At 43.0% G+C, this 144,179-nt stretch overlaps 2 protein-coding genes and 1 non-coding gene across 3 annotated transcripts; 2 read left to right on the forward strand and 1 right to left on the reverse strand.

Annotated features, from left to right (window-relative positions):
• Positions 1 to 26,853: 26,853 nt before the first annotated feature.
• Positions 26,854 to 90,157, forward strand: Slc4a8 (solute carrier family 4 member 8). Its single transcript, XM_090325944.1, has 25 exons — positions 26,854 to 27,027; positions 35,297 to 35,378; positions 44,731 to 44,877; positions 45,355 to 45,490; positions 47,098 to 47,258; positions 50,956 to 51,144; positions 52,394 to 52,485; positions 53,394 to 53,551; positions 55,020 to 55,107; positions 57,864 to 58,010; positions 59,440 to 59,540; positions 63,402 to 63,576; positions 64,501 to 64,634; positions 65,666 to 65,911; positions 69,177 to 69,282; positions 70,247 to 70,408; positions 72,303 to 72,416; positions 76,048 to 76,209; positions 77,050 to 77,301; positions 80,524 to 80,592; positions 82,221 to 82,394; positions 84,851 to 84,988; positions 86,442 to 86,533; positions 87,019 to 87,114; positions 88,309 to 90,157. Exons 1-25 carry the CDS (start codon positions 26,854 to 26,856, stop codon positions 88,319 to 88,321), a joined length of 3,408 nt encoding a protein of 1,135 aa, XP_090182070.1. The 3' UTR covers positions 88,322 to 90,157.
• Positions 58,944 to 59,096, forward strand: LOC150066844 (small nucleolar RNA SNORA48). The gene has a single exon (XR_016534666.1). It is a non-coding gene; the product is annotated as a small nucleolar RNA SNORA48 (small nucleolar RNA).
• Positions 90,158 to 129,873: 39,716 nt separating the features above from the next.
• Positions 129,874 to 132,035, reverse strand: LOC150066845 (uncharacterized). The gene is made up of 2 exons (XM_090353307.1): positions 131,572 to 132,035; positions 129,874 to 130,847 (listed from the first exon to the last, which is right to left on the reverse strand). The coding sequence occupies exons 1-2, from the start codon at positions 132,033 to 132,035 to the stop codon at positions 130,832 to 130,834; spliced, it is 480 nt and encodes a 159-aa protein (XP_090209433.1). The 3' UTR covers positions 129,874 to 130,831.
• Positions 132,036 to 144,179: the final 12,144 nt, after the last annotated feature.

Here is a 144,179-nt window from a genome sequence, read left to right on the forward strand (position 1 = left end):
GAGCCACTGTACCACTTCCAGCTTTTTTCTATGTATGTGATACCGAGGAATCGAACCCAGGTTTTCATGCATGCTAGGCAAGCATTCTACCACTAAGCCAAACAACCGGCCCTAAAACATATTTTTGAATATGTTTATTATCTTTAAATAGTTGTACAAAGGAGCTGCCATTCAACAAAGCAGTTTATGAATGCAGTGTTTCTCAATTAATGTCACCCCTTTCAACATTTTTACCTTCTCTTCCCAATCCAACCCTTCCCTCACTTTTCTTAATTTTTTTGGTTATATAATTTTTTTTGCCATTTAACAAAGCAGTTTATTATGCAATGCACCTTGATCTCTGTCATCCCTTCAATATCTTTACCCCACTTTGACCTACCCCTTCATTTTTCTCAATCTGTGGTATATACAATCTATCATTTTTTTCCACCAGTCTTGGGGCTTGAACTCAGGGCCTGTACACTGTCCCTGGGCTTCTTTTGCTCAAAGCTAGTACTATAACACTTGAGCCACAGCACCACTTCCAACCTTTTCTTTTTCTTTTTTCTTTCTTTCTTTCTTTTTTTTTTTTTTTTGAACCCAGGGCCTGAGAACTGTCCTTGGGCTTTCTCAAGACCAGTGCTCTACCACTTGAGCCACAACACTACTTGCTTTTCCTATGTATGTGGTATCAAGGAATCGAACCCAGGGCTTCATGCATGCTAGGTAAGCACTCTACTATAGGCCAAACTACCGGCCATTTCTGACTTTTTCTGTCTATGTGGTACTGAGGAATCCAACCCAGGAGTTCATGCATGATAGACAATCACTCTACCACTAAGCCACATGCCCTATCATTGTGTTGTTTTTTTTTTTAACATTGCTACTTGCCATATCAGTGTACAGTTATTTTCTTCTTTTACACAAAAGGAAACTGAAGCTCAGCATGGTTAAACAACTTGACCAAAGTCACACAGCTAAGGAAGTAGCAGAAGCAGATTTGCATTGAGGCCCATGTCGGTCCAAAGCCTACTCCCTTAACCAGAACATGGCATTGTCTTCTATTTGACTGATGCTTAGAGCTCGATGCTTAGAGCTCCACCAGAACACTTTCATATACACCTTCTCATTTGCTTCCCACCAAGGGAGTGTTTATGTGATTTGACCAAGGTTATGCAGCTAAATTAGTGACAGAGCTGAGTCAGCCTCCAGCAGCCTTCATTATACCCGCTGCTTCCTTGCATGAGAAAACCAGCCTGAGGAAAAGCTGCCCCTCCCAGGTCTGACTTCTGTTCTGGGCACTGGTAGCATGGATTAAACCTATGAGCTTACTGCCTATCCAGGTTGTTCCCAGCTGAATTTGGGCTCTTTCTGATCTCAGAGGACACCTGACATATCAAGCTTCCTCTTTTAGGCCTGAGCTCTTATGTGTTGCCATGGGTGCGAGTTGGCTATGCCACTGATTGTGGGCAGTGATTAATTACTCAATAGTCCATTTTCTTCACAGTTTTACTAGTTCCACACTTCCTCCCACCACCTTTTTTTTTTTTTTAAACCTGGTCCTGAGTGCTTGAACTCTGGGCCTGGGTGCTGTCCTTGAGCTTCTGTTGCCCAAGACTAGCGCTCTACCACTTGAACAACAGCACCACTTCCAGCTTTTTCTGTGATTAACTGAATAAGCATCTCATAGACTCTCCTGCTCAGGCTGGCTTCAAACTGCTATCCTCAGATCTCAGCCTACTGAGTAGCTAGGATTAAAAGGGGAGCCACCAGTGTTCAGTCACTTCCCTCCCTTTTTAACAGTCCTGTCTTGCTCCAGTGTCTGGTGTGCCTGAGGAACGAAAGCTGGGGAGTGCCTGCAATGATACTGGCTAGACTGGATAATTTAAATAAGTATATTTCAAAACCCTTGACTTGCCTCATTCCACCTATCACATGATTTGCCTATCTCACCGTTTTATCAGGTACTGTGCTGATACTAGGGCTTCAATTTAGGTTCTGGGTGCTATCCCTTAGCATTTTCACTCAAGGCTGGTGGTGCTCTACTACTTCAACCACAGCTCCACTTCCAACTTGTTTTTGCTGGTTTACTGGAGATGAGAGTCTCACAGACTTTCCTGCCAGGCTGGCAGATTCTCAGACCTCAGTCTGAGTATCTAGGATTAGAGGTGGAGCCACCAGTCCCCAGTTTATCTTATTCTACTCTTTCCTCTGATGGGCAGGGACACAGTTCACCAGTCTGGAGGGAACAGGGCCTGTATCATGAGTAGTACACAAGGACTTGGGAAATGAGTGTGAGCGCCGGAGGCTCTTTGGTGTGTTTAAAGTGGGTAACCGGTAACCTCGCCTGTAAATTGTGGGTCTAGAGATGTGTGGAGAGCAGAGCATTGAAACCCTGCAATGAGTTACTGGCGAATGGAAGTGGTCTGTTCTAGGAATCGCTGACCCACAGCAGACCTCTGGGTCTGCAGTGGCAGGCCCTGGGGGCAGGTAGCCAAGAGATTCTCCTTTCTGTTATAGCCAGGCTCGGAACAAGTGAGAAGAAATCAGGAAGTGGCTGACAGTCACAATCACACAGGCATCATCCCTCTCCCAGACGATAGCACATAGAAACCTCCTTGCTCTCCCAAAGACCCAAACCTCCAGGGGAAGAGAGAGGGGTGTCAACCGAGGCAGGGACCCCAATGTTTCTCTTGGGGTCTCCTCTGTTCAGGGGCTGCCCAGGCAATGGAGGAGAGAAGGTGTTTGAGAGACTCCTCTTTGAGAGACCACATAGGGTGGTGCTGCGTCCAGAGAGGGCAATGGGGGGTGGGGTGGGGGGTGAGGGGAAGTGGGAGGGAAGTCACTGATCCCTCTCTCACCCTCCAAGTTCCAGAGGTTTGGGCTCTCCTATTCATCCCTTAGTTCCTTAGACCCAAAATGTTGGCGGGGCGGGGGGGCGGAGGTCCTAACGAGGTCAGAGTTGGAGAGCCCCACAAGCCAAGAGAGAAGGCAAGCGGAACCAGCCTGGCCCAGCCCCTTCATTTCACTGAGGGTGGCTGGGTGAGAAGGGAGAGGAAGGGGAGGCTGGGAAAGGGGAGGGGAGGTGGGAGTGGAGGCTGGGCCGGAGCGAACCCGACGGGGGTGGGGAAGTCTCGAGGAGCGGGAGAACTCTGGAGGCCGAGGCTGGGGAGAGGGTCGCCGGCTCCCTCAGCCGCTTACCTGTGGCGCCCAAGCAGAGCCGCATCCGCCGCGCTGGTCCCGGGTTTCTCGACGGGGCGGGTGGGGGCGTGTCACGGGGGCGTGTCCAGGGCGTGTCCTACGTGGTTAGGGGCGTGGCCTGTCTGGTAGCCTCGCCCCGCCCCCCCCCCGGGCCAGGTACTCCGGGGTGCACTGGTGTGCAGAGGGCGGAGCGGCTCGGGGCGGCGCGGCGCGGGGTGGGGTGGGGTGAGCCGCCCCGCCGCTCTCCGCTCCCTCGATCCGCGGGCCTGCGGAGGAGCGCTCGGCTTTCCCAGGGCTCCCACCTCGGGGTGCGGTCTTTGTAGTCAGGCTATCCGCTTCCCGTTAGGCTGGAGGGTCCTGGCCATCCTCGAGGGCTGCAGGCCTTAGCCCAGCCGCGGGTGCCGTGTGTGCTGCCCGCCGGCTCGCTCCGAGCCCGGTGGAGGCTCCCGAGGCCGTGCCTCGCGCGTGGGGAAGAGTCTCAGGTGTTCCTGGGCAAGTCACTCTCCGAGCCCACCAGAGCTCCCAGGGCAGGTCTCGGGTACGCCGCGGCCCGTCGCCTGCGCTCCCCGGGGCGCCCGGGGGAGCTGCCGCGTGCCCAAGCGTGGTCCCCGGCAGACAGCGGTGGCCATCCCCGAGAAGTTGTTAGAAATACACGTCTATGGCACGTAAGTATTACCTGACCTATGTAAGCGTCACCCCGCCGTATGTCACCTCTCAACCACAAACTAACAAAAAAAGAAAGAAAAACTTAAGCCCACTGTGGTCACGCTCACCGAAAACCCCGGCGGAGGCCTGGCTCATGAGCTCCAGACCAGCCCGAGCTATTAACAAACAGAAAACCATCGGGGCACTGGTGACCGCGCCAGCCGGTGGTCCGAGCTTCTCATCATCGCGGTTCAAACCAACCCCGCGCAGGAAATCCATGGGGCTCTAACCTCCTAATTAATCACCAAAAAGCTAGAAGTGGCCTGGGGCTCAAGTGATAGAGTGCTGGCCTTGAGCAAAAAAGCTCAGGAACAGTGCCCAAGCTCGGAGTTAAAGTCCCTCTGGTACACACACACACACACACCCCAAATAAAGTACATTCATCTTTGGTCGAAGAAAAGGAACCACTCACAGGCCGATAATGATCAGGAAGTCGTATAGATGCAGATTTTTAAAATAAGTGAAGCCTGTCACTAAGCATTCTGGATGCTCCACTTCTACTCTAGCTACACCTTTAGCTATTTTCTATCTTTTAATTTTTTAATTTTCCAATTGTTATTATGAAGGTGATATACAGAGGGATTATCATTTCATAAGTCAGGTATAATGAGCACATTTCTTTTTGGGCAGTGTCACCCCTTCCTTTTCTCTCTCTTAGTTTTTCCCTCCCATTCCTGCCCACAAGTTGTATTTTCATGTTCAATGTTGTTTCTACCGAAGACCACTGCTGCGTTTATTCATCTTTTGTCTCATTCCTGTGTGCCTCCCTTAGCCTCACCCACAGCCAGATAAATGAGCAGAAAAGACAAAAAGAGAAAAAAAAGCACGTTTCCATTTATTGGAATTTATCTCAATAAATACTATTTTATGTGATCAGAGGCACAGAGGCTTGAGCCTCTCCCAAGGATATCTTCCTTTGGTCCCACTGTGAGTGTGAATGCCCAGAGTCCTGTATAATTCATCATGCCACAGTGCGTTTTAATTCTGGCTTCCACATATGAGAGAAAAATATATGACGTTGGTCTCTGTAAGCTTGGCTTACTTCACTTAACATGATTTGTTTGAGGTCCATCCATTCCCTGCAAATGACATAATATTATTCTTTCTAATGGCTGTGTAAAATTCCATTGTGTATAAGTACTATAATTTTTTGGATCCACTCATCTATTTTAGGGCATCTGGGATATTTCCATAACTTGGCTATTGTGAATAGTGCAGCAATGAACATGGATGTGCAAGTGATTTTACAGTATCCTGCTTGGGATGCTCTGGGACGATGCAATTTATTCTAATACCCTTTCCCTCTGAGCTCAAAAATTTCTAAATTAAGAGATCACTTGTCATTAATTTGCTTCACTCTTATGAAGCAAATGAGACAAAAACCCTCATATAAAAAATTTAAATACCGGGCCGGGAGTTTAGCCTAGTGGTAGGAGTCTTTGCCTAGCATGCACAAAAACCCAGATTTGATTCTTCAGTACCACATACACAGAAAAAAAAAGCCAGAAATGGTGCTGTTGCTCAAGTGGTAGAGTTCTAGCCTTGAAAAAGCCCAGGGGCAGTACTCAGGCCCTTAGTTCAAGGCCCAGGACTGGCAAAAAATTTTTTTTAAATGCCTTGCCCAGTGTTGATGGCTCATGCTTATAATCCTAGCTACTCAGGAGGCTGAGACCTGGAAATCACAGTTCACTGCCAGCCTGAGCAGATAAATCCCAAGACTCTCATCTTTAATTAACCAGTAAAAGAGCAGAGATAGGGATGTGGCTCAAGTAGTAGACTACCAGCAGTCAGTGTACATGTGTGTGTGTCCGGGGGGATGGGAGAGCTCTGCTCTGAGTTCAAGCCCTAGTACTAGCACAAAAACAAACAAATAAATCTAAAGGCTGAAGATGTAGCTTAATGGTAGAATGCTTCCTAGGATTTAAAGGCCCTGGGTTCTAGGCCCAGCATCATAAAAACAAAACATCACCACCAATAACAAACAGTAATCCCCTTACCTAGAAGGCTGAAATAGGAGGATGTGGAGCTCAAGCCTGAGCTATATACCGAGATCCTCTTTTTTAAAAAAACGTCTAGTCCCCCCAAAAGACCTAAATAATATGGAATTCTGGTATTTGAGCCTAGCAAGTTTTTCTCCCCCTCTTCCCCATTGGTAGTAATATGTATTAAAGTTTGCAGTTCCTAAGGCCTCATGCTAGGCAAGTGCTGGAAGCAGAGCTGTGTGGGGCTCAAGTGGTAGAGTTAGCCTTCAGCAAAAAGAGCTCAGGGATAACACAAAGGCCGTGAGTTCAAGCCCCAGGACCACCCCTCCAAATAAAAACATTGCTCCAGGAGCCAGGTGCTAGTGGTTCATATCTGTAATTGGATAGCTAATCAGAGAAGTCTCAGAGATTCTGATCAAGGGACTTCATTTCAGTGGAAGAAGCTGGACACGAGGATATGTGTCTGTCATCCCAGCTATGTTATAAAGCCTGAAACAGGAAAATGAAACCCTCATCTCAAAAATAACCAGAGCTCAGGCCAGGAGTGTGTTCCAGTGGTAGTGTTTGCCTAGCGAGCACAAAGCCCTGGGTTCGATTCCTCAGTACCACATACACAGAAAAGTCGAAAGTGGTGCTGTGGCTCAAGTGGTAGAGGGCTAGTGTTGAGTTGAAGAGCTCAGGGACAGCTTCCAGGGCCAGTGTTCAAGGCCCACGACTGACAAAAACAAAACAAAAATAGCAGAGAAGGACTTGAGATAAGGCTCAGCAGTAGAGCCTAAGCCTAGCAAGCACCAGATCCTGCATTTAAAACTCAGTATTACCACCCCCCCACCAACACACAAAAGAACAGAAAAGGAAAAAAGAGATATAGTCTTCCAATAGAGCCATCTGCGTGGTCATACCTGTAATCTCAGCACTTGAGATCACCCTTGACTATATAAACTCTGTCTCAAAAACAACAAAAAATAGAATTCTTTCAGGTACTTCTTGTGCACATCTAACTTTGAGAACCATTGAATACATAGTGTCAAGACTGGAAAATTAGAATCCAAATCAATGAGTTGTACTTATGGCTCAGTGGTTGTCTGCTTCTTCAGCATGCCCTGGGCTTGATCTCTAGACTACAAACAAGATAAGGAAAGAAACATGCAGAAGGAAAAACTATGACAGTAAACCAACCCTGGGGGATTTCAATTCCATAAATTCATGCTGTGACTCATCCAGGAGCTGCTTTTCTCCCCAGCCCTAAAATTCTGTGCTGTAACCTTTGGGGGCTTTATCTTAGTAATAAAGGAGTATAGTGAACGATTCCAAATGACTGGTAATCTGGAAACTATGGTAGAAATGTGGATGGTTGATTCTGGTTTTTCTTTTGCTATTTAAATGACTCTGAAGCAAGAGCCTGGGTGGGTAGATCCTAGATAGAAGACAATTGTGCCAGGAACTGGAAAGAGCCAAATTGTTCTTTGGGGATTGACAACTTCATGAAGAAGACTAATCTTGTGGCCGGGAGTTTGGCCTAGTGGTAAAGTGCTTGCCCTGGGTTCTATTCCTTGCTACCACGTACACACACACACACACACACACACACACACACACACACACACACACACACACACACACACAAATGCCAGAAGCGATGATATGGCCCAACTGGTAGAGTGCTAGCCTTGAGAAAGCTCAAGAACAGTGTCGAGGCCCTGAGTTCAAGCCCCAGGAATGGCAAAAGAAAAGTTATCTTGTTTTCTAATCTGGGACCCCCACAGGAGGGTTGGATTGCTTAGAAAAGAGGCCAGCAGTGTTCTGTGCTGGGATCTGAGAGATGGCTAGTAGAGCCTAGAGAAAAAGAGCTTATCCACCTACACTAGCTGAGTGACCAGTTAAGGAAGCATGACCCTCCTCCCAGGCATCAGCAAAGGAGACAGCCTTGTATGGCCATTTAATTCCCCTAATTAAGCAGCTAGGAAACCTGCTCTCCCAGCCACCTTATTTTCCCACCAGCTACTAGGAGTGGGGCTTAAGCATCTAAAAATAGACATGTTCTATAGAACCTCCTTAATCATCTCTGATAGACCCTTTACAGAGTCTAGAGGATATATCCTTATAACTCACTGCTTCTGCTGCTGCTGTTCTTGTTACTTGTCTTCCTCAACAGCTCTGTGTGTGTGTGTGTGTTTACTTTTACTTAACTTTTATTCCTCAAAGCTGGTGCTTTAACCACTTGACCCACAATTCCTCTTCTGATATTTTTGCTGGATAGAGGTAAATGTCTCTTGAATTTGTCCACCCAGCCTGGCTTTGAACCAGGATCCTTAGATCTCCTGAATATCTAGGCATGAGCTATCAGTGCCCAGCTCCAACAGCTCTCTTTGTCAGAATAAAAGCATTTCCCCTTAAGGATTATGGAATGACGCCTTGCATTTCTGTCATCTACACAATCCATCTACAGATCTGACCCATTGCCTTTGTTTCATCCTTCCTTCCTGCGGCTCAGAGGCCCTCAGGGGTGGTGTGATCCTCAGTCAGCATCCCATTTGAGCTGAATTGAGTAACTTCAGTTCTTCTCTAGGGCAGGCTCCAGTTCACTCACTCCAGCCTGGAGCGCCTGGAAAACTAGGACCAGCTTCCCAGCAAGAAGCACCAGTTCACGGGACTTCTCACATTTCAAATGTTCATATTGCTCATCCCAACTTTTCAGCTGACTCTGAACTTAATCATGATTTGCATCCTCATAGTGATTAGTCATCACATTTAGAGACACATGCAGCAGGCCCATTCCTAGCAAGTAGAGTATCTTGGGGTCACTTTCTACTGTTTGGCCTGGAGATGAGTCTCTGCTAGTTGAAGGCTTTTTTTTTTTTTTTTTTTTTTTTTTTTAGTGACTTCTTTAAATGGAAAAGGCATATACACATAGTAAAAAAAGAAAAAGAAAAAGAAAATAGGTACTATGAAAAGATACACATGAGAGCAATGACACTGATTGCCCTGGAGCTGTATCCTGATGTGTGTGTGCGCGTGTGTTGCTTCTTTTCTTCTTCTTCTTCTTCTTCTTCTTCTTCTTCTTCTTCTTCTTCTTCTTCTTCCTCTTCCTCTTCCTCTTCCTCTTCCTCTTCTTCTTGAAATCTCTTGTGCATGCTGCATGCTGTCATTGAAACTCTTTCCACCATTAGACACTGCTGAAGAGCATGCCTAGATTCCTCAGCTGCAAAGTACATCTCATGTTCTTCTTCTCACAATCTTGGTTTTATCTCGTGGCCATTTCAGATTCTGGTTTGTGGTGTTCTGAACTTGACCCTCCACGGTCAGGGGTTTCCCCACCACTTGGCAGGAACAGGGTGAAACAACTCAGCTGAGGTGATCTAAGACATAGGCAGCTCTGGGCACTGAGTGCTGGTGCTTCATATTCCTAGCTATAATCCATAATCCCAGCTATTCAGGAGGCTGAGATCTGAGGATCACCGTTTGAAGCCAGTCTAGGCAGGAAAGTTGGTGAGACTTCCTATTAACCACTAAAAACCCATAGTGGGACTGGCTCAAATGGCAGAGTGCTAGCCTTGAGCGAGACTGCTAAGGACAGATTCTAGGCACTAAATTCAAGCCCCAACACATGAATACTCTCTCTCTCTCTCTCTCTCTCTCTCTCTCTCTCTCTCTCTCTCTCTCTCTCTCTCTCACACACACACACACACACACACACACACACACACACACACACCTCTGTGAGGTTGGTGTTATTAGTTCTTCCTTTCACTTCAGCCCAAGTGAGGAGACTCACCTGGTGAGGAAAGCGGAGGGACCTGCTCTTCAGGAGAGCTCCCCACTGAGAGGATGGCACAAGGTGGTTAAGGCTGGGATGGAGCCAGCTGGCTCACCTCCTCTACTACTCATTCCATGGGTTCCTGCAATAATACCGAGCACAGTTTTTTGTTTTTGTTTTGTTTTGTTTTTGCCAGTCCTGGGAACTGAACTCAGGGCCTGAGCACTGTCCTTGGGCTTTCCTCAAGGCTAGTGCTCTAGCACTTGAGCAACAGCACCACTTCTGGCTTTTTTTTCCCTTATGTGTGTGGTACCTAGGAATCGAACCTGGGTCTTCATGCATGCTAGGCAAACACTCTACCACTAGGCAAAACTCCTGGCCCCTGAGCACAGCTTTTTGTTTCTGTTTGTTTGTTTGTTTTGCCAATCCTGGGGTCTAGACTCTGGGCTTGGGTGCTGTCCCTGAGCTTTTGTACTCACGGCTACAGCTCCACATCTGGCTTTTTTGGTAATGGAGATAGGAGTGTCATGGATTTTCCTTCCTAGGTTTGAAGTGTGACCCTAAGATCTCAGTCTCCTGAGTAGGATTATAGGAGTGGGCCATCGGCAGCTGGCTAATGTGTCCTTTTCACATCCTAAAATTTTGCTTCATTGCCTAAATCCTATGAAATGTTCTTTACTTATTTTCAATAGACTATAATGTACATATGGTACAGTAATCCAAAGTTCCAAAGTATAGCAGAGTGAGAATATCCCTTTTTCTTGTCTCCAGCTATCTCACTTTTCCTCTCCTGCCCCAGTGGCAGCCAATGTTGCTGGTTTCTTTTCACCTAGAAAATAACCCAGAGAAGAAGAAAGAATCATCTCTTTTGTAAAGAACCTAAAGTAGTAATGATTTTCCTTGCATATGTCCAGGCTGGACTCAAACTTCTGGGTTTAACCAATCCTCCTGCCTCAGCTGCCACCTGTGTGGGATTACAGCACATATTACTTCAACCAGCAAGTTATCTCTAAAGCAGCCACCCTGAGGAACGGTCTCCATGGCATTCCCAATTGATTCTCTTGGGTATCCTATGTTAGCAGACATTTCATCAGCAAATAACAATTTATTTTTCCATCTCCAGTTGCACCCCGATGGTGCTAGGGATTGAACTCAAACTCTCATGAGGACTAAGTAAATATTCCAGCATGGAACTAGCTCAACAGCTTATGATTTCTGGCAAAGTGAAAATTGCTTTGGAGTGAGAGCTGGATTGAATTTCATTAACCAGATGACTGGTTTTCCCCGATGACACTATCCAAAGGCAGCCTGTAGATAGAAAGGTGTGAGGGGTGGAGTGGGAACAGGCTATCCAGAGCCAAGTGCTGCCCTACGGTGCTCTCCTAAACATCTCTTACCAGCATCTGGAGCTTTCCAGAGGGTTTAGGGCACAAACATTTCTCATGCTCTCTATCCAGAGATCAGAGAAGACTGAAAAGGAGGCCCTACACTGGAATAAATCTTATCTTCATTTATGAGTAGAATTTAGGCTGTTTTGTAGATCCTAATAGATCATATTGCTTGAATCAGAGATTTACAGATCCTCCTACTCCTCTTCCTTTTCTTCCTACTCTTTGTTCCCTTTCTCATTTTCCTCCTTCCTTTCCTCCTTGTTTCTTTTTTGTACTTCTCTTTCTCTTCTTCTTCTTCTTCCTCTTTTTTATTCTTCCCTTTTCTCTCTTCATACCTCCTAAAGGAGTGCCTTGATGTCTGTGTGCTCTGCCAGACTATAATAAGATATGACCAACAGATATTGTTATAATGAAGGATGAGCTCAGACGTTGAAAAGATATTGACTCTGCTTGCTAATTATCAAGACTTGAAATATTCTGGAATTTATATGCCAAAGAGTTTCATGGGAAAATTATCCCAGACTTTCCACATTACCAAGGGAAATAAGAGGTACAAAGCAAGGATGCTTGAAGAGTAGTGGGAGAAGTCCCACCAGGACAGCTGGAGTGCTCTGTCATTTGTTCTTCTGTCCTGGCATTTCCAGCAATGCCATAGATGCTTAATTTGAAGGCTACTGTCATCCCACTTATTGGTCATTGGTGATTAGTAAAAGCTCAGTGTGGTGACCACATGGCTTTTACACTGCCCCAGCTGGGAAAGGGAGGTCTCTGTAGAAGGTTCTGTTCCCTTGAAATAAAAAGATAAGAGAGCAAGGGCTACTGGGTATGTGGCTCAGTGGTACAGTTGTTTACCTAACATTAGCAAAGCTCTGGGTTCAATCTTGAGCACTGCAAAAATGAGCAGACCCTTGGAGCCCACAGTGAGTACAGTGAGCAGAGAGGTAACAGGATGTAACCCCGATGCCACTGTGGAACTGGACCTAGTGTTGTTCCAAGAGTCCACCACCTGACCCTACCCTGGCATCTCTAATGTGAGATAATTTCAGTGGAATGTTTTGGCACCAAAGACAAGGGCAAAGGGAAACATGGGGTATACCAACCTCAAAGGGCCTGGGTCTTCTCCCGGCCTTTGCTTTGAGGCTACAAAAAACTGAATTTTCTGCAGAAGCTAGGGAGAAACAATAGAAATTATCCTACCCACAGAGCCATAGATCCTTGGATCCAGGATGGGTGAACTCAAGTGAGTGTGTGTGCCAGTATTGGGGCTTAAACTTAGGGTCTGACACATTTTTCTGTGTGTACCTGTCCTGGGGCTTGAACTCAGAGCCTGGGGCTCAGTCTCTGAGCTTTTCTTGTTCAACGCAATATCTCTACCACTTCTGGCACTTTTTATTTTTTATTTTTTTGTAATTTAGTGGAGATATGAATCTCATGGACTTTTCTGCCAGGGCTGGCCTTGAATTGTGATCCTCAGATCTCAGTCTCCTGAGTAGCTAGGATTACAGGTGTGAACTACTGGCTCCCAATTTCTCACGCTTTTACATAGCATTTGTTATGTAAGACCAGAGCTCTACCACTTGAGCCACACCACCACTTCCACCATTTTGCTAATTATTTGCAGAGAAGAGTCTTTCAGATTTGTCTGCCAGGCTGGCTTCAAATCAAGATCCTCAAATCTCAGCTTCCTAAATAGCTAGGATTACAGATGCATGCATGTGTGTGTAAGTTGCCCATGTGTGTGCACACACACGCACGCATGCCCGCGCACATGTGCACGCGCACCCCCTCCCCACACACACTGAAAAAAGGCAACAATACTGTTGCCACCCAGGTCTAAAGTACAAGCCTTGGAATTCTAGTCTTGGAGCACTCACCTTATCTGTATATGGGCTGCGGCAGGGCATTGTTAGTTTGTAGGAGCCTGTGTGCATTACTGAAATGCACCCTTTCCCCTGGAAAAGGCAGACCTGGAATTGGGCTCCTGGCTTGTCAAGCTAAGCTTGTTCTCTATACAGATGCACAGCTACATGTGGCAGCCATAGGGGCAGGGCCTTGGCGTTCACATTTCTGTTCTGGAGCACACCCCAGTAATCTCTGCCTTAGGGTAAGGAAAGGAAGTGAGCTTCATTCAGACACCAGTAAGAAATCAGGAGCTGTGTGAAGGGGATGGATGGCTTTGGAGCCTCAGGCTGACTAGTGGACATAGAATGGCTGGTCCGTGGGAAGCTGACGTCTGACCAAATGGGGGAAGACTGGAGAGCTTAGCTATGTACAAGCACAGGGATAGTCAATTGAAAAAAATTGGTGTGTGTGTGTGTGTACATGTGTGTGTGTAACACTTGCACGTACTCCAATATCGGGACTTGAACTCTACCTGAGCACTGTCTTCTAGCTTTGTTTGCTCAAGACTGGTGTTCTACCACTTAAGCCACAGCTCCACTTGGAGCTTTTTGGTAGCTAATTGGAGATAGCATTTCATGGATTTTCCTGCCAGGCTGGCTTTGAACCCTGCCTGATCTTCAGATCTTAAACTCCTGAATCACTAGGATTACAAGTATGAATCACTCATGCCTGGCCAAGAACCTGCTTTTGTCTTTATCTGAAATCTTGCTTTTTTTCTTTGCAGTACTAGGAATTGAAACTGCTTGCAGGGCAAGCATGGCTGAACCATTCTCTTAAAGAACTCCCTGCCTCAGCTTTTAGCTATGGTGTGCAGGGGAGAACCACCCCCATTTCCCAGCACTGAGAATGGATCTCTGAATATCTGGTCTCAGTGAATGATTTAGGGTCAGGGCACATTACTCAGTGCAATGCTGTTTAGAGAGAGTCATCGTTATTTCCTGAAACTCCCGAAAAGGAGATAAAGCTCGTTCTCCTGCATTTCTCTCCATACCCGGACATTACCACTGATGGAATCATTAGCTGAGAAGGTGGGTGACAGCAGTTTAGAATGAGTAACAGTCATCCTTGCTATTACAAGGGGAAAGGACACTCGAACTGAACATAAAGCAAGTACTGCAAAAGCAAAGAAAGATAGAGAGTGGAATATCTTTTGGATTCTTAGACCTTTACTGTACCTGATGTCATTTATTCCTAGGTTTCTCCCTTCTGCTTCCTTTGTCTCTTGCTTTCTTTCTTCTCTTTCTGCCTTTTTTTTTTTTTTTGGTAGTCCTGGAGCTTGTGCTTAGGGTCTGAGCACTGTCCTTGGGCTTTCTCAAGGCCAGAGCTCTACCACTTGAGCCACAGCACCACTTCTGGCTTTTTTCTATGTATGTAGTACCAAGGAATTGAATCCGGTCTTAGTGCATGCTAAGCAAGCATTCTACCACTAGGCCAAATTCCCAGCCCATTTCTTTCCTCTCATTCTCTCTTTCTTTTTTACCCTTGTTTTGGTTGAAATTCGAGTATTTTTTTTGTCATTTACAACCAAAAGAATCTAATAATTTGAATAGCTGATCTAACATTGCTATGGGGAAGTAAAAAAGGCTGTCACTATGTTCACTAAATGCCAATCTGTCAAGGAGGAAGAAAAAGGGAAATTCCAAAGAAAAGCTTAGGAAATGATGTCACTAATTCTCCAAGAAGCAGAAAAGTTGCTAAGTTGGTGGGGTGGAGACTTACAGTGGATCGGGAGGGATGGATTGGAGACAGATATAACTAGGGGACTTTCCCTTATGGGGAGAGGCTGAGGTTGTCTTGATGTTTGGCCTGCTTTAAGTCAATCTGGGTACACTGTATCCCTCTGAGCACTGTCATGGCCAGCTTCTCCATATCACCATCTCTTACATTTAAGCTTGCTGATGTCCTGCGGCAAACTTTATCCCTTTACCTTGAAGAGATTACACCCAACTGCTTTCCCGTGAGCTCTCTCTCATTATATACACACTGTGGGTCTATAAATCTCCTTTGTGCTCATCGAAGGCAATTCCCTCCCTCCCTCCCTTTCTTCTTTCCTCTCTTCTTTCCTCCCTGCCTCTCTCCCTTCCTGCCTCCCTCCCTCTTTTGTTCCTTTCTCCCTTCCTCCCTCCCTTCTTTCCTTCCTCCATTCCTTTTTTGCTGGTCCTGGGGCTTAAATTCAGAGTCTGTGTGGTTTCCTTGAGTGTTTTTTTTTTTTTCTTGTTGTTTGCTTGTTTTTGCTGGTCTTAGGGCTTGAACTGAGGATCTGGGCACTGTCTTTGAGCCTTTTTGCTCAAGACTAGTTAGTACTCTACCACTTTGAAGCAGAGCTCCATTTCTGTTGTTGTTTTTTTATTTTTCTTTTTTTAAGTGGCTAATTGGAGTTAAGAGTCTCACAGAGGGATCAGGAGTTTGGCCTAGTGGTAGAGTGCTTGCCTAGCATGCACGAAGACCCAGGTTCGATTCCTCGGTACCACATACCTAGAAAAGTTGGAAATGATGTTATGGCTCTAAGTGGTAGAGCACCTTCCTTGCGGAAAGCCTAAGGACAGTGCTCAGGCCCTGAGTTCAGTACCCAGGACTGGCAAAAAAGAAAAAAAAAAAAGAGTGTCACAGACTTGGCTGCCTGTGCTGGCTGTGAACTGGACTCTTCAGATCTCAGCCAAATGAGTAGTTAGAATTATAGTTATGAGGTAGCAGCATCTGGCTCCCTGAGCTTTTTTTTTCTTTTTGCTCAAGGCTAGCGCTCTATCAGTTGAGCCACAGAGGAATTTCTGTTGTTGTTGTTATTATTTGTTTTTAAGAGTCTCACAGATTTTCCTGCCCTGGATGGCTTCAAGCTTTGATCTTCAGATCGTAGCCTCTTGAATAGCTATTATTACAGGTATAAGCCACCTGCACCAAGCTGATGGACATTTTCATAGAGTAAATTTCTAGAAGTTGAATTTGCAAAGTTCAAAGGTTACAAACATAATTAAGATTTATGATTCATATTTCAAGGGGAATCATTATCCATTTTGTAGAAAAAAAATGTAAAAATGTTCCAACCCTTGTCAACCAGGAGAAAGCTAATTGCTAAATAATGAATGTAAGAGATATAATTTGTTGTTCAGAAAACAGGACCATATCACAATATCTATACTAAATTCAATCAAGACCATAAAATGTGGCATGAATGTAGCAGATCATGTGGCATTAAACAAATTGGACTGTCTGGTTCCCTGGAGACATATCAGACAGAAAGTACCAGAGAGATGATGCAATAGGGTTATCAGGAAGTATTCTTGACAGTGGCCCAAGAGTATGAGGCACAGGGTGGTGACAGCAGCAGCTATGGTTGCATTTGTTTCTGTATGAGGAAGGCAAAGGACTTGTATTTCTCATCGAAACTCTGTCTAGTGAGATATCACCAGTTACAAAGTTCTCCCAAGGGAGAGGTTTTGACCCAGTAAGACAAAGACTATTCTAGGAAGCCAGGAGTGGTGACACATTCTTGTAATCCTGCAATTCAATGCCTTGCCCTTACCACAGTTCCTGCTCTGTTTAAACTCATAGATCATAGCTGGGCACTGGTGATTCACGCCTGTAATTCTAGGTACTCCAGAGGCTGAGATCTGAGGATCACAGTTTGAAGCCATCCCAGGTAGGAAAGTCCATGAGACTCTTATCTTCAATTAACTACCAGAAAACAAGAAGTGAAACTGTGGCTCAGAGTGGTAGAGAGTTAGCTTTGAGCAGAAAAGCTTAGAGACTTTGCCCTGAGTTCAAGCCCCATAACTGATTATAACAACAACAAATCCTTAACTCATATACTGTAATTAGCCAAATTTTAACACCTCATTGCCATTTGAGTTTAAAACCACCCACCACCTTTAAAAAAAATTCAGCTGGAACCAGAGTTAATTCCTGAATGCGTATACTTAGAACTGATTGAGCTAAGATAACCATCTTTTTATTTTTAATTGTTTTTGTCTTTTGTTTTTTTATATTAAGGATCGAGCCAAGGACATTGTATTTGCTAGGCAAGCCCTTTACCAGTTATAACCATCTTTTTAAGATGATAATAACTTTTATATATAGGGGTTCCAGTGGCTTATACCTCTTATTCTATCTATTCAGAAGGCTGAGATCTGAAGATCAAAATTTAAAGCCAGCCAGGACAAGAAAGTCTGCAAGACTCTTCTCTTCAACCACACACACAAAGCCAGAGGTAGAGCTGTGGATTAACTGGTGAAGTGCTAACCCTAAGCACAAAAGCTCAGGGATAGCACCCAGGCTTTGAGTTCGAGCCCCAGGATTAGCACAAAAACAAAACAAAAATGGAAATTAGCCATTATTAATTTAGAGTACTTTCAGAACTTTGTTCCCCTCAGCATTCTCTCCAACCAACCATCAGGGGAAGTCTAAGAGAATCTCCTTAGCTCTGCTTTTCTTGTTTTCCCTAGGACTACAATTTCTAGTCCTTATTTTCAGCAGTTGTCTATGAGTAAGTTTTTCTGTGCACTCCATCTCCCTTATTAGAGGTTTCTTGTGCATCTGTTAGGCACTCAACACTCCTATATTGGAGGCTTCTTGGACAATCTGAGATTGCTTCCATTTCCAAGGTCTCCCCTGGCACAATGAAACCTTGGGTTGGGACTCTTCTCTGCTCATTAGGTATTGGTTGGGATTGAACTCAGGCAGGAACTTGCTAGGCAGCTACTCTGATCACTTGAGTCATGCTTCTAGGACAGGGCTTAAGCACACACACTTAACCTCCCAAAATGCCCAGCCACCAAGGCAGTACTTACAGTTCAATTTTTCCTGCCTTGGTACTATATACAATGTTACCTTGTTATTGAGTGCCTTCCCTCTATTGCCTGTTAACTTTCAATTTCATGTCTGTTGTCAGCCAAAAGGGAACATGGATTTAGCCTAACCTGGAAGCTGCCATAATAGGGCAGAAAGATGCATCTTCTCTTAAGAAGGGGCTACCAGGACTTCCTTGGGTGATATGAAAGATCCCCAGTGATCTCTCAGAGTGTTGGAAATGTTTTAGGATATTGGGGTATCTCATGGATACCAACTGGAAAGCAAGATAAAATCTACTGCAGGAGGGATGCCACTAACAAGAAGCCAAATAAGGGCTAGGAGTTTGGCCTGGTGGTAGAGTGCTTGTCTAGCAAGCGCAAAGGCCTGGATGCGATTCCTGGGTACCACATACATAGAAAACAGCTGGAAGTGGTGCTGTGGCTCAAGTGGTAAAGCTCTAGCCTTGAGAAAGTCCAAGGATAGTGCTCAAGCCCTGAGTTCAAGCCCAAGACTGGCAAGAAGAAAAGCCAAATAAGAAGCACATTGGGTGGGTAGTGTTTTATCCCTAAGTCATTATTGTCCTTTGTTCTGACTGGGCAGAACTGAAGTTCACAATCTTGTATGATTGGCTAGTTGGAAAGGAGTGCAAAGTTTATTAGAGCAACCTGCCAAAACCTGGTCACCTAGTTGACTTGTCAGAAAACTTACACTTAATCAGCTGCTGCTCTAGGTTTACTACTTGAGTCATGCCTCCAATGCTTAGAAGAAAAAAAATTTGGTAACAGGATGTGGCTTAATTAAAATAGCTTTTAAATTTCTTTTTGGTAGGTCATGGGGCTTGAACCTTGGGCCTGGATGTTGTCCCTGAGCTTTTGTGCTCAAGGCTGGCACTCTACCACTTTGAGACACAGCTCCCTTTCAGTTTTTTGAGGGGTGGTTAATTGGAGCTAAGAGTCTCATGGAGTTTCCTGCTCTGGCTGGCTTTGAATCCACAATCCCCAGATCTCTGCCTCTTGAGTAGTTAGGATTACAGGTGTGAGCCACTAGCGCCCAGTTTAAAACAGCTTTCTTGTAAAACGGTGGCTATTCTTAAAATGGTGATGTGTATGTCAAACAACCACTTTGATGGAAAATATTCTAGCTCCTATAAGGATTTGGCAAGTAGTATTTGGTGAACACCTGTTTCTTTCAAATTCTTGAATGGCTTCCCATCTGGAGCTGGAGTCTCACAGCTCTTATCCTCTTAGACATCTTGACTTGCATGTGATAACATATATATTACTTTACATACACATATTAGAACATAGCTTCCTATTTTGTGCCCTCTCTCTCCCTTCTCCTTTCTCTGCTTCTGACCCAATAAATGAGTCATGATTGCAAAAAAGAGCCTAGATTTTTTTTTTTGCCATTTATCTTAAATTCTGTCTTAGAACTCCAGTCTGCAGCAAAGTATAAATGAGTGCAATATAATGAAGCTCTGTGCATGAGGGATGGTGATGAATGGGAAGGAAATTATTTTCACAGTTCAGCTCTCAGTTTTTGTGGCACTTCATATTCTTCCTAGAGTTCCAGGTTGGTAGCATGCCGGGAACAAAGCAAAATATCTTCTATAATTCGTTGCAATGTGCTGTGACTTGGCAAGGGCTGAAAGCAAATCATGCACCTGCATAACCTTTTCAGCATGACAAAGAATCTGGTCTCCCTTCTCTTCCCCTCTCTGCCTGCCACAGGAAACGCTCCCAGACAGCACAAGCAAGCTCTAATTAAGTCTTTCCTTGGCTCCCAATTTCTTTTTCCTCAACCTTTTCTGGGGCTTAGATGTATAATTAGGAGAAAAGTAGAGAAACAAAAATCAAGCATATGGTACAGTCAGGACTGGGGTTGAAGTGGCTCAGTGGTACAGTCTTTGCCTAACATGGATGAGGCTTTGCAGTTAGCTCTAGGACAAAAAAAAAGGTAAATGAATGGAAGAATTAAGATAGAAAATGGATGAAAAAGGGATTGTGGCTATAGGAGAACTTTACCTCAGATGTTCTGAGTTTCTTTTTTTATTTATTTAGTCTGTAAATGACAGAATTTCAATGCCTTTCAACCAATACAGCCATGCATGGCCTAAAATGTTTTGGTCAAGGGTGGCCATATACTATGGTAAATCTATAAAATTGTATGACCTAGTGACATTGTAGCCATCCTACTTTGTATAAGTGTACATGATATTTACAAAATTATGGTGGTTTTTTTTTTCTTTTTGGTTATGGGGCTTGGACTCTGGGCCTGGGCACTATCCCTGAGCTCTTCAGCTGAAGGATACCACCCTACCCCTTGAGCCACAGCCCCACTTCCTGTTTTCTAGTGGTTAATTGGAGATAAGAGTCTCACAGACGTTTTAGTGCCTGGGCTGGCTTTGAACTTCAATCCTCAGATTTCAGGCTCCTGAGTAGCTAGGATTACAGGTGTGAGCCACCACGCCTGGCCACAGTTATGGATTTTTCTTAACTATGCATCCCTCAGAACATATCCCAGTCCATAAGCCACAATCATATATGCAAACTTTATATATGCAAACTTCTGGATTTTGTGTTCAAAGCTGAAAATAGAGTTCAAGGGTTTTATCATGCCTTTACAGGTTGCAAGACAAACCTCTTTCCCCAAAGCTTAAAATGCATCAGAATTAGAGAAAAAAATCTGGAGGAATAGCCACATTGGTGAGTCATGAAGAGAGGGTGATGCCTATGAAAGAGAGAAAGATGGAATTCCTCAGCTATCACTATGGGAGGCAGCAGATAATTAAGCTCATATACTGTAGCACCGACGGAGACCACTGTCTCCATTTATTAACATGTTGGCTGAGTGATCTCTGGTGCAACTTGCACTTCCAAGCCTCAGTTTTCTCATCTGAAAAGTGAGATAATGGAAACTTTCTCATGGAAGTAGGAGTTACAATTTTTCTGTTAAAGTGGTTGCTTGACAGATGCATTGTCTAAGGTAGATACTCACCATCTTACAAGAAAGCTATTTTAGTTAAGACATATCCTGTTATAAAAATTGCTTTTCCACTTTACAAGAAGGAATAGGAGATACACTAGGTCTCCTTGGCACAGGTTGAAACTTTCCTAATAAAGGCCCAGAAACACAACAAATCAAAGACAGTTTGGATAAGTGGGATTGCATTTAAACTGCAGAGCTTCTGGATGGCAAAGGACATAGCTAGCAAGCTAAATAGAAAGCCTACAGAGTGGGAGAAGATCTTCACTAACCATACAACAGACAAAAGCCTCATATCTAAAATATATCAACAACTCAAAACATTGAATCAGTCCAAAACTAATCTCCAAAGAAACAACCATCCCAATAAAAGATGGGCCAGAGACTTAACGAGAAACTTCTCTGAAGAAGAAATAAGAATGGCCTATAGGGAGCCGGGAGTTTGGCCTAGTGGTTAAAGTGCTTGCCTAGCATGCATGAAGACCCAGGTTCGATTCCTCGGTACCACATGTAGAAAAAAAAAAAAAGCTGGAAGTGGTGCTGAGGCTCAAGTGGTAGAACTCTAGCCTTGAGAAAGTCCAAGGACAGTGCTCAGGCCCTGAGCTCAAGCCCAGGACTGGCAAAAAAAAAAAAAAAAAAGAAAGAAAAGAAAGAATGGCCTATAGACCCATGAAGAAATGCTGTGCCCATAAAAGAAATGCAAATCAAAACAACTCTGAGATTCTACCTCACTCCAGTTAGAATGGTCATGATCAAGAAAACTAATAACAACAGATGCTGGAGGGGATGTGGCCAGGAGGGATCACTACTGCACTGTTGGTGGGAGTGCAAACTCATTCAACCACTATGGAAAGCAGTATGGCAGTTCCTCAAAAGACTAAACATAGAGCTCCCCTATGACCCAGCAATTCCACTACCTGGCATTTGCCCAATCATCCAGAAACAAGGACATACTAAATCCATTAGCACAACGATGTTCATTGCAGCACTATTTACCCTAGCAAAGATATGAAACCAACCTAGATGCCCCTCAGTTGATGATTGGATAAACAAGATGTGGTATTTATATACAATGGTATTCTATCCATCAGAAAGAACAACATCACCCCATTTGTAAGGAAATGGAAAGACTTAGAAAAAATAATATTAAGTGAAGTAAGCCAGACTCAAAGGAACATAGGTTCAATAGTTTCCCTCACTCATCATAATTAATATAAACTTTGGACTCTCCTAGCAGAGGTTTACACTAGGGCAAAACCTAGATACATAAGGCCACATAGGATGAGGCTATATGAAAGGACCTCCAGGATATAGAAACAAGAGCCATATATTGTGTGATTGTTGCTCTTAATGTATTATGTTATTTTTCATCTCTTTTGTTGTCTCTTGGTTATCTCATATTGTTACATATCTCATATTGTTATCTGATATATTGTATATGTGTTCATTTGTTTATTTGAAATAGAATAGGGAAGAGGAGAAAACAAGGTGAGGGGAGAGGATGCAGGTAGGAAAATGGGGACCAAGACATGAGAAAGGGTATCAATGTTAGTGAAGTAATGCACCTTCTATCTGGCGAATATAATATAACCCTTCTATTAATTACAATAAAAATATATTAAAAATTGTTTTTCCAGGGGCTGGAGGCATGACTCAAGTGATAGAATGTTGGCTAAGTAAGATTATTTTTTCTTGGTCAGGTTCCTGATTTTTGTTGATTGCTCAGATAAACTTTTCATTCCTTTCCAACTAGCCAATCATATGAGATTGTGTACCTAAGTTCTGCCCATTTAAGGACAGCAATGCTTTAGGGGTGAAACCTGGTAGGTTACCCACCCAGTGTGCTTGCTTGTTTGGCTTTTTATCAGTGACATGACTTTCTGCAGAAGTAGAATTTGTCTTGCTGAGTTTCTTTCAAGATGATGCCCTTTTCCTGTGTGATGGCTTAAGATCTCCAGATGTTCCCAACACAGAATTGATTTGATGTGTGTGTGTGTGTGTGTGTGTGTGTGTGTGTGTGTGTGTGTGTGTATGTACAGGTAGTTTGCATTTCCTGGTCACTTTATGCCTCCTTCTAGGTCAAGTGAATGCCCCCAGGAAGACTTTGAGTTCTGTAGTGTTTTTAAATTTTCTTTTAAAATCTATTCTCAGCCAAATATTTTTCTTCTTGCTTCCTCATGACCTGTTTGCTAACCAGGCTGAGAGACAGCACTTTCCCGTTAGGGTAGAGTGTAGCAGAGGCTGGGAGCCTTCTGTCTAGAGCCAACTTCCTTTGGGAAGAAGAGGCCAACTCAGATCTTTAGCATAGGGCCTGTCTTCTGCAGTGCCCCAGATAGCAAGAGACAGCCTCATAGGCTGTCTGTGTAACCTACTTGCATTTGTAATTTCCACAGATGGCCAGAAGATGGGGCTCTTGACTCTAAAGTCGAGGGCCAGAGGCTCTCTGCCTTCACATTCAAACTGGAGGAAAATCAGATCTGCTAGATGTTCCCAGGAATCACATCTACCTTCCATTCCTCTCCATCAGCCATGGCTAGTGCTTGTCTTCTGGCAGCATCTAAATGAAAGCGCATCTTCCCTTTGGCTTCTCTGTCCTCCTGGTCAGGCTTATTGATCTCTTTGCTTTAGGTTTTTGTCCTTCTAATCCATCTTACTCTACTGGCAGGTTTTGGAGATGGGATCATTTTTCACAGGACAGCATAGCATGGAGCAGATCTGCCTCTCATCAGAAAGGCTGTCCTCACCTCCTCAGAGAAACTGCATCGCAGAGAGTTCATAGTGGCTTCATAGTGGCTACCATAACTTGTAACAGTTTCACTTGATCATGTGGCTGTAGTCTTTGGAACATCCAAGGTGGGAGGGGTCAGTGTGTCTTTTTTGCTGTGTCCTTATCATCCAACTTAGGGCTGGATAGATAAGGTCTTTGTAAAAGAGTTCTGAATTAATAAATGAATGATTGAATCCCAGAAGGACTGCCTGACATTGGGGAAGTTACTTTGTTTCTTCTTACCAGTAAATTAGAACAACAACATCAACAAATAGAGATGCTATGACTATTGCCTTAAATGTGACAATGTGTTTCTGCCACTAGGTCCCAGTTCAGGAAAGTATCCCCCAAACCCTTCAGCAGTCCTACATTTTTTTTTTTTAATCATATAAGAAACATAAGTCTGTTTGGGGGCTAGTGACTCACGCTTCTAATCCCAACTACTTAGGAGGTTGAGATACAAGGATCATGGTTCAAAGCCAACCTAGGCAGGATGTCTGTGAGCCTTTTTATCTCTAATTATCCATTTAAAAAGTCCGAGGTGGAGCTGTGGCTCAAGTAGTAAAGCATCATCCTTGAGTTGCAAATGCCAAGTGAGAGCAGGAGCCCGAGTACCAACACAAAACAAACAAAGCAACACCAAAACAAAAGCAAAAAGAAGGAAGAAAAAGAAACTTAAATGTACTAGCTAGTTCTCCTCAATTTTATTACAGCCATCATTATAACTTGTACTTTCTGCTGCCCTTCACGGTAACTTTCTGGTTTGGCTTAACTGTTGTTTCAGTGGCTAGATCATGTGTTACTACTGTTGTCTTTGCTCAAGACTTAGCTAATTACTTTCCTTAACTTATCTCAGTTAAACCTTCCCCATATTTTCAGAATTAGCCCAAACTTATGTCTTATCTGACACCTTCTTGTTAGTTTGTTGTGGTACTGGAGTTCGAACTTAGGGCCTTACATTTACTTAAGCTGCTCTCTAAGCTGGTGCTCTAACATTTGAGCCTCACCTCCAGTTCTATGTCATCTTCTTCTTCAAGTGCCCCAAGTCATAAACATCATACTCTCTTCTAAATTTTTAATCTTCAGTTCCTGAGTATGTCTTCCCTTTGCTCACTATCTTTGGAAGGAAGACTTCTTGGAAGAAGTGGCCTTTGGGCTTTACTTTAAAGGATTGCTTATATTACTCACGTGGCCTTTATTATGTGTTCTCATTCCTTGTAATTGTGTTAACATGTATCTGTGATTTGTGTTAGGGTCCAGTCCCCCAATATTAAAAACGAGTCTGACACAAAAGTGGAAGTTAAACAGTTTTATTCCGCGCTTAGCATGGAGAATCATACTGACCGGTCAAGGCCGTCTCTAAGATGTGAGTGAGAGAGCAACCCCGGCTAATCTCACAGGCTACTTTTATAGGCCACCAGCCATGTGGTTGGGCTTGGCCATACACAGGTGGCCAATGGAATCTTAACATACTTGAGTGATAGCTGGGGCAACCACTGACACCTTTGCTTGTTGAACTGACCTATCATCTCAGTGGGCTTCTGGCTCACTGCTCTGACTGACAAAGGAAAGGGAGGGAGTTTCCTGGCAGGCCAAGGGGGTAGGGTGGGGGAGGAATTGTGATAACTCCACCTGGTTTAACTGCTCTTATAATCTGAGCTGTTATTAGGGATTTTACAGCCCCCTCCTTAAGTCCTCCTTTGTCATGAAGATGGGAAATGCCTACAGGGGATGGATTTGGGGGGAAGTCAAGAAAGGGGTCCCTTCAATTAGACTATTCAGCTACTTGCAGATCTATTTTAGATTTCTCTATATCTTCAATGTTATTTGGGTCTGTACACAGTAGATGTTTAGTACATTTTTTTTTATTAGATTGAAGTATGTATAGTTGTTAATGACTTTATATGCTTAGGATTCTTAGAAGCTTTGTAGGATATGTAGTGAGGCATAAGAAAGGTAATCATTGTCTTCAAAAATCTTAACAATGGAGGCAGGAAGTGTGGCCTAGTGGTAGAGTGCTTGCCTAGCATGAATGAAGTCCTGGTTTTGATTCCTTGGTATCACATATCCAGAATAAACCACAAGTGGCACCGTGGCTTGAAGCATTAGCTTTGAGCTAAAGAGCTCCGGGACAGCTCCCAGGCTAGGAGTTCAGGCCCCACAACCAATAAAACCAACAACAATAACAAAAACAAACAAGAAAGAGAAATGAACAGAGGGTGGGGACATAGCAGTAAAATTCAGCCTTTGGGCAAGGGATGTAGCTAGAAAATGAGAAATGCAGTTCTTTTTCAGGAACACTGAAACCCAACTTTGTTTCTAGCCTCAGGGACAATGCAAAATGATATGCAAAAATGGAAACTTTCACATGTACCGTACTATGTGCCTCAAGTGTAGGTTCTTTGGAGGCCGAGATTTGTGATGATTCTTTGCCCCTTAGTAATGAGGACTCAATTACAATCTCTTGTAGTAGTACATATAAAATAAAAAAATCCCCTTTGTCCCAGTGGGGATTAGAGGATTGGTTAGATTTTAGGTAGGTGGTTTTCTTTCAAACCAAACTCAAGTTGAATGTATTACTCATCATTTTCTAACCTTGTCTTAGGTCAGCTTAGTTGTTATTAAATAATAATTTGCTTTAGATCATTTCTTGGAAAAGTTTAGAGTGGAATGACTTCAACAATTACCCTGAGCTCAGCTTCTGTCTTTTCTGCTGTGGAGGTCAGACTCAGGTAGAAGGCCTAAGATATAGCCTAAGGTGTGTGTGTGTGTGGTGGTGGGAGTTGGGGGGGGGAGGACATGAGAGAAGGAAGAGGTCCTGAGGGCTGTCACCCTGCTTTTCTTTAGTATGTTTTTCAACCTGGCCACTAGCTCAGTGATTAATCAATAATTTTTAGAAGGGCCTTTCCCCTCATCCTCAATCATTTCCTCCTGCATTCTGAGAGGCAGCCTAATTCCTTAGAATTTAAAAATTAAAAAAAAAAATTTCCTCCTGCAATCTGAGGCACAGAACAAGCAACTCCTTAGAATTTAAAAAGAAATAAAACAAAATCATCTCTTCAAGGAGTAAAACCAAAGTAGGCAAACACGATACTTTATTCCTTGTTTTCAAGAGTCAGGTGCGGCTGCAAATCGAAGCAGAGATTTTCAATTTCTAGCAAGCAGTTGGAAAGGACCTTGGAGCTCCGAGGCCCCAGAAGGGAGGGAGGCGGTTTCCATGACAACTGGGCTGGGACTCCTCCTCCCTCCCCTCCCCTGGTAGCCCCGGGTACCGCCGGCCAGCGTCCTCCCGTGCTCCGCGCTCTGATTGGCTGCACGAGCCGCTCGCTGATTGGCTGAGGCGGGTGCCTCGCGGACCGGTGGCTATGGTGGCGGCGGCGGCGGCGGCGGCGGCGCTCGATGGTTGACCGTTTGCTCCAGGGTAGGGGTCGCCGCGCGCGCTCGCGTGTGTCCGCTCACACCCAACCAGAGGGGTGTGGACTGCTGACGTTCGGCCTGGAACCCGCCGGGGAGACCGAGTTCCGCTCCGCCATGCCAGCCGGGAATCACTCGGACGGCGTCCTCAGCTGTCAGGTAGAGCTCCGCCTCCCGCCCCTCCCCGGGGTTCAGCCTCCTCATCCTCGGCCCACCCTCCTTCCTCCCGGCCCGGAGCCGGCGTTCCCCGGCCGCTCCCGGAGGGCGAGGGCAGGCCAGCCCGGGACGCCAGGGGGCGCTCCGGGCGGTTGGGGAATCCAGCCTGGCCGCAGAGAGGGTGACCTTGGGCCGGAACCTCGGAGCCGGAGCAGCCCTTGCCGCAGCCCTAGCGTCGCCCAGACCCTGGCGGACGGGGCCGGGCTGTGGCGGTGGTGGTGGTGCTGGGAGGGGGGCGGGGGGCGGTGACCTCGGTTCTCTGGGTCTCCATGGTGGGAGAGGCCGGCTTCTGGCCTTGCTTTGTCCTGCTGGAACAATGGGAGCGAAAAGGGTTAGCCAGAGCTCTTGCTCTGCTCTGTGTGTGTGTAAATATTCAAATTCCTGGTTCCTCTGGTTCAAAGGAAGCGCTAGAAAGAAGACCGTGGAGGTTGAAACAGATGTCATCAGTGTGGGCCAGCTTTGTGACTGCCTGGCACCGTTGGCACAGACATCTAACAAGTAGGCAAGCCACATGCAGGCCGAGGAAGTGTTGAGGGATCAGGCAGGAACAGGGAATGAAAAAAACAAAACAAAAAACCAGGGCCGAAGTCATCGATCATAGAACTGCTGGGTGGCTACTGTAAGAAAGCTTTGGGCCAGGTACAGACAGCCTACTGCACAGTCTTTGTGACCTGTGTAAGTAGTTTGCTTCTTTGAACCTCAGTTTCACTGTCTGTTACAACAGAAATGGTGATAGCTGCAGGGCTTCAGGACTTCACTGGGTGGTTTTGAAGATCAAATGAGGTACTATATATGGAAATGCCCTGAGAAAACTACATTTCTTTTCTTTTCCTTTCTTTCTTTTCTTTCTTTCTTTCTTTTTTTTTTGTCAGTCATGGAGCTTGAACTCTGGGCCTGGGCGTTGTCCCTGAGCTCTTCAGTTCAAGGCTAGCACTCTACACTCAGCACCACTTCCAGAAAACTATGTTTCTTATATGATAACCAATAAGTGAGTGGTAGTTAATCTCACTCTCCTTCTTGTGCAATAATATGATGGTGTGGGCAGTGCCCTGGAGAGAGGGCAACCAAGATGAGGGCAGGGCGGCAAAGAGGTGGATGGTCCACGAGGGATGACTGGTCTTGGAAACAAATGCAGTGTTGATGTTAGAGATGGGTTCCAGTTGAAGTTTGTAACAAAATGAGTATCAGACACTGACTCCCTCTTTTTCCTGGTAGTCATTTCTAAGTATCTATAGTTCATTTTCTGCTTGCTAGTAAAAAAGATTATGTAAATAGTTGGGCACTGATGGCTCACACATGTAATGCTAGTTTCTCAGGAAATCTGAGGATTACTGTTCAAACGCAAGCAGGAAAAGTCTGTAAGATTATTAGCGCCAGTTAACCACTAAAAAACAGCAGTAGAGTTGTGTTTCAACTGGTATAGCACTAGCCTTAAGTGAAAAAATGGAGATAATTCAAGTTTCAGTAAGGTCAAGGCCAAAAAAAAAAAGTAACATTTCGGAAAATCTTTCCATATCTAACCTTAAGGTCTGTTGTGAATATTCAACTTCTGGGGTATGATGGTAAGGAAAAACAGGCAATGTTTTGCCTTCCTGGAGCTTACCATACAGTGGGATGGGGAAAGAAGGAATTCCTTTTTTCTTTTCTTTTTCTTCTTCCCTCCCTCCTTCCTTTCTTCCTTTCTTCCTACTGGAGTGAACTCTGCCTCATGCATGCTAGACAAGTGTTCTACTACTGAGCCAATCTCCAGCCCATTTTTATTCGATCCTATAGAATAATCCTCGCACCTGGAAGGCTGAAGCAGGATGATTGGAATTGGAACCCAGTGTGGCTACATGGCAAGACCCTGTCTCAAAACCTAAAACTCACAAAATAATCTCATTAGTGAAGATTTTTCTTTTCTTTTCTTTTTTTTAGTGAAGAATTTTCTAAAGAAGAAAAGTGTATCTGAAGAATGAATATCAGTTGAGGAAAGGGGCAGATCAAAAGAATTGGAGTCAAAGAGGACAGCATATTCAGACATCCTGTGTTAGAAGAGAGGGCACATCCTAAAAGAAGGCCAGCAATCTGGAGCCATAGGGGAATCCTGGGGAATGAGGGGAATACTCAGGGGTTGTAATGTAGTCCTTATTGAAGAAGTTGGTATTTATCTGAGGAACAAGAGGATGCCAGTAGAGGGGAAGGTGAGGCAGGAGAGACAGCATGCTGAAGGAGAGAGCAAATGAGCTCACCACTGTATCTTTGTATGAAGCATTTCTCTGGCTGCAGTAGGAAGAACAGACTGGAACAAATGTGAGGAGACAGTGTTCTTAACATGCAGAATGTGTACAGGTTGTATTATTGAGAGCATAACAACTCTTAGCATTCTGTTAAATGTTCTGTTCAGTTGATGATTTCCTAAGTTCTTCCGAAGAGAGGACAGGAAATAATGATCTCTAATACATATGGTGTGGGAAACTTTCCTGGGTGATTGCTTAAGAAGTGTGTTTGAGAACGCATGTGTGGTAAAGTATAGGAGATAGACAGAGAGAGACAGAGACAGAGACAGAGAGAGACACTGAACAACCTGGGGCCATAAGCCTGGCAGGTGGTGCATGCCTGGAATTACACCAGGATATGGTGATGCTGGAATGAGGAAGAAGAATTTGTAATTGTGCCAGCTGCTGGCGGCTCACACATCTTAGCTACTCAGGAGGCTGTAAGTCGGGGCCTGGGCACTGTCCTCGAATTTTTTTGCTCCAGGCTAGCACTCTACCAGTTTCATCACTTCTAGCTTTTTCTGTGATTTAATTGGAGGTCACAGACTTTCCTGCCCAGGTTAGCTTCAACTTCAATCCTCAGATCTCAGCATGCAGAATAGTTAGGATTACAGGTGTGAGCCACTGGCACTGGGCCACATTATTCATTTTGATGAGCTCTCTGGAATTATTAAAATTGTAAGCTCTTAAAGAGGATAGTATCAGGGAAAAGATCAGACAGCTTTAGGGAAAGTTCCTCCTTTGGTCTAGAACTGGGGACATCTTAATAGCTTCATAGTTTCACATCTTATAGCTTCACAACTGAGCTAAAGAAAATGCTAGAAGAGAAGGCTAGACAGGCTGTAATCATCAGCATTTGAGCAAACAATGTGAGGCATTGAAGGGAAGTTTAGTGAGAGTGGAGCAGTAGAGGGGAAGACAAGGGGGTGGCTTTTATGCTCAGAAGTGAACAGTTTGCAGAAATTGTCAGAATATCTAAGCTGGGGAGTGGGGAGTGAGTCCCCTCCTCTTTCTTATCTGGACCTGATAAAACAAGGATTAGACAAGGGTTCCTGAGGAACTTTGAGTTCTGCTGCCCTGTAACTCTGACACATGTTGGAGTTTAAAAAATGTTTGCTGAGCAAATGAATGAATGAATGGCTCTTATAAGAGGGCAGGTCAGCTTTTCTGAAGGTCAGTTTATGGTAATCAGTTGATAAGTATTTGTCCAATGTTCCTGAATAAAATGTCAACCATCTTCTTTTCCCACTATATTACAACTGTACAGATCCTGACCCCACCCTCTCCCCTGCCCTAAGTACTATGTGAGAACCAGGGAACCTAGGGGCATTCTCTTCATGTGGCTTTGCCAGCTCTACTGAAGAGCTTCAATAGGAGAGCCTTGAATAGAGAGTTGTGTGCAAGTCAGGCTGCAAATTTACTTCCTTTAAAACCCTGAGATAATTGTCTTAGCTTATGATTTATCTTGGCAGAGTAGACAGGGCACACGGTGGCAACCAGGATAAAGAAAAGTATTTACTGTGGATTTGCTGCTAGGTTACAGCAACATATCTTAGATAAAGAAAGGCTGGTTGTTTTTGCTTAAGGTACTAACAAAGGGAGTCATTATATACATACAGTATAGCTGTCCATTGCCGACATTACTGATGACCACAAATAAAATAGCTTCAACAACCTAAGTTTATCATCTTTCAATTATTTAGTTTAGAAGTCTGACATAGGTCTCCATACACTAAAATTGAATGAACTGTTAGTGAGGTTATACTTCTTTGTGGAAGTTCCAGGATCAAATTTCTTTGCCTTTCCTATTTTTCAGAGATTGCTAGAATTTCTTGGCTCATAGTTTTCTCCTCCATCCTTTATCTCTAAGACCTTGGCTGTGGTTTCTTCTTCCTCTCTAATTCTTCTACTCCCCTCTTACCATTGTGTGTGTGTGTGTGCGCGCGCGCGTGCATGTGCGCGCGTGCGTGTGCGCGCATGTACGCTGATTCTGGGGCCCTTCTGAGTATCTGATCAAAATTATGGACTATGTTCCCCTACCCTACAAAAGGCACATTCATAGCTATTGCCATATTTCTCCTCCGGACATCACAAGGTACCGTACACATATATGGATCCCACCTTGAGAAATCTTCTTTGCCATGGTGGAGGTGGTTTTCAGAGGATGTAATAGCCAACTTGCAAGAAATCTGCAGCAAAGACAGAGCGAAGAGACATTTCTTTCTTTTAATTAGAAAGGGTTTCAGACAAACTTTGTATATTTCAAGCATATGTCAAAGTATAGCGATTTGAACAATGAATCATCAAGTATCAATGATTTGTTTTCAATAATTAATGCATCACATTGTTCCATCTGTGTATCTATCCTCCATATACCAAACGTCCCATCATTTCATCAGTAAAAACTGTGCATCACTAAAGATTAAGTACTTTTTACTAAAAATGACATTACTGCCACATCAGATTATTATCATGCTTTAAAAGTAACAGTAATAAGAGAAAAAAGTGACAACAGTTTAATATAATCAAATATATAGTTGCTTTAAAATTTCTGTGCATGTATTGTAATTATTTAATTTTCATCCTTGGTTTACTTGAACCAGAATCTACACATTCATGTTGAAGCCTGACTTTTAATTTGCTTTGACTAATGGTTACTGGCTGTTTTTTGTGGTAAGACTGAAAATAGGTGAACAAATTAATCAGTGAATTTGATTAAATTGGGTGAACAATCTAAATTAAGGAAATTAACAAATGACAAGTTTCTCAATTAGAATTTTTCAAATGATTGACCTTGTTTCTTTTATTTTGATTTTATAGTCTTAGAGTCAAGAAAGCAATCACTTCTCTTCCTCCTCCTTTCCAGATAACTACTGCATTCTATATTGTGTCAGGTATCTGTGGACAGTCCCAGTATTATAATTAAGTGATCTCTGTCTTCTAGATATTAAAAACTAGTAGAGAAGCCAAATGTGAACAGTTATTTGTGTACATAACTTTTTTTTGTTTGATGACAATATATATATATATATATATATATTTTTTTTTTTTTGCCAGTCCTGGGCTTGAGCTCAGGGCCTGAGCACTGTCCTTGGACTTTCTCAAGGCTAGAGCTCTACCACTTGAGCCTCAGCACCACTTCCGACTTTTTTCTATGTGTGTGGTACCGAGGAATCGAACCCGGGTCTTCATGCATGCTAGGCAAGCACTTTAACCACTAGGCCAAACTCCCGGCCCCGACAATATATATTATAGAATATAAAATTACCAATTGGGTGCGGTGGTTCACAACTCTAATCCTAGCTACTCAGGAGGCTGAGATCTGAGGATCAAGGTTCAAAGCCAGCCCAGGCACAAAAGGACCTGAGACTCCAATTAACCTCTAGAAAACAAGAAGTGGGGCTTGGCACAAGGGTAGGGCAGTAGCACCAAGGCCTAGAGTGCAAGCCCCATAACCCATACACACAAAAAAAGAATATAAAATAACTCATTTAGAGAAAAAGGATGGGCTAATACAGTCATATTATTCAATGTACATATGTGAAAAAAGGAACTATCCTCTCCACTCTATTTTCCCCTTTCTTAAGACTCTCTCTCTCTCTCTCTCTCTCTCTCTCTCTCTCTCTCTCTCTCTCTTTTTCTCTCTCTTTCTTCCCTCTTCCCCCTTCTCCATTCTTTTTTTGTCAGTCCTGGGGCTTGAACTCCGGGCCTGGGCACCATCCCTGAAATTCTTTTGCTCAAGGCTAGAATTCTACCACTTGAGTCACAGTATTACTTCTGCCTTTTCTGTTTTTGTGGTACTGAGGAATTGAACCCAGGGCTTCATGCATGCTAGGGAAACACTCTACCACTAAGCCACATTCCCATTTTCTATTCTTAATACCTAAGGAAGTATTCTCTACCCTTGTTTCCCTTTCTGGAGTATTAAATTTCAATTGCAGCATAAAGCTGTGTGGCTCAGCACTTAAACCTAAAAGCAAGCTAAACTTCCAGTAGTAGCACCCTGGCCTTCTTTATTTATTCGTAGCCATAGCATTTCAGGATCTTGATTCAGGTTTGAAATTTTTTATTTATCCATTTGACATGACTACCTTAGGCCCTTAAGAAGTTAGTTCCATTTTATTTTATTTGCCAGTCCTGGGACTTGAACTCAGGGCTTGAGCACTGTCCTTGGGTTTTCTCAAGGCTAGAGCTCTACCACTTGAGCCATAGCACAACTTCTGGCTTTTTCTATGTATGTGGTACCAAGAAATTGATCCTGGGTCTTTGTGCACACTAGGCAAACACTCTACCACTAGGCTAACCTTCCAGCCTCAGTTTCCTTTTATTATTGTCATGTCAAGTCCACCATTCCCCTTTGTTATTTATTCTGCCTCACACTCTCCAATCCTTTTAATCCAACTAGGCAGTTTTTTTTCAGGGCTAAAAGCACCTTCTTCACTGAGTGCTAATCACTCTGCCCAAAACTATCATTCCTTCCCTCCTACCCCTGCCCCATCACTGGCAGTTAATACTTATTCACTCCTAGATCTCAGCCTAAATGTACTTCCTTGAAAGACTTTCTCTTTCTTTCTTGCATTCTTATACCCTTTCTTGCTTGATTGCTTGCTTTCTTGAACTCTAGGATTACAGGTGTGAGCCATTGGCTCCTAGGTCTTTCTTTCTTGCATGGTTATGTATTTGCTTTCTTACTTCCCCCTTTCCTTTTTATTTTTTTGCCAGTCCTGGGACTTGACCTCAGGGTCTGGATGCTGTCCCTGAACTTTGTGCTCAAGGCTAGCACTCTACCACTTGAGCCACAGTGCCACTTCTGGCCTTTTCTGAGTAGTTTATTGGAGATAAGAGTCTCATGAACTTTTCTTCCAGGGTTGACTTTGATCTACAATCCTTAGATCTCACCCTCCTGAATAGCTAGAATTATAAGTGGGAGCCACCGGGCATCTGACTTGAAAGATTTTCTTGACTATCTTCTACTTCCAAATGAAGCCAATCTGTCCCTGTTTATATGCCCTCATGGCACACTGCAATTCTCCTCAGTAATGAAATCTCATAATTAATTCTGCTATTTGAGAGAGGGACTGTATGTGTCTTCTTCAACTGTAGACTGGCACTGTAGACTGGTACCTAGAGTGATTTTTTGGGCATAGTAGATTCTCTGTAAGTTTTTGTTAGAAGAATAAATATAATAGCTTAACAATACTGTTTACAAGACCCTGAATGATTTAAGAAGAAAAAAATTATAGCCTTTCACGGCTATCCCTGCCTATCTGCTTTCCTCCCCAAATCTGTGTGTCCAGCCAGGTTGAGTTAACCCAGGACTGCTGCACACATTCCCACTTTTATACCTCTGCTCATACTGCCAGGTTGTCTGCTTCTGGAACACAACGTTTTCACAAATCTCCAGTACTGAATCCTCACCTATCTTCCAGATCCTGATCAAATTTTCAGCTTATTTCTCCAAGTTCCTGTAGTTATCTGTGCCCCTCAGATACAATGCTGAATCAAAGCAATCTGTTTTCCAGTAGAAAAATTTCAAAACAAAAAGATTTTGAGAGCTGGGTATTAGTGGCTCACACCTGTAATCCTAACTACTCAGGAGACTGAGATCTGAGGATCATGCATGGTGTAAAGCCAACAAAATCTCAAAGTCAGAGACCAGTTTATAACAAATGAAGGTGTTATGTTTAACAGCACTTACAAAGTGCCAAATCTTTCTACAGATATATAGCTAGGAAGAGTTGAAAAAAATGAATTCTATTCTCCTCTACTTATGTATAAAATGAGAAAGAAAATGGCTGTCATATTTGTATCCCAAAGTATTGTGTGAAGTTTAAGTAAAAAATTACAAATTAAATTTATTCACCCTACCTTTTCAAAAGCATCTGGACAAATAATGCAGGTAAAGTGTTTGGATGTATATGTGCTGCTCTGACTGCTTGCTTGTGTTTCAATAGAGACCTGATGAAGAAGCTGTAGTGGATCAAGGTGGGACCAGTACTGTTCTCAACATTCACTATGAAAAAGAAGAATTGGAAGGTAAGAACCCTTTTTGGTGTGAAATTGGTAAAGAAACTTGGTAAGAGACTGTTTGGTATGGGGTTAGAATAGATCTGGCTTTGCCCTCCGAGACCTGGGTTTGAGCTGTAACTTTCTCTCATTAGCAGTAAGACCTTGGGAGAAAAAAAAATCACTTATTTTCTTTCCCTTCACCTTCTTTATCTGTTAATAAAAGCAAAGAGAAAGTTGAGTACCCATGGCTCATGTCTGAAATCCAGTTACTTGAGAGCTGAGATCAGGATTATGGTTCAAAGACAATGGGACAGAAAAGTGCATGAGATGCCCATTCTCAGCCAAAAGCTGGGTATAGTGGTATATGGCTATTATCACAGCTATAACAGGAAGTGTAAAATACTTGAATTGTAGTCTAGTTGTGGATCCAGGCAAGAAATCTGAGTCCTTATGTCAAAAGTAACCAGTGCTAGAGGCATGGACTGGAGTATCTGCTCAGCAAGCTTGAGGTCCTGAGTTCAAACTCCAGTTTCAAAAGAAAAATCAAAAGAAGGAAGAAAGTAGAGGTAGCAATGAGTCCTAAAGTAGCTCACAGGGCTACTTAAGGTATAAAGAAGAGTACCTGTTGCAGTGCTTTGAGCACTGTGAAGGGTTAACAGTCTAAATTTTAGTGAATAACATCCTTTACAATGCAGAGAACTCAGTTCAGTTTATTGAATCTTGACAACTGTTTAGAAATACAAGTCTACAGACAATTTTTGATGTTCTTGTTGGTTATAGGGCTTGAACTCAGGGCCTGGCCAGTGTCCCTGAGCTTTTTTTTTCCATATTTTTTTTTTGCCAGTCCTGGGCTTAAGCTCAGGGCCTGAGCACTGTCCTTGGATTTTTCTCCAGGCTAGAGCTCTACCACTTGAGCCTCAGCACCACTTCCGGCTTTTTCTAAGTATGTGATACCAAGGAATTGAACCCAGGTCTTCATGCATGCTAGGCAAGCACTCTACCACTAGGCCAAACTCCCAGCCCCTCCATATATTTTTTATTGTAATTAAAAGAAGTGTTACATTATATTCACCAGATAGAAGGTACATTACTTCACAAACATTGATACCCTTTCTCATGTCATGGTCCCCATTTCCCTCCCCTCTCTCCCTGCTTATCTTGATTTCCCCCTTTCCTATCCAATTTCAAATAACCAATTAAATATACATAGAATATATCAGATAACAAGGTGAAATATTGTAACAATATGAGATGACTAAGGGACAGCAAAAGAGATGAGAGATAACATAGTACACTAAGGACAACAGTCACTCATTATGTGGCTTTTGTTTCTATATCCTGGAGGTCCTTACATTTAGCGTCACACTCTATGGCCTTATGCATCTCGGTTTTGCTCTGTTTCTGCTAGGAGAGCCCAAGGTTTCTACTGCTTATGACAAATGAGGGAAACCATTGAACCTATGAGCTTTTGTGCTCAAGGCTAATGCCTTACCACTTTGTTTTTTTTTTTTCTTCACTTTTATTTTATTTTATTTTATTTTTTTATTGTAATTAGTAAAAGGGTTACATGATATTTGCCAGATAGAAGGTGAATTAATTCACATACATTGATATCCTTTCACATGTCACGGTACTCATTACCCTCCCCCCCACACCCCCCACCCGTCTTGGTTTTCCCCTCTTCCCTATCAAATTTCAAATATTGTTATAGTATCTCACTTTGTTATCTTATATATTTAATTTATTTGTATTTGGTTATTTGAAATTTGCCTTACCACTTTGAACTATAACTCCACTTTGGGTTTTTGGACTGTTAACTGGAGATAAGCATCTCATGGATTTTCCTGTCTACAAATGATTTTAAAAGAAAATAAAGTACCCACTAATTTTTAAGAAACCTTGGTGCCTGTAAACGTTTCTTTTTATTTTATTTCTAATACTGGCTCTTTTAATGATACCTAATTTTGTCCATTGTCATTTAAATGGAAAAAGGGAAAACAAGAACTCACCTGTGCCAAACTCCTTAAGAGTTCACAGCACAAAGTAACAGTGGAAAGAAGGAAGAGAAATTGGTGACTGGTTCTGTCACCTTATTGAGGCTCTTTCTTCCTCCACTCTCTGTCCCCAGCCCTCCAAATGACCACTGGGTGATGTCCTTTGACTCTCCTCCTTCTCCTCCTTCTCCTCCTCCTCCTCCTCCTCCTCCTCTTCCTCCTCTTCCTCCTCCTCCTCCTCCTCCTCCTCCTCCTCCTCCTCCTCCTCCTCCTCCTCCTCCTTTTCTTTCCAGTTCTAGGTCTTGAACTCAGGGCCTGGGCTCTGTACCTAAGCCTCTTTGTGCTCAAGGCTAACACTCTACCACTTGAGCCACACCACCACTTCTGGCCTTTTCTGTGGTTCTGAGGAATGGAACCCAGGACTTCATGCATGCTAGGCATGCACTCTACCACTAAGCCACATTCCCAGCCCTTGACCTTCCTTTTTCCCAGGCAGCCCAATGGGAACTTTAGGACTCACACGTAGTCATGGTTCCTGATTGGTAGTGCTGTGCGCTTTTCCTCACTCATCAGAGGAAGGCTCATATGAGAAGCTTTAACGAGAAGCTACGTTTGGCTCACAAGCCTTGATGAAATATCTGCAGCACCCCCTGCACAGTTGAAGGCTGTGAGACAGCAACTTTCAGATGCCCGAGACAGCGTGTGAAATGTTCTCTCTGTACTGCTGGTTCCCATGATGGGTTTTGCATCAAAGATATGCAACCTCCAGAGAAAACTTGTCCTTTGGATGGGGAGAGAGTGGAAGCTTTAGAGGCTGACTCAACCTCTGGGGCTGTTACCATGAGAACTCATGTGGGTGGCTCTGTGGAGGTCAGTGGTGTTTGGGTCTATCAGGGTTAAGGTTCCCAAGTTATTTTGATCAGATGGATGTGGAGCCCATGTGTGCTTCAGCAAATAGAAGACAATAAGAGAAAGAAAGGGTTTGGCGTTGGAGTGCCCTTTGTGTGTTAAGGAGCAGATTAGTAAATTGTCCTTTTTGTCTTCTTGCAAGCAAATGGAAGTATCACTGTCCTTTTTTACACGGAAGGAAATTGCTCTGACTCACTTACCTTCATAGGGGAGGCTGAGATAGAACCCTGCCATCTTCATGTTGCCATTCTGCCTGCAAAGCAGGGCAGTGTCCTGTATTAACCATCCAACTACACCCTATTGCACCATCCTATAAATAATTCTATTAGTCATTCCTGCTCTTCTGTCCTGAGAAACCTGTTGTCTGTCTGTCCTGTTGCACTTCAGAGGCACATTGGTATCTGTTGTTTTCCTCCAGCCCTTGCCCCTGGACTTTTATCCTCTGTAAAGAGAGAAATCTTTAAAAACACTTTGTGTACTTGGAAGTAGAATAGTGAAGCCGGCAAGCTCTCTTAGACCCCGAAGGACTGGGTTTATTCCACAGAGGTCAGCGGAGGAACTGATGTCATTTGGAGATGCTTCTCCAAATGACATCATCTGTTTGCTATGCATGCTGCTTTGCAGGAAAAGAAAGCTGCATATTGATGATGGCTTTACTGGAGAATAATGTATTGGAAAACAGTTCTTTACATACACTATTCTGAATACGCAAATATTTTCTGTGTTAGCACATGCACACATAAAAAGTACAAATGAAAGACAAATAGTGCCCATTCCCCAGGCCAGATACGGCTCAAGAACAGCTCTGGAGAAGAGGGGAGAAGTTGTAGCTGATTGTTGACTGTGTTGTCATGTCCACTTAGACTCACTGCAGTGTAACAGTAGGACAGACTGACACTGTATGCACGGTGGTATAAAGGTATGAAAGGTATAAAATAAAGCCATTTCCAGATGGGTGCTGGTGGCTCATGCTTGTAATCCTAGCTATTCAAGAGGCTGAGACCTAAGGGTGATGGTTTGTCAGCCAGGGCAGACAGACCCGAGACTCTTATCTCCAAAAAGTTTAACCACCAAGAAGCTATAGATGGAGCTGTGGTTCAAGTGGTAGATGGCCAGCCTTGAGCAAAAAAGCTAAGGGCAGCACTCAGGCTCTGAGTTCAAGCCCCAGAATTGGCACTAAATTAATAAATAAAAACATTCCCACTTGGATGGAAGACAGAAGCTTATTGTGTTCTGATTTAGAAATATAGACATAATGATATAAGGTTCTCAAGCTGTAGAAATATCTCTAAATCTCTCTCCCCTGTATTGCATATCTTCTACTCACAAGACAGAAAGCATTCCCTTACCCCATTTTTTCAGAACAATTGCTGAGATTTAGTGTCTGATCCTTGTTAGAAGTTTTGTAAATATGGTTCTTTGCATATGCTAATTCTGTCTATAATACAAGATACAGGAAACCATCATTTTGGGAAGAAACAATGTGTTCATAAGTTTTCCAGATATAAATCCAAGAAGAACAGCAGTTCTTCAGTTGCCTCTGCAACTGGAGGAAAAAAAGCCAGTCACTTTAGTTGAGTCACGGCTTTTTCCATTGTTTTTGGCAGATCATTATTCATGATTAATTACTAGATTTATGAATCCTTGAGTAAGTTTACTGCCTTCTAATAAATTTTTATTAGAGGAAAGAGCCATTTGGTTATATCTATAACTTAAAAGCCTTGCATGTTAGATTTCCCCTGTGGTTATTGAGTAAACCTGTAAGCCCGGAAGTGTAGAGCATCCCTTTGTATGTGCTGCTGAGCGCCACATGAGTGCATGCCCTGTTGTACTTTGGTAGGTCTAGTCTTGGTCTACTCAAAGGTTGGTCAAAACCTGTGGTTTCTGTCCAGTTATGAAAGGTCATTGCCAGGTTGCGAATGCTTGCTCTTACCTGATTTCTTTTTTTTTTTTCCAGTCCTGGGGCTTGAACTCAGGGCCTAGGCACTGTCCTTGGATAGTGTTCTGCTACTTGAGCCACAGCACCACTTTCCGCTTTTCCTGTGTATGTGGTACTGAGGAATCAAACCCAGGGCTTCATGCATGCTAGGCGAGCACTCTACCTTAAGCTACACCCCCAGCCCCTGATTTATTTTAAAGACACACTGAAATTGCATTTCTCTTCTAGGTTTACAATTAGAATACTTAATTTTGAATATAAATACCCTCGAATAGACTAGGTTTTAATACTCACTAAAACAAGCAAACAAAAATTCCCAAAATGGGTGCTGGTAGCTCATGCCTATTATCCTAGCTACTCCAGGAAATTGAAATCTGAGGATTACGGTTTGAAGCCAGTCCAGGCAGGAAAGTCTGTGAGACTCTCATAAACTATTCCAATAAACTACTCAGAAAAAGCTGTTAGTGGCCTGTGGCTCAAGTGATAGAGTGCTTACCTTGAGCACAAAGAGCTCAGGACAGCACCCAGTCCCTGAGTTCAAGCCCGAGGATCAGCAAAAAAAAAAAAAAAAAAGATTGAGAAATTAGATGGGTCCTTTTCTGTCTGCTAGCTACTTTCTATACCAGCCTTAGAATGGCATTTGGACAAAGACAGGATAAGAGGCAGATGAATAAGCAGAAAAGTGGCCACAAATTAGTTTGCTAAAGTCATTGGCCTGCAAGAATTCAGTTAAATGGACTGAACTATATTAATTTTCTAGTATCTGTCATAATTTCTGCTAATTTTGCTCAAAAAATTCAAGTCCCTGCTTTAGAATCCTTAGTCTAGAAACTGATGTTAAATCATCTGACAGCCACTTGATCCTTGGCTCTTACCCCTGCTGAACTTGTTTTCATTTCTGTCTCTCTGGGTTTTTAAAAGAGAAGCAGAAAGTTCTTTTTCTAAGACTTCACCTTTATCTTACTTCTTGCAGGACCATTAAAGGCATTTGAAAGTCATTTTCCCCAATAAGCCTACTAGTAGTTTAAATGTTAAATAAAACCATATGATTATTCATTCAACAAACCTTAACTGAGTTCCTTCCACGGTCCCTCTCTGCAATAACAGCGACAACAAAAATGACAGGGAGAGCAGTTGAACCATTGTGTTATTTGCAAGAATGACCTAGCCCAAACCTTTCCTAGGACTTGAATATTAGAACCTGGACTCGCCATCAACTAGACAAGACCTGAGAAGTCATTTGGTCCAACTTCCTCATTTTTCTGTATCAGTGACTGTGAGTAAACTAGCCAATCAGATGAGATCTGATAACCATTGTAATTAGATTATAGTAGTTCTAGTAGCAGTTCTTATTGTTCTAATAGTAGTTCTGATAGCACTACTAACAAGTAATACTTATGTGAGCTTGGTGGAGTTGTTGGGAATGTGTTCCAAGAGAAGTGGAAGTAATAGCTGATCTCGGCTGTTTTTCAGGGAAAAGGAAGCGCATGGCTGAGATGGCGCTAGTCAGAGACGAGAATTGTCCTTAGCGACACTGTTTTCTAGTGTCCAGCTCTGCCTCAGGATTAGATTTCTTATAGCCAGGACACCATGTTACAGGTCCTTTGAAGTGATTGTCTAGGATACAGTTGTGTTTTTTCATAGTCCAGATATTATTTATAGTCTGCTCCTGCCTATTGTTCTTTTCCAGCCTCCTTTCCCTCTTTTTGCCTTGCCCTGGCTCTCCTAGTTGATCTTTGGCCTTAGAAGCAGCTGCATCTATACCAGCTTAGTGGCTTGCTGCTTGATCTTCCCTCTCACAGAATTCTCTCCTCACAGTTCCCATCCTATTCTTTTTGCAGGAACTCTGTGTGTGTGTGTGTGTGTGTGTGTGTGTGTGTGTGCATGTGTGTGTATATATATATATATATATATGTATATATGTGTATACACGTACAGGTGTTGGGGCTTGAACTCAGGACTTCATACTGCCACATGAGAGGCTGGTGCTCTATCACTGAAACATACCTCCACTTCTCACTTCAGTATTTTGAGTCAGTATACTTATCAGTCTTTGAAATGCTACCTTTATGTTTGCATGCTGTCCTTTTCCTACAACTACAGAACATTACCTGAAGATTTTGTGCTGTTCACTCCTGTATCCCCAACACCCAGAACAGAACTTGGCACAATTAGGTGACTCCATTCCTCTGCTAATGCCACCTGGGTCAATCTGAGTGCTACACCATAGGTACTTCATTGTCATACCGTATTGGAACATTACTCAACAGATGGTATTTAGTCACTTCCATACTGTAAGCACTTTACATTGATGATGTCAGTGGCCTACAATCATGCATTCCAGCAGATAATTTCCTCTGGGGCTATATTTCTCTTTTTTGAAGTAGCAAGATGGCCACATTGTGTTCAGAGATCTGCCTGTCAAAAATGTCTTAGATGTGATTAAGACTATCCTGAGACAGGAGGAAGGCAAAAGTTGCGATTCCATCAGATACTAAGCATTTTATCTTCCTATCTTACTACATTCTAAGATCACCAATCATTTTCTCTCTTAATCCTCACTTTCTATTTGCTTTTGCTTTTTTTTTTTAAGTTGGTTGTGGGGCTTGAACTCTGGGCCTATGTGCTGTTCTTGAGCTCTTCAGCTCAAGGCTAATGCTCTATCATTTGAGGCAGAGTGCCACTTCTGGTTTTCTGGTGGTTAATTGGAGGTAAGAGTCATATAGTCTTTGTGCCTGGGCTGGTTTTGAACTGTGATCCGCAGACCTCAGCCTCCTGGAGTAGCTAGGCGTAGCAGACATGAGCCACCAGTCCTCAGCTTTTATTTTGCTTTTGTACTTTGGAATTTGGAAAGGAGAGGAAGGCAAAGAAAAGGAGGGTGAAATAGATAAAATAGTACTGACAGCACTTTAGTATCACTTGTTTGTGGAGCTCAATCAAAGTTCAGCCCAGCTACTAGGAACCCCCATTGCTAGGAAAGGAAGATGGCAGAGTTGACAGCTCTTCTTCTAAGTGCACCTTCTCTGGAGAGTACTGAATTCCTGATTAAGCTTTCCATTCTCAAGTTGGTCATAATCTTTTTGTTCACCCTATACCCTGGTGATTATATCATCTATCCAAATCACATTCACTTTGGTTAGATGGTCTTTTTTTGTGGACTGTTAGGATTGGAGGCCCTCTTAGATCAGATTGTATACTCTTAAGGAGATCCTAAACGATTACACTCTTAGGAGAGGAAATGTTAGGAGAGGAGACATTCTGTTTGCTTACCATTAGTGGAGCAATGGCCCTTGGTAAGACACAGTTTGGCTATCTGTGGACTCTAGGAGGAGGGTCTCATTGAGGACCTTGAGGAGCTTGCAGATGAGCAGTAGGGCTAAGACAGAAAAAATGCAAGGTAGAAAAGAGCTAAGGGCTCTAGGTATATGGAGGAAAGAGACAACAGGTCTGGTCAGGGAAGTCAGAAATGATTCCAAGAAGGAAGAAGCATTCGTCATAATAAATCTCAAATGACTGAAAATCCACAAAGCATCAGCATAATGATGGAGCAGCAGTTTGATTTTGAAAGAGAAAAGTGTGTGGCAGCCAGGGTTAAGAGGAACTGGCGGGTGGACCAGGCCATTCTGTTGCTGGAGCAGGTAGAGAAGGTGTACATCTCTACATCTTTTTCCTTTAAGGATGCTTGTTCAGTGTGAGCATATAGAATTTCTCTTGAACTCTCTTGAGCTGATCACTTATTTTTTGAGCTATTCCTGGGGCTTGAATTTAGGGTGTAGGCACTGTCCTTGGGCTTTTATGGTCAAGGCTAGCACTGTACCACTTGAGCCACAACTCCACTTCTGGATTTTTTTTGATGTTTCATTGGAGATAAGAACCACACAGACTTTCTTGCCTCACTGGCTTCTAACCTTGATCCTTAGATCTCAGCCTCCTGAGTAGCTAGGATTACAGGTGTGAGCTACTGCATCCCAGTTGCTCACTTGGTTCTTTCAGAAGTCTTTCTTTTCATTTTTTGTTTTGTTTTGTTTTGTTTTGCCAGTCCTGGAGTACGAACTCAGGACCTGAGCACTATCCTTGGGCTTTCCTCAAGGCTAGTAGTGCTCTACCACTTGAGCTAGAGTACCACTTCTGGCTTTTTCTGTGTATGTGGTACCAAGGAATCAAACCCAGGTCTTTGTACATGCTAGGCAAGCACTCTACCACTAGGCTAAACTCCCACCCTTCTGTTTTTATTTTGAATGGATATTTGGTCTTAAAAGAAGAAAGAATAGAAAGGAGTTGAGGTCTGAGAACGAAGAGTCTAGTGTTGTGCTCAGTCCAAAAAGAAACCTGTGATCTTTTTCAACTTACTTATGTTAAATTCCTTTTTTCCTTTCTTCCCTCCCTCTCTCTTTCCTTGATGTGCAGGTACTAGAGCCTGAGTACTGAATGCCCTGGAACTCAGCTTTTCCCTCATAGCTGACACTCTACCACTTGAGATGCTATGTGTTCCTTTTTCTAAAGGAGATTTCTTTACAGATCTTCTGTTTCCTTCCAGGTCATAGGACTCTGTATGTGGGGGTTCGGATGCCTCTGGGCCGGCAGAGCCATCGGCACCACCGCACCCATGGCCAGAAGCACCGGAGGAGAGGACGGGGCAAAGGGGCCAGCCAGGGAGAAGAGGGCTTGGAAGCGCTGGCCCATGGTAAGCCCCTGGAAAGGGTCTGGGGCCTGCCCATGGTGGGGATGGGAGTTAGGCTCAGGTTGCTTTTGAGGGTCATAAGCAGGTAGTCTTGATTCTCTAGCTCCTCATTTTCAGAGATTGTTTCCAAGAAGAAATGCCTGTAAAAATCCAGAAGATCCTCATGAAAACTGCTGCCTCTGTCATAGCCAATACTATAAGTGAGATTCTTTGCTAGAGAATTAAGCCATTTCTTTTGATCAAATCTGTCAGTTTTTCCAGGTTGTTAAGGGATTTCTAGAAGTGATCTTAGTTCACAGCTGTGTCCTCTCATGAAACTGCTTCCACAGAACAGCTTTTCTCCCTCTGTGAATAAAGGAGTTTTTTTTTAATCTCTGGTAAAGATAATCTTTCTGAAGTTGTTAGGTGAGACAGAATGCTATTTGTGCTCTGACTTTAAGGCAAGAGGCAGACTTTTTTTTCCTCTGGCTGTTTCCCTAGACACACCTTCTCAGCGTGTTCAGTTCATTCTTGGCACTGAGGAAGATGAAGAGCATGTACCTCATGAGCTGTTCACAGAGCTGGATGAGATCTGTATGAGAGAGGGAGAGGATGCTGAGTGGAAGGAGACAGCCAGGTAAGGCCTTACAACCACCTGGATTAATATCTGCTTGAATAGACACTGTGGGCTTGCCTGCCTTTTCTTTATTTTGGGTGATATAATAGATCAGGTACAAGAGTCTCCCATGGGACATCTTGGTGTTGACCTTTTATGTCTCTGGTTATATCTTAAATAGTGTTGGTGACATAAACATGTGACCTTCAAGAGATTTCATTTGTCTCATTTGTTTGGCACCGAGTAAATTCTTGTGCTCTCTTGATGATAAGGTCTAGAAGATGCTGGGTGGGGCACTTTGGTTATGACCTCACTGATCACACAGGAGATCAAGGCTTTTCTGAAGGTGAATCAGAGGGTCATTTGGGTTTAAATTCACTGACAGTGTCAGAATTTTTTTTGGTCAGCTATGAGACTTAAATTCCTCCTGGCACTATCTCTAAGCTTTTGTGTTCAAGGCTAGTGCTCTGCCACTTTCAGTCACAGCTCCACTTCTGGTTTTTAGGTGGTTAATTGGAAATAAGTATCTCATTGACTTTCCTTCCTGGGATGGCTTTGAACTGCCATTCTCAGATCTTAGCCTCCCGAGTAGCTAGAATTACAGGTATGAGCCACCAGCACCCTTCTGCCTCGGAATTTTTGAGACTTAACCTTCTCTGGAACAATTCGACTTCTTGGTAGTATAGCCAGCCCAATTCTACCGCTTCCTGGGGGAGTTGTAGACCATACTTGTACATAGGTAGGTTCAGTAGAGTCCTCAGATCATCAACCAGAGCCATATCCAGTCTCCTCTGTTAACTGACTAGTGATCCTCACTGAGGATACAAAACAATCTTCCTTAAGCTTGAGAAAGGTGGTGAGGTAGGGAAATAACCTCCTATGGCTCAAGCTCCCACTGAAATAACTCTTCTGAACACTTGCTGTAACATGTTCTATGGATTGAGAGAACAGGCCAGTCAATCTGATACCAAGTCTTTGTCATTCTGTCTTCATGAGCTTCTAAGTGTTACACAAAACACTTGAAAATATTATAATTTTATTAATGTGATTTGTCATTGTGTGCATTGATACAGATTACATCTATTTTTTTTTTTGCCAGTCCTGGGCTTGAGCTCAGGGCCTGAGCACTGTCCTTGGACTTTCTCAAGGCTAGAGCTCTACCCTTGAGCCATACTACCACTTCTGGCTTTTTCTATGTATGTGGTACCAAGGAATTGAACCCCGGTCTTTGGGCATGCTAGGCAAGCACTCTACCACTAGGCCAAACTCCTGGCCCCTACATCTACTTTTTAATTGCACAGGTAATGCAGGCTTGTTACAGAAAATTAGAAAATAGAGATAAGGGAAAGGAAGAAAATGATTTGCATTCCTTTTACAACAGGTATAACAAATTAATTTGATGTTTTATCCATGTACATGTTTGTGCTTTTAAATTTTGCTTTAAATAAAATGGAACTAAACTATACTCAATATTTTACGGTTACATAACTGGCTTTTTCACTCACCAAAGTACCCAGAATATGTAATTAGATTTCTCAATACTCAGTATGACTATTCAGACATTTGTGTCCTGAAAAAAAGGTCCCTCCTTTCTACTTTTGGGCTATAGTTGCTTTCACTGCTTTCAGGTGGCTGAAGTTTGAAGAGGATGTTGAAGATGGTGGAGAGCGTTGGAGCAAGCCTTATGTGGCAACACTTTCACTGCACAGCCTCTTTGAACTGAGGAGCTGCCTTATTAACGGAACTGTCCTTCTGGATATGCGTGCAAATAGCATTGAAGAAATTTCAGGTAAGTTCAGGTGAGGGAAAATAGAGCAACTTTTGTGTAAGTGAAGAAGTATGGTATAGAACAAAGAACAGGTGTGTGTATGTCATAGCCTTCCTCATCTCAGTGTCCTTGGCTGTGGGATGAGTTTCAAACTAATAAGCTAGCTACTTTACCTATTTCCCAGGCTTAAGATTGGCTTCACATGACAAAGCCTTCAGCCCTCTGTTTGCCTGATCATCCAGTGAGGCATTTATTTTGTATCTACTATCTGCTGCATCACATGCAGGGAAGGCACAGGATTATAAAGATCAGGCCACTGGGTGAGGTCACCATGGAAACAACAGAGAAAATAAATGCAGCAGTGGAGATCCTTAGGAGTCACTAGAGAAAGGGACAGCTGGGAGTTGTACAGAGAATGAGATAAGGAGGATTAAATATCTTTCAAAAAGGTATCTAAGGCAGATGTGCAGGAAATTGAGCCATAATTCTCATGCCAGAAATGTATTCTTTCACACTTTCAGGAGCTACAGGACCCAAATCAAGGTCTGTGTATGGCTCCATCCTCCCCGAGGGATCTTGGAATACTTACTCCTTGCTCCTGGCAGCTTCTAGCCTCTGGTGACTCCAGATGTTGTTAGCTTTGGTTGCTTCATTCCCATATCTGCCTCTGTTTTCATGTGGACTTCTATGTCTCTCTTCAGTGTGGTTCTTATACAGGTGTTTGTTATCAGACTTAGTGCCACCTCAATAGTTATTTCATCTTGAGAACTTTACTGTATCTGCAAAGATCCTTTTTGCAAATAAAATAGGTCTCAGTAGGGACTTAGGTGGGGTAGGACTAGAGCATTCAACCAATTATGAAAGTCAAGAGAAATTTCACCTTAACAAATGCTGTATTAAGGCTGTGTGAGACGAGGACTAGAACATCTGTGGCATTTGGCAGCTGGAAAATTATTGGTGATTTTTATCAAGAGCATTTTCTTAAACTAAGTGGGTGGCTCATGCCTGTAATCCTAGCTACTCAGGAGGCTGAAATCTAAGGACTGCGATTTAAAGCTTGCCAGGCAGGAAAATCTGTGGGACTCTTATCTCCAATAAGTGCCAAAGAGCTGAAAGAGGAACTGTGGCTCCAGTGGCCTTGAGAATAAACAAATAAATCATTTTTAAAAACACACAAAAAATGGAATAGCTAGGATGGCTCAAGAATTTTCTGTTGAGAACTTTAAGTAACAGGAGATGAGATAAAGGAGGCAACAGATTGAAGGAGATCTGAGACAAATTTTTTTCTTCTTTCAAGATGAACAATCCTAAAGCATAAGGAAAGAAATGGAGGGGGAAAGCCAATTAATGTAAAGGTTAATGATACAGGAATATGGATCTTTGGCTTGAATATGAAGTAGAATTTCCTCATGGGTTGCTCTTTTTACTTAGATAACAGCTTGAGGGATGGGGGAAACTTGAGACATGTATGCAGGACTGAAGTAGACTGCATGGGTCTTCACATTAGGTGCTACAATGTTAGATCGAGCATTTGACCTAAGCAATCTCTCACATTCCATAACCATCTTCCACGATGGGTGCTAATTTTGACTGCATATTTTAGGTGAGGAAACTAGGCACAGATGATATAACTTTCTCATGACCATACTGGCAGAAAATGATAAACTGGGACAAATGTGGACCTGTAGTCTAGAACCCTCACTCTTCACAGCTGTGTCGACAGTACTAAGTACTAGGATTTCTTTCCAGCCCCCATGGTGAAGGAATTAATAGGTTAAAGGTCATTTCTTTAGCACCACTTTAGAATTCTATACTTATAGTCCCCTTGACAATCACAGCAATACTAAACTTTTGGAGGAAGGTCTGATTGCTTCTTGGCAACCTTGGCAAAGGAGAGAACAGTGGGAATGAGATTATTTCTCTTCTTCTGGAGACATTTGGTAGGTAATAAAACAACATGGACTTGAATATGTATTCCCACTCTGCAGCTTAGTAAGAGTCAGAGCTGGGGGAATTTTGTAACATTTGTTCTTCATGTGTAAAAATTGTGATAATAATGAGAAGGGGTATCAATGTGCAAGAAGTAATTCACCTGCTACCTGATGAATGTAACTGTAAACCCTCTATACATTACCCCGACAATAAAAATTTTAAAAAAATTGTGATAATACCATTTTTCTCAGGTCTCTTTCTCTGTCTTGATGGTACTAAGACTTGAGCTTAGGTAAGCTCACTTGAACCCTCACCCCCTAGTCCTTTTTGCTTTTTTTTTTCTTGCTCTTTTGTCTGGATGGCCTTAGACCATGATCTTCCTACCTCTGTATCACATGGCTGTGATTATATACCTGCACAGACATTCCTACTTTGTGTTAGAGATGGGTCTGGCCAACCGTGCCTGGGCTGTCCTCCAACCACAATCTTTTTATCTCCACTTTCTGTATAGCTGAGATTATGGGCATTTGACACTAGCCAACTGTTTTCTAAGTTTATCTTTGCTTTTGAGACAGGGTATGTAGTCTAGGATGTCTTTGAATTTGTGCTCTTTTTGTTAGTAGCACTGTGGTTTGAACCATGTCCTTGAATTTGGAATCCTTTTGCCTCAGCCTCCAGAGATCATGGATTATAGATGTAACACCACCACCTTATAAGGGGTGTGTGTGTGTGTGTGTGTGTGTGTGTATGGGTGTATGCTGGTACTGGGGCTTGAACTCAGGACCTCTCACTTATACCACTCTCACTTGGCTTTTTCACTCATGAATGGTACTCTACCACTTTAGCTATATAGCTCTATTTCCTGCATTTTACTGGCTAATTAGAAATAAGAGTCTCAGTTTAAAAATTTTTTGTTTTTTTTTGCCAGTCGTGGGGCTTGAACTCAGGGCCTGGGCACTGTCCTTGGACACTTTTTGCTCAAGGCTAGCGTTCTGCCACTTGAGTCACAGCACAACTTCCAGCTTTTTCTATGTATGTGGTACCCAGGAATCGAACCCAGGGCTTTATGTATGTTAGGCAAGTACTCTACCATTAGGCTACACTCTCCGCCCAAGACTCTCTCAGTTTTATCTGCCCAGGTTTGCTACAAACTGAAATGATCAAATCTCAGCCTACTAAGTTTTGTTGTTATTGTTGTTTGTTCTTCTAAGAGTTAGATCAGTAATATCTTTAAGTTCATAGAATTGTTCTTGGCACATTTTCAAGTGCTCAGTAGGTTTTTATCTTAACAATCATTATTTGAGTGGGGGCATAGTAGTACGTACTGTCACTAGAGGCTGAGGTAGGAGGATCACTTGAGTCCAGGAGTTCATGGTTAACTTAGACACCATCTCTTTAAAAAAAAAATGTTGTTATTGGGGCCGGGAGTTTGGCCTCGTGGTAGAGTGCTTGCCTAGCATACATGAAGACCCGGATTCAATACATAGAAAAAAGCTGGAAGTGGTGCTGCGGCTCAAGTGGTAGAGCTCTAGCCTTGAGAAAGTCCAAGGACAGTGCTCAGGCCCTGAGTTCAAGTTCCAGGACTGGCAAAAAAGTTGTTATTGTTAAATGAATAAAAGTATAACTTCATAGTCATGGTTATCCCATAGTTCTTTTGGACACTAAAAGTAAAGTTGCTCCTCAGTGACACTAGGGCCTACTTCTCTGTCCTCCTCCCTATCCTTCCTGATGTTGGTTTCCATGGGTTTGTCAGTTGTGAGGGTTCATGCAAATGCCTGCTTTCTAGACCTGATACTGGACCAGCAAGAGCTGTTTAGTGACCTGAATGACAGCATGAGAGTCAAAGTACGGGAAGCTCTTCTCAAAAAGCATCATCATCAGAATGAAAAGAAGAGAAACAACCTCATTCCCATCGTTCGATCCTTTGCTGAGGTTGGCAAGAAGCAATCAGACCCACACTCAATGGATAAGAATGGTAAGGCTATCATGAGACATTTGTGTTTCCCTTTATTAGTAAGATGTTTTGGAAACCAGTGGTAGATGCTGAGTTTCTAGATGGGGAAGGGCTCTGTGTCTAATTTGTTTCCATGTATACACCAAAATATACAGTGTTAATATGAGTGGTTGAAACTGGTGCCCACCCATCTCTTTCTTAGGCACTTGGGCAATAGTAAACACTCATTTAATTGCTGGAGAGATTTAATAGAGTAGATTTTTTCACTAGTGGGGATTGAACTTAGGGATTCATGTATTCTGTCTCATCATCAATTCTCTTGGGCACTTGTAAAGCTCTCGCTAGATCTCAGTGGACCCAAGATGAAGGACATGGATTCCAGGGTCCTCTCAAAATAGATATGAGAAGGAAAAACTGGGAGAGAGTGAGGGAAGGGGTGACATTGCACAAAAAGAAACATACTTTTTACCTGACTTCTGTAACATAATCCCTCTGAATATCCCTTTTACAGTAAAAATAGAAAATAACTGATAGGTCTTTGGGGAGATATCTATATTAGGGATAATTTGGGGCCAAGGGGCAAACAAGTCTTTTAGGACTAAACAAATGTCTTAGGTTAGGGACACAAAAAATAGTAGTTTTAGAAGCTGGAGTTAACCTCTAGGCTTGTGCTCCTAGCTTTACTTGTGAAGGAAGTAGTAATCTGTTAAACCTCTGTTGTAAGTCTTACTTGTAAAGACAGTCATAAGATCTCCTTCAGTTATTGTGAAATTTACATGAATTCATCTATATAAAATGAAGCTTTTGGCTGGGTGCTGGTGGTTCATCCATATGATTCTAGCTACTTAAGAGGCTGAGACCTAGGGATTGTGATTCAAATCCAGCCTGGACGGGAAAGCCCAGAAGACTTATTTCAGTTAACCACCCACAAGCCAGAAGTAGAGCTATGGTTCAAGTGGTATAGAGCCAGTTGTGAGAGGAAAAGAAAACCAAGAGACAACCGGAGGCCCTGAATTTAAACCCCAGTACTGGTACTCCTAAAAAATAAAATCAAAAGAGGGCCACACATATGTTTGGGAGGGTACAGCAATAATAAAACCTTTATCCTTACCACTAGCTAGTAGATAAGGACAGAGGTATGAGTTTTACTTCATGGTTCTCTTAATCTCTCATCTTTGTAGAAGACATAGCCAATAGATGATGGATGGAGAGTGTCAGAAGCAGGTAAAGGCAGTCATTTAATGGATTCTGATCTATTTTCTCCAAATAGGTCAAACTGTATCTCCCCAGTCTGTTCCAACTACAAATCTTGAAGTGAAAAATGGAGTGAATTGCGAGCACAGTCCTGTGGACTTAAGCAAGGTAAGCAGAGATGTAAGAAGGTGGCTTTTAGTCTAAGGCTATCTCTAGTGGGTCTGTGCATAAGCTGCTAGAATCTAGACAAGTACTGGCATTTCAGGACCTTTCCTCTATCCGTTCTGGGGAAAAGGAAACACTTCGACTTCTGTATTCTCCCCTCTACCCAGTTTGATTGAGTCTGAGTTGTCAGTTCCTTCCTCTAAATCTTCATACTGAAGGTTGAGACTAGCTACAGAGTCTTTCTGAACCCAGACCTCCTATTTGTTATTTTTTAGTTTCTGCCTTTTTGTAGTTCCTTTCATTGCCAAAGGTATTGTTAAAACGGTATTATTTATTTATTATTTGCTGCTGCCATTAAAGCTATCTCATGGTTAAACCTCTTTTCATGGGCCACACAAGACCACAGCTCCAAGCTGTAGTTTCCAGCCCAGGCCTGGGCCCCCTGCCTCAGCCTCTTCCTGCTCTGGTTTAGCCTGGATACTAACTTTCTTAACCACAATGGCATATGTGTCTCTGTTAATGGAATTCCTGTTTTATTTAGAAGACCTGGAACCTCTGTCAAAGTATTGAAGTATTTAGGAAGGGAAATGCATTAACATTTCCCTTTAAGGAAACATTATAAAGTTCAAATCAGAATACTTAAAAGTTTGCTTCTTTATTTCACAAGCTCTAGAGTCCTAGGCAAGGCAATATCACCTCTCTTGGTTTCTATTCCTTTTTTCCCTTTCTTTTTTCTTTAATATGGACTCAATCTGATATTCTGATTTTATAAGGATCCCATAAAACAGCATGAGAAAACATAGGTTACCTGTAAAGTGACATGTAAATGTAAGGTATAAAGTGATTGTTTTGAGACAAAGTCTTCTCCAATATCAGAGGATTTTTTTTTTGTTTTGTTTTTGAACTTTCAGGTGGACCTTCATTTCATGAAAAAAATTCCCACTGGGGCAGAGGCCTCGAATGTCCTGGTAGGAGAGGTGGATACCCTAGACAGACCCATCGTTGCCTTTGTAAGGCTGTCTCCAGCTGTGCTTCTCTCAGGACTCACTGAAGTGCCCATCCCAACAAGGTAAAGGCTGGAGAAAAAACCAAAAAGTTTGATTCATTAATTTGGGGAATGATATTTAAAATTTAGAAAACTGGAATATATTTGTTTAACCGTTATACAAGGGAGTTTTTGACCTTCAAGTCTGTGTATGGCTGTATGACACCTGCTTCCTTGGAAACGGAGACCTGAGGCATGCAGGGGGCCTAGCAAGGGCTAATTGCTCGTTCTGTCACAAGACCTAGGTATCCTTCTCCCAGATCTAAAGAGCCATGGTGCAGGGAAACATCTCCCAGCAAAAGTATTGATGTCTCTGTTCAAAGGGCTATTCATGCACCTGGAAGATGAGGTGCCTGTGATTCAGCACCTTATTAATTATAGAGAATATTCAGATTGCTCAGAACACAACTTTGACTCTTCTATAGAAGCTTGATCATTTCAACTTCCTTCTCCCTCTCCTTCCCCTACCATTTTCTTATTAGAACAATGAATAGGAATCAGATAACCTTGAATTTTCACAACAATGCTGTTTTGAAAAGACATTTTTTTCTGTAGCTAGGAATTGTGTCTATAGAAACCCTAAAGAAATATATAACCACATCATTGTAGAATGTCATACAAATACAAATCATTTCCAGTGCCCTGCTGGAGCTATGGTACTCAAAGTGTTATACACTAACATACCTTCTGGGTTTTTTTTTTTTGCCAGCCCTGGGGCTTGAACTCAGGGTCTGAGTGAGCACTGTCCTTGGACTTTCTCAAGGCTAGAGCTCTACCACTTAAGCCACAGCACCATTTCCGGCTTTTTCTATATATGTGATACTGAGGAATGGAGCCAGGGTCTTCTTGCATGATAGGCAAGCACTCTTACCACTAGGCCAAACTCCTGGCCCCCATATCTTCTGTTTTTTAAACTTTAGTTATGTGCATTTCATTGTGATAGTTCCATACCAGGCTTAGTATATTCCCTGATCAACTTTACCCTCTCTAAGATTCTCCCTCATCCCCATCCTTCTGCTTACAACAGTGTCAACAGGTTTTATGCTTCTGTTTTCATATTCTTAGATGAAATATCTTGGCTACTAACATCCTCCTTTACCCTCTCTTTTGGCCTTCTGTCCCACCCTTGGTACCTGCCCCCAAAACAACCGGTTTTACTTTCCCGTGATCAATTTTTAAGTATATGCTAATTATACAAAGGGGTTTAACATGGTATTTCACACATGCATATATTATATTTTTATCAGTCTAGCTCCTTTTACTAGTTTCTATTTCTTCAAAGCCCCGTGATTCCATTTATCCAACAGTTTTCAGGTAATATCTTTGTGTGTGTGCGTGGAGTTCAATCTTGCTTTCTGGTGAGTAGAAAAGAAACCTGTTTTGCTGTCTTAGAGGTGAATAAGATGCCGCTTCTTCGTATTTACTTATATGACTTCTGTGTGTGTGTGTGTGTGTGTGTGTGTGTGTGTGTGTGTGTGTGTGTGTTTTGCAGATTTTTGTTTATCCTGCTGGGTCCAGTAGGCAAAGGCCAGCAGTACCATGAGATTGGCAGATCCATGGCCACCATCATGACAGATGAGGTGAGTGTCACTTCTGCTTCTCATTCCTCCATCACATAAGTGCTTACTGAGTGTTACTCTGTTCCATGCACTGCTAGTTGTTGGCAGCCACACAATTCCAATTGCAATGGTTTCTAGGAGGCAGTTTAGGGTACTTTTTTCATATTTTTTATTGTAATTAATAGAAGGGTTACATTATATTCACCAGATAGAAGGTGCATTACTTCACAAACATTGATACCCTTTCTCATGTTTTTGTCCCCATTTCCCTCCCCTCACCCTGACCCTCATTTTGTTTTCCCCCTTCCCTATCCTATTTCAAATAAACAAATAAACATATATATAATATATCAGATAACAAGGTGATATACTGTAACAATATGAGATAACCAAGGGACAACAAAGAGATGAAAAATAACATAGTACATTAAGGACAACAATCATTCATTATATGGCTTTTGTTTCTATATCCTGGAGGTCCTTTCATTTAGCATCATACTGTATGGCCTTATGTATCTAGGTTTTGCTCTATTATAAATCTCTGCTAGGAGAGACCAAGGTTTCTACTGATTATGAAAAATGAGGGAAACCATTGAGCCTATGTTCCTTTGAGTCTGGCTTACTTCACTTAATATGATTTTTTCTAAGTCTTTCCATTTCCTTATTAATGGGGGATGTCATTTTTTTCTGATGGCAGCATAGAATTCAATTGTGTATAAATACCACATCTTGTTGATCCATTCATCCACTGAGGGGCACCTGTGTTGGTTCCATATCTTTGCTATGGTAAATAGTGCTGCAATGAACATCCTTGTGCTAGTGGCTTTAGTATGTATGTCCTTGTTTCTGGATGATTGAGTAAATGCCAAGTAGTGGAATTGCTGGGTCATAGGGGAGCTCTATGTTTAGTCTTTTGAGGAACTGCCATAATGCTTTCCATAGTGGTTGAATGAGTTTGCACTCCCACCAACAGTGTAGTAGTGATCCAGTTTAGGGTATTTTTCTGAGGATTTTCTTTCTATTTTTTTCTCCCCCCATTCTTCTCTTCCTGGTGTGTGTGTGTGTGTGTTGTATGTGTGTGTGCGCGTGTGTGCGTGCGTGCGTGCGCATGCGGGCACACATATGTGTGGTAGGGTTTTGAACTCAGGGCCTGGGCACTGTCCCTGAGCACTCTTGCTCAGGGCTAGTGCTGTACCACTTTGAGCCACAGCTCCACTACCTGGGTTTTGTTTTTTAAAACATCATCTCATCGGGTAGCCAAGGATGGCCTCAAATTCATGATCCTCATCCCTCAGCCTCGTAACTGCTGCTGGTATTAAAGGCATATACTCAGCTCTTCTCTTCTTGTTTTCGGTAGTTAAGGATGACAAGAAGTATTTTCCTGGGAAAAAAATTATTACCACGTAGGATATGTAGAGAAATACATTAAAACAATTAATTTAAAAAATACTAGTTATGTAACATTATCCAAGTTATCCAAGTGACTTGCCTAAAGAGACTTCACTGCCATTCAACACAAATGAGAACAGTGTGTACAAGGCTAGTGGTGTGTCTTCAGGAAGTAAAACACAAATGTCCAGCAGGTCTGTATCAAGCCACCAGACATTTTGGCAGTGAACTGAACTTGTAGCATATTCCCTGGTGAGAACAATGTTGGTTGTACATATAAGTTGCACAGCATTACTTTCTTTTTTGTGTGTGCACATGCGCATGCCTGTGCCTGTGCCTGTGAGCTGGTACTGGCCTTTGAACTCAAGGCATGAATGCTCTCCCTTGGCTTTTTTGCTCAAGGTTGTCACTCTCCTACTTGAACATCAGTTCCACTGCTAGCTTTTTGGTAGTTCATTGGAATTAAGAGTCTCAGATGTGTGTGTGTGTGTGTCTTAGAGGACTGAAGAGGTGTGGGCTGCATTTTGTCCCCCCTTTGACTGGAAGGGGCATTTTGTGGAGCACTTCCATTAGTAATTTATGCAGTGTTTTCAAACATGATCAAGAAAAATTTTCACACATCTTTTTGTTTCATGTTTGTGTAGATAACAGGATTATACACCTTTATTCATGCTATCTCTTCTGACACTAACAGATACATATATTGTCATTTGCCTGTATCATCTTTAAGTAGATTTTATTTTTATTTTGTGGAGGTTTTTTGTTTGTTTATTTTCAGATAGTTCTTGTGGTGTAGCTTATGGTAGCCTGAAACTCATAATTCTCCTGCCTCAGTTTACTAAGTACTGAACTATGTACATATGCTATCACATTTAGCTTTAACAGCAGCTGCTTCTTCCTCTTCCCCTTCTCCTCCCCATCTCCGTCCCCCTCCCCCATGCTTCCCTGTCTTCTTCCTCTTCTTTACCAGTCCTGGGGCTTGAACTCAGGGTTTGTGCTGCTTTTTGCTCAAGGATCTACCACTTGATCCACAGCACCATTTTTGGCCTTTTCTGTTTGTGTGGTACTGAGGACTCAAACCTAGGGCTTCATGCATGGAAGGCAAGCACTCTACCACTAAGCCACATTCCTAGCCTAGCTTCATTTTTAAAGTCCTTTTTTCATACCCCACTTCCACTCATTTTTTGTCTGAAACTGGGACTCAAACTCAGTGCCTGACACCCTATGACCTGAGCCATGCCTCCAACCCCGCCTTTCACTTCTCTAAATGCTAAATTTTTTGCTTCTCAGTTCCCATGACAAAAGTAAAATTCAGTCTCCATCTGTCACTTCACTAGCAAGCATTTCAAGTAACTGTCAGAACCCTAAGGGTTGTTTATTCTCGGTAGATTTTTCACGATGTGGCATATAAAGCAAAAGAGCGAGATGATCTCCTGGCAGGGATTGATGAGTTCCTAGACCAGGTGACGGTGCTCCCTCCAGGAGAGTGGGACCCCTCCATCAGAATCGAGCCACCCAAAAACGTCCCTTCCCAGGTAAGGCATGCACCTTAGTCATTGGTGGCTGGTGTTGGTTACTGAGTGCCTGGCATGTGGGCAAAGCAAAAATGTGTGGGGATATGCTAAATAAGTGGAGACATGGCCCTGTTGGGGAACTCCCGAATGTCAGAACAGCAGAAATAAATAATATGTAAATAATAAATAATAAAAATGAATCTGCAGTGATATAGATGATCTCAGGAGTGGTGATGTGTCAGGTTACCTGAAAGACTGACAAAGAATGGCTGAAAGAGGAGGAAAATAGGGGGTGGGGGGAGGGAAGTGGAGACAAAAACATGAGAAGGGATATCAATGTGTGAGAAGTAATGCACCAACTACCTGGAGAATGTAACTGTAACCCCGCTATACATTACCCTGACAATACAAAATTTTAAGAAAGGAGGAAAAAGGACAAGTTGGACAGAGAACATAGTTCCTCATACTTTTCTGACATAGATGACTGAATGAGAACCACTGTGTACCAGGCACCAAAGCAGTGACTATAGAAATGTGAGTTAAGCCTTCTCAGCAAAAGCCCCCAGAAAGCATTGTTATCCTTCATTTCTTTGTGAGGACTGTACAGATCTTCTAGCATATGGGTTTATTTTCTCTCTTGTGTTAGACAAGGGACTTGAACTCTGGGCCTGGGTACTGTCCCTGAGTTTTCTTTTTTTCCCTCAAGGATAGTGCTCTACCACTTGAGCCACAGCTCTACTTCCAGGTTTTTAGTGGATAATTGGAGATAAGATTCTTACAGAGTTCTCTGCTAATGATACTCAGACATTAGCCTCTAGGATTCCAGGTACAATCCACTGGAATCTGGCTTTAGGATATAATTTTAAGATAAAACAACATTACATATATGTCGAAATGTCATAATAAAATCTCCCTCTGTGTAACTAATGTAAGCTAATAAAAAATAAAGAGATGTGTTCTTGTTCTGGGCAAAGTGGCATCAACTTGATGGTGCTTATTTTATATCAAAGCCAGGAACAAAATGCTATTATGTTTAGCACACTTTATCACTGCCATACAGTGGCCTTTGATTGATGCCTATGTCTGGTTCACGCCTTGGACACATAGATGAAAAAAATTAAAGAGATGGTCCATTAAAGAAAAAGATTATACATAGAAACAGAGTCACCAAGTAGGATTTAGGTCATGTTTGATGCAAGAGTCTCCATTCTAGTGTTTCAGAGCAAGACATGATTAGAAATTAGGTTCTACTGGAAAGGAAGAGAAAGCATATATGTAAATACTATGTGTATTTTTCTAGGGAAGTTAAATGAGTAAATACACCTGAAAGCTACAACTGAACACTTTTTTGGATTGTTTTTATATTTATCCTGTCACTGTTCCCTGCTCTTATCATAAGGAAGGACAGATATATGCTGACCTTGCTAATTTTGTGGTCCTCTGTTTAAAGGAGAAAAGGAAAATGCCTGGCGTTCCAAATGGAAGTGTTTGCCACATTGAACCGGAGCCACATGGGGGTCACAGCGGGCCAGAGCTCCAGCGCACGGGGCGGTAAGCGCTGGGAGGGCCTCAGCTAGTGCCATGAGCTGTGAGTAAGGCATCCTGTTTGCGTTTGCTGAGGCAGTATGTCAGGGTTATTACATATCTTTTTGTTGTCTTAGAATGGCTTTGTGTGTGTGTGTGTGTGTGTGTGTGTGCGTGTGCGTGCGTGCGTGTGTGTGTGTGTGTGTGAGTCCTGGGGCTTGAACTCAGGGTCTGAGTAGTATCTGAGCTTTTCTGCTCAAGGCTAGCTCTCTACCACTTGAGCCACAGTTCCATTTCCAGCTTTTTGGGAATGGCTTTTCCAATGGAACCATGGACTATACTTATTAACAACTATATTAATATATTATATTCATTCATTCAAGGCTCTTGAACCACCTGCCATATTCTGTCTCTCCTCCAGTCCTTCCAACACAGTTCCATCTGATTTCAACACTTTTCTTTACCTTCTGGCTAACTTTGCTTATACTGTCTCAGCTTGTGCTGGAAGCCTTCTGTCACTTTCTAAAGTTGAAGTTAGGTGTCATAGCGTTGGTCTCCAACTCCCCCTTCCTCCGTTTTGCCTTTTATTAGGCTTTATTATTATTTATTTATAGTGCATCCTGCTTGGTTGTTTTCTCTGAAAGTACAGGGCCTCCATTATATTCTTAGCTCCTAGCACAGTGTTCTACACAGAGCCAGTATTGATATATCATGAATGACTACTTGTAGAATGATACTGATTGTGCAGCATAGAATAGACTAGGTATGGTAAAAAGGATGACTGTCATTGCAGGTTGAGAAACTCTCTTTGAGGGTGAATACTACCTTAGCTGCATATCTCAGAAAGAAAGCCACTCTTTCAGGCCCATATTTTAAACAGACATGCACTGAAGATGACTCTTAGGGTAGGTGAAAGTTTTGTTTGCTTGATAATGAAGCTGGTAAAAGAGGGTGTTCCTTGCCATTCTATAACATCAGTGCTATCCATGGATTACGGGAGGAGGGGGATACCATGACTCTGGCTCTAAGGTTTTGCCTAGTGGAGATTGTCAAGGCAGGACTCAGATCATGAAAAGTTTCCTATGTCCTCAGTTTTAGTTTCTTATTTTCCTCCTCACTTGAGGTTACTTTTCTTCCTTTCTACTACCTTAGTACTACACTTTGGAAGCTCAGGGTCTTTGAGAGTTATAGAAAGGGATTATTTTTCTACTGTTTAAAATTCAGAGAAAGAGGGGCCGGGAGTTTGGCCTAGTGGTTAAAGTGCTTGTCTAGCATGCATGAAGACCCAGGTTCGATTCCTCGGTACCACATACATAGAAAAAAGCCGGAAGTGGTTCTGAGGCTCAAGTGGTAGAGCTCTAGCCTTGAGAAAGTCCAAGGACAGTGCTCAGGCCCTGAGCTCAAGCCCAGGACTGGCAAAAAAAACCAAAAACAAAAACAAAAAAAAACTAAAATTCAGAGAAAGACAGGAGAGCCAGAAACAAGAAGGAATGGCACGTAACTAGCAATGTCCTGATGGGAGATTATGTTTTCTGGTTGGAGGATTATATTTGAGTGTAGGGGAAAATAACTAGTTTGTGAAGGGGTGGTGGCAGGAAGGAGTCTCTGGAGGGAAGGGGCACTGTGAAGATGGAGCAGGCTCTGAGAGAAATAAGCATTTCCTCTAAAGTTGAGAGATGGCCTGGTGTTAAGAAGTAAGGAAGGAGGCATCTGTTCTGACAGTGATTATAAGACAGAGACAGTCCCAGAGGAGGTGTGTGGGTGTGTGTGGTGTGTGAGTACGTGTACATGCATGCATGTGCACATGTACATGCATGTGTTTCAGGAAAAGGTATTGAGTATCGCTTTGATAATATCTCAAAATGATGACCTATCTTTCTAACATATATAGTCTTTCTATACCTTAGGATTTAGAGCTTGAAAGTAGTAGGATTGAGGATTCCCCTCAAACAGGTATCTGTGCAGAGTTGAGATTTCAGATTGCTTTGAATGACAAAGGAAAATAGAATAAACTAGGGAGTCCATGCTTATAAGACCATGCTTTGGAAGATTTGAAGAAACTTCTGGAATCAACAAAGCAAAAATAAAATGCTGTTGGCCAGGCACAGTGGCTCACACCTGTAATGCTAGCTACTAAGGAGGCTGAGATCTGAGGATCATGGTTTAAAGGTAGCCCAGGTGCTAAAGTCTGGGAGGACCTTATCTCCAGTTAACCACCAGAAAACTGGAAGTGGCATTGTGGCTCAAGGGGTAGGGTGGTAGCTTTGAGCTGAAGAGCTCAGGGACATAACCCAGGCCCAGGGTTTAAGTCCCATGACCAACAAAAAGAAAAGATAATGCTAGGCTCAGGCTTATTTCTTCTCATTTATTTGAATGTTTTCTAAATTATTTACAACCAAATCACTGATTTCCTATAAATACCTCAGTATATATCTCATTTGCTTAAGACATTTAAAAACTATTATATTATTAACAAATGTAGCAACATTAACCATCACTCTTTCTTATTGTTACTAATATTTACAAGGGCTTTTTAGGGGGGTTCAATTTAATATATAATATTTAAACCATCTGATACTGAGTGCATCTTACTTGTGTGTGTGTGTGTGTGTGTGTGTGTGTGTGTGTGTGTGATAACTTTTGCAATTTATTTTTGTGATGTAGGACCCACTAAAGGGTCATCTTTGGTTATTATGTTTTCTTTCTATAACAGCTCCTTTTCCTTCTTTTTTTTTCTGTGCCATTGATTTGTAGAAGAAACCAGGTGATGTGTCTTATAGTTCCACGCTAATGCACTGAGTGCAGGAAATGTGACTGATCTTGGGAGTATGGCTCCTTGTTAGTATGGGCCATCTTGCTCTTCCTCTGTCTCATCTGCAGAAAGCAGAGAGGATCCTAAAGACCCACCACCAGCTCCTACTTCCTTCACCCCTTCAGTCCATCCACTTTTATCCCAGTCTGTGCTTGAATCACACTGCCACAAGAGTGATCCTTGTAGAATAAATGCATGTTGGATTATGTTTCTGAGGTGTTTAGTCTTTTCTAATTTGATATGCTGTTCTTTTGAACAAAGTTCTAATTTCTTAAAACTCATGATAAGACTTTTGTGACTCAGCTTCTCTAACCTTATCTGTTGGTTTTTGGCTCTCACACTGTCTGATCCAGTCACCCCTCTTCCAGCACCTTAGACCTATCACATTCTGTCACTTCTGCATGTCCCCATGCTAGCGTTTCTGCCTCATCTGCCTGTCTCCCAGTCTATCATTTGAGTTCTTGCTGCAGTTCCCCTCACTGTCCTGTGCTGCCATTGCATCCCTCTATACTTCCTGTCTCTTGCCCTAGACTGTCAGTCCTGGAGAATGAGTGCTGGGCTTATCTTGCTTACTGCTCCAACTCCAGTGCCTGCCCAGTATGTGGCACCATGTATCTGCTTGTCAAATGCATGAATGATCTATCATGCTAGAATTTCCCAGGACTAAGGTAGGTAGGTAGTTGAAAGTAAGAATTGCATGTGACAGGAGCTTTTTATCAGAAAAAAACATTTAATACAACTAACAACACCTTGCTTTTGTACAGTTCTTAACAGCTCAGAATTTGAAGTTTGAAGTGACTACTTGTTTTTCTTGTTAATTTTGTGGACGTCTTACTAAATGGGTGATAGGCATACAGAAATTAATTATCTGCTTGGGAGAAGTCATTCAAACTTGCTGTAAGTCATGTCCTTGATTTGCAAATCAAGTCTGTGCTGACCCCTGAGAGATCTCCTGGACTCAGAGCCTAAGTACTCCCTCAGTCCAGAGCACATTTGAAATGTCTTCAAATGTGTGCTGTCCATGCGCTTTTGTGGAAGAGGCGCTGGGTGAAGGCCTCTTTGCCGTGTTTCCGCAGGCTGTTTGGGGGCTTGGTGCTGGACATCAAGCGGAAGGCCCCGTGGTACTGGAGTGACTACAGGGACGCACTCAGCTTACAGTGTCTGGCCTCCTTCCTGTTCCTGTACTGTGCCTGCATGTCACCTGTCATCACCTTTGGGGGATTACTTGGAGAAGCTACTGAGGGACACATAGTAAGAACGTCTACCTTCCTTCCTTCCTTCCTTCCTTCCTTCCTTCCTTCCTTCCTTCCTTCCTTCCTTGCTTCCTTCCTTCCTTCCTTCCTTCCTTCCTTTACTTTCTTTTTGTGGGTCATGGGGCTTGAACTCTGTGCCTGGGCCCAGTCCCTGTGCTCTAGCTCAAGGCTACTGCCCTACCCTTGGGCCTGGTCACTGTCCCTGAGCTTTTCAGCTCAAGGCTTCCATTCTACCCATTGAGCCACAGCACCACTTCCAGTTTTCTAGAGGTTAATTGGAGATAAGAGTCTCACAGACTTTAGTGCCCAGGCTGGCTTTGAACCGTAATCCTCAGATCTCAACCTCCTGAGTAGCTAGGATTATAGGCATGACCCACCATGCCGGGCTTTTCATTTCTTTTAATGATCCAACACAAACAAGATTTAAAGTGTATCATGGCAGCCACATCCATAGGGCTGGCGGACTACACGGGCCTGTACTGAGGAGATTGGATTCTTTCTCCTGAATTACCAGGGTTTTCTGACTTTGTATGAAAGTACATGCGTCTTCTTTTTGTACACACTGTATTCTGCTTAGTAGCTGGTTGCCCAGATGAATTGTTCCAAGAAAGGAAAATGAATCTATGGGTGCCTTTTGAAAATAAGATTTGAAGGGACGGTGTGACAGCTTGTAGCATGAACAGCATCACTGTGCTTTTTCTATATTTTTTTAAATGCTAAATTGAGTCACCAAAGGGCAGAACTTTACTGAATAATCTTATGCAAATGATTTGGGCACCTGAATTATTAAGTGGTGCCTGTTTATAAGGGCATTAGACAATGATCAAGGCATACATGCCACTAAGTCAGGAGTTTATATTAACTGATATTGTGCTTCACTGATGGGCTGTGGATTCAGTGATTTTCTCTTTCCTCTCCTCAGAGTACAATGGAATCCTTATTTGGAGCCTCCATGACAGGGATTGCCTATTCCTTGTTTGCGGGACAGCCTCTCACCATCCTGGGAAGTACTGGGCCAGTGCTTGTGTTTGAAAAGATTTTGTTCAAATTCTGCACGTAAGACATTTCTTCTTCTGAAAATTCTAAGTGAACGTGGTTAGTGCACTGCCAAGGCTAAATGCCGGCCTTCTTCATGAGTACATGGTCAGTTGTGGCTTGTGAGAAGCCTGAAGGAGAAGCACTCGAGTCTGTCCGGCCCACATCTATAGCAGGCACAGGCACAGGCAGCACGACACCCACAAGCACAGCGCTTCAATCATGTCCCTTTGCCGTCTTGATCCCTAAGAAAAAATTCCTTATTAATTAGCTCTCCTCCATTGCCATTTCAAGTCCTTTCTCAATTTGGCCTATAATCCCTTCTGATTCTGGTGGTTATGGCAGTGGGGGCTTAGCAGTGCCCTATTTTTCTTCCTTATAGAATTCTTTTTCCATTTTGTGTTAGAAGGAAGGGTACATGGGACTAGAGCTAGGTCCCTTTTTATTATTATAAGAAAGCTTATAATTTTGTTGGTTAGTAAAGGCAGAAATGTGCATGAGATGATTCCTTACTCTTCCACTTTCTGTATCTTTACTATAGCAAATAGCTCCTTGAATCCAATCTTTTTATTATTATTTATTTTATTTTATTGTTGGGGTAATATATAGAGGAGTTACAGTTACATTTGTCAAGTAGTGGGTGCATTATTTTTCAAACATTGATGCCTCCCTCCACCCCCTCCCAATCATCTTGTTTTCCCCCCTTCCCTTCCCTATTTCAAATAAACAAACGTATATACAATACACCAGGTAACAAAGTCAGATAAAGTGACCACATGAGATTAACCATAAGGGGAAAAAAAGAAGAAAGAAATAATTGCACATGGTACCTTGAGAACAACAATTACAGAGATAAACCTCCTGTTCCTTGAAGCAAATCTTAAACACAACCAACCCAAAGATACTATTTAGGTGTGCATTCTGTAGTATGGATAAAGTGGGTTGCAGTTCTGGTGTGGATAACATGAGACGAATTAACCATGTTTGACCTTTTATTTCTTAGTGCTAGCCACCCATGATGTTTTAAAAAATGAATTTTGGTCTTGTTTCAGAGACTATACCCTCTCATACCTCTCCCTGCGAGCCTGCATTGGACTGTGGACTGCCTTCCTGTGTATTGTCCTTGTGGCAACAGATGCTAGTTCCCTTGTCTGCTACATTACCCGATTCACTGAGGAAGCATTTGCTTCCCTGATTTGCATTATCTTCATCTATGAAGCAATAGAAAAGCTGATTCACTTGGCGGAGACCTACCCTATCCACATGCACAGCCAGCTGGATCACCTTAGCCTCTATTAGTAAGTTGTGCTTTTTCTTAGCCTAATCTTCTTTTCCTTTTTTTTTTTTTTTTTTGCCAGTCCTGGGCTTGAGCTCAGGGCCTGAGCACTGTCCTTGGACTTTTTCAAGGCTAGAGCTCTACCACTTAAGCCTCAGCACCACTTCTGGCTTTTTTCTATGTATGTGGTACCGAGGAATTGAACCCGGGTCTTTGTACATGCTAGGCAAGCACTCTACCACTAGACCAAACCCCTGGGCCCCCACTTTATTAAAAATGGAGCAAAGGGCCTGAGTTTAGTGGCTGCTCTTGTGTGCCAGGCAGTGCCTGTAGTTTCTGCTAAGGAAGTGTCTTGGCCCTCTGCGAACAGAGCTCCAATGTAGAAGAAGAACCATGGAAGACTGCTAGAGGAGAACAGTCAAAAGTGACGGAGGACAGACAGAGGGAGCCTCTTTCTTCTCCTGACAGAGTCTCAGGATATCATCCAAGCTGGCCTTGAACTTTTGGTCTTCCTGCTTGAATCTCTCAAGTGCTAGAATGATAGGAATGTGATACTACATCTGGGTCTGGAAACCAATTCTTTGTGAATAAAGCTCAAGTGACAGTTTTCTTTCTTTTCCTTCCACCTCCCCTTTCCCTTCCCTTCTCTCTGGCCCTCTCCTGCTCTTTCCTGTGTGTGTGTCTATGTATCATTCAGGGCCTTGCATAAGATGGGTCATGTCTTCATCACTGAGCTATATCCTCATCCCTGGATAGTATTTTTCTTAATTGAATTTCACCCTTGTTTCATAAGGAGTTGATGTGAATCTACGGTTCTCCAGCTCTTCAAATGATTTTATGTTGATATATATATTTTTTTCTGTTATGAAAAGATTCTTCTCTTTAGAGCAGCTGTACGTTCATGTAAGAGTTGAACACAAAGTTTCTGTATGCATACATGCCTAGCACCATTATCACCATCTTCACCAGAGTGATACATTTGTTATGATTAGCAAATCTATTTTTTGTTGTTGTTGGTGGTGGTCATGTTAAACTTGGGGCCTGGGCATTATTCCCTGAGCTCTTTTGTTCATTGTCCTACTTTGAGCCATAGCACCACTTCTGTTTTTTCTGGTGGTTAATTTGAGGTAAGAGTCTCACAGACTTTCCTGTCCAGGCTGGCTTTGAACAAATATCCTCAGATCTCAGCCTCCTGAGTAGCTAGGATTACAGGTTTGAATCAACAGTGCCTGGCTAGCAAATCTTTTCTGATAAATCATTATCACCTAAAAATTAGAATTAGCATTAACTCTTGTGCATTTCATGAATTCTGACAAATGTGCTTTATAATGCCTTGAAGAATAGTCTCACCTAAACATCCTCTGATCTTTGAACCGTATCTCTAATTTTACCTTTTCCAGAATGTCATATGGGTGGAAAAATATATTATGTACCCCTTTCAGATTGGCTTTTTTTTTTACTAATAGTATGCATTCAGGAACCTCTGTGTTTTTCTTCCTGGCCTTTGAGCAGTGAAGTGTTCCTTTGTCTAGATGTTCATGGTTTAGCTGTCCATCTGCTGAATCATGTTTGTTTCAAATTTTCAATTGATGTTCAAAATCTTTTTAACATTTACTGTTTTATTTTGCTTTTGCCAGTCCTAGGGCTTGAACTCAGGGCCTGGGCACTGTCCCTGAGATTCTTTTGCTCAAGGCTAGCACTTTAACTCTTGAGTTAGAGTACCACTTCCAATTTTTTCTGTGTATGGGGTACTAAGGAATTGAACTCAGGGCTTCATGCATGCTAGGCAAGCACTCTGCCACTAAGCCACCTTCCCAGCTCAACATTTACTGTTTTTTTTTGTTGTTTGTTTGTTTTTTGTCAGTTGTGGGGCTTGAACTCTAGGCCTGGGTGCTGTCCCTGAGCTCTTCAGCTCAAGGCCTACTGCCCTACCCCTTGAGCCACAGTGCCACTCCTGGTTTTCTAGTAGTTAATCAGAGATAAGAGTCTCACTGTTTTTAGTGTCTGAGCTGGCTTTGAACTGCGATCCTCAGATCTCAGCCCCCTGAGTAGCTAGGATGACAGGTGTGAGCCACTGTTCCCAGCCAACATTTACTATTTTTTAAGCACAGTATTTTTTTAATTTACATAAATCTAAGTACAAGTACATATTATAAATATGTTTACATAAATTTGAATCTATAAATGTAAATAGTTTCTTTTGTACTTAACTCATGAGCTTCCTGCTCCAGCCTTCTGAGTGAGTGCGGGAATCATAGGCTCATGCTCCCATGCCTGGCTGGAATTGAGGTTTTTCAGTATCCACATTACTTTTCATTATATTTTCCTCCTGTTATTCTGACCAATGTAAGTCTTCTTGAACTTTAATTCTGTCATAAAAATATGCTTATTAAATTCATAGATGAAACAAAACTGGTAGGGATGGCTGTGAAGTCAGCTGACCATGTTAGGATTGAGAAACCCCATGGAGGCTAGTGGACAGCTCGGTCTGGCCTGAGGAAGCTAACGGAGCTGTTAGAATGACTTTCTAGCAAATTCAATGCCACATGTCGAAACCCTAGCATTGGAAATAATTTGAAAAAGATGAAGCAAAATCTAATATAGATTTGTCTTCTGTTTATGTGTCTATGGTAATACTTGGATCATTTCACTGAGAACAGTTAGAGGCTTTGTGTCTCTGTGTCTTCTTTCCATGAGGTGCCTATAATCCTAGCTACTCAGGAGGCTGAGGTCTGAGGATTCCAGTTCAAAGCCAGTCTGGAGCAGTAAGTCTGTGAGACTCTTATCTGCAATTAAGCATAAAAAAACACAGAGAGAGACTGGACCGGAAATTTGGCCTAGTAGTAGAGTTGCTTGCCTAGCATGCACAGAGACCTGGGTTTGATTCATCGGTTCCACATACATAGGAAAAAGTTGGAAGTGGTGCTGTGGCTCAAGTGGTAGAGCGCTAGCCTTGAGAAAAGTCCAAAGCGAGAGGGGGGGGAGGAGGGAGAGAAGAGAGAGAGAGAGAGAGAGAGAGAGAGAGAGAGAGAGAGAGAGAGAGAGAGGGAGAGGGAGAGGGAGAGGGAGAGGGAGAGGGAGAGGGAGAGGGAGAGGGAGAGGGAGAGGGAGAGGGAGAGGGAGAGGGAGAGGGAGAGGGAGAGGGAGAGGGAGAGGGAGAGAGGGAGAGGGAGAGGGAGAGAGAGAGAGAGGATGAAATCAGATTCTGACAGAGCCTTTAACCCAGTCATGGCTAAAACCAGCCAGTCTGTGACTACTTTCCTTGGGATTTTTTTCTTTCCCCTCAGTTGCCGGTGCAGTCTTCCAGAGAATCCAAGCAATCACACCCTACAGTACTGGAAGGACCACGACATTGTGACAGCACAAGTGCAGTGGGCGAACCTGTCCTCCAGTGTATGTGTGCCAGCTTCCAGGTGCCCTGCATCAGGATCAGGTTTCAGAGGGAGGCACTTCCGGGGGACAGGCAGCAACATTTCGGTGAATTATAGCATTTAAGAAAGAAAGCTTAAAAAAAAAAAAAGAAATCTTCTTGCTTGCTTTACCCTGTGATTCCTCTAAAAGATTTATTGGATGAAACTATGTAGGCCAGAAGCTGAATGAGGCTTTATAGGGCTTAAAAAACATTCAGGTTTGGAAGGTCTCTTCTGTAATAAAGACCATATAGACTGCTGGGCTCTGGCATGAAGACATGCTCATTAAAGACAGTAGTTTTCGTTTGTTTTTTCTTTTTTTTGCCAGTACTAGGTCTTGAAGTCAGGGCTGGGGCTCTGTCTTTGAGCTTCTCTGTGCTCAAGTCTAGCACTCTACCACTTGAACCACAGCACCACTTTGGGCTTTTTTTTTTTGCCAGTATTGGGTTTGAACTCAGGGCCTGAGCACTGTCCTTGGATTTTCTCAAGGCTAGAGCTCTACCACTTGAGCCTCAACACCACTTCCAGCTTTTTTCTATGTATGTGGTACTGAGGAATCGAACCTGGGTCTTTGTGCATGCTAGGCAGGCACTCTACCACTGGGGCAAACTCCCAGCCCCTTTGGGCTTTTTCTATGTATATGGTAGTGAGGAATCGAAACCAGGGCTTCGTGCATGCTAAGGCAAGCACTCTACCATTAAACCACACTCCCAGCCCATAGAGTTTCATTCTTCAGTGTCTCGTTAGGACCACAGTAGTACCCTACTTGAAAGAGTCCCTCAAGAGCAGGACACCAGTCCTCCCACCTGCAGGGAGGTCAAGTGGATACTGCGGGCAGCTGAGCTTCCTAGCAACTGTGGGCTGGCAGTGAGTGGTGGACTCAAAAGGCAGCAGCGCCTCATTCCCTTGTTGCCTACCTTTGGTCACCAGAATGCTTCTCCCTCCAGGAATGCCAGAAGATGCATGGAGAGTTCCTGGGATCTGCGTGTGGCCATCACGGGCCCTACACTCCTGATGTGCTTTTTTGGTCCTGTATTCTCTTCTTCACCACCTTCATCCTCTCAAGCACCTTAAAGACGTTTAAGACAAGCCGTTATTTCCCAACCAGAGTAGGTAGCATGCTTGTGTGTAACTCTTGTGTTAGGACTCTAATGGGACGTGTGCTTGGCCTCCATACTGCCGGGCAGTGGATGTGCAGTGTGGAATGCTCCAGACGCTCGCAGGAGCCACACTAGGGCCAGCTCTGGCAGCCTTTCACAGCTCGGTGGTGTGGAGTGAAGACATGAAACTTGTTTTGATTTAAAAGTACTAGGTAAGTTTAAAGTAGGGATATTGTTCTCATTTCCAGAATGCTCTTAAGTTCCATTTGCAGAATTATGGCACACTTAGCATATAATAGCTGGAACTGACTTGTGAAGATGGTAAATGGGGGTGATTAGCTTGGATTCTTTAAGGACCTTTGAGTTCACAGAGGGAAAGGGTGGTACTTGAGTTAACCTAAAGAGGGTGAGGGAGCTACCCAAGAGCTCACCTGGATGAAAAGCTTCCAGGTAGAGGGATAAGCAAGCACAAAGACCCTGGAGTGTAAATGAGCTTGGCCTATTTGAGAGCCAACAAAGATGTCTGTGCAGCTAGAACCGAGTGAGTGGAGCACTGGAGAACATGGCACTGGAGTAGGCAATGGAGAGGGGATGCTGCTAGTTTGGAGGGCCTCTCAGGCAAGAAGGCCTTTTAGATTTTGTTGTTTTTGTTTTGTGCTGGTCTTGGGGTTTGAATTCAGGGCCTGGGTGTTATCTTTCTTACTCAAGGATAGTACTCTACCCTTAAACTACAGCTTACTAGTGGCTAATTAGAGATAAGAGTCTCCCTGACTTTTCCTGCCTAGGCTGGCTTTGAACTGGGATTTTCAGATTTCAGCCTTCTAAGGAGCTAGGATTATAGGCATGAACCACCCATGCCTGCCCCCCATTTTTTGCCATTCCTGGGCCTTGAACTCAAAGCCTAAACACTGTTCCTAGGCTTTCTCGAGGCTAGAGTCTACCACTTGAACCACAGCACCACTTCGGACTTTTTCTATGTATGTGGTACCAAGAAATCGAACCCTGGTCTTCATGCATGCTAGGCAAGCACTCTACCACTAGGCTAAACTCTCAGTCCCCTTTTGGGTTTTTTTTTTTTTTTGGGGGGGGGGGTCCGGGAGGTCTGCAGCCCAGGTAAAGACTACAGCCCCGTTTATTTTCTTTCTTTTTTTTTATCTAGTCTTTTTTTTTATTGTAATTAGTAAAAGGGTTACATGATATTTGCCAGATAGAAGGTGCATTAATTCACATACATTGACACCCTTTCACATGTCTTGGTACCCGTATCCCTCCCCCCCCCCCACACCCCCCACCCGTCTTGGTTTTCCCCCCTTCCCTATCAAATTTCAAATATCCAAATACAAATAAATTCAATAAATCAGATAACAAGGTGAGATACTATACCAATATGAGATAACCAAGGGACAGCAAAACCCTTTTGGGTTTTTAACTCAGTAAAAGAAGAAGGAAGAAGCAGGTTAGGAGACAGCTGAGTTATCTCAACAAGAGCTGATCTGGACCGGGCAGCAATGGAGGTGGTTCGACTGCTCAGATTCTGGGTCTTCCTGAAAGGCCAGCAATATTTGCAGATGGGATAGGTACTGGGTGTGAGAGAGAAGTGCTGCTGCTGCTGCTGCTCTTAGTTAATATGGTGGATCTTCACTGTTCCCAGAAAATCTTATTCAGAGTTCTCACTTGGACCTGGGTCTATATGCCCTGTCCAGCTCTCTTCAGAGTCTTGGGTCCAGCAGATTTATCAGAGTTTCTTCTTCATGGATAAATATATAGAGGATATGAATGCATTCCTATCATTTAAATATGTTTGTATTCATTCATCTGTAAAATTTATTTTTTCTGAAAAATTTGAACCTTTTCTACTGTACTAAATGTATTATAGCACTGTTCTAATTCTCTCTTGTGCCAGGTTCGCTCCACAGTGAGTGACTTCGCCGTCTTCCTCACTATCTTCACAATGGTGATTGTTGATTTTTTGATTGGAGTTCCATCACCAAAGCTTCAGGTTCCCAGTGTGTTCAAGGTAAACGAGCACAGATCACAGCCTGTGCTCTCCTGTCCTTGTGTCCAGTCTATCTCAAAGGACTTTTATAGTCCACTTACTAGATGAGTTCTGCAGTCCATTACATCTGAAGCTTGTTTCTTAGACCTTGCCATTCAGAAAAGGAAATGGACTGACCAACAACGTCAAAGAACAGAAAACCTAAAACATAACTACTTAGTAGGCTGCGATCTAAGGATCAAAGTTTCAAGCCAGCCTGGGCAAACAAACCCAAGAGATTCTTCTTTTTAATTAATCAGAAATAAGGCAGAAATGGAGGTTTGGCTCAAGTGGTAGAGCATCACCTGAGAGTAAAAAAAAAAAAAAGCTGGGGCTGGGAGTTTGGCCTAGTGGTAGAGTACTTGCCTTGCCTAGCATGCATGAAGACCTGGGTTCAGCCAGAAGTGGTGCTGTGGCTCAAGTAGTAGAGTTCTAGCTTTGAGAAAGCCCGTCAAGGATACTGCTTAGCACTGAGCTCAAGGCTCAGGACTGGCAAAAAAAAAAAAAAAAAAAAAAAGCTGAGCAAGGTTGTGAGGCCCTGAGTTCAAGACTAGTACTGGTACAGAGGGGGCGGAGGGAGAGAGGGAGGGAGAGAGGAGAAAGAGGAGGAAAGGAAGGAAGGGAAGAAGGAGAAGATAAGAAAGACTTTTATTTAATGAACAAGTATTAATAATATTAAACTATTAAAAGGCATGAGTATCACTTATTGTTAAGATTTAAAATAGTAGAATGTTCCTATTTACATAAATATATGCCAGATATTGTGGAAACCTGGGTCCCTGGAATGGCTAGTCAATACCACCTTCACTAAGGAAGGAGGTATTTAAGGACACTGGAAAAATGTAAAGGACCCTCAGGGGTTGTGCTGGGCAGTAGGGAATAGAAATAGGAGAAACCTCATCTGGGGTACAGGGCCTCTGCCCAAGTAAATCAGGATGGCTCTTCAAATCATATTTTCCATTTGTGTGATTCTAGGATTTTCAATCCTAGTTACTCAAGAGGCTGAGATCTGAGGATCGTGGTTTGAAGCCAGCCTGGGCAGGAAAGTTCATGAGATTCATATCTCTAAGCAGTCCCCCAAATTTGGAAGTGGATCTGTGGCTCAAGTGCTAGAGTGCTAGCCTTGAGCAAAAACATTCAGGGACAGCACTCAGGCCCTGAATTCAAGCACCAGTAACACACACACACACACACACACACACACACACACACACACACACACACACACACGCACACACAGAGTGTATATCCAAATCTACTTCAATTCAAGGAAACAAAGAAGCTAGAAATGCTGCACTCAGTTCTTCAGACTCCTAGGGAAGAAGAGAAAACCTGGGTGCATTCAGTGACTTCAAAAGAGATGAACTATGGAGCTTGTGGGCAGTGATGGGAAGGGGAAATGGGGGGAAGATGAAGGAAGGGGTGACATTCTCCAAGGGAAGAAATGTACTCATTACCTGACTTAAGAAATGGTAACCTCTTTGTACAACATCTTAATAATAATAAAAGTATATATATATATATACAAATATATATTTAAGACACAGTAGGAAGGTGGGAGAGGATAGTGAAAGAATAAAGGAGTAAAGTCAGTCCCTGACTTTTGAGAGATGACCGCTTCAGATGGCTTTTGGCTTCCCTTTGTCTCTCTCCCTCAAAAACAATAGGTGAAGAGTATTTTCCCGTGTTTGTCTGTTTAATCTGATTAAATTTGCTGAAATACCACTAGTTTTAGACATTTAGGGGTTAACATTCCCAAGGACCTGGCCTTCTCATCTTTGTGTGACTGAGCACAGTCAGCTTTCCCACTAATACTCAGCTGAGGGCAACCCTCCAGGAGGAATGGATTTTATATAAAATAGATAATTTGGGAGCATTAAGCAATCCTTGGAAAAATTCCCTGATGGGTAGATTTAAGATAGTCAGAGGCACTAAATTTCTGCGATATCTGGGGAGACCTCTGGGAGTTAAAGGAGAAATGAGAAAGGGAAATAGGAGAATGGCCAAGAAAATGTTGCTAATGACAGGCTCTAATTTTGGGAAACAGGAAGTGTGATGATTCTTTTTCTGTGTGTGTACAAGTCTCAGGGCTTGAACTCAGGCCTGAATACTGTCCCTGAGCAATTTTGCTCAAGTCTTGTCACTGCCACTTGAGCTACAGCTCCACTTCTAGCATTTTTGGTAGTTAATTGCTAATAAGAGTTTCACAGCTTATCCTGCCTGGACTGGCTTCAAACCATGATCCTGAGATCTCAGCTTCCTGAATAATTAGGTTTAGCAGTAAGACACCAAGAGCAAGAGGTGGTGTTTTGGTGTTCCCCTCTCCCCCCACCCTTTTTTTCCATCTTTGCCTAGCACATGACTGCGCTCCCAAGACCCAGTCTGAAGACTGGTGCAGTTGTTCCACTGTATCCACAGGGGATTAGTTCCAAGGACCCATAGGGGATGTAAGTGTTCAAGTCGCTTAGATGAAATGGGGTATTATTTTCATGTAATTTATGTACACATCCTATACACTTTACATCATCTCTAGATTCTTTTTGTGTGTGTGTATGCCAGTCCTGGGGCTTAAACTCAGGGCTTGAGCACTGTCAGTGGGCTTTCTCAAGGTTAGAGCTCTGCCTTTTGAACCACAGCACCACTTCTGGCCTTTTTAACACCTCTGTTTTACTGCTAATGGAAGAATGCCCTTGGACTAATCCAGTCTAAGTCAAAGAAATGCATGTGCCTGCCTCTGTCTTCATCTGTGCTGTCTACATCCATCCAGCTTCTGGAGAGGAGCTATGGAGAGGACAGTCTAAGTTATTTGTATTTACTTGTCTTTAAAGGCATTATTTTTTGGCAACATATTTAGTTGCTAATTATATTCTTGGGCTGATGATGGGATAAAGTTGCTTTCTCTGAGCACAGGGACTTGGGGAATACATAGAGGGAAGATAGTTAATGAGTATTCCAGAAGACTTTCATGATTGAGATTAATTATTTCAAAAGGGATTAAGAAAAACAGGTCATAGATTTCAAATAAATTGCTGTATTTCATGGCTATTTTAAAAAAGGATTCTTATTTAAGTAATAAAAAGAAATGTAAAATTATGTTCTCGTTTAATCTGCTTTCTTTTAGAGACTATAGTTAATAATTTTTTTTGCCAGTCCTGGGCTTGAGCTCAGGGCCTGAGCATTGTCCTTGGGATTTCTCAAGGCTAGAGCTCTACCCCTTGAGCCTCAGCACCACTTCCGGCTTTTTTCTATGTATGTGATACTGAGGAATCGAACCTGGGTCTTCAGGCATGCTAGGCAAGTACTCTACCGCTAGGCCAAACTCCTGGCCTAATAATGGTTTTTAAAGTTCATTTGTTTATGATGCCAGCCTTTTGGCTTGAACTCAGGGCCTGGGCACTTGTCCCTGAGCTTCTTTGCTCCAAGCTAACACTCTAATACAAGTCATAATTCCACTCCTAGCTCTTTGGTATTTGATTGGAGATATGAGTCTTATAGGCTTTCCTGTGTGGGCTGGCTTTGAACCATACTCATTGGATTTCAGCCTCCTGGGTAGCGAGGATTACAGGCATGAGCCACTGGTACCCAGCAAAATTTCAATTTTTTTTCCCTTTAGCCAACAAGGGATGATCGAGGATGGATTATTAATCCTATTGGCCCCAATCCCTGGTGGACTGTGATAGCTGCAATTATTCCAGCCCTCCTCTGCACTATCTTGATATTCATGGACCAACAAATCACAGCTGTCATCATTAACAGGAAGGAACACAAGCTGAAGGTAACAAGAGGTTTTCACCTGCACTACTGTGGCAGCCTGTGTTTCATTTTTATTTTAGGGTAAGTGTATGTATACCAGGAACTGTAGAGCCCAGATAAAAAGTTACAGAAGGGGCTTATAAGGGGTTTTCATTCTCCTCCCACTAGTAACAAAGATTGAGTTGGAGATAAACCTGGAGTGGAATAAGATAGTATGAGGTGAAAGATGATTAGATTTTGTTACTCTTCTCTCTGAGCTGTGGGGAAGTAGGTAGGCAAAGTTCCTGGTGGTTCCTATAGTAACCCACGTGTGGAATGAGTACTTGTACAACTAATCTCCTTGAGGTTCACATCAGGCTGTGGGCCACTGTTTTCTAGACGCAGGTATTACCCCATCGGACACAGGGTTTCCTTGAGTCCAAGGGCTACTGTGTGCTAGGGTGAGTTGTAGAGCACGTGTTAGTGAGTTGCCTAACATCTCTGTCCTTTTCTCATCCACATCATGTGTGATGAGGATCTGGTGGGGGGGTAGAAGTCATGAAAAGCATTGACCTCCAACACATGTCTCCTAGAATGGTTAAGGTGCGGTTTGGTCTGTAGCCCCTCTTCCAGAGAATGATGGATCTCTGAATGTGTGAGACTTGGAGAAATCTGGGGCCAGCAGGCTAAGAATGGATATTGGCATACACAGGATAGGCTAAGATTTCCTTTCTCTTCTCTGATCTTTTCCAACCTGGAGGCACTGCCAGACTTTACCATATGCCTTTTTTGTCTTTAGCCCTCTCACTCCTCAGCTCACAGTTCCATATGCCCCTCTGTTGCTGGCTCTTTGATGGTGACTGATTCTTCTGTTTCCTCACAGAAAGGCTGTGGCTACCACCTGGACCTGCTGATGGTGGGCGTTATGCTAGGTGTCTGCTCCATTATGGGCCTGCCCTGGTTTGTGGCTGCGACTGTCCTGTCCATCACACATGTGAACAGCCTCAAGCTGGAATCAGAGTGCGCTGCCCCGGGGGAGCAGCCCAAGTTCCTGGGCATCCGAGAGCAGAGAGTGACAGGCCTTATGATCTTTGTGCTGATGGGCTGCTCTGTCTTTATGACAGCTGTTTTAACGGTAATCATTCACTTCTCATGCAGACACTGAGTGCCTTTATGTCAGGAAGCCAGCTGAGTGCTGGGAATACAGAATCCCCAAACAGATACACAAATTCCTATCCTGAAGAACTTATTCTAATGGGGCAAGATAGATAATAAGTAGCCAAGACAGTTAAGAAAGCAAACATAATAATTATAGAATGTAATAAGTTATATAATGGGAATATACAGTCATCCCTGGTATTATAGAGAACCAAGAGATTTGGTTTTAGTTAGTTTGGTTTCAATCAGAAGGCCTCTCTGAGAAGGTGGTATTTAAAATAAGATGGAGACAACCATATTGTGGATGGTGGCAACTGGCAGGGAGGGAGGGGAGAAGAGGCAAGGCAGGCCCTGTAAAGAAAGAGTGGTATGGGTTCTAGAAAATTCCAGGGCCCTTTGGCTCAAGAGTAAAGAGTCCTGTCTATAGCTCAGTGAGGTCAGTTGGAGGTGTGGGTGGATCAGGAAGGGCCTTTTCCACATTGTTAGAAGGTACCTTTGAGTTTAGACATGTGATGTTTTGTGGTTTTGGTTTTGCTGGTCCTGGGACTTGAACTCTGGACCTGAGTGCTGTCCCTCAGCTGCTTTTTGCTCAAGGCTAGTGCTCTACTACCTGAGCCACAGCTCCACTCCCAGCTTTTTTGAGTAGTTTATTGTGGATAAGAGTCTGACAGGGACTTTTCTGCCCAGGCTGGCTTCAAACCACAATCCTCAGATCTCAGCCTCCTGTGTAGCAAGGCTTACAGACGTGAGCCACTAGCACCTGGCTGGCTTCTACCTAGCATACACCTCCATTTAAGCCTGTTTTAAGCTTCCTGTTATAGCTAGGATGATAGGTATGTGCCTCCCCACCCAGCTCTCAGATGAGAATCTCAGGTTGTAAAAATGTCTGCTTGAGCTTTCCTCAAATGTCAGTCCTCTCGTTTTCAGCCTCTTAAGAAGCTAGCTAGGATTGTAGATGTGAGCCACTGGCTCCCAGTGCGATGACACATAGCAAGATAGAGACTGCATTTTGATTTTGTGAGGGGCAGGCTATGATCAGCACTTGAGTAGGAAGTCTGGAGTCAGCTGTGTGAAACAACTGAAGGGAGGGTTCTGGACTCATAGATTGGGGAGCCAATGACATTGAAAGCCAGGGGAAAAGTATAGCTACAAAAGAGAGAAAGAGTCAGAGTTTACAAGTTGGGTTGAGGAGGAGACAGCAACAGAACCTCAGAAGGAGCTGCCAGGGCAGTAGAAGGGAAATAAGCAAAGGGTCCTGTCAGGGAAGCCAAGCAAGGGCAATGCTTCAAGAAGGCAGGGCTTCTTAGATGTCTAGGAAAATGAAGACTGTGCCAAGGCCACAGCATGTAGTTTTAATGTAAGTCAACAAGAAAATATGGTAGATGGGCCCAGGAGTTTTGCCTAGTGGTAGAGTGCTTGCCTAGTACAAAGACCTGGATTCGATTCCTTAGTACCACATACATAGAAAAAGTCAGAAGTGGTGCTGTGGCTCAAGTGGTAGAGCTCTAGCCCTGAGAAAGCCCAAGGACAGTGTTCAGGCCCTGAGTTCAGGCCCCAGGACTGGAAAAAAAAAGAATAAAGAACAAAAGAAAATATGGTAGAGCAGCAGCCATGAGCAAGAATGCTGAGAATTTGAGGCCCTGAGTTCAAACCTCAGTACTGGCACATAAACACAAAATATTGCTGTGCACATTGAACTGGAGGCATGGCTGAAGTGGTAGAGTATTAGCTGCAAGTGATAAAGCCAAGCAAGAGCACAAGGTCCAGAGTTCAAGCCTCAGTACTGGCACAAACAAACAGAACCACATAAAAGGAGATTCATGGATTGCCTTAGTCTCTGCTGTCTTTCCATAATCTAGAAGCAGAAGCAAAAGCAGAAGCTGATAATGATAAAGATCATTTTGATCTGAAATGATGTAATTATTTGTAAGTTAAATCATAAGCCTCACATCTCACCCATGTTTGGCTCTTTTTCCTCCTTGGGGATCACACGCACACACACACACACACACACACACACACACACACACACACACACACTTTTACAGATGCCTTTTAAAGTGTTCTCCAATCACAAGATCTGCATATGGGAAAATGGGGTGAAAGAGAAAGCTCTATGGCATATTGCCAGGTTCTAACCATTCTGGAACATTGTCTTCCTTCTTTCTCTCTTTTTGTGTATGAATCTTTAAATACCCCAGCCTGCTCTGCAGATGCCCTCTAAGGGTGACAATTGAGAGGATGATAAAGAATGAAAAGCTATTTTCTTGTTCCTTTCCCCTCAACCTTTCCATCTACTTCTCATGCCCCTTACTCTCTGCCCTCCAGCTCCAGCCTCCCTTCCACTTCTGCTTCCTAGTACCAAAGCTTGCTGTTCCTCAAAGAATATAACACAAGAACCTGGTGGTTGACATCGTTCAATAGCTCTACAAAAAGATTATCACTGCATCAGTATGTCCAGTCTCTAGACATGAAACAATGTAACCTCCATTGTGGATTTTTCTCATTCAGAGAGGAATCATGTTTGGGAATGTCCTGTAATCCTGGAATAAAAGTAGATTGAATTTAGTCTTTAGCTATAAGATTTTGCCTGTCTTAATTGTGTAGATCTCATTTCCCTGGTTCAGACTTGCTCAGATTTACCCAAGTTGATAGATATAACATGATGGGAAAGTCATAGTTGAGTGCTGTGTGGCTCTTCAGGTGCAAAGTAATAAGATTTCCCTTTTCATCATTCCCTCTTTCCCTTCTTGTCATTCCCTTGCTGCTGCCCTCAAGTCCCTGGTCAGGAAAAAAGAACCTTTTTTTATTCCATCTTAAAATACATCTAACCCCAAAGGAAATGAACTTGATTACTAAAGATTTAAAAGACCAAAAGCAATGTGTGCATGTGCACGTGTGTGGGGTGTATAGCCCATCTTCACATCCCTAGGAAGGAAAAAGAACCAAATAACAGTGAGATGTTTTAAAGCCTGTTATTTCATTTACAAGTAATAATTGTGTTTCAGAACAGAATGGTCTTCATCTTTGTCAGCTTCTGTTTTTACTTCTAAATTATGAAAAGACAACAGAAAACAAATGTCGTGTAAATTAAGCTATCTTGTGACTTTGTTCATTCTTAAAGATTATGAAGTTTAGGTAGTTTTGAATATGCTGTGATACCAAATATAACTTAGTCTTTCTGCCCGTTCGTTGACAGTTTATTCCGATGCCAGTACTCTATGGAGTTTTCCTCTACATGGGAGTTTCTTCACTACAGGGAATTCAGGTAAGTGAAGTTGTCTGTTGTCAATAGGGAGGTCCAGATTTACCAAGAAAAACAATACTTTTTTTTTCTGTTACTGGGTCTTGAATTTAAGAGTCTCCTGCTCATTCAGCTACTGTCTTGGGGCTGAAGCTCTACTACTTGACTCATGTCTGCAGCCTAGGTTTTTGCTGGTAAATTGGAGATGGCATCTCATGGACTTTTCTACCTGAGCTGGCTTCAAATTAAAGTCTTGTGTATCTCAGTTTCCTGAGTAGCTAGGATTACAGCTGTGAGCCACCTGCCCTGAGCATCAATTCTGGAGAGCTGGGTTATTTTAGAAATTTCTTGGGCACTGGGGCAAAATACCATCATGTCAGCAAGAGTATGCTTCAGGTCATTTATTGATTATTCAACAATTATTTGGCATGTGGTTCTAAACACTAGGTGCTTTTGCTAAATGCTGGGAAACCTGGTTCTGAAAAATCAGTTGAGTATCAAACTGTCTTTCACATATGGACAACTCAAGATTTAATGCTAAAGTATGAGAGAAGGGAGTTTAACTTTAGGGTACCTTGGTAAAAAACAAACAAGAAAACGAACAAAAAAACCCCTGAGGGATAGAGGGAGTTGCCCCAGGTAAATTGATATCTGTTGTTCTCTGCTTTTCACACATTGGTTCATTCCTTCAAGACTGTCAAATCAAGAAAAAACAGGAGCCTTCATCAATCATTTGAATATGTTGGATGTTATAACTTAGCTTCTATTGTACATGATTTTTCTTTAGATAGAATATTGAATGGCTGTTCTTATAACCCGAGTTCTAATATAACTTTGACAAGTTATTCAGTCTTTAGGTCTCTGTTTTCCTTTTATAATACAAAGATGTTATCCACCATGAGTTTGGCCTAGTGGTAGAGTGTTTGCCTAGCATATACAAAGACTGGGATTCAATTCCTCTGTATCACATACCTAGAAAAATCCAGAAATGGTACCATGGCTCAAGTGGTAGCTCTAGCCTTCAGAAAGCCCAAGGACAGTGCTCAGGCCCTGAATTCAGGCCAAGACTGTCCAAAAAAAAAAGATGATTGTTAATTTTAATATCCAGAATGTTTTGAGGTTTCATTTGATCTTTTCACTTTAAATTATTAATGACTAGCTCTAAATCCCTCAAAGAAAGGTAAGAGAGTGCTTTGATAATAAGAAAAAACATGCTATTGGCTTATCCTCTTGGTTACTTTTTTTCTTTTGGACAGTCCTGGAGTTTGAACTTGGGGTCTGAGCACTGTCCTTGGGCTTTCTCAAGGCTAGAGCTCTATCTCCTGAGCCACAGCACCACTTCTGGCTTTTTCTATGTATGTGGTACCAAGGAATTGAACCCTGGTCTTTATGCATGCTAGGTAAGCACTCTACCACTAGGTCACGCTACTGGACCTCTTGTTCACTTTTTTAAAAGAAAGCTCTCAGGAGCCACAGTGTGGAAGAGGAGGAAGTTTAAACTTAGAATTAGCCAAGATGGCTCCACATCTTGACTGTCATTAATCCTGACCAGATGGCCTTTCAGTTTCCGTTTTCTGTCCAGTGCAAATGATATTTTTCAGAGCTGGTAAAAAGGCTCCTGAAAATAAATACCCTTCCCTCCCCACTTTCAGTTCTTTGATCGCCTGAAGCTTTTTGGGATGCCAGCAAAGCACCAGCCAGACTTCATCTACCTGCGGCACGTGCCACTGCGCAAAGTCCACCTCTTCACACTCATCCAGCTCACTTGCCTTGTCCTGCTCTGGGCCATCAAGGCATCACCAGCTGCTATTGTTTTCCCGATGATGGTGAGGTTTGTTTTAATATAAATTACTGTGGGGTGTGTGTGTGTGTTGTGCATGTGTGTTAGGCCTTGGGCTTAAACTTGGGGTCTAGGTACTGCCCCTGGGCTTTTTCCTTCAAAGATAGCATTGTACCACTAGCTCCATAGCTCTGCTTCTGGCTCTTTGGTGATTAATTGGAGCTAAAAGTCTCACAGACTTTCCTACCCAGGCTGGCTTTGAACCACAATCCTCAGATCTCAGCTCCCGAATAACTTTTTCTGTATATGTGGTACTGAGGAATCGAACCTGGGTCTTCGTGCATACTAGGCAGGCACTCTACCATAGGCCACACTCCCGCGCACTGTTGTTATTTTTAAAGTGATAGTAAAATACGTATAAGGTCCCCCACCATTTTTTTTTTGGTGGGTCATGGGGCTTGAACTCCAGGCCTAGGTATTATCCCTGAGCTCTTCAGCTCAAGGTTATGGCCCTATCCCTTGAGCCACAGTCCCACTTCCCTCCCTCACCATTTTTAAGTGTATGGTTCATTGGCACTGGCATGACGACCCATCGCCATCATCCATTTCCAGAGAATACTCATCTTGTGAAACTGAAACTCTGTGCCCATTAAACCATCGCTCTTCACTCTCCCCAACAGCTCCCTGGAAGCTATGATTCTAATTATGTCTCTGTGAATTTTATTATTCTAGGTACGCCTGGTAAGTGGAGTCCTAATATTTGTTATTATTTTCCTATATTTTCACTTAGCCCAATATTATCAGGTTTCATCTATGATATAGCATGCTAGCATTTCTATCCTTTACAAGGGTGAATAGTAGGTGAACAGACCTTGTAGGTATAGACCATATTTTGGTTTTTCCCTCAACTATGAACGGGTTCTTATATTGCTTCCACCTTTGGGTTATTGTGAATAATGCTGCTATGACCATGGGGATACAAATACTTGTTGTATCCTTTCTTTCAGTCCCTTGAAAACTGAATACCCAGGAACAGAATTGCTAATTCTTTAGATCCATTCATAAAATAGTTTTCTCAATTTTATTAAAGTAAATTCAGGGTCTTACATTTTAGGTGTTATATTCAGGGGTTAAAGGGTTTGATTTTTTTTTTGTCTTGTCATTGGGCTTGAAGTCAGACCCTAGATACTATACCTGACATTTTTTCTCAAGGCTAGTATTCCACCACTTTGAGCCACAGCTCCACTTCTGATTTTCCAGTGATTAATTGGAGAGACGAGTCTTATGGACTTTCTTGACTGGGCTTTGAGCCTCAGTCCTTAGATCTTAGCCTCCCGAGTAGCTAAGATTACAGGTATGAGCTACCAGTGCCTGGTTTGACTTTTTTTTTTATTAGCAAATTCTTAGGAACTCTGGGAAAGGATCCTATTAATTTTTGGATTTACTCAGAAAGTAGTTATTAAATTAAAAATGTGAATGAATGTTATTTTTTTTTTGCCAGTCCTAAGGTTTGAACTCAGGGCCTGACCCTGAGCCTCTTAACACTCAAGGTGAGTGCTGTACTACTTGAGCATAGCATCACTTCCAGCTTTTTCTGAGTAGTTTATTGGAGATAAGAGTCTCATGGACTCTTGCTCTGTTCGCTGGCTGGCTGGCTGGCTTTAAAGTGCAGTTTTCAAATCTCAGCCTCTTGAGTAGCTAGGATTACAGGTGTGAGCTACTGGTGCCCAGCTGTGAGTGAATTTTAGTAAGTTTGATTTACCTCATCCTTGTCCAACCACTAGCTGTAGCTAGCTGATGAATACCATTTGACCCAGGCAGGTGGTTATAAGTTATTATTAATTCTCTTTGGCTAATATTGCCCTCATAGGAAGAACATAGAGTAGTGGCTAAGGTAACTGGACCCTTTCTCTACTGGAGACATCAGATGTTAGATTTTAGCTGTCTCTTCCTCTCACTGGGACTCAATTCTCTCACCTATGAAGTGAGTATCAGAATAGGCCAGAGAGTAGAGAGAGAAACTGGTAGAGATGCATGATACCCATGGAAAGTAAGGACTTGGGAAATGTATGGGCAGAGGATCAGTGAGAATAAAGATGGTTTTCCAAAATCCTATCATCCATGTAAAACAGGCTCTGGCCAGGTGTGGCTGGCCTGCCCTGGCCTAACTCTTGCATCCCTGTGCTGCACTCTCACCTTTCCTGCTGACTCCAAAGCTTAGGAAAAGGCGTCTGTCAAATCCATCTGCAGATTACTGGCTTTTCTTTTCAACGAGGAAATTAGTTTTGTTGGACTGTTATCATAATGGTGAAAATACACTATATTCAACACCTCAGTATCTGCCCTAAAGAGAGCACTCAATTTATACATGGAATGTTTATAATGGAAATTTATTACAATTTTGCTTTTGCTTGAAATGTCTCAGTCTGCTATAAAAAATAAGCAATTGCTTTTAATTCAAGGCAGAATTTGCCTCCTTTAACTCACTTTATTTTTCTTCAGGTCCTGGCCTTGGTCTTTGTTAGAAAAGTCATGGATCTCTGCTTCTCTAAGCGAGAGCTGAGTTGGTTAGATGATCTCATGCCTGAAAGCAAAAAGAAGAAGTTGGATGATGCCAAAAAGAAGGCCAAGGAGGAAGAGGTCTGGGTCTTTGTATCAACTGTTCACTTGGGGGTCTCATGTTATGGAAGATAGGGATATCCCATGAGAATTCAGTATGTCTGACATCCTACGGGCTTATGAGGAGCTGGGAAGCTCACCCCAAGGCGCTCTCTGAGAATTGATAAAAGAATCTTGCTCAAATCTGTCCTTCTTGTTTGGATTTGATAACCAAATCCCTTTGATTTTTACTTGCCAGATTCACACTTAGGTTTATTATTATTTTACTTTAAATCTGTGTACATATGTTTCTTTCCTTTAAATTAGTGGCATAGTGGCATTGTCTTTAAGAAATCACTTTTTTTTTTTTGGTCATTCGTAGGCACTGTCCTTGGGCTTTCTCAAGGCTAGCACTCTACCACTTAAGCCACAACACCACTTCTGGCTTTTTCTGAGTATGTGGTATAAAGGAATCAAATCCAGGGCTTTGTGCATGCTAGGCAAGCACTCTATCACAAGGCCACATTCCTAGGCAAGAAAATAGTTCCTTTGTCCTGTACTGTGTTGATCGTGGGACTTGAACTTGGCCTGGGCCCTGTCCCTGAGCTCTCAGCTCAAAGCTAGTGCTCTATCACTTTGCCATGTTGAGCCACAGTGCTACCTCAGGTACAGTGCTACCTCAGGTTTTCTGGTGATTAATCAGAGAGAAGAGTCTTACAGACTTTGGTGCTTGGACTGTCTTTGAATGGCAATCCTTACATCGATCCTCAGATCTCAGCCTCCTCAGTAGCTAGGATTACAGGTGTGAGCCACCAAGAAAATACTTTTTTTTTTTTTTTTTTTGCAAGTCCTGGGCTTGAGCTCAGGGCCTGAGCACTGTCCTTGGACTTTCTCAAGGCTAGAGCTCTACCACTTGAGCCTCAGCACCATTTCCAGCTTTTTTCTATGTATGTGGTACCAAGGAATTGAACCCAGGTCTTCGTGCATGCTATAGGCAAGCACTCTACCACTAGGCCAAGCTCCTGGCCCAAGAAAATACTTTTTTTTATGGAACATTTTAAACAGAAAACTGGTAAGCAAAGTCAGTATTCCTACTTCTCCAATTGCCTTATTATTGTTTTTAACAATTTGTTTGAGATTGTAATTGGTTGGTATCTTTTTAAAAATCACCTTAAGCTGTTCCTTTTCCATGTTTTCCCTTTTTGTTGGGAAAGCTGGCTGACAGGGTCCCAGGTGGACCTTGATAAATTTCTTGTTTGGTGTTAGTCAATGTGTTTTGTCTCCTGTATTTCTAATAGATGTGTAATTCAATTTATAGGCTGGCATTTAGATTCTTTTCCAAAAGTACTTTTTCATTTATATTCATATTTAGTTGTCTGTCTCTTTGTGAGAAGTCAAATCTCTGAGGTATCCTAGTTATAATCTTATAATAAATGTGAGAGAAAAGTTCAATTGCGGTTTTAATGATCTAAGACATTCTTTCCTTTTCTTCTAGGAGGCTGAGAAAATGTTAGAAATAGGGGGTAACAAGTTCCCCCTAGAAAGCAGGAAATTACTAAGTAGTCCCGGAAAGAACAGCAGTTTCAGGTAAAGCTCTCAAACACCGAGGAGTTTGGATTTTCTTTAAGTATTCTGGTGGGGCATTGTCACACGAGCATGCAGCTTTTCAGTTTGCCCAGTGGAAATTCCCTTCCATTTTATTGTGTACTGAATACTCCCTGTGTGTTGTGAGTCACAGAGGAGAGGCAGAGGAGCCAGGGTCCTGCATGCTGTCCTCCGGCCCAGGACTTGCAAGAAGGTTTGCTTATGGTTTCTCCATCATCTTTACCCACAATCCTCCTTATCTTCCTGAGTGCCAGAATCTCAAACATGCAACACCATTCCTAGTCATCTTGCCTCCTTCTGCTCTGACTTAGCAATAGGAGTGACCAGCCTCCCGTCTGATCATACAGTACAGGAGAGATGTTAGCTGGGCTTCCTTAGACCAGTCTTCCCCTTTCCAGTGGGCTGTGGTCATCACAGAGTGAGATATGCACTTGTATGACATTCACTGTCTTAAGCATTGATTTCAGATGTGACCCTTCTGAGATTAATATATCTGATGAGATGCCTAAAACCACAGTCTGGAAAGCTCTCAGTATGAATTCTGGAAATACAAAGGAAAAAAGGTAAAAATGTAACTTCTAATTTATATTTATGTTTAGCTTTTGAACACGGCAATGATGGGAAAGGCAAAATGTATTTTGCCTAACAAATAGTACTTCCAGGGCTGCTGCCACAAGAACAGCTATAAAGCCTAATAATACAATGATTTTTAAAAGATGAAGTGATAGGCTGTTTTAAGTTGCCTATTTGCTTAGGTCCAGATTCAGGCGAGAATTATTTTGGAATGTAAATAAGCTTTATCTGTTTAGTTTGTTTAATTTTCTTTCTAGTTCTCATTTCAAAATGTAAAGGTCATCTCTGTTTACCTCAATCACACAAATTGGAAAATTGCTTCAAGTCTTATCAATCCTGTCAACATAAATCATATTAATATTATCGATGCAGATTTTTTTCCTGCTTAAATTAAGTTCTCTAATGAGAATTGTGCCAAGGAATGATTTTGGAATATAGAAATGTAACTGTTTCTTTATTCTGCAAAGTAAACTCTGTATCATTTGCTAATAGCACAGATCATGTTAACAAAGAAAATGGAAGGACTCAATACCACTTTGCCTGCATTGAGATATAGGCTTTGTGCCTAACTTACTAGAATTTAGTTCAAACACTATTGAAGTTACCACCTAAGTAGTCAGAAAGCAAAATTGGAGAGCTAATCAGAGACTTTTCTAGTTTTTAAAAAAGGCAGCTAGGAATCGGAAATTTGGTCCTCTTTTAGTTCTGTGTAAACTTGACATAGTACTGCTTTTGGCTTTTTTTTTTAACTGCTGGATGTCCAACCCAGGATCTTGTACATATGAGTCAAGTGCTCTACTGCTGAGTTATATCCCCAGCACTCAGTTTACTCAGCAATAAAGTGGGGATAATAATGAGGTTGTTTATAAGGAGAAAACAAGGGCTTTGAGGAGTCATGGCCACCAGTGGGTGGTAGTGATGGGTTATGCTTTATCAAATGAGCTAAAATAAATCTGGGCTGAATGTGAGTGAAATATAGATTCTTGTTTCCTTCAGAGGAAAATCCAGGCAGCTGTCAAAATCTATAACGCACACAGTTATTTTTAGTTGAGAACTAGTCTACTTGTAAATGAACTTAAAATATAGCCAGATTCAAATTGTGGTGACATCTTCAAAGTATTGTGTTAAAAGCAGGCATGAATCATGTGTTCCCTTTTTGTCTCATTGTAACACTTTTACTTCAGTCTCTTCAACTAAGAGTCATTGCTGAGGTGGAATATTTGGGCCATGAGATGCTTCAGGGAAGTTCTGGTTACAGAGAAAATGGTGAGTCTCTCAGAGAAGAAGGAAGACCATGTCTGGGCTCCATCCTTAGTCATCTCAAAGCCGGGTTGAAACATTCAGTTACTCTCGATGTGCATTGCGGGCCTCCAGCTGTCCCCACACCAGCAGCCAGCCACCAGATGTGAATGTGAGAGGAGAAGACCACTCTTGTTGGGGGCTTCTCCTCTTCCTTCTTTCTCTTCAGAACTGCCACCATTAAAGACCCAGCTTCCCATTTGCAGACATTTTCTCTGAAACTCTCTGCTGGCCAGCTGAGCCACATGGATTCACTATGCCATTGAAGATTCCTTCACGAGGTCCTTCTTCCTCACGGGTGAAGGGGGAGCAGCAGGAAAACAGAGAGGAGGGGGAGGCGCCCAGGCCTGTTGGGATCTGCAGGCTCCAGGCAGTGTGGGCCTCAGTTTATTCCCCTGCCTGAATGGAAGGTGCTGGGGAGACCCAGGGGCTGTCAGGATGACCACCTGCCAGGGTCAGCCATCTGGACAATTGGCAGAGCCCACCTCAGCAGCCAGGAAGATGCCTCTGACCTAGGGAGGGGAGTCCCATATCATTCCTGACAGCAATCCATCCGACTCAGTGAGACCCTTGGCAGGCACAGTGCCAGGAGATATTGGAGTGTTATCACTTTTTAAAGAAGAGGCTCAGGGGAAAATGAGTAATGATAAGTGGGGATGAATATCTTCTCTTGGGTCTTATTGAGGACAGAGTAAGAGAATGTGCCTAAATTGCTACAGAAGAAAATAGTTTAGATATCAAGGATTTCCTGACCTGAACGTTTGTCATTGTGTCTGTTTTTTAGATTTCTAGGAAAGGTTTGACAACAATTCTTTGTGTGTAGAAAGGATATGGTTTTTCATTGACTATCTTGGGAGACTCTGATGTCTTGCTGCTGTCTCTTGAGGATCCATTCTGATTCCATCCTGGAGACACTGAAGTGCTTACGCATTGTCTCTTTAGCTGCCTTATTAGTGACCATTCCAACTCAACGGACCAAAGCCACTTTCAGCCAGGTGGTGTCTTCACAATCATGGATTTCTTTTGGCTGATCAAAGTTTTAGCTTTCAAATGTAAAAAACAAAGCCACACTGGAAAATTACCTGAACTGTAATTGTTAAAATCAGTTTGAGCATTTCATTGAAAATGACATTTATGGTTTTTCTCTTTTTCTTTCATGTTGCAATGAATGTCAAGGGTTTGAGCGCCAGTTCCTGTAGCCCTTCCCTTCCTTTGTGTACACAGTGTTGACCAGAAAGGCCACTGACTCTCAGAGAGTCCAGCCATATAGCACTATTCCATCCTGGGAAATCTTGAGTCAATGGGAAGACCAGCTAGAAGGCTTTGCTTTTATAGATGAACAGCAGGCTACTTCACATTATTGAGTTTTGCGTTCTTATACTCTTAAAGCATAATAATGTATTCTAGTCTTTCTCTGAAGACCTTTGATGTGGAAGGATTCCTTCTTTCCCCCATATTTCCTTATGTCTTCAGGCAACAGTTATTTTAATGCAGAGATGATTTGCAAGGTATTTTACAACTGGCACAGGGGAAAAATCACCCACTCTTAGCAGTGGCAGTGCAAGGGCGGGAGGAACTGCTCTATATAGCATTATGCATTGTTGTCCTAGTATTTATTGGCTCCAGTCAATAAAACATTAATAATTGAAAGGCTTTCAGATATCGGAATGATATCCGGTGAATTGTAGATATTGGTCTGGTTTGTCTGGTTGTTATTCATATGGCTTTTTTTTAAAAAAAAAAAAAAGGTCTTCATGGCTTTCTTTCATATGGTATAGACAGAATCAGGTTTCTTTGAAATATATGAGCATTAAAACCTTTGTGTGCTAAAGCTTTCCATTTCATCATCTTAGGGCAAATTTAAGAATTATACCTCTTTACAGACCTAATTTGGAGAAAAAAAAGTTCTGTTTGTTTTTTTTTCTTAAATTATCCTGTCAAGGGTAAAAGTTTTTCTAGTGACTTTTTGCCATCTTTGTGGCAACATTCTTGAGCTTTTTGATTGTGTTTTTGGTTCCAGAGAACATGTTCCTTGTTGCTCCATCTTGCTCCTCCCATGCTTTCCAGTCACCCTGTATGTAGGGAGGTTGGGGAGTAGCTCACTTGTAGAGGCTGTCGTGGAAAAGAGCCCAACCGGAAGGAAACAAAACATGTCTCTCCACTTGCATTGGTGACGTGCTTCATGTGTGTGCAGTGCAGTTGGAGGCTGTGGAGACCCCACGCCCCTGCCCAGCCAGACTCACCCAGCTCATTGCACCTGATGACCGTTGGCCATTTTGGAAAACTGGGCCTATTTCTTTGAGGTCATTAGAATATTTTCTGAACAACAGACAGCCTCCTTTCTACTTCATCTAATGGTGGCTACATCTAAACATTCCTTACTCCCCCTGCCTCTTCTTCCCCATGTCCCACCAACATTCCTGGCTGCTTCCTTGCTTTCTGTGACTGGTGGCCATGGTGGCAGAGTGAAGCTAGGAAGTGAAAAACAGGGAGTGGAGGCAAAATATTAACAGTATATCTGCATGTGTCCAGACAAACTGGTGAGACTATAGCCACAAGCTTTTATCACTGGTAAGCTTCTTGTATTTAACTGTGGAACATAGACAGTATCCTTCTCTCGTCTAGAGGATTCCATCACAGACATTTACCAGACAGATTCAGGCAGATAAATCAGTGGAAAAGGTACGGAAGCCCAACACAGAAGAGCTGGTTTAGGAGGGCAATTGATGGACGGTTTTCATGCGCAGTTTAATTTGAGCCAGAGAAGTGGTTCTGCCCCTTTCCTAACGAGGGGAGATATTAGACACAGTTTGAATGTTGGCAAGCCAGTGCCCTGACGGGCTAATCATATCAACCTCTGGAGGGAGGCTAGGGATTTTTTTTTTAATGATGGTAAGGAGGACTTTGATTCTAAAGGAAAACAGCTGAAGTTGCTCATTGAGCAGATTGCTTCCTGGTCAGGCCTTTCAGAGAAAAGTTGACCTAGAGAAAAAAGTGAAGACCAGAGGAGAGGTACTGTGAAATTGTCAAGTATGTGTGGCTGTATAACATGCTTTGTAGCTAGAAATGATTTCTAACTCCTGAAGAGTTGCCAGGATATCTGGGCCTTGTTTTACACAGAGCCTCTGTTCCCATCTCGCTACTCATAGAAGTTTGCCTTTGGGGTAGAGGGAAAAAGAACTGTATTTTCTAAAGGACTATGTGAATGTTTTGTTTTGTTTTGTCTCCTTGTCTCCGCTATGACTAGATGTTAAATTACTCATAAACATTTGATAGAAAAGCTCAGGGTATGGCAGGTGGGACCTTCAGAAGGTCTCTGGTTTACAAGTGGATTCTGGTGATAAAAAGACATCTTACTTTATTCCTACTTTATTTTATATCCAACATCTCTCCATACTTCCTTCTGGGTAGAGAAATCAGTAATTCTTTACCTTCATAGTTGGTTAATGTCATTGCCTCTGTGCTTTGTGCCACCTTTCCTGAAGCATAGGAGCTGTCCCCCGGATTTTTTTTAACAAGCATCAAAAATATTGTTGAGAATGTTCTGCCACTTTCTCGGGCGTCTCTGAAGATCTTTCGCAGGAGAGATAGCTTCTCCTCCTTCCAGAACATTCACACAGCTAGCTGTCTTTACCAGTTCATCAGTGCATCTTCTCATACATCTCAGGTTCTCAAGCCACATTCTGGCAGGGATCCAGGATCACTGCCCTGAATGTTCTCCACTTGACTCCTATGGGAGGCCTCTGAGTGGCCAAAGCAATGAGAATCTTCTATTTTGGAGCTTCTCAGGAAGGTGTCTTGATGCCTTTGTTCCTTATTTATGGTGAGGGAATAAGGATTCTCAAGCTCAGGCCGATCTATAGTTCAGTGTATAGAGAAAAGACATTCCAAAGCCAAGCAGGAGACACGTTCTACTCCACCTAGCCTGTGTGGCTTAGTGGGCACTGGTCTCTTACCATTAATTGTAGAGCTCAGGCAGTTGACTTCATAACTTTTTTTTTCATCAGAAAGGAGGGTAATTTTCATAAGCAATGTAGGTGTGAAATAAGTATGTCACTGCTTGAAGTGTGAAAGAGGCAAGAAGTGTTATGTGAACCTTTTCAACAGGAGAATTCAGGAAAGTGAGATGACTCAGCCACCAGCATGGTTCTTCCAGGACATTCTGTGCCCAAGTTGGAATGAAATGGTTTCTCATCCTTCTCAAGAGAAAAGGAATGCCATTTTTTCCCCTTAACCCCGAATTCACATTCAGCATTGGAGAATGCAGGAGCCTTTTCTTTCCAGCTAATGGCATGGATGTGTGTAGAGTGAGAGAAGCCCGTGCCCTGGGCTCTGTCCTCAGCCCAGAACGGGTCAGCACGCTGGGGCCGTGCACAGCAGGTTTGCCATTGACTTCCCATGTGCGATGAGGATGTTGGAAACAGACGCACCAAACAATGCGCAATCACTCCGTTTGTGAAAGAAGCCAAAAATTCTCCCCTCCTTCCTTCCTCCTATACCTTCTCTTCCAGGATGATAAGCCTCCCCTTTGTGTCTCTGTGTCTATCTGTCTGGTTGGTTGGTTGGTTGGTTAGAAATGAGAGCTGGAGAATACAGCAACCTTCCCACAAGAGGGGACACCTTGGGTGTTGGTACATTTCCCTTGGTTTTCTATGTTCTTCTTTCTAGTAGGTCTCATGTAGAGCTAGAGATATTTTTGTTCTAGAAATTCCAAAGTATATATATTTTAGTGCTAAGAAATGTACCTTCTGCACACTCCATGGTGTAAATAGAACTGGGAACGAAGGTGTCATTGTGATAACCCCGTAGCAGTTTGTGGTAGAAACAAGACCCCTTCTGATCTGTGTCTGTGACCCAGGGCAGGTCATTGTGACAGTGCATCTTAGACCCCTGCCTGGCCAGACTTGTATGTGCTCACCTCAGTGGGTGACAAATAAAATCTCTAGAACCCTGTGGGCCTGTACTGTTCTTTGAACCTGAGTCCAAGGCCTTAGCCGATGTGGAGTGCAGCCAGCACTTGTGACGATGAGCGAGGCAAAGCCAGTGCCACCTGCCAAATGATGGAGACCTACATAGCCACCACACTGGAAGGAAACCACAGGGCTCCCTCCCCAGGGGTCAGGCCATGCGGAGACATACCCAGGCAGCTAGAGTGCCTGCTAATAGCTCAGTGCTTTTACCTCCTCTGGATGCAGATTTTAAAATCTGATTGGGGGAAGAGAGATGCTCTGCTTTTCCTTCCACTCATGTTCCATTGATGGGAGGGAAGCAGTGGAGCAATAATAGAGCACCCAGTGGGTGGCAGGGTGAAAGAAGAGGTGCTGGGGAGTTAAACAGCAAGCCCTACTGACCAACAAGATGGGTGTCTCCTGCTGGGCATAGTGGTGCATGCCTGTACTCTCAGCTCCAGAGATAGAAATAGGAGGGTCATGAGTTTAAAGCCAGTCTTGGCAAAGTTAGTGAGACCCCAGTTCAAAACCAAAATACGGAATAGCTGGAATTAATGGTGCATGTGATAAAATACTTACATAGCATGCTTGAGGCCCTTCTGTATGCCAGAGAAAAGAGCAGAAGGGAAGGCCTCCCATGGGAGGTCAGAGCAGGGGTGCCCTTGTGCCCTTGCACCTTCTATGAGATGAGAACCAGTGCTTTGGACCAGACTCACTAGCTATGAGACATTCTGCTGTTTTAATACTTTTTCCCAACACCTAAATGATATGCACATATGATACCCTTGGCTTCACACTGCTATGCTTAAATTTCATACTGTACTTTTGGGTTTGGGGAAACCGCTCAAGAGCCCCAGAGCCAGTGCCGATGCCTTGGGGATAGTAAGAAGCAAAATATTTCAAAATAGGTAGCTCTTGGGATGGTTAAATCAGCAATAAAAGCATCACAGATCTGGCCAGCTTCCTCACAGTTCTCTTGGTTTTTGCCTCATAATTACAGAATGGCTCCAGAAGCACCAGGCATTGGATTAGCCGCCACAACTTCCAGATGTAGGAAAGGATAAGTTGATTTTCCAACTTCTTCCCTCACTACCTCCTCCTCCTCTTTCTTTTTCTCTTTTATCCCTCTCCTCCCCCTCCCTCCCTCTCTCCCTTTCTGTTACTTTTCCCACTTTTTCAAAGGAAAACAATCTTTCTCCAAAGTACACACATATATCACTATTCAGAAATGTATCACATGCCCATCTTAAGAGAAAGGGGAATGGATGGGATTATCATGTTTGGTTTGGACCAATTTTGTCCTCTGAGATGGGATCCATCTACCTTAACCAGGACTGTATAGGTAAAGGATAAGGGTTTGCAAGTGACTAAATATCCACGTAAGCCAGGGAAGCTAGGAATACCTGTGCTTGGGGGCTTTGGGAGTCTCAGCAGCAAGAGCTCAGGGGCCAAGGGACTTCTCTGAAGGTTGGTGCTTCGCCACCCTTTTACCTTAGACTACCTTAGTTGAGATTCATCCAAGAAGATTTCAGTGCCTCGTTCTCCTGCACATCAGACAGTCCCTAAGTGTGAGTCCAGGCGCTGCTGTTGCATCAGTGCTCTCTAGCAGTTTCTTCTGTGCAAGACAGAGTTACTATGAGCAGCTCAAATGCATAACCTGTGCACAGCTCACTCTCACCTGCTATGCAATACCACCATCCTGTCTCCACATTCCTGCCTAGGACTCCCACAGCCACAGCCACCTGCAGATTTGTCCCATTTCAACCTCATTGCTGAAATCTCCAGGGTCTGTACTTCTAAAATGATGCTGCACTGCAGGTCCCTGACTGCTCCTGGACCACAGGCCCCAAAATCTGAAGCCACTCCCTGGGCCAAGTGGGAACCAGTAGGAATCAACTGGTAAAGAATATGAGGGGTGTCCCTTCAACTGAGAACTGGGATGTGTCAGGCTCCCTCAGGAAACAAGGGACAGAGAGACATGGTGCTGATATGTCTTGGAATCTCTGTCATGATCAAAGGCTGTACAAACCTGGGCCCAAATGCCCCCATTTACCTTTGGTTGTCTTTAATTCTGGAGGGACAGACCACATGGCAAGTTATTCCTCAGCTCCTCACCTGAGCGCTCTGGGGTCTCGTGTGTCAGGATGCCAGCATTCACACATGTGGAGAAGTGCAGCAAATGCCCTGTGAGGAGGCTGGAGGTGCCCTAGATACCTGGAAGGAAATAAGGTACATGATGTAAATCAGGAGCAAGCCTGCCTTGAGTTCAAGTCCTCACTCTGCTTCTACAGCTGGATGACCTTAAGCAAGCGGCTCCAGCTGTGCCTCAGTTTCTTCCTCTGCAAGATGGAAATAATAATGCCACCCTCTTTCCAGGGCCAGCCTGGAAGACTCAGTGAATTCCCAAGCCTTCTAAACACAGGCTGTTCCTCTTGTGCCCCACACCCAGTCCCATCATGCCCTTCCTCACCTGCCCTGCCTTGGTTTAAAAGTGAATTCCTAGAGTCCTCTCTAGGGGGAAGGGACTAGGAGGACTGTAATCCCCATCTGAATGATTTACTCACAGGGAGAAAGACAACACAGCCAGGTGTCGGTGGCTAGCATCAGTAGTAATCCTAGCTACTTGGGAGGTTAAGTTCTGAGGACCCTGAACCAGGGCCAGCTCAGGCAGGAAAATCTATAAGATTCTTATAGCCAGTTAAGTACCCCAAAAGGACAGGAGTGGAGGTATGGCTCAGATGGTAGAGCATCAGCCTTGAGTAGAATGGAGCTAAGGGAGAGTATCCAGGCTCCAAGTTCAAGCCCCAGGATGGGGAAACAAGACAGTGAGCCTCCCGGCTTGGGCATGTTCTGCACATGCTCCCACCTAACCCTTTCGTGCAGTCTTGACATGCTTGCCTAGTTTTAAGCACATCACAATTGCAGCCTTGATCTTTGCTGTATACAGAGGGGAGGAGTGAGGGGGTGAAGAGGAGGATTCGGAGTCCCTGAAGGTTAACAGCCATTTCTCTACTATTCCTTTATCCCCAAGGCCCCTCCATCCTCTCAGAAATGGCACAACTACTTGTCATGACCCGATTTCTGTCACAGCTGAGAGGACCATGTTCCAGACTTTGCTACACAGGCACAGTAGCCGGGAGCTGTGATTCTAGTACTGATTTGTGATCATAACTGTCCAGTCATCACTGTCATCCTCAAAGGCCTGACCTGGTTGACTCATACCATACTGTGCCCAGGGCTGCAGAGAGCCCCAGAGAGCCATGGACGGGCTGTTCACCGTGTAGCTCCCAGGTATTCTCTTCCCCAGTCCTCACAACATATGCCATGAGAATTGTTCCTTTTCCAGATGAGAATAACTGATGCTTAAGTGTGGAAGTGGCTCATGTCTATTATTGAAGCTACTCAGGAGGCTGGGATAGGGAGGATCCCAGTTCAAGGCCAGCCAGGAAAAATGTATGTAAGATCTGAACTAAAACCCCTGGTGTGATGGTGTGCTCCTGTCATCCCAGCTACATGGGAAGCATAGAAAGGAGAGTCATGGGCCAAGACAGTCTGGGCATTAATGCAAGACCGATTGGGAAAATAATAAAAGCAAAAACAATACAAAAAAAACAAACCCGGGGCCGGGAGTTTGGCCTAGTGGTAGAGTGCTTGCCTAGCATGCACGAAGACCTGGGTTCGATTCCTCGGTACCACATACATAGAAAAAAGCTGGAAGTGGTGCTGAGGCTCAAGTGGTGGAGCTCTAACCTTGAGAAAGTCCAAGGACAGGGTTCATGCCCTGAGCTCAAGCCCAGGACTGGCAAAAAAAAAAAAAACAAAAACAAAAAAACCCCACAAAAAAGCCCCTACTTAAGAGATGTGGCTCAAATGGCAGAGTGCCTACTTGACAAATGAAAGGCCCTAAATTTAAACACCAGTAAAACAAACACACATACACACACACCACCACTACCACCACCACCACCACCACTACCATCATCATCATCATCATCATCATCATCATCATCATCATCATCATCACTATCATCATCCATTGCTGAAGTTCACACAGCTGCTGAATAGAAAAGGCCAAGGGGACATGGTTTGTTCAGATCTGCCCTCTCAGCTTTCACTCTTTGCTGACTACAGGAAGTTCCTAATGATGCATCTTAAAGGCCCTAAAACACAGACTTTTACACAGAAAAATGACAGGCCACAGTGAAAAACCAGGTGTGGAGAAATCTGACACTGGAGGAGGATATACCACTGCATTACTGGTGAATGGCAAGAAAAAGCAATGCATTCAAATGATGAAATGATGTACTCCCCAAAACATCTGCAGACTACCGCTGGTCCTACGACCTTTTAACACAAACCAACCCAAGCGGTCATGAGGGCTCACTGCTCAGACTTGAAAAGCTCAAGTGGTAATGGAAGGAAATTACTGTTGGAGGCTAACCTGTCACGTCTGTCTGTACTGAGGAAGTACAGTTTCTCTGTGCTGGACTCCATAGAGAGTATCATGGTCTCTTCAAAGGCTGTTGGAAAAATAAAGTCAAAGCATGCCCTTGGAGGGTTCTCTTAAGGAAAATGAGGAAGAGTCAGGGAGTCCTGGCAGCTGACTGAGGGTATTATCTGCCTCAAAACTGTGCAGGATGGGCCAGGAATTTGGCCTAATAGTAGAGTTCTTGCCTAGCATGGCCCAGGTTCGATTTCACGGTCCTACGTACATAGAAAAAGAACCAGAAGTGGTGCTGAGGCTCAAGTGGTAGAGCTCTAGCCTTGAGAAAGTCCAAGAACAGTGCTCAGGCCCTGAGCTCAAGCCCAGGACTGGCAAAAAAACAAAACACACACAAAAAAACTGTGCACGTTTGGGGACAATAAAGAGCTTTACACTTGCATTTTCGATTCACATAAAACAATAAGGCACATAGCCAGGTTCTGGTGGCTCATGCCTGTAATCCTAGCTACTAAGAGGCGGATCACAATTCAATGCCAACCTAGGCAGTAAAGTCTTAAATCCTATTAACCACCAAAAAATCAAAAATAAGTGGAGCTGTGGTTTCAGTGGTAGAGCACTAAGCCTTGAGCAAAACAAAGCTAAAGTTCAAGTATAGGACTGGCACAAGAAATAATCGTTTACTTTAAAATTAGTAACACATGATTGTGCACATTAGTGGAATATGGTGTGATGTCTTCATACCTGCATACTTGCAGCATGGATCATCTCCCTCTGCCCTTCTTCTAGGAAGCAGCTTTGAGCCCAATATGAGGGCCTCCTAGCCAACTCAATGGCATCATGCCATGAGACCAGCCATGCCCAGTGCTGGGGAACGCCAGGATGCTGTGGGTGTGGGAGGGAGGACTAGGGGTCCCTGACTGTGATGGGAATAGGAAGGGTGCTGCAGATAGACAGCTCCGCCTCAGAGCAAGCTGAGAGAGGAGGGTGGTGATGAGGGAGGTGGGTGGGGAGCAGATGTCTGAGCAAACGGCTGTGGGGAAGACAGAGCGGGATGAGGCTGTCTGCATCTGAAGCACAGTGGATGGGTGAGGGCTTCAGCACTTGGACTTGCCACGGCTGTGGGCTGGCTCTTCGGGTTACATGTGACTCAAGTTCCATGGTTCTAGGTAAAAACGATTACAGGAGAATACATTCCTGGATCTCCCAGCCACTACCTGCCATGGCAGAACCCTTCAAAAAGCCCCCTAAGGGTTGAATCAGGTCTGCCCAGGGGCTTGACAACCCCACTGACAGCCTCTGCATCTCAGGTTCTAGCTCCAGCTCTGTGTCGTGCCCACCGCTTAGCAACACCCTGCTGCCATCAACCCCCTCTGCCACCCACAACAGAAACCCAGTGCCAATTAACTCTGCACTGACCCAATACTGCTTCACGTGGATAGGGTTGGCTCATTTGGGCCCCATCCCAGCACAGCCGTGCCCTGTCCCCAAGTCAGCAACCTGTTCCTTACAGTATGGAGACATCTCTGCCAATGGATTCGCACAGCATAGGTACCTTGCTTTCTCCTGTGAGTCAAAGGGAGAGAATCCATTATTAGATAGCAATTGCCTGCATGGCCCAAGTCCCATGAGAACTCTATTGGAATTCCCTGCCATGCTGCCATGGTCCAGTCAGATGTGTCCAGTAGCAGGATTGTGGGTGGCAGCAGCTGGGGGTGGGAATCAGGTGGGGTTTGATTCTAGGAGTAGGAGTGGGTAGGACAGGCAATCAGCTTCTCCAGTGGGAAAAGCCACCACCTATTGAGTGCCCAGTATGTGCAAATGCAGAGCCATTTTTTTTTTCTTTTCTGGTGGTACTGGGTTTGATCTCAAGGCTTGTGCTCGCTCGGGTTGCTAGACTTGCTCTACCTTTAGGCCATCATTTTGATGATTGATTAGAAATGGAGTCTGGTGAACTTTTCAGCCTGGGCTGGCTTCAAACATCATTCTTCCAGGTCTCAGCCTCCTAAGTTGTTAGGATTACAGGTGTGAGTCACTGACACTTGGCAAGGGCCAAGTATTTTTTTTTCCCCCACTCAGTCATGGGACTTGAACTCTGGGCCTGGGCCTTGTCCCTGAACACTTAAGTTCAAGGCTACCACCCTACCCTTGAGCCACAGTGCCACTTCCAGTTTTCTGGTGATTAATTAGAGAGAAGAATCTCAAGGACTTTTTAGTGCATGGCTGGCTTTGGACCATGGTCCTCAGATCTCAGCCTCCTGAGTAGCTAGGATTATAGACAAGAGCCACAGAGCCCAGATGAACTTTTTTTTTCCACTCAAATCTAGTGCTCTACCAGTTGAACCACAGCTCCACTACTGGTTATTTTGCTGGTTTATTGGTGATAAGAATCTCACAGACTTCCTTCTGGGTCTGGCTTCGAACTGAAACTCCCAGATCTCAGCTTCCTGAGTAGCTAGGATTACAGCATGAGTCACCAGTGTGCATCTGGGTCACCTACTTTTGATGCACTATTCTTTTAACTTGCCACAACTTTCTGTTATAGGCATAGAGACTTTTTTAACTAGTCTGATAATGTATGGCCAATCAAGGCCAGAGCTTGGATTCAAACCTAGGTCTTTCTGACTCCAAAGTGCATGCTTGCTCAAGTTCACATCACTGTTCTGGCCGCACTAAGTCAGCAGATCAAGTTTTCTAAGTCAAAAAGCCCACCTAGACTGCTAAGTACTTTGGTTTGGAGGTGTGAAGTCAACAAATAATAAAGGAGCAGCTTTGCTGTGTCACCCACTGTCCCCATACTTAGGGGGCCATGTGTGAACAGTTCACTGGGTGAGTCCACACCAGAAGCGGGTTCATGTAGGTAATTTGAGGAGAGGAGAGGCCGACCTTCGTGAGAGAGGGCAGTTAAGATGCCTGTAGCTCATGGTCATCACTTAGCCCTGGTTATTCATCACTAGCCTTCTGTGAGCTACAAGTAACCGAGTTGCACATTTTGTTCATGGGTACTAGGACTTGAACTCAAGGCCTAGGCACAGTCCTTTAGATTTTTCAAACTCAAGGTTGGTGCTCTACCACTTGAGCCATAGCTCCACGTCTGGCTTTTTGATGGCTAATTGGAGATAGGAGTGTTGAGGATTTTCTTCCTGTACTGGCTTGGAACTGTGATGATCTTTAAATCTCAGTCTCCTGATGAGCTAGGATTACAGGTGTAGCCATCAGTGCATTTAGTTACATTTAATGCGTCCATTACATGTAGGTGGTTTCTAAGATCTCTTTCAATTCTGAAATTTCCTGACCTAAGAGGAGTGCAGGAATCTGTTGTCAGGATCAACCTTAGGCCTTAGATGTGGCAAGCCAGAGCCACTGAGGTACAGCAAGCCTGGAGAATGGACAGGGATTTGTCTAGGAAACCATGTTTTGTTCATGGCATCAGATTTAGGAGCAAGTTCGAATCTGGAAGCCAGCAATGAGCACTTGTGGCAGTGACAGCAGGGTCACACGCAGGTCTTAGGCCCTCAAGAACCACCAGGGAAAGCCTAGTGCCCAGAACCTTGTGTGAGTACCTGACTCTCACAGACTGACTTGACAAAAGTCCACAAGAAAGCATTTGAGCACTGAGGGCAGTGAGCGCACATTCCTTCTGTGACATTGCAGATCACATAAATGTGTGGAGCCACTAGGACTCTCCTAGCAGAGGATCACAACAGCTCAAAAGCTATGCACGTAAGGTCATATAGGATGAGACTAAATGAAATGAACTCTAGGATACGGAACAAGAGGTTTGTCTTTGTGATTGTTGTTCTTAATGTACTGTTATTTCTTCTCTCTTTTCTTTTTGCCCTTTTGGTTACCTCCTATATTGTATATATGTTTATTTGTTTATTTGAAATAGGAAAGGGGGGCCAGGAGTTTGGCCTAGTGGTTAAAGTGCTTGCCTAGCATGCACGAAGACCTGGGTTCGACTCCTCGGTACCACATACATAGAAAAAAAGCCGGAAAAGGTGCTAAGGCTCAAGTGGTAGAGCTCTGGACTTGAGAAAGTCCAAGAATAGTGCTCAGGCCCTGAGCTCAAGCCCAGGACTGGCAAAAAAAATAGGAAAGGGAAAGGGGGGAAACAAGATGATTGGGAGGAGTTGATGGAAATGGGGACAAAAACATGAGAAGGGGTATTCATGTGTGAGAAGTAGTGCACCTACTACCTGACGAATGTAAACGTAACCCCTCTATACATTACCCCGACACTAAAATTTAAAGAAATAAATAAAAATAAATAAATACATGTGTAGAGCCAGAGCCTTCATCTATCTTCCGAGGCCTAGTCTCAACAAGGAAGGAAAACAGCAAACTTGATCAGGGAAAGGGGCGGCTATGGCCTCCTAAGCAGCCTTTCATGGCTGATGTGGTACCGCAGTTGTCAGCCACCGTGCTCCGGAGGGAATGAGGGATGTTGTCCCCAGGTCGGCGCTTCCCTCCAGCGTGCTTGCATCCTAAGATGTGCAAGTCATATGGCAGGGAGCACCTCGAGGCCTCATTCTCTTCAACCCCAGCTCAAGGCTCCTGGGCTCCTGCTCACCTTGACCCGATGGTGCCTGCACGGCCGGGCCCTCGGCCGGGCCCTCAGCTCCTCTCCCTCTACTTCCTACTGTCAATGCAAGTCAGTGGAAATGGATGCAATACATGAATGCTTTGGGGCTAAACATAACTTAGTTTGCCAGTCCTGGGCTTGAGCTCAGGGTCTGAGCACTGTCCTTGGACTTTCTCAAGGTTAGAGCTCTACCATTTGAGCCTCAGCACCACTTCCAGCTTTTTCTATGTACATACATACATGTACTGAGGAATTGAATCCGGGGTCTTTGTACATGCTAGGCAAGCACTCTACCACTAGGCCAAACTCCCGGCCCCTTAAAATATATATTTTATGTGTTTTAGATAACATTATAGAGAAAACACAGAGGCTCAGAGATGCTAGGTAATTTTTCCAATATCAAATAGCAATAAAATGAGAGCTGCCTTACCACAAGAGCCAAGAGGAGCCAAGAGGAGGCTTGGTTTGAGGAATTTGTTTTGTTATTTTGGTGGCACTAAAGTTGCAACTCAAGACCTCATGCTTAATAAACTGATGTTTTACCACCAAGCCTCCTTTGTAAGCTGCTTTTTTTTTCTTTTTTAGGTCTGAAACCAGGACTTGAACTCAGTGCCTAATGCTTTGGCTCATTTGCTGGTGCTCTACCAACAAAGCCACACCTCCAACCCCCTTTTGTAACCTTTTTGAATTGTTACCGGTCAATAAGATTTTGTCTAGCTTCAATTTCTGTATCATGTATGAGGAAAATTGCTGTATTTTTTCCCATTATCTAGATGCACAGTTATTGCACAATGCTAAATATACCTATACTACTCTGTTTCTGCTCCTGCCCTGGTTCCTGTCAGGCAAGGGATTCTTCCCATCCCTACCCCATGAGGGCCAGATGCTGTCTTTGATGGTGAGATGTCCTTTGGACACTGAGCCAGAAGTGTGCCTCCGAAAGTCAGGTGAGAGCCAGCAAGTACTTTGAAATGAGAGGTGCACCCTGTGAGCTTCAAATCAAACTCTGAAGACCCTAAAGATGGAGCATGGGAACTATCTGTATTACCTGGGAATTCAAGTCAGGAAGCACTCACATTGCCCAGAAAGTAGCTCCTCCTTCATTCACGTCTGCCTGAACTGGAGGGAAGGGACAAGCCTGGTTTCTCCCTTCATGGAGCCTTTCCACCTGCAGCATCATATTTGATTCTTGAAACTGAGGGCAGTTAGATCTTTTCAGAGATAAGAACCTTTGGGGACCAATGCATCCATCAGTGTTGTCCTTGCTGTCTCTTGAAGTCTACTCGAAGACCTGTGACTTTTCACACTATTTCCTTCCAATGTGGATATTTACCTGTTGTTGAATGGGTCTGATTTTATTTTATTTATTTTTTGCCAGTCTTGGGGCTTGAACTCAGGGCCTGAACACAGTCCTTGGGCTTTCCTCAAGGCTAGAGCTCTACCACTTGAGCCACAGCACCACTTCTGGCTTTTTCTATGCATGTAATACCAAGGAGTCGAACCTGGGTCTTCGTACATGCTAGGCAAGCACTCTACCACTGGGCCAAACTCCTGGCCCGAATGGATCTGATTTTAAAGAAATTTTTATAAAAGTAAACTACAAAACTTCGATCTTCAAAATGCTATCCACTATTAAAATGTGGCTACTTAATTAAAGTGAAAAAACACATCATTTCCAGCCAGATGTTGGTGATGCATGCCTGTCTTGCAATCTTCACCATTAAGGGAGCTGAGATCTGAGGATCACGGTTCAAAGCCAGCATGGGTAGAAAAGTCTATGAGACTCCATCTCCAGTTAACCAGTTAGCACTCTACCACTGGAGCCATATCTCACTTTTGGCTTTCTGCTGGTTAATTAGAGATGAGTCTCATGGATTTTCTTGTCCTAGCTGGCTTCAAATTTGGATCCTCAGATCTCAACCTCCTGAGTAGCTAGGATTCCAGTTGTGAGCCTCCAGCACCCTCAGCTACATGACTGAGGCCCCACTGAAAACCCTGGTCAGCAAGACTTCAATGCACAAGCCAGACTGACCATACTTTGCATGAGCTGGTGGGGGGAGGGGGAGTTAAGTGGTCCCTGGAAGGTTGGGTTTAGCTTCCCTTGAACCATCTTCCAGGCCCTTTTCCCTTTGCTGCTTTGCATTAGTAAGTCTTCAGATGTAATAAGCTCCAGCTGTGAGAACATCAGCTTTGCTGAGCCTCATGAATCAATCCTGCTTGGGAATGATTGAGCTGAAGGGCAGGCAGTCTCAGGGCAGACAACTCAGCATCTTCCATGAAAGCAGCTGAGAAACGTGTCACGTGTAATTAGGCTAGTCTCCAGCCGCACCAACACCTCTCCCTGATGGATTTCCTTTGTGCGCGGGCGCACGCATGCCTGTGTTTATGCAGCCAGGACTTCTTGAACACTTCCAATGTGCAGATGCTGCAGGCTGGGCACTGGAATGGTCCAGGAAGATGATAAATGCTGTGATATAAAGTAGGATAGGCGAAAGGGGGTGCTGGTGGGCAGGACCCCTTGGGAAGGTGGATGGGATTCAATGGAGGTGAGGGCTTGGCCACGTGTGTTCCCATTCAGAAGTTCTCTGGAGGAACTGCCATGATATTTAACTGTGGTTCTCATTCTCCATGAGCTCCAGAAACACTGAGGGAGTTGGTGGGGAAATCAGATTCCCTAGAGGGGAAGGGTGAGGAGCTGTGGGAGGTCGGTGAGATCCACTCACCAGGAACCTGACATCAGTGAGCTCACCTCTTCCTCTCCAACGTCCTATCCAGTAGCTCCATAGAAGCAGCTGAGCCCAATGCTGGGCGTGAGGCAGAGGGGAGGGTAGGTGGGTCATTTTCCTGCTATGAACACATCCTCGGGAATGATAGTTTCTGAATGACAATTACTAGAGAATTGAGAACCTTGAAGAGATAACTTTAAATGTTAGGGGACAGCGGTGGAGACTGAGGGAAAAATCTAGACTCCCAATAGGGAAGGCCCTGGCCTCTGAGCAAGAGAAAAGACCAAGTCTTCCCAGGTCCACCGAGGTAGCCCAGCCTGAGGGACAACAAGGTCTTTCGTCACGAGGAGACGGGAGCAATAGGAAAGACCGCGAAGAGGGCCAACACTGTGTGTTGCACTCCAGCTCTGGGTTCATTGTCAATGCCTCATATCCACAAATGTCTGCAGGAGATGAAGCAGGAGCTTCATGAAGCCACTTTACTCAAACATACCAACAACTGGATGTGTGTGAGAGCTTATACCTTCCCCACCCCGGAAGTCACAGCCCGCAAAGAATAGGAATAGCGTGTCTTTGTCCTGAGGAAGAGGACCTCCATGCTGCCAGGTATAGATGGGGCATCCTGCGGCTCAGGCTGAACATGGGTCTCCTCTGGAAATCAGCCCCCTGCCTGCCTTTGACTCCAGCCTTTCCTGCTCCTTGACACATTTCCTCAGCAAACTACTTGTGCATGAATTTTTGGTAACCTGACCAAAGCAAGAAAGATCACTCCCGTACCAAATAACCTAGACCCTGGCTCAGTTATTTAGGGAATAGGAGGAAATGAGTTGAACACAGAGAGACATTTCTCTCCCCAAATTAGACCCCCCAAACCTGCAGAATGGCATCTCCACAAAGCCTGGAATCCTAGATACTCAGGAGGCTGAGAGGTGAGAATTACAATGTGAAGACAATTCAGGCAGGAAGTACTCAAGACACTTACCTCCAAATAACTAGCAAAAGACAGGAAGTGGAGCTACAGCTCAGGTGGTAGAGCACCTGCCTTGAGCAAAAAAGCCTAAGGGACAGTGCCTAGCCCCTGAGTTTAAGCCCTACTACTACTACTACTACTACTACTACTACACACACACACACACACACACACACACACACACACACACACACACACACACACACAGAAGGAAGAAAAGGAAAAAAAGAGAAAAGAAACAAAAGGAAAAAAAAGAGGAAGAGAAAAGAAACAAAAGAAAGAAAAGAAAGTACACGTGAATGTCCACCAAAAGGTGGCATCTGTGGGGCAGCACCAGATTTCAGATTTCCCTGCACTATAGAAAGCTCACTAATTCCAAACAAAACCAAAAGTGGAACTCTAGAGTCCAAATCTGCTCTTCTTAGAAAGCCTCGGAATGTCTCCAACCACTGGAGCTACAGATTCATTCTTCTTCCTTCCCATCTTTGCGCCGCCTGCCCTCTGCTGGAGCAACTGATGAACAGCAGCTGGACAGCAGGAAAAGGGCTTCAAAGCCCCCCTCAAATGGCACCCATCTTTTACCTTCAACTTTAAAGTCACCACCTCCAGAAAGGCTGCCGTGTGCTCTGCAACTTGAAACAAGTTGTTTTGTGCTGTGAGTGTGCATAGCCCTTTATTTGCATCTCCTTAATGGTTTCTGCCTACTCTATGTGTAATATATTACACATTTATCTCCTCAATTAATATGTGAGCCCCCAAGAAAAACATACCGTTAAAAAAATTACTCTCAAAGGATTATGACCTGCCTAGAAATGTCTCCTACTACTAAGCTCTAAATTTCTATCACTTAAAAATTTCAATTCAAATATTGTATTCCCTTCCCCTTCCGCCCCCAAGAAGTAATTTAGCCAGGAGCAGTGGTTCCTGCTTGTAATTCTAGCTACTTGAGGAGGCATAAATAAGATGATGGCATCCAGGCCAGCCAGGGTAAAATGTGAGATCCTATTTGAAAAATAATGAAAGCAAAAAATGACTGGGGATTTGCACCTGTCTAGCAAATAAAAAGTTATGAATTCAACCTCTGTACTGCAAAAAAAAAGCCTAATTTAAATACAATTATTCCAAAATATAACAAGTTTCCTGGACAGTGACTCATTAACTATTTAGGAGATGAACACATTAGTAGAGTTCAGAGACGATGGTGCCATAAGAATGCTTTTAGGTGTTAAAAAAGGGGGGGTAAGGATAAAGAATAAAGGGAAGGGCCAGGAGTTTGGCCTAGTGGTGGAGTGCTTGTCTAGCATGCATGAAGACCTGAGATCGATTCCTCAGTACCACATACATAGAAAAAACTGGAAATGGTGCTGTGGTGCAAATGGTAGAAAGCTTGCCTTAGGAAAGCTCAAGGACAGTGCTCAGGTGTGAGTTCAAGCTCCAGGACTGGAAAGGAGAAAGAGAAAGAGGAGGAGGAGGAGGAGGAAGGGGAGGAGGAGGAGGAGGAGGAGGAGGAGGAAGAGGAGGAGGAAGAGGAGGAGGAGGAGGAGGAGGAGGAGGAGGAGGAGGAGGAGGAGGAGGTGGTGACGAAGGAGGAGGGAACCATGCATGGGAGACTCACTTTTGTAATCTTACCTACTAAGGAGGCTGGGCAAAAAACAAAAACAAACAAAAGCCAATCTGAGCAGCTCCATCTCCCTTTAATCAACATAAAGCCACACTGGAGGCATAGCTTAAATGGTAGAGCTACGTGCAAGAAAGCCAGGAAGAATGCAGGGCCTTAAGTTCAAGTCCTAGAACCTACAAACAAACAAAGAAAACAACAGGTTGGAACTTAGAGGGAGGCAGGAGAATACTAAATAGCCACTTTCTACCTTGGGGTGAAGTTATGACATGTGGAGGGCACATAGAAACAAGGGCCATTTTTTCTTGTACTATCCAAAACGATATCATTGGGTTCAAGTGTGAAAATAAATCCAGTAAAATGAAATAAGTGCTTAATTAAATGTCAGCAAAGCATAACATTATGTCAACTTTTTTAAATGTTAAATTTGGCATTTATAAATATTCATGCCACTTGAAAAGAATCTGTGAGTTAGTTTCTCACTTCATAACAATTCCCGGATAGACACAGTGGTTCCTGGGAAATGGTAGCCGATTGTAAATTGAATTATTTCCAAAACTAAATTATAAACTTCCTTTCAAATTTACAGGGCAAATTATATGTAATATAGAACATGAGTGCATTTTTTTTTTGCCAGTCCTGGGCTTGAGCTCAGGGCCTGAGCACTGTCCTTGGACTTTCTCAAGGCTAGAGCTCTACCACTTGAGCCTCAGCACCACTTCTGCCTTTTTTCTCTATGTATGTGGTACCAAGGAATCGAACCCGGATCTTCATGCATGCTAGGCAAGCACTTTACCACTAGGCCAAACTCCCAGCCACATGAGTGCATTTTTATGTATTTTATATAAAACTAGGAGTTTCTGAGGCCAGGCACTGGAGGCTCATACCTGTAATCCTAACTGCTCAGGAAGCTGTGATATGAAGATTGCAGTTTAACACCGGAGTGGGCAGGAGAGTCCAGGAAACTGTTATCTCCAATTAATCAGCAAAGAGCCAGAAGAGGATAACTTTATATTTTTAACATGCACACAAAAGTGATAAAGATAACAGAGAGTTCTCTGATTTCCTTTCAGTTAATATTTTAAGTGTTACATCACTATGGTATATTTGGGAAAATGAAGAAAATAACATTGGCACATCACTATTTACTAAACTCTAGAATTTATTTCAATTCTGTTTTTATACTTTGTCCAGGAGCCAGTACCACTGAGCACCGAATCCTTCTGTCCTCTTAATTATCTGGTCTAGGTCAGCTCCTAATCCCTCCGTGGCACTATAAACTGTAACATTTATATTTTTACTTACTTTATTATTTATTGTTATTATATTGTAGGTGAGGGACAGAGGGGTTACAGTTACCTAAGTGCTGGGAATTGAATCCAGGGCCTAGAGTATGTTAAGCATGAACTAATCCCCCAAATTCTCTAGATGATAGATAGATGCATGGATATAGATAGGGAGATAGATAGATAGATAGATAGATGATAGATCTTAAAATTAAAACTTGACAGTGCTGTGTTTTGAACTCAGGCCCTCATTCTTTCTGGGCAGTTGTTCTCCACTTAAGCCATTCTGCCAATGCCTTTGGGGGTTGGCTGTTTTTGAGGTAGGATTTGAGCCAGACTGGACTCTGATCCTCCTTTCCACCTTCCTTTTAATTTTTTCTGTGTATGTGGTACTGAGGAATCGAATCTGGGTCTTTGTGAATACTAGGCAGGCACTCTACCACTAGGCCAAACTCCCAGCCCCCTTTTTGTCCTCTTTACCCTTGGGATGACAGGCAAATCACTGTGCCCAGCAATAATTGTGCCTCTCCCGTGACTTAGGATAACAAGAGCATGTAACCTTGTCCAGTTGTTGGTTGAGATGGAGTCTCACAAACTTTTCTTTTGCTAGCCTCACACTATGTCTCTCCAGTAGCGAGGTACAGATTAGGACCTGAGTATAGATGAGCCGCTCTACCTGACAACTAGTTATTTTTGAGTTAGGGTCTCACTGCTTAGTTATACCACAACCTGCCTACTTTTGCTTTCCTATTCTAGGTAAAGTGACAGGCAGATGCCATTATGGTCAGCTTCTTTCTGTTGCAATGAAGTCCCATGGACTTTTCTACCCAGGCTGGCCCCATGACCCAGCCTCCCATGTAGCTAGAACAGCAGGCATATACCAACTCATTCAGCCATTGGTTGAGAAGTGCTCTCAGTCTTGGACCAGCCCTTTCTGATGTCAGCCTCTAAAGTAGGTGGGGTTACAGGTGTGAGTCACTGACACTTGTTCTGACACTTGTTCTGCAGCGGTGGCTTGGCTGGCATGGTGGTTCATGCCTATAATACTGCTACTAGTAAGATGGCTAAGATCAGGGGATCTCAGTTTAAGGCTAGCCTGGTGGCAATGGGAGGGCAGGGAAGATTTATGAGACCCTATCCATCTTGCAAAGCTGAATAGAGTACTGTTCCAATCATCCTGGCTACTTGGGAAAGCTGAATAGGAGGATTACAGTCCAAGCTAGTCTGGAAAACACGTTAGACCCTAATAGAAAAACAACAAAAGCCAAAGAGTTGGGATCATAATTCAAAGAATGGAGTGCTTTGTCTAGCATGAAAAATCCTGAGTTTAAATCGCAGTACTATCAAAATAATAATTATATACTTACATTAGTGTATTAGATACAGGCTAGAAACACGTGATGTGAGGAGGGAGAAGGTGCTTGTGGCCATTCAATGTCAACTCTCATCCTTCTAAAATTATCGCATTTCAGCTGGGAATGGGGTTACAGGATGTGAGACGTATACAGGATGTATATTAAGTTGATAGGTTGTTGGGGGGGTTGTACTATAGTTTGAACACAGGTCTTCATTCTTGCTAGACAGGTGCTCTACTACTTGAGCCATGCTTCTAGCCCTGAATTTTTATTGTTATTATAAAGGTGATGTACAAAGGGGTCAGGTAAAGAATGCATTTCTCTTTGGACAGTGTGACCCCTCCCCTCACTCTCTCCTAGCTTCCCCCCCCCCAAGTTGTTTAGTTCATTTTCAACATAGTGTGCAGTGAGAACCACTGCTGCATTTGTTCACTCTTTGTTGATTTTGTTTTTGAAACAGGGTCTTGATAAATAGCCCAGACTGGCCTAGAACTTGAAATCCTCCTGGCCTCAGCCTTCCCAATGCTGGGATTATAGGCATGTGCCTCCATACCCAACTTGAACATGCAAGTAGAAGTGATATAAGCCACCCCTAAGCTGTTGACCTTGAAAGACTGAGGGTGAGAATGTCCTCATCTTAGTCCTTCTGCAGATGATGAGATCCACAGCACCTATTTCCTATTAGCTGCAGCTGCAAGAGCCTAAACTTCTCCTTGTGATTCCCTAACCTTTGTTCTTCATCACACCACATGGGCAGCACAGATGGACAAACAAGACCCTCAGAGAGTGGTTGCCGCCCCTGGAACTGCACAGGTGGTCTCCCTGCCAGCACCAAGTGTGTGGAAGGTGTGAGGTGGGGGGGGGGGAAGTTCTGTCATGTGTTTTTCAGTGCTTTGACTTCTCTCTCCCCCGCCCCCAGGTATAGGGTTTGAACTCAGGGCCTGGGCGTTGTCCCTGAGCTTTCTTTTTTGCTCAAGAGTAACACTCTACCACTCTGAGTCGCAGCTCCATTTCCAGTTTTCCGATAGTTAATTGAAGATAAGAGTCTCACACTTTTCTGCCCAGCAGGAATATTTAAACCATATTCCTTCGATCTCAGCCTCCTGAGTAGCTAGGATTACAGGCCTGAGCCACCACTTTACTGTTTCTTGTTTTTTGTCTTGATTTTGCAGCTGTGAAGTCCTGACATGCGAATCTTCTCTTGGGGCCCCAGCTGAGGGTCCCCTACAGGTGGAAGAGACAGTGTATCCAGCTCACTGTGTCAGCAGCTGTGACACCAGGAACCCACCTCTCCCTGCTAGGAAGCTGGTGGCCCCAGCCTGGAAGCTGGGGCCCTGTTAGAAATGACAGTTGTCATAGAAAACAGGATGTCTGAAAGTGACACGAAGGAATAGTGTGTTCTCCGTGTCTGCTGTCTCACCGCCGACACCGGGAGGAGGAAGTTAGCTCGCCGAAGCCAGCACCGTGGCAGATGGAAGGCCAAGTGGAGGCCTCTCTGTGGAGTTGAGAAAGGAACAGAACAGCTTCCAAGAATGATTTGGGGTTTGTTTTTTCTTTTTCTTTCTTTATTGGGAGGAGGTCCTCTGGATTCCCAAATCACGAGGTATTAACCCATCTAGAACTTGAGTTACTGCACAGTCAAGTCCACGTGTTCAGGTGGAGACCCAGGGGAAAATGGCACAATGTCACAGTCACACCCATGCCACACCCTGGTCACAGGTGGCAGGCAGTGTAGACATAACACTGTGTCTGCACAGTGGGGGTGTGATGAGGCACAAATTGGGCATTCACAGATGACCAATCCCGAACTGCTAATTCTACGAGAATCTGTTGCCTGCATTTATCATTGAAGGCAATGCTCACTTTACATGGGTAACCAAAAACAAACCAGCAAGCCAAGGGGATTTGAGTTCGCAGGACCCTGGATTCCACCCACAGAGGTAGGTGCAGAGCCTCTGTGTCTAGTTCTGAGGGCTGACTGTTATGGGAAGGAGCCAGTGTGGGGCAGGGGCCTTGAGGGGGCGCGTGGCTCTAGACTACCACCATGGTGGATTCAGGCCATGCTTGGTCTCTTAGAGCCACCTGGCCTCCTTCTGCCAATCCACACTGACTACAGGCCTCCCCCAGGACTGGGTCCTCTTCAGGCCTCTAATGTGAACTCTGGAAAACTTCCATTTGCACAGGACTTGATTTGCCATGGTGTTTTTGAGTTTTAATTCATTGGGCAATTATTGTTCCAGTACTGGGGCTTGAACTTACAACCTCATGTTCTTGCTTAACTTTTTCCACTGAAGGCTGATGCTATTACCACCTGAGCCACAGTTCCACTTCCAGTTGTTGTTGTTGTTGTTTGTATGTGTTTGCGGGGAGTTTTTGTTGGTTAATTGGAGATAAAGAGTCTTATGGACTTTTCTGCCTGGGCTGGTTTTGAGTTGCAGTCCTCAGATCTCAGCCTCCCCAGTAGCTAGGATTACAGGCATGAGCCACTAGTACCACAGTATTTTTGAATTTTTGAAAAACATTTTTTTAAAAGTCAGCCATAGGCCTTGAACTCAGGACTGGACTCTGTCCCTGAGCACTTTTGCTGAATACTAGTGCTCTACCACTTTCAGCCACAGCTCCACTTCTGGTTTTCTGGTAATTAATTGGCAATAAGAAGTCTCTAGGACTTTCCTCCCCCAGCTCAGCTTCCTGAGTAGCTAGGATTACAGAGCCACAAGTGCCCAGCTCCTTGAAAAAAATATATATATATGTATTATATATAGTCAGTCCTGGGGCTTGAGCTCAGGACCTAACCACTGTCCTTGGGTTTTCTCAAGGCTAGAACCCTACCACTTGAGCGACAGCACCACTTCCGATTTTTTCTATAAATGTACCAAGGAATCAAACTGGAGTCTTCATGCATGTTAGGCAAGCACTCTGCCACTAGGCCAAACTCCCAGCCCCTTTAAAAAATTTTTATCTGAAATAATTTTAAACCTACAAAGAAATTGTAAAAAAAAAAATGGTATAAAGAAGGCAATATACTGGGTGCCAGGAATCACACCTCGTATCCTAGCTACTCAGGATACCCACAGACTGAGGTGTGAAATCAGCCTGAGCAGAAAAGTCCTCATGACTTTATCTCAACCACCAAAAGCTGGGCTGGAGGTACAGCTACAATGGTAGAGTATAGCTAACCAAATGTGAGGTGCTGAGTTCAAACCCTGGTACTCCATACTCACTTATATTTGCCAATTTTGAACTTTTTTTTCATCTTTGTTTTTAATGCCAATTCTGCCGATTAAAGGCCTAGACACTATCCTTCAGCTTTGGTGATCAAAGCTAATGCTCTACTATTTGAACCACATCTACACTTGTGGCTTTTTGATGGTTAATTAGTGATAAGAAACTCATGTACTCTCCTGCCTATGGTCGGCTTCAAACCACAATGCTCACATCTCAGCCTTCCGAGTAGCTAGGATGACACACATGAACCGTTGGTGCTTGGCTGCCATATTTGTTTTATTATCACTCTCATATATGCGTATATTATATGCAGATTGCAGGCATGTAACATATATAGACAAAAATGTTTCTTTAAAACACTTGGGAATAGACTACATATATTTTATCAGGTCCTTTTTCTCCCATATTCTTTGGTATATATTTTTAAATAGGAGTATACTCTTCCTGATCCCCCTATAATGATCTAACTTAGAAAATATAACATTGAATAGCATTTTTATGGTTGCTTTTAAATTTCTATTCCTTAAATATTTATTAGCCAGTATTTATCTATTTGTTTGCTTTTCATTACCATAGACTCTTAGATTCTTATTCAATAGCTTATACAAGATGCATTAGTTATTTTGACATTTAAATTTTTCATAGCCTAGATTTTGCCAGTGGCAGACCCATTAGCCGATTATGTATTTTTGTTTGCTATTAGTTTGTTTGTTTTTACTAAGTAGCCCAGGCTGGTTTCAAATTCATGATTCATCCGCCTCAGCCTTCTGGGTGCAGGGATTAGAGGTATATATCAGTACATGTGGCTTCCTGTGTTCTTTGTAATAAATTATGTATACAATATATAATATATACATACAACATATTATTACATATTGTACGTTATATATTGTGCATTATATATTACATATTAATATTATATATAGGATGTGTACATGTGTGTGTTGGTACTGGGATTTGAATTCAGAGCCTCATGCTCTCTCTTGATTTTAATCCTCAAGGCTGATGCTCTCTCTCTCTCTCTCTCTCTCTTGCATCACACCTCCATTTCTGGGTTTTTGCTGGTGATTTGGAGATAAGAGTCTTACAGACTTTTCTGCCTGGACTGGCTTTGAATTATGATCCTTGGGTTTCTGGTTCCTGAGTAGCTAGGATTACAGGTGTTAGTCACCACTACCTAGTTTATAACCATGTATTTAAGATTAATCATAATTCACTGGGTATGGTGACATACATATGTCTGTAATCCTAGCACTCATGAGTCTGAGGCAGAAGGATCTCAAGAAGTTTGAAACTAGCTTGGGCTACACAACAAGACCCTGTCTAAAAAAAAAAGAAAAGGAGAAATAAAATTAGTAACTGTATTCACTCAGTTTAGGTTTGCATGTTATTTTTACAGTTTAATAAAATAAAGATACAGAACATTCATATCCAGCAATTAATTTTTGTCTTCCAAATTCCCTCTTTCTCTCTCTCTCTCTCTCTCTTTCTCTTTCTCTTTCTCCTTCTCCCCCCTTCTCCTGCCTACTCCACATACTACTTGTGCCCCATACTTTATAGGCAGATTACACTACTTGAAATACCTCTTTTGCTTTCGCTATTTTTCTAATAGGGTCTGGATTTTTGCCCAGGCCAGCCTGGACTGAGATCTTTCCATTTATACTTCTTACACAGCTAAGGTGACAAGCCTGAACCTCTGCAACCAGCTTCATGTTAGGTAAGCTATGCTGAGACGGAAGAGTCACAATCTGAGGCTGGCCCCAGGCACAAAAGAGAAAGACCCTAATTAGGCTAAAGCAGCAAAAATCAGATCAGCACAGGATATACTTGCCTAACAAGTTCAAGGCCTTGAATTCAATCCCAAATTACACACACACACAAGCACACACACACACACACACACACACACACACACACACACACGCACACACACACATGCACACACATCCCCTACTCTTGGTAGACAGACGACATTTGTATCTCTCAGCAGTAGAATAAACAGAAGAATTGTGGTTTATTTGCTGGATCGTCCTCAAAGATTTGATGTCTAGGTTGGTGCTACTGGGTGGGTGGTGGGACGGGCCTGGTGAGAGGTCTTCCAGTCACTGGGGATGTATCCTTATGGGAGCTGCAGGACCCTCTGCTTGTTCGCTTACTTTTGTAATCAGACACAAGGTGACAGATTCATCTGTCATGTGCTTCCACCATAACATGTGTGGTACCACCACAGGCCCAAAGCAATTGGTTATAGACTAAAATCTCCAAACCTGTGAGCCAAAAGAAACTTTCCCTCTATATTAAGAAGATTTTTCTCAGGTATTTTGTTACACTAATGGAAACTTAACAGTCTTCATGCAAGAAAAAATGATATATCGTGATGAAAATGAGTGAGATAAAGTTTCACATAATAACTTTGATACAGCTCATAACATATTATTCAGTAAGAGAAGCCAAAATTAACAGAATACATATGTTATTCTACTTATATAAAGTTTAAAAAGGAGGAAACTAAACTATGATGTTAAGACTAGTGGCTATTTTTGCGAATGGCAGTGCAATTAGCAATGAATGGAGGATGCCACAAAGAGTTCTGAGCTACCATGAATATTCTATTTGGTTCTTTCTTTTGCAGCACTGAGGATTGAGCTCAGAGCCTTGTGCTTGTTAAGAAGGTTGTCTACTGTGCTTTTTTGGCTCTGGATGTTTTTGAGATAGGGTCTTGCTTCGTGCCCAAGTGCGGGCCTAAATTGAAATTGTCCCATTTTTCTGATTCCTATACCTCAGCTAGGAAAATAGCCTCAATCACTGCTAGTTTCTTCCATTGAGTTGAAGACTCAGGGTCTTTTCTGTTCTTTGTTTGTTTTTATAAACCGTTAAGACAGAATTGACCGCTATGAACTGTCCAAGAAGGATTGAGTTAGGGATAGTGCTTGGTACTGCACGAACAGGTCATATCAGTTCTCTTTCTTTGATTCTTCGATTTATTTCAAGAGATTTGGCAGTTTTTCCTATCTTCACTTCCCTTATTTTCTTGGCTTGTGGTAGACGTTGCTTTTGAATATAGTTCCAGAATAAAATGGAGCACAGCTTCATTTCTCCTCTCTTGTAAAGCTCACGGTTAGTGTTCACAGGAGAATTTAGGGTTGTGGCTGTTCCTGTAAGGTGAAATGCTTACTTCGTGAGCCTCATTCTCCCCAGGTGCCTGCCTTCCTGTGACCACAGTTAGCTTTCACTTCAATGAACAATCTATTGAAAAATACTTTTAAACATCAAAAACTCCTCAACAGCAAGGCCCATCTAATAGTTGTGGCCAGTTCACACTCGTGAAGGTGGTGACACAGCTGCCTGTCCAGCAGTGGCTGGAAGAGGCTCCTTGATTTCATAGATGGTGAAATGTGAAAAAATATGCATCTTCAAATCGATGAATCAGTGTGTTGAAGGGAAAAGCAAAGCCAGAAAATGACTATTTACAGAGTTAGAGGAAGTCTTACATACTTGCATAATTTGGGCTGAAAATAAGCAGTGATGTATTTCAAAGACCTAGAAGAAAATCAGGGAACTGGTCAAATGAAAATAACAGAGCTTACTTAGAATAAATATCCTCTGCTTGTCGAAGGCCTGTGTTCAGTAACCTGATGCCAAGGTATGGCTCCTTCTCTACTTGCTTGCAAATGTTTAGCAAAAGTGCAGATGCATGCATTTATTCCCAGATAGCCTGCTTACTATATTTATCATAAACTTTTCCTGAGAACTAATCACATAAATATAATATATTGTGACATATATTATATATAAAATTGTGATATTATATAATTATAATTACCTATCATATAATATGTATCATGTAGTATACTGTATACCATGAATATGGTATATCATATCATACACTATATATAATACATATATATAATTTTATCCAACAGTACTGAGATTTGAACTCAGAGCTAGGGCTTGCCTGGTAAACATTGTACCATTTCAGCCATGTTCCTAACCCTTTTTTATTTAGCTATTTTTCATATAGGGTCTTGTGATTTTTTTTTTTAATACCTGGTCTGACTTGGATCGTGATCCTTTTACTTGTGGCATCCACGTAGCTGAAACTACTTGAATGTACCACCATGTCTGCTTATTGATTGAGATAAGATCTTGCTATCCTTTTTTGCCTGGTCTGGCCTGAAGCACAATCCTCCCAATCTCTGCCTCCTGACTAGCTGGGATTATAAATGTGAACTACAACAACCCACTTGTAAGTTTGCCTGATATGACAGATATATAGCACACAATTTACAAATTTTGAAATCTAACATTCTAGTGTAAATGACATGCATCGCCATTGGATGCTCCCAGAATGCTTTAGCTGATTTTTCCCAAACTCTGTATCCTTAACCAATTTATGTTTGCGACCGACAGATCACAAACATAATGATCAGTGGGAGGTAAGAGTCTCTAGGACATGTCTACCTTGTCAGTCTACTGAGAAGCCAGGATTACAAGTGTGAGCCACTGGGGCTCACATGACCCCTCGGGAAGTTGTCTACTGCTCATCTATGAGTCTGCTAGCCCCCATGGGTCCCAGCCCAGCAGCTTTGCTCTTGGTATTCCTTCCCACTAAGGTCCTGCTACTACTGGTACCACTTTCCTCTTTCTTCACCAAGATGCATGTCCATGAAGCTCCCTTTGTCAGTGCCCTCTCCTAGTCATACCTGACAGGTATTGAATGCCAGGATGTGCCATGCACTGTTCTAAATACTTTCCATGTGTTATCCCAACTACTTACCCCGTTGGCGATAAAGTCACAGAAAGCCTAGTGCGAACAAATTACCTGCCCAAGATCAAAATATTGCTGTGAGATATCATGCCTCACTTACTGCCCAAATAATTTCCTTTTCAATGTATTACCTCTGTTTAATATTACTATGCTGTGCTTGGGGCATTTTTTTTTTTTTGCTAGTCCTAGGCTTGAGCTCAGGGCCTGAGCACTGTCCTTGGACTTTCTCAAGGCTAGAGCTCTACCACTTGAGCCACAGCACCACTTCCAGCTTTTATCTACGTATGTGGTACCGAGGAATCGATCCCTGGTCTTTGTGCATGCTAGGCAAGCTCTCTAGCACTAGGCCAAATTCCCATCCCTGAGCATTTTTTTTTTTTGCCAGCCCCAGGACCTGAGCACTGTCCTTAGACATTCCTCAAGGCTAGCACTCTACCACTTAAACCACAGCACCACTTCACATCTGGCTTTTTCTGTGTATGTGGTACCAAGGAATTGAACCTGGATCTTCATGCATGCTAGGCAAGCACTCAACCACTAGACCAAACTTCCGGCCCCATCCTGGGCTTTTTTTTTTAATGACAACATTTATATACTTTGTCAAAACACTATCCCCTTGAGGACAATATAAAATGCCTTCAGTAGACAATGGGGATAGATAGCAATCTCATAAATAAATTATAAAACATCCATAGACACTGTAATCCTTAGGTATACCACCTTTCTAATAATTAAAAAATAAAATAAATTTAAAATACCAGAAAAAATCTATACAGTAGAATATTATGCAGCTAGAACAAAGGAAGAGGCTCTTCATGTATGAACTTCGTGTGTCTGCTGGCTCGGTGTGAAGTTCAGGCTCTTCACACCCTCCCACCACCTGGCGGGTTTAACATGAGAAAAGTCTGCGTTCAGCCACTGCGATTCCTGGGTTTAGCTGTCACTGCAGATTGTTATTTGCCTTCACTTATATATCACCCTCACAGGCAATCTTCCTCTCAGAGTAAAAGTTTAAGTGACTCCATCAGATTGATAATAATTTATCTCACTTGATAAGTGTATTATTGTTCATTTTGACGGTAACATTCACCCAAGCAGCTTTTCCATATTGTTACCTGATGCCTACAAACACAAAGGTTCCCTCCACAGCATATGTGACATCTCATACCTGTCAGTCATTCAAAATTTCCATTTTCTTGTGAGAACTGTGATTTTTTTAGACCTTTTAACTTCTGTCTCTAGAGTTAACAGCAGCTGCCAGCTTCCCTCTTCTCTCTTCTTTTGGAAATTTCATTTTCTTTTGAGAAGCATATTTCAGAAAGAAGAGTGCACAAAGCAGAAAAAAGTGTTTTTTACCAAAATGTACAAAAATAAAGACTTGATAACCACTACCAAGCTCCCCAGTCAAGAAAACAGAACATTAATAGGCCTCAAGGGCCATGCAGTTGTCCCTTCCCAGCTGACTTTCCCCCGCCCCTCCCCCAGGGGCAGCCATTTTCCTGATCTTCGCGATCATATTTTTTGCCTTTTTTTTTTTAAATCATTTTACCCCAATGTGTGATGTCTAAATGATGTGATACAATGCATCTGGCTTTTCCATTGTGTTGGATTGTGTTATTTGACAGTAGGGGTAGAGCCCAGGGCCTTCCACGTGCTAGACAAGTGCTCTACTACTGAGCTACATCCCAAGCCCTGCCCTAGAGTGGGTCTAAATCTTCTCCTAATTATCAGCTTTTGAGCTGAGTGGGTGATGTGATTCATCTTGGCTGAGATTCTGTCCCTCCATGCTGGGAAGCGTTCCAGCCTCAGGTGGGAGGAAGTGTTCTCTATAGATCGCCCAGGGGTTAGGAGGTTGGGGCCTACACTCTTATTTTTAGTGGTGTTAGGGATCAAACCCAGAGCCTCATGCATGCTTGGTAAGCACTTTCTCTCTGTACCATATCCCTAGCCCCTGTGCATGTTTTTGAACTTCATATAAATGAAGTTATCAACTCTATTTTGCCTGTGATTTTTGTGTTTTGAATGTTTGTAAGAGTCATCCATATTGCTTTTTGCAGCTTTAGTCTGTGATCACTGCAGCAGAGCAGTCCTTTCTGGGTCTGTACTGCGTTTCACTTCTATGTTTTGCAGATTTGACTTCAATTTTTTAGTGTGTGTTCTGATATTGGGTCTGGGTGCTTCCACTTAGCTTTTCCCATCAAAGCTGGGGCTCTGCCACTGGGCCACTTCAGCTTTTTGCTTTAGGAAGATGCATTTGTAAGTGCAAAAGCCCGGAGGACACCTCCCCCCCCTCCCCATCCCAGCCTGGTGCAGGGGAGGGATGGGTGTGGCCAGTGAGCATACCCAGTGAATGGGCCCATCACTGGAGTCTAAGCATTAGAGGGTGGTGAGTGGAGCAACTTGATCTGTCTGACAGATTTTAAAGGATCCCTTTGGATGTTGAATTGAGAAAATACTAAAGAAGGACCAAAGTGGAAACAGAGACCAGCTGGAAAAGAAGCTGTTGATACAAATGAGCTAAAAGATTGTGGGGAATTGAGCAGGGGATGGATGTGAAAGAGGCTAGACTCTGGATTCTTCTTAAAGACATTTTCTACAACAGAGCCAAGATTTGATTATAGGATAATCATTATCATACCCAGAATGCTGACAGAAAACAAAAACATCACTGTAATACAGGTACTGGGCCAAACCTATCTATTACCACTTCCACCTATGAAAATCAGCATTTTGTTGTTATTATTATTGACATTGGGCTTGAATTCATGGCCTGGCACTGTCCCTGAGCTCTTTATGCTTAAGGGTGGCACTCTACCACTTGAGCCACAGCTCCACATCAGGCTTTTTTTTTTTGGCAGTCCTGGGCTTGAGCTCAGGGCCTGAGCACTGTCCTTGGACTTTCTCAGGGCTAGAGCTCTACCACTTGAGCCTCAGCACCACTTCCAGCTTTTTTTCTATGTATATGGTACCAAGGAATCGAACCCAGGTCTTCATGCATGCTAGGCAAGCACTTTAACCACTAGGCCAAACTCCCGGCCCCACACATCAGGCTTTCTTTTGGTAATTCATTAGAGATAACCAGGCCTGGCCTGGTTGTCTTTGAACCAAAATGCTCAAATCAAAGCCTTCTGAGTAGCTAGAATCACAGGTGTGAGTCACCAGTGCCCAACCGCCCTTTATTTTTTTTAATACAAGAACACACACACACACACACAGATGGTGACTGATTTGATTAGTTTGATGTACAGAAAGGCAAATCTGTAGCATGAAATCTGTACCTGGACCAATATTTGGTGAGAGATAGGGCGATAGCTAGAAAGGCATTTATATTAGCTATTACTACATTAGTGCGGCACAACAAATCACCTCCAGTGTTTCCTTCTTCAAGCTTTTCTTACTCATGAGCCTGTTGACTGACTGCAACTCAGCCAAGGGAGGTTGCCTCCAGGCTGTGTGAGTCCAAATCTGTTCGGAGTGGCTCCATATTAGTTGAGGACCCAGAGACTAGTTAGATAGGTGCTATACCTGTGGTACAGAAGACAGCCAAATGACACATCCAAAACACTGAAGCAGAGATTATGTTCTGCCTTTCCAGGACATTTCAAAGGGAAAGAAGAAAGAATGACCAGTAAGCCAATAAAACACTTTCGTCATCGCAGTGATGGTAAGAGGTAATTGCTGTAGAAAGGGGGTATGAGGGAATTATTAATTTGGGGCATTAAAAACCAGGGGGTCTACTCCAAGACACATGGATAATAAACCAATGCTTACGAGATGCTGAGCTGGAGGTTCTAGGTATCAAACTAAGTGCTTACAAAGTGACTAATATAATCCTTCCAAACTACCCTATGAGACAGGAACTGACATTACTTCCACTTCACAGTCAAGGAACCCAAAGCTCAGTAGTTATATAACTGCCTATGATCAGGAGGTTCTTACAGGGCTAAATATGGAGTTGAACCCATGGTGTCTTCCCGTCCACATGTCTCATCACAATGTGCAATGTTTCTTGACTATGGCCAATGGAGTGTGCTGACAATGAGATTCCAGACACTAATTTGGAGGCATGAAGTGTGACCAAATTAATTAGTAAAAAATATATTTTTTAAAGCATCAAGAGTCTAAACGTAGGATAAACCAAGTCCTCAGGCCATTGTCAGCAGAGTTTCATGCTGGTGGCAGTGGGAAGGAAGGCTGAAGTGAGTGATATCTTTGCCATCACTGGTATTCCTCAGGGCCTGCTGTTGTGGGAGGAGATTAGGAGCAATCTCAGAGATAAAATCTTCAGACTGGAGCCTGCTGGCTTCACAGAAAGCTAAGGGATTAAAATCTGTCTCCACTGAAGGGAATGGTAAATTTGGAGGAAGCAATAATGTCTATAGTGAAGTAAATTATTATTGGGTGAAAAACAGAGAGGAAAAGCAAGGCAGAAAAGCCAAAGAAGGAAAATACTTCTGCTGGATTTTTTTTTTGAAGCCTAAAATGAACTCTAAAGGTACATGGGGATAGAACTAGAGGATCATACGCTCTCAGAGGTGGCAAGTTCAGAATCTTAGTTCATGCTTAAGACTTAACTGTGAATACTGGCAGTTTAAAAATGAGCTTCAAGGCCAGGTGCTAGTCGCTCATACCTGTAATCCAAGCTACTTAGCAGGCTGAGATCTGAGAATTGTAGTTTGAAGCCAGTCCAGGCAGAAAAGTCTGTGAGATGCTTATCACCAATTTACCACCAGAAAATGAGAAGTGGAGCCATGGCTCAAGTGATAGAGCCAAAAAGCTAAGAAACAGTGCCCAGGTCCTGAGTTCAAGCCCCAGGCCTGGTACAGAAATTGTGCATTTGCATGTATGGGAACACAGGTGCACAGGCATGGATCAGATAATTTTTCAGGGAAGCAAACCAATTCGTGTTCTCATCAGAGTTTTCAAAGGCATCCTTGATCTGAAAAGGTTCAGAACCACTGATCTTCCCCTTTTTTTCTTGGATAAACACTTTGGGCTTCTTCCCTTGGGAGTGCCACTTCTTTTGTTGTTGTTGCTCAGCTATGTTACAACATCCTTCCTCATACAGAGCTGGCATCATCCCCCAGGACTCTCACCCCGGTGCCTGGCTAGGCCCAGTGGAACAAGTCTGGCTAAGTCTAATCCCTATTTTATCTCTGAAAACAGAAACTCATTTCTCAGTACATTGAATTTTTTTCCTCTCTGATAGGAGCTCAAGTGGTTAAAGGAAATCCTTAACATTTTTTGATGCTTTCAAAGATTCGCATGGAGTCAGCAAATATTCTGGTATTTTGAAAAGCTAGCCACCTGTCACTTAAAGGTGATATATTCTATTTATTGGCACCGTATATAATCCCATGGGGGTGGAGCTTCCATGTTTGTTGAAATGTAGGTGAAAGGATCTAGAACTCTGTCCTTATACACAGATGTGTCCTTAGCCTCTGTTGTTGGACAAATAACGCTTGATATTGTCAAGGATTTCACTGTCAGGAAAAGTCAAAGGAATTAGGAAAACAGGTATGTTTTGACTATAATAAAAGTTTAATCAACAAAAAGTTGAATATTAAAATGTATTTGACCCAATTTTTATGTGCCAATAGAACAGGCCTTGTGGAGATGGGATAAGGAATTCTCTGCTGAACAGATACTACTTCAGCTCATTCTAAGGCTTCTGACACAAGGATACTATTTCCTGGAATTACTACCATTCCAGTATTGTTCTGTCACCGTCCCCACACATTTTATTATGAGACTCAAAAAGAGATTGAGGGGTTGGAGGCATGGCTCAGGTGATAGAGCACTAGTCAATGAGTGAAATCATCAGATACTGAAGTCCCAGTCTTGGACAGTAAGAAAAAGAGATTTAATCTCTATAATCTTTCTTGCATGTGTCTGATACCATTTTATTTCAATAATAATTCATTGTCCATATATTTGTTTTTCGGCTTGGGAGGGTGAACTTTGAGCATGGTGATTACTTGGCAGGCTCAGAGCTGCCTTGAAATGGAATTTGCAGCCCTTCTTATACCCTCTCAATAGTCTCTGTTCCCCACCCCTCCCTGGGAAATTGGTTTTGTTGGTAAAAAAAACAAGACAAAACAAAACTTCAGTAAAAAAAAAATTACACACACCAAAAATCTACTTAAGGAAGTCTGTTATGAAGACTTTATCTCATGGCAACAAATCAAAATAAAAACCTGAAGGACATGGCTCTCCCCTCTAGGCCCATTCTTTCTATGTATCCAAAGATGGAATATGAAGACTTGATTCCATTCTGTTCTTCCCAGGTGCTACAGGCACCAGGGAGCTACCAAAAACAGACTGCCTGACTCCAGCAGGATCACCCAGCTGTAAACATCCCACAGTGAAAGCCCCTACCTCCCTTGATCCAAGAGCTTTTACATTAACTCTGCCTGCCTTGTTTAGACCCCATAAAACCCAAGTTCCCGTCTCAGCTCAGATGCACATTCTTCAGTCACACAGGAAGGTCTGTGCCCTTCGCTGTTCCTCAATAAACAGTCTTCATCTGTTGATGATCAAGTCTGGCCTCTGGCCTATTCCTTTTCCATTCTCCATTTTCTTAACAAAATCTAAGACCTCAAACTCCTCTTCCTAGCTTCTTTATACATTGGTTTTTCTTATACATTATGCTACATAAAATTATATTCAAAAATTATGTTACTAACTGGGTGTGAGTAACTCATGGTTGAAATCCTAGCTACTTAGGAGGTTGAGATTTGAGGATCATGGTTCATAGCTAGCCCAGGCTAGCTTTGAAACTTTTCTGTTATTTCCAATTAATCAGGAAAAAAGCCATAAGTAGAGGTGTGGCTTGAGTGATAGAGCATCATTGTTGGGTAAAAAAGTTCCAGGACAGCACCTAGGCTCTGAGTTCAAACTCCAGTACTGGGACACATTCAAAAAACTTGCATTACATGCTTTTAGCAACTGTATTTTAGCTATCTTTGTGGATTTTTTTCTTCCTCTCCTTCCGTTCATAATCATTGTAAGTTAATTATCCTACTAGAGCACCCTTAGCAGGTGGCCACTAAATGCTTGCTGCTGCAAGAAACAAATAAATGCTCATTCATTCAGTGAGTATGCACTGAATACCTGCTGCGTACAATGCACACAAAGTTCAGAGTCTTAAGAACTAATATTTAGTTGAGTGCCCAAGTTAGTGCAAATTTATACAGAATGAAAACAATACAACAAAAAGCTTTCCCACTAAGCCAGCAACACAGGTAAAATGGAATCATAAAATATATTTCAATACATTAAAATCAAACAGAAAAAGAGAGAAGAGGAAACAGAACAGGTGGGAAATGGCACAATGTTAGACTTAACCCCAGTCATGTTAATAACCACAGGAATTCCCTGTGTAATCATCCCAATTAAAAAGAAAAAAACATCAGGTATTTTAGACTGGAAAAATAAATAAGACATAAGTGCATCTATGTAAAAGAAATACTTGAGAAATAGAAATATATTTAATATTTTTAGATATTCTGTATATTTCCAGAGTATAGCATGCTGTTTTGAAACATGCATACATTACGGACTGGCTACTTCTACCTAATTAACATAAGCATTTCTCTCTCTCTCTCTCTCACTCTCTCTCTCTCTCTATATATATATATATTTTTTTTGTCATTCCTGGGGTTTGAACTCAGGGACTGGGCACTGTCCTTGGGCTTTTTCAAGGCTAGCACTCTACCACTTCTGCCACAGCACCACTTCCAGCCTGTTCTGTGTCTGTGGTACTGAGGGATTGACTGGGTTTTCTTGCATGCTAGGCAAGCACTCTACCACTAGGCCATGTTTCCAGCCCAGTCCTCACTATGATAGCTCTCTTGAACTTATTTTCCAGGGCCAGGAGTTTGGCCTAGTAGTAGAGTGCTTGCTTAGCACCTTGGTACCACATACATAGAAAAAGCTGGAAGTGGTGCTATGGTTCAAGTGGTAGAGCTCTAGCCTTGAGAAAGCCCAAGGACAGTGCTCAGGCACTGAGTTCAAGACCCAGGACTGTCAAAAACAGAAACAAACAAAAAAAAAAACAACAAAAAAAACCAACTTACTTTCCCTGTGTAACTGAAGTTTTTTTTTTAATCTTCTGACCAATGACTCTCCAATCTCCTCACTACCCCATCCCTTGCAGCCTCTAGTAACCACCATTTAACTCTCTGCTTTTACAAACTCAACTCCATGAGAAGCTACATATGTTATATCATACAGCATTTGTCTTTCTGAACGGGGCTCAGTAAATTTAACATATGCTCTTCAGGTCTATCCATGTAGTAAAAGTGACAGGATGTGCTTCTTTGTAAAGGTTAAATAGTATTTCACAGTGCACATATGCCACATTTTCTTCTTTTTAGTTCTTTATTAGCAAATGGTAGATGTACAAGATGACTGTAGTGTCATGTCCACATATACAGCATACCTCCTTGATCAAAATCATCCCATCCATTTTTCTCCTTCATCTCTCTGTGCCATATTTCCTTTATCCAGTCATCCACTGATGGCCATTTAGGTTGACTGCATATTAGTTATTGTGACACATGATGCAAGGAACAAAGGAGTGCATGTGTCTATTTCATGTACCTGTGTCATTTCCTTTGGCTATAAACCCAGTATTGGCTTTGATGGATCATATAGTAGTTCTATTTTGTACGTTTGTTTGTTTACAGTACTGGCATTGGGACTCAGATGATTTACTGCTTAAGCCACACCCTCAGTATATTTTTAATGTTTTACATAACTTTCATATTCTTATAATGGCTGTAAAAATTTATATTCTTACCAACAGTGTCTCTTTTCTTCACACACTTTCCAACAATTACTTTTTATTTATTGTTTATGTGTATACAGATTATCTACTAGATATATATGTCATATATATTTTGGTTTTTGGTGCTGGTCCTAGGGTTTAACCTCAAAGCCTCGGTACTGTTCTTGAGCTGTTATGCCTAAGGCTAGTTCTTTGCCACTTGAGCCACAGCTCTGTTTCTGGATTTTTTTATGATTAATTGGAGATAAGAGTCTCATGAACTTTCCTGCTAGCTTTGAAACATGATCCTCAGCTCTCAGCCTCCTGATTAGCTACGATTACAGGTGTGAGTCCCCAGTTTTCAGCTTATTTATTTTTTATATTAGGTGTGAGATGACATGTCATTCTGGTTTTAATTTGTACTCCCCCAAGATTAATAATGGTAAGCATTTTTTCCATCTCTGTCTTGTACATTTACTCAGGTCCTTTGCCAACTTTGTAATCAGATTAGGTATTTCTGTATTATTATTTGATTTCCCTTTATTTATGGATATTACGGTTTAAAATATTTTCTTTAATTCCATTGGTTGTTTGCTCATTCTACTTGATTGTTAAGAAACCCAGTTTAAATATAAAGACATGAAAAGGCTAAAGCTAAAAGAATGCAAAAAAAGAAATTGCATGCCACAATTCTATTCAGAAATATCAGTACACCTGTCTTAAGTAGAAAGAAGAATGGTAGTAAGGACATGCAGTATTCTGACATCAGAATTGTTCACTTTGAACTAATTGACATTTATTGAGTACTCCATCCAGGAACAGCCAAAGACATTCTTCTCAAGTGCACACAACATGCTTAACTACAATATATCATCTTGGAAGCTATGAAACAACTCTAAATTTTTTTTTTTTTTGCCAGTCTGGGCTTGGGCTCAGGGCCTGAGCACTGTCCCTGGATTTTCTCAAGGCTAGGGCTCTACCACTTGAGCCTCAGCACCATTTCCGGCTTTTTTCTATGTATGTGGTACCGAGGAATAGAACCCGGGTCTTCGTGCCTGCTAGGCAAGCACTCTACTACTAACCAAACTCCCGGCCAACTCTAAATTTTTTTGGAAGGCACTGTCATATAAACGATGTTTCTGGACCACACACAATTTATAATGACAACAAAGTACTGTGGAAAATTCCCAAATATTTGAAAGCTAGACAATGTATGTCTAAGGAGTCCATGAGTTAAAGTAAAAACAAAGAGGGAATTGTATATTTAACTGAATTAAAATGAAAATTTTAATTATTAAAGACATTGTAAGTTAATAGCAAAATTTGTGGAATGCAGCTAAAGCAATAGAGAAAAATTTATATTATTAAATGCCTAATTTAGGAAAGAAGAGTCTAAGATCAATTCCTTAGTTTTACCTCAAAAAACAAGCTGGGGGCCAGGAGTTTGACCTAGTGGTAGAGTGCCTAGCATGCACGAAAACCCAGGATAGATTCCTCGGTACCACATATTTGGAGAAAAAGCCAGAAGTGGTGCTAAGGCTCAAGTGGTAGAGCTCTAGCCTTGGAAAGTCCAAGGACAGTGCTCAGGCTCTGAGCTCAAGCCCAGGACTGGCAAAAACACAAAAACAAAAACCAAGCTGGTAGTGATAAGAAGCAAATGAACTGTAAGCAGAAGAAAGGAAATAAAAGTCAAGAGTGGAAATCAATGAAGCAGAACATAAAAAGTCAGTAGAGAGGCGGGGAGTTTGGCCTAGTGGTTGAATGCTTGCCTAGCATGCACGAAGACCCGGGTTTGACTCCTGGGTACCACATGCATAGAAAAAAAAAAAAAAGCCGGAAGTGGTGCTGAGGCTCAAGTGGTCGAGCTCTAGACTTGAGAAAGCCCAAGGACAGTGCTCAGTCCCTGAGCTCAAGCCCAGGACTGGCAAAAAAAAAAAAGTCAGTAGAGAAAAATCAATGGAACCAGAAAAGTGCTTACCAAGGAGGAGATGGGGACAGAGAGAATGCATATGACCAATATCAGGAATTAAACACTGTATCACTACAAGTTCTGTTAGACAGTAAAAAAAAAAAAAGGATATTATGAACAACTTTATGTTCATAAATTCAACATCTTAGATGAAATAGATAAACTTTCATAGATATAATCACCAAAGTTCACTAACTCAATTATTTATTTATTAAATAAACTTGTAGTTTAAAACTATCCCCCAAAAGGAACCCTAGAGCCGGGTGTTGCTGCTTCATACTTGTAATCCTAGCCACTCTGGAGTCTGACATGTGTGGATTGTGGTACAAAGCCAGCCAGAACATGAAAAAAAAAATTGTCCAGGTCCAGATTCTATACTACCGTTTCTTGTATCCAGAATATATAAACCACTACCAAAATTCAATAAGAAAATCATGTTCCAAAATAGGCGCCAGAGGTGAATAAGCTTCACCCACGAGGATTTGCTGATGTTGTCCATAAAGTAGGAGTTATTGAATAGAAGTAAAAAACACAATTAGTAACATTGCACATCTATGAAAACGACTACTGATACCAAATGTTGATAACAATGTGGAGGAACTGGAACTCTCTTATGCCACTAGGAGTGATATAAATGGCACAACCACCTTGCAAAACCGCTTTCTTGGTATAGTAAATACACAATTTCTTAGTGTGCTTTCTTAGTATATTAAACACACACTGAAAACAGGATGCAGCCATTCTATTTTAGATACTTACAAACTAAGACAGACGAAGCCTTGTATATGTTCACCACAGTTTTATTGGTAGTAGGCAAAACCTAGAAATAACCTAAATGCCATCAATAGTCAATGGAGTCATCCATCGTAGGTTATCACGCAGCAATTAAAAAAAAAAACAACAATCAGTAAGCTCTTTCTTATGGACAACAGAATAGTCTCAAAATGACTAGATGGAGTGGAAGGAAAAAAAAAGTTCATACTGGACGATTCCATCCATTTAAAATTCTAGAAAATGCAAACTACATGTACGGTCACAGAAGATGGGTGGTTGCTTGGGGAGGGTGTCTGGGGGTGAGCCCTAAAGAGGATTTCAGAGAAGCAGGGCAGAACTTTGGATAGGGCGGGGTACCTCTATGACTTTGGGGTGATTGCACGCATGCGCACACTGGTGGACACGGAATCCTTTCGGCGTTGGCGGCTTGTTGTTAGGCACCTCCATAAAGCTCCCTGAAAACGCCCGCCGTGGGCACTGTGTGTGTGGGGGGGTGGCGCACTGTCCGCGTGTCGAGTGGCGTTAGAAATGCCTCCTCTGCAGTCCTTCGACGGTTGGTAAAGGGACGATGGCTGTGCCCTTCGGCGGGCACACCGCGGGTTAGAAGGGGATGCCACGTACCCCGGGAGCCCCGTCCGTCCACGGCAGCTTGAGCTTGCTTCTCGCTCTGGACCGTGCAGCGGTGACAGGAAAGACACGCGGTGCAGCCCGGAGGCCCCGGCACCGGGCGGGGAGTCCTCGTGCTCGCCCTGCAGAGCCCCACGAGCCCGGGAGAAGCCGCGGCGAGGCCGGCGCCTGCCCTCCGGGTGGGGACTCCGAGGTGACCTCTGGATCCCCGGGGGCCGGGCCGGAGGGCGGAGGGGCACGGAGGGCGCCCCGCCGCTCACGCCGGGGTGGCCGGGCCCGTGCGGTGCCCAGGTTGCCTCGCCAGGTTGTGTAAATCGGAGTTCCCGGCGCCGTGTAGAGATGTCACAAACTCAAGCGGCTGTGGAGGAAAGAGACGGGCAGACAGACCTGGTGTGGACTAGGGCCGCGGAGCACCGAGTCCACAGCACCGCGCCTCCGGGGTGTCGCCGCGGGCGGGGCGGGGCACAATCTGTCCGTCGATCCGTCCGACCGGTCCCGGTCCCGCGGCCGGCCGTGCGGGCCCGGGTGCGGCCCCTCCCGCGGCGGCGGGCGGGCGGGCGGGGGCGTCGCGGAGGCGGGCCCGGGGACGCTGGCTGCGCTCGGGCGGGCGCCCCCTGCCGGCCCCGGCTCCTCGCGCGGATCGAGCCCCGGCGGCGCGGGGACGCCGGCCTGCGAGCCGGCGAGCGGACGCTGCGGGAGGACGGACGGGCGCGCCCGGCGAGGGTAGGTGGGCCCGGGCGGGCGGGGGAGGAGGGGGCGCGCGGGGGCGCGCGCGGCGGGGGTCGGCGGGGGCGCGCGGCGGCGGGGGCGCGCGGCGGCGGGCGCGAGTCATCAATTATGCAAGGACCGGCGCGGCGCGGGAGGGGGAGGGGGCGGGCGCGGGGAGCGCTCCAAGATGGCGCCCACCGCAGTCCCGCCCGCCGCAGCCCCGGCGCCTCTGCAGTCCGGCCGCGCCTCCCGGGCCCCGCGCTAGGGCCGCCGCCGCCTCGCTCGCTGCCGCCGCCGTCGCCGTAAGTCGCCCCAGAGCCTCAACGCCACCCCGGTGGGTGGCCGCTCCTCGTCCCCCGGGCTCCCCTCCTCACCTCGGGACCCCGAAGCGAGCCCGTCCCTTCTCCGGGCAGGGGCTTTGCCGCAGAGTGTGCGGGTCCGGGCTCGCGGGGCCGCGGAGCGGGGCGAATGCCCTGTCCGCTTTGGACATGTGTCTGAAGTCCCGTTTCCTTCTGCCGTGTCTCCTGGGGTCCCCGAGTTGGACGGAGGTCCACCGCCGCCCCCCACCCCGGGACGCCCTGCTCCCCGGGCCTGCGGGCCGCGTCGGGGGCCCCCGGCGTGGCCCTCGCGCCCCCTCTGCGGTGCGTCCCCCTCCCCCCAGGGCCGGGCCCAGCGGGCTTGTTCGGAGAAGGGCAGCGCCGTCGGGATCTCCCCGCGGCAGCCCCCAGCTCTGCCCCCCGCCCCCACGCCTCTCTGCACCCTTCTCCCTCCCCTGCTCCGGATGGCTACCAACTGCAGAAGCCGGCGGGGGGGGGGGGCTCCTGGGCTCCTCGGGCATCCAGAACAACCCCCACCCCGCCCCCACCCTGACCTTTTTGCTTGCATGTGTCAGCCCCCCCCACCCCTAGCAGGGTGCTCTGGGGGCTGTGCTGCGGGCCCCCCCCCCCCCACGACCTTCCACGACAGGCCAAGATTCCTGCATTGGGGAGCACATCACTTTGAGGACATCCCTTTCCCCCACCCCCACCCCTACGCCACCCTATGCAGCGCTCGTCCCTCTCCTCCAGGCTCCCTCCCCCACCTTACCACCGGCGGCTGCACCCTGGGGCTTCGGGAGAACGCGGGCGCCTGGCCCTGCCGCGCGGACCCTTCCTCTCTAGCTGTCTCTTCCGTACCCGGGGCGCCGCAAAGCCTCTGCATTTCTCCCGGGAGCTCAGTTCCGTCCCTTCCATTACCTGCAGCAACCACCGGTGGAGACTTGGCAGTGAACTTTCCCAGCTAACGTTAGTCGGGGGCTATCAGACCCCATTTACCAGCCCCAGCTTCCAGTTGGGATGGAGTGGCGATCTTTTTTTTTTTTTTTCCAGCCCGATAGAATCCTCCAAAGTATGCATTCCTTCCAACTACTCCACCCTGTGTCCTCTCTTCCTCACTTACACTGCAGTTTTTGAAGTGCGGGGGAATACATTTTCTAATCAGGAGATTCCAAGATTTGCATCGATGTTCAACCGATTGTCGTCGGTTCAGGGGAGAGGGGCCTGGAGAAACTTTGCATTGCATCTGACAAAATTGACGGGGAGGGCGAAATAATTAGCACGGGGCAAGCTGTTAACACAAGGAAAAAAACTGCCTTTAATGGACGGTGGGCACCGAAGAGGCAGGGTTTTGGAAGCAGGGAGTGTGGGTGAGGACTTTGGGAGCAAAGGGAAGGAGGGCTTTCTGTAACTGTTTTCTCAAGTTTGAACCAGAGAGGTAGCTGTATGTTAGGGCTGGGGCATATTTTAGCTTTCCAAGGAGATTTTGGGGTGTGGTAGGTTTTTCTTTACTAACAGTCTCTCGGTGCCTCTCTCTCCACGTGCGGTAGAAGATATGGGGGAGGGGGCTTTTTTCTTTCCTCAGAAGAACTGTTTTTGATGTGTAATGCAAATGGCTGAGCAGCCTTACAACCCAGTACCAAGTGGGTAGGAATCTTGAGGGATTCAGAGTGAAAATGCTCAAAGCTGATAGCACATTGCCAGTAACCTGGTTCTTGACGTACCGCAGTGTTTTTTCTCTTTGGAACTCATGACCCATAGGGCCTTCACTTCTCTCTGAAAGAGGATTTGATTGGTGGGTGCGGGAGGATGGTGGTTCCTGTTCAGCAAGCATTTTCTGTCCTAGAAATCGAAGCTCTCTGGAGAAGGCTGCAGATATGTTCTGTGTTCTCAGAACAACTGATTCAGGGTGTATGTGTATGTTGTGTTTCTTAGTAGGGCTGCTTGCCAGTGTTGCAAATCAATTCATGTTGATGCAGGCCCGTTACTGATTTCCTGGGTTTCCTTTGAGAGGCTGACTTTATATGTCGTTTGCTTTTTTGGGCCAACTTTTTATCAAAATCTGTGGATTTTATTCTAAACTAATAAGGTTGAAGTGGAATGCAATGCACTTAAAAGCAACCATATAGTCCTTATTGGTTCTTCATAGGATGCTTAGAGAAATTTTCCTCCTGGTCCAGCTTTGTGTGGTGTTGATTTAGGTTCATGCTAGGGCTTCGGTGCTGTGGTGCTGAAAGGACAGCTCCCCACCAGATTCGTAGGGATGGGCGTGCATGCTGCACATGATTTAGGTTTTCCTCACCCTTTATTAATCGCAGGCTTTTGGTGTGCATGTGCATGCGCAGCTGGGTTTGTACTTGAGGTTGAAGGCCTAGTTATCACATTTTATTACTCCCACATAACTCTTCATTTTGGCTGTCCCCCATGGAGGCAATGTTTTATCAGCTGCCACAGATCCACATGTAAGTCACACAGTGACATTCAGCTGACTGCATTATTTGAGCACATTTCAATCATTTCAGATATCAAGAAACTGTTAATATTATGGAAATCTGGTCTTTGCCAGAAGGAATTAGATAGCTTGCCAAATTAAGCTGGATCAGAAGGTCATCTTCACTGGGTTGATTGGTCCAGTGAGTTGAGGAAGGGACTTGGACAACAGCAGGTGTCCCATTGTTTCACTAAAGTATTTTCATCCAGAAAATTATGTTAAAATCACAGAATAGGAAAGGAGCCATAAAATTCACTGTTATCAATCGCTATCCAACTTAGAAAATTCTCTTTTGGGATATAATCTGCTTTGGTAGGAACTTAAGACATAGAAAGTGGCTCATTCACTGTAATTGAAGTACTTTAATCTCATTTACATACATAAGGTAACATACATAAAATTGAAAGGCATCTGAATTGGGCCTATACCAAGACAGATGTCCTTTTCGTGCATGTTACCAAGATTGAGACTCAATGTTCTGTAGAGATTATAGGAGAAACCTGCACTTAGCAAATAATACAGAGAGGCATGTCCACTTAAGCTGAGAAAAACATCCTGTGAATGGAAAGAAAAATAATTATCTTTAATATGCTGAGATTATGTAACAAGTTGTTCTGGAAGGCACATTCTTGAATTAATGAGAACTTAGTTCGAGAACTTAGTTCCTATAGGTTATAACTAACAAGGACATAAACACACATTGTATAGAAAGTATTAAAAATAGAAAGTTTCTCTAGAGCTGGGTGCTGGTGGCTCACCCTTATAATCCTAGCTACTTAGGAGGCTGAGATCTGAGTATGAGGTTCAGAGCCAGCCAGGGCATGAAAGTCTGTGAGACTCTTTATCACCAATTAAACGGCCAGAAAACTGGAAGTGGTGCTGTGGCTCAAGTGTTAAGAGTGCTAGCCTTGAGCTGAAGATCTCAGGACAGTGCCCAAGGCTAGGGTTCAGGCCCCACGACCAATGACAACAACAAAAAGTTTATCTAGAGTGCGATTAGTTACTACAATTATAAAAGTAATGTATATTGCACAAAATTTTAATGTATGTAAAAGCAGGAAAAAGTCATTCTTAGTTTTATTATCCTAAGCAAAAGTTGTCTATGATGGCATTTTTTCAGCTTTTTGTTTCCAAGAAGCACTTGGAAAGATACTTTAAACAACAGTGTTGTTGTTTTTTTTAACTGATTCTTTCATAAATTCATAATATACCAGTCACACAGCAACTTAAGTACTAGGCTGTTGGTTTTCAGTTTACTTTTTTCCTTAATCCTTCTTAATTTAAAAACCTTTAAATATTTTTCTTGAATGAATTTACTCATAAAATTGGACTCATTTGAAATCTTTTGATGTAATCTAGCAAATTAACTAGAAGAATAAGGAAACTCTTAATTAGTTACTCAATAAACACAATTTCACCCTGCACCTACTATGTATAAGGCATGTACTGAGCACTGGCATATTAAATGGTCCCAAATTAGAAAATAATGCTGTCCTCAAAAAACATGGCTGTTCTAGTGTTATAGGAAGGAAACAGCAAGTGCTGATGGCTTACGCTTTGAATAAGAGCTACTTAGGATACTGAGATCTAAAGATCATGATTCAAAGCCAGCCCAGGCAGGGGAAAAAAAAATGTGAAATTGTTCTCTTCAATTAACATCCAAAAAGCTGGAAGTGGTCCTGTGGCTCAAACTGTAGTCTATTAACCTTGAATGAAAAAGCTAAGTGAGAGCATGAGGCCTTGAGTTCAAGCCCCTGTACTGGCACCAAAATGAATGAATGAATGAATGAAACAAAACTTTTACCTTTTCCTGATGACTGCAATGTTGTGTGGTGGTCTTTCAGGTTGATCTCAGTGATTTAGTGGTAGGTAAGGAAAAGAAAGGAGAGGGCCTATAAAAAATTGTTTTGTGTCCCCTTATGAAACTGTAGAAACAGTATAGATGCACAGTTAAGTGTACTATCTCAGATTAAGGTGAAATGAAGGCCTAAGAAGGTTGTCATTTTTTTCCATTGAAGAAAAAAAAGCCAGGAGTAGCATAGGCTTTGGAGTCATCAAAACTAAGTTCAGATTTTGACTGTATTACTTATTTGGTTTGTGACCTTGGGCAAGTTATTTAATCTATCTAGGCTTCAATGTTCTCATCTATAAAAATAGGAATACTAATACTTTGCAGGGTGTTTGTGGAGATTAAATGAAATCTCTGTTTCCTTATGGGTTCTGACACATAGAGATCAGTATATAGTTCCTTTCTCTCTAGGGATTTAGCAGCTTAGCTTGTATTTGTATATGTATTTGATGTAGTGTATATATGCTCTGTATTACATTTCAATAGTCTGAAAACAGTTATTTTATCTTCAGTATGGCATAGAAGTAATAATATGCAAGTCCTTTAACTTGGATTGTATTGCTAGTCTGAAAGGAGACAACTTTTACTCTGTAGTTGCTAAATGTGTAAATGCCTTAACCCTTTGTTTTGAACAGAAGTTCATTCCCAAATTGTGCTAGACTAGGACTCTCTGCCACAAAGGAATGCTTTAATTTATCCAGTTGGTAGGCTATTGAACTTTTTTTTTTTTTAACTGTAGCTTAGGATGTGAAGGAGGAATGGACCCAAAACCTGAGACTTGCCTTTATTCTCATTTTTTTTTTCTTGCCAGTCTTGGAGCTTGGACTCAGGGCCTGAGCACTGTCCTTGGGCTTTCCTCAAGGTTAGCACTCTGGCACTTAAGCCACAGCACCACTTCAGGTTTTTCTGTGGTACTGTGTAATCAAACCTAGGCTTATGCATGCTAGGCAAGGACTCTACCACTAGGCCATGCTCCCAGCCCTATTCTCAACTTTTTAGTTGTGGCAAATGATTATCCAAATTTGGAGTTGTATTTGTTTTCTTCATTTTAGGGTTCTCTGAACTGAAATGTCTCAATTGAATGGGTCTCATACATTTTCATCTCACCAGTGACTTACTCTACTCTATGTTCTGTTTATGAAAATTCTAAAAATCTTTCAGTAATTAGATAAGGCAGATATTACTACATGTATTAGCTGAGGAAACCTGCGTATCTAAGTAAGTGAGCGATTTGCCAGGCCTAAAGACTATTTAAATGGTAGGGTGAATACTGGTACTCAAGATAGTTGACTCACACTTAAAGATTTTCCTCCATTAAATGGTGATATATTCCGATGTTCATATAACCAAGTAATGTGAGCAATTTTGGTTTATTTTAAGAAATTAACATTATCCTAGGTAGCTAAACATATCTTAGTGAGTGGGCATAATGAAAGATTCTGGGATAGGTAGAGGGAGGGCAAAAGTACCTGTGAAGAAGAGCATTTTGGATAAGGAAGAATGAAAGAAAATGAACTGAGGATGTACCAAAAAGTAGAAAGTGGATGAAAATAGAGCATTAAAGTAACACATTTATTTTCCTTTGCAGCCACCCTAGGTACTTTTTAGAAGTCTGTCATGTCTTAGCATCTGCCCCCTTTTCTTCATATCTCTTGCACATAAATATGTTTGGTTACTCATAAATGTTTTTACATTGCTAACCTAGGGCCAGAGGGAATTATAGTTGGCTGTCACATGGACATCTTTGCTTATCAAGGTTGAAGTTGGTATAAGTCCCAGGGAGCAAAGCATGCTGGGATTGATGCTGGGGTATGGCAAGGGAATTGGAGCAGAGCTAGTTCTGGGGGCCTTTGGGTGAAAAGAGCCAAGAAGAAAGAGTATAATGGTCAAGATTCTCCATTTGTGTATTGAGCTGTGTCATGGTGAGGTAAACAATGAAAGAAAGATGGGAGTCTGACATCTAAGAGGTTCTTAGTTTAGGACTGTAGCTCTGCTAGTTCTGAAAGGAGTCTGTTGGGATGGAAAGAATATAAACTGTTGGGTAGAGAGATTGGGAGCCCTCTCCTCTTTTTTTAATGCACTGTTGGAATGGAGAGAGGCTCCTTGCATTCACTAGCTTGTCCCAAGGTCTAGAAATGGAAAGCACTAAAATCCCTCAAAAGTCCTATTAACAGGCTCTTTTCATGTTCAGTTGATTAGTGTGGTTTTCATCTGTAAAATCTTTAGAGCTCCTGGGGGAAAAGAACATTAGAGAAGTTGTGAATTATACAGTCCTTCATTTCCTTGATTTTTTTTTCCCTCATACATTTTGGGTATTTAACTGTTGTTAATATTTCCATTAGATTGAGCTTGGAAAAGGAGAAAAAGTCAAAATTGAAATGTTACTTTTAATTTTTAGGTAATAATCGATAAAGGAAGATATTACAATTATTTTATCAATGCAGATACAGTTTATTATTTCTATTCTTACTCCTTATTGGAATAAAGCAGGCATTTGAATATTGAGCCCCCATTTGCATGTTGTCTGTTGCAATTCAGTGTGAAATAACACTTTCCCTTCCTTTTGCTGAACAATAGCCCTGTAAACAAATCGGGCTTAATTTATTATGTAGTTAGCTCCTTATTTTAGGAGAGTTCCTCATTTAAGGCTAATAGGCTTTTTTGTGTCACACCCACTGGTGCCTTTTTGTCTTAGCAAAAAGCTGAGCGAAATGCTTTTACATGAAAACAAATTAATGAGTTATTATTAAATTGCAGAGTAACATTAAAGAGATTGCAAATAAATTCGGTAGAGTTTTCTCAGATATCAGAATACCCAGAAGTCATATTCACTACAGAACACTTAATTGTATTTACTAAGATTTTGGTGTAGACTAAAGAGATCCTCGTTTCTATGGGAAAATGCTTTAAAGAAAGTAAGGCATTTTAGAGATGGGTGTTGTGATGGGGATTGGGAACTTGAGGGATTATCAGAGGGGATAGGGAGGAACCCGAAGGCATCAGTGAGAGTGGGCAAGGGAATTTGAATATGCCTGTGAAGACATGATGTTCACTGCCCTCTGGGGAAACCTGTAGGTTGATGGTTGGCTCATTTCTTTCCCCCCCTTCCATTTTTATTTTTATTATTTTATTTTATTTTAATTTAATTTTTTTGCCAATCCTAGGACTTGAACTTTAGGGCCTGAGCCTTGGCTTTGGCTTTCTCAAGGCTAGAGCTCTACCACTTGAGCCACAGTACCACTTCCGCCTTTTTCTATGTATGTGGTACTGAGGTATCGAACCTGGGTCTTTGTGCATGATAGGCAAGCACTCTTACTTATTACTAGGCCAAACTCCTGGACCCCTTTTTGGGGGGAAGGGTGGGTCATAGGGCTTGAACTCAGGGCCTGAGTTCTTTTGTCTCAAGCCTAGTGCTGTACCATTTTGAGCCACAGCACCACTTCTGATTTTCTGGTGATTAATTGGAGATAAAAGTTTCACAGACTTTACTTACCTGGGCTGGCTTTGAACTGCAATCCTCAGATCACAGCTTCCTGAGTAGCTAGGATTACAGGTGTGAGCCATCAACACCTGCTGGTTGGGCTCATTTCTACAGTGGTCTTGCTGTTCTGGATAGGGTATAGGATCTTAAGGTGGGATTTTGTTTGTTTTGTTTAAAGTGTTATTTTATTCTTAGTTCTGCTAGAAGTTTTCTGTAAATTGCTTTTTAAAATGTTATCTATAATGGGAAAACTGGAGAATATTTTCTTGCTTAATGGCAAAAAAATTTTAGTAACAATTCTTAAATGTTTTATTTTGTTTTTCTCGTTATAGGTTTTTATGCATATTAAAAAAATCTTTCCTAAAAAATGGTGCTGTTGATGATAGTTCTTCCATCTTAAAATATAGTCTTAAAATACACCGTTTAGGGGCCAGGAGTTTGGCCTAGTGGTAGAGTGCCTGCCTAGCATGCAAGCAAGACCCAGGTTTGATTCCATAGTACCATATTCATAGAAAAAAGCCAGAAGTGGTGCTGTGGCTCAAGTGATAGAGGTCTAGCCGTGAGAAAGCCCAAGGACAGTGCTCATGCCCTGAGCTCAAGCTCTAACACTTGTAAAAAAAAATACAGACTTTTATTTATTTGAGTAATTTTTAGAGAAATGGGGTTGAAAAATTGGATTCAAACTTGTTTTCCCTTTACTGTCTTCAAGTTACTCCAAGGTAGTTGCAGTTGGCAGTTATGATTACCAACTTATTCTGTAAATCTTCCTACCTACTTATGCACACATGCACGTTATCTTTCCCCTATTTTTCCATTAGTTTTTTAAAAAAGACTTTAGAGCTGAGCAATTATATCCTTGTAGCTCAATTAATCCTCCCTTTTCCTTATGATGTACATATTCTGTGTCTTACTTTTCCTTGTGAAATGCATATTCAAATTTCTTGGCTTATTTAATATAAAAAGTTAGTTTGGGCCAAAGCATTTTTTTTTACCAACTACATTACTCTTCTGAGTTTTGCACTAGAGAATTTTCTATTAAATAATAAACATAGAGGAAGTTTTGGCCATCTTGAGAACTCGTGGTCTATTGCTCCCAAGGGGGCACAGTAACTCACCTAGCCAGACCACACTATCAATGACTATTTAGTGAGTAGCATCTGGGGTGTGGCATTGTAATGGGCATTGAGAGAGCTGTAAAAGATGCCCCTTATGTTCTAGAAACTAGATTTCTTTTTTGCTAAATAAGAAACTCAAAATGTAATAATAAATAAGAAAACAATTAATGGTTCTAGAAGTCATCAAAACAGTTTTCATTGCCATTTGAATGGTATGATTCATAAATATATTGATTAGGAAAGCTTCAGGCTGGTATGATCAGAGACAAGTTGATGGAGGAAGTATAATTTGAGCTGAATTTACAGAATAGTTGAGAAGAATAGCGTGGACTAAATGTGAAACTATTAATGTATGAATTGTTTTCGGAGAACAAACCAGTTGGATGGGGTACAGTTCCTCAGCCAGCAAAGATATGGGCTACTTATACTATGAGAACCTAGAAGATTTTTTTTTTTTCTGGGATAGGGTTTCTTCTTTTTTTTATTAGAGAATTTTTTATTAGAGAATTTATTTACATTGATTTTTTACATCATATTTCAAATGTCATGTTTAACAAACAAGTATTTAAGAAGGGAATCTATATATATAATCACTGGCACTTAGATTTTAGAACATAATTAAAATTAAGCTGTGGGTTTGTATGTCATAGGTACATATTAATGTATGTAATAAAACATTATGTCTATAGAGTATATAGCCCATCATAGATTTTTATGTCTGTGTAGCTATGTTTGTATCTTCAAGACCATGTCCATAACCTTGAGTACCCGAATATTGAGTCATCGCTCTTGTACTGTTTGGTTCTAATAGCCACATACTAAGGATACCATGTGCCTTTTGTTCCTTTGGTCTTGACTTATCTCAAGATGATTTGCTCTAGCTTCATCCACTTCCCAGCGAATGCCATTATTTTATCTTGTCTACATAGCCATATGTAGCATTCCATTGTGTGTGTATATATATAATATATATATATAATCACATTTTTTTGGTATCCATTCATCTGCAGTAGGGCATCTGGGTTGTTTCCATCGCTTGGCTATTGTGAATAGTGCAGAGATGAACATGGCTGAGCAGGTGTCCTTATCATATCCTGGATTATGGTGCTCAGGATAGATGCCCAGGAGTGGTATGGTGGGATCAAAGGGAAGGTCTATTTTCAGTTCTTTAAGAAACCTCCACACTGCTTTTCAGAGTGGCTGAACTAGTAGTTTCCATTCCTACCAGCCGTACAGTAGGGAGAACCTAGAAGATTTTTGAGGGAGTGCACTATGACAATCAGAACTATGACATAATTGTTTAGGAAAATCTGGCAGCTAATCTGGTGTCTGGTAAGATGGACTAGAGTAAGGAATAGCCATCTGGCTAGTTGGTTATTTGGCTTTGATGAAGACTTGGACTAGAGTAGTGGTACTGAAGACTGAAAGGAAAAAATATAAATGTGATTTTGAATATGTGTGTCACATGGAAAATATGGTTTTGAATATGTGTTTCACATGGATGTGTGTCTAACTTTTGTGTATTTTTTTAATGCTGATACTTTGTTACTATAAAGCTCAGGGATAGCACCCAGGCTGAGTTCAAGCCCCAGGACTGGCACCAAAAAGTAAAAAGTTCAGGAAGACTCACTAAAACTCAGTAAGTGAGTTTTACTGAGGGGGAAAGGAGAGGTGCTTAGGGATCATTTTCTTTTTTAAAGTTTAGAGACGGAAAATTTCCTATTTTGAAAAACTGGAGAAGTTATGTTTTGTATTACATGCTGGTATAGTCTGGTCCATGGTTTTCACTTGTTACTTCTTTTAGGATGAACTGGCTTTATGAAATTCCTTATTCCCTACACTGTCTCTGATGAAGATTATTTAATGTTTGTGGCTTTCTATTGATATTTTGGAGTCTTCCTCTCCATATACAAACACTTAACTCATATTTTTCCTTGTTTTTTCTCAGCTCACCTCTTATTTAGAGGATGAAAAAGTGACAACATACTGTTTCATAGGCCTGGTGGATGACTAGTGTCTTTACTGAAACGCAATGGATTTCTTTTCTGATGATTTGCTTATTCCCATGCTTCATGTCAGCCATAGTGTTTGAAATTGTGGGCTACATTAGGGGTAGCAGGTGAAAGCGTTCTTATGGGTAGAAACAGAGGGAAAGAGGAGGTGGCTGCATTCAGCCAGTGCTGTTGCTATTTCAGGTTATGAATCTTGGGCGGTGGCTAGAGAGTAAGACTTAACATACATGAACCAACCTTGTGTAGCTGGAGTATAAAACAGTGGTCAGTGGGCCCTACTATAAAACTTGCACGGTGTACAGTAATGATATGCAGTATAGGTAGGGACCAGGGAGTGTGGTCCTGTGACTACTTATTCTGATTAGCAAAGATCTTTGAATAAGAAAAACTAGCGTGATTCAAACATCAAAATGTACACATCAAAATAAAAATATACAGAGAGAAAAGCATACCAGGAACAGAATTTAATGGAACAGAACTTCAATGTGTTAAAATTACTTTCTGTTTCATTGGTAGAGTTAGCAAGTTTTTGTAAACTCCATTTACATTTACCATGTCTTGCACCCAGTTGGCAGAAGTCCCCATGGTTTACTGTGAAACCAATAGAGCAGGCAGAGTTCATGTGTAAGATGTTAATAAATGTGCATCCTGCTTGGGAATGCAAAGCACCCTTTCAGCAGTTCCTTTAGGTTCTCTGTGCAATTGCATTTTTAGTTGTACCTGCTTCTTTCTTGTTGAAGTGATTAAACCATAGTGCCCTGGGACAAGGAAAGCCAACAAAGACTGCTGGGCTGAGTAATGGCTACCCGTTGCATTAACAGAGGGTTCTAGTATCATAATAGGTTTGCATATTATCTCATTTTTTAGTTTTCTATTTATTTGTAATTATTTTTTCCTCATCTCTAGAAAAGGGAAGAAGACTGTTCCTACTGAATATACATATGGAGGGCTCAGTGTAGTACAGAAACTGTACAATGACTGCATGAGACTTTCAGTTACCTCATAAAGCCTTACTTCCTTTTTGCAGTTCTTAAAGGGAATGCCAGCCATAAGTGCCCAGTAAGGTAAGGTTTAAAAGGAAAAATTCTTAAAAGCTTTATAGAACAAAAAGTAAGTCCCTTTTTGTCTTTGTGTGATGAATAGATATCAAGACTTACTATTAATTAAATGTGTGTTCTCATCTTCTATTTTAATTTGATGATGTCCAGCCTAAACTTAGGACTATCTGCTTTGTGCCTAGCCACCTGTCTTCTTGGGCACTGTACATCTTTGGTTTACCTTGTTAGTTGTAGGTTGTGGGAGATGCCGCACCTTTGGCCTCTCCTTCCTCTCCATCTGCCTTGCTTGTTTCTAGTGGTGAGAATTAGACTAGCAATTAGACTTACTTGTTCGCTTGGACTTTGCCCCTAAGCCTGCCTTTGCCTATGGTGGAGTTCAGAGAAAACTTAAGAGGAATTATTTGTCATGCAGTGTAACCTATTGTAAGGAAAAAAGAAATCCCATGATCATGAAAAGTATGTTACCTTTCTGGCTAGGATTCTAGAGCCATTAGTTCTTATAGGCAGGTGCTGCTTTGGTTTATAGATGTGGAGTTGTTTTGCCTTCCCAGTTTTTTCATTTTATAATTCAGTCACAGAAGCTAATAAGAACTCCTGTTTATAGGAATAGATAGTGACTTTTCATGGCATTATATATATATATCAATATATATTTATATTGA

This window comes from Megascapheus bottae, chromosome 2 (genome assembly GCF_031878675.1).
Source record: "Megascapheus bottae isolate mThoBot1 chromosome 2, mThoBot2.hap1, whole genome shotgun sequence".
Lineage (NCBI taxonomy): Eukaryota > Metazoa > Chordata > Mammalia > Rodentia > Geomyidae > Megascapheus > Megascapheus bottae.

Excerpts from the sequence above, each read along its gene's own strand:
- Slc4a8 (XM_090325944.1), top strand. The coding sequence starts at position 26,854 with ATGGTTGACCGTTTGCTCCAGGGTAGGGGTCGCCGCGCGCGCTCGCGT. Across the intron at positions 65,912-69,176 it reads GATCACCTTAGCCTCTATTA|TTGCCGGTGCAGTCTTCCAG; the intron begins GTAAGTTGTGCT and ends CTTTCCCCTCAG. Across the intron at positions 70,409-72,302 it reads GCCGTTATTTCCCAACCAGA|GTTCGCTCCACAGTGAGTGA; the intron begins GTAGGTAGCATG and ends CTCTTGTGCCAG.
- LOC150066845 (XM_090353307.1), bottom strand. The coding sequence starts at position 132,035 with ATGCCCGAGGAGCCCAGGAGCCCCCCCCCCCCGCCGGCTTCTGCAGTT.